This window comes from Lissotriton helveticus, chromosome 2_2 (assembly GCF_964261635.1).
Source record: "Lissotriton helveticus chromosome 2_2, aLisHel1.1, whole genome shotgun sequence".
NCBI lineage: Eukaryota > Metazoa > Chordata > Amphibia > Caudata > Salamandridae > Lissotriton > Lissotriton helveticus.
Genome location: NC_136060.1, coordinates 255,845,506 through 255,989,684, shown reverse-complemented (window position 1 = coordinate 255,989,684; position 144,179 = coordinate 255,845,506).

Below are 144,179 nucleotides of genomic sequence, written 5' to 3'. Positions count from 1 at the left end.
GGCGTAATATAATTGACCTCTCTAAACATTGTTGCAAAAACACTGAGTAACATTTTCAGATTTTTATATTTTGTAATTTAAGATCTGTGTAGTGCGATTCTGCTTTTTGAAACTTTGAAATTCTGCTTTATCTTTATCTAATTTATGGTAATAGCAAATAAATTGCTGTTACCACGAATTATGTATTTAACACCTTCGCTGTGTCGGCTATTCCGCCGCAGCGCTAACTGTCGCGGGGGGGCGCGCGGCTCACCTGCGCGGGTGACAGAACCGTTCTGTCACGGCTCGCGGGTGAGCTGTGCTTGTGACGGAACGGTTCCGTCACGGCGTCGCCCGCTTAATGAAACGTGCCTCGCAGGCGCGAAATCAGCACCGCGCAGGCGCGGCGAGCGGGCCGTGACGGAACCGTTCTGTCATGAGCACTGCCCACCCGAGGGGCGTGACGGAACGGTTCCGTCAATAGCGTCGAAGGAGTTAATGTACTAAATGCATAATGCTTGGTGAATATTTGGGGAGGTGTTTTTATTGAGAGAAGTGTGGAAACTCTGGGTGGTTAGAATTTTATCGATCCCTATAAATTCCGGCATTTTCTTTTATAGAAATATGAGGAAAAGTTGTGATTCAGTCAACGTTTTGTATTTTCAAGGCATTCAGGGTAAGAAATTATTGGGATCCATGCGAGCCACATCACCCCAGACTCCCCTAGGTGCCTTGTTTTAAGAAATGTTTAGGCCTGGCAGGTATCCACTAAGGTATAACTTGTTTGTTCAACACTAGGCACAAGGCTCCAAGAGTGCGCTTTTGGATTCACAGACTGCAGCTCAATAAAGAATGGCACATAAGAAGTTCACTGGGCGCTAATACCAAGGCCTCTTTATGCACCTTAAGTAATGCCCACAATATCTCAATGTTTTCTGATTTTCAGCATCATAAAAACAAGTCTTTGGTTGATACACTAACCTTAGGATAGTACTTAACCATGTTTTCTCATTTTATTTTGTAGGTGTGGCATTGCAGGGACTGTGTTTGATGCATCGCTGGATTTGCAGGGGAGAAGATGTCTGCAGTGTAGGAGATTTACAGTAGAGCCGTGCAGATTTGCAGGGATGATGTTTGCTGCGTGGCTTGTTTTGCAGAGGAGAAGATGTCCAGAGCGTCAGAGATTTGCAGGTGAGCCGAAATGCAGAAGAAGCTTGGCCAGGTTGTGGAGACGTTCAGGTGAGAAGGATCACTGAGGGACATAAGTCCTCTTCAACCAATGGGTAAGCCAAGCACTGCCTCATGGTTTGGGTGAAGTATAAATACCATTCCCAAATCCGAGATAGCAAGGCCATCTGAATGTGAGCTTCCCCAAGAGACTATGAGTCAGTCCAAATATCACCATAGTCATGTGCCCATGAGTCAGCCCAAATATCACCATAGTCATGATGAGTCAGCCTGAAGGCCCTGAGGGATGTTACTGTTTCTGCTTTGGTGTTTCATGACTCGGTGGCCTGGGGCTCCAGGGGATATTACCATGCCAAGAACTTTGTAAAGCCCACGGGGCAATGAGTCCTATTAACAGCCATGGAGACTTTAAGACGTGTGCTCGATCCCGCAAGCCCCCACACACAAGGTACAGAAGGAGGAAGAATAGAAGGAGGACAGGGTCATGCCACTATTCAAGTGTAAGTGGGGCTGGGGCCAATTTATCCCACCCATCCTGCCAGTGATGGCCCATCCAGTCACACCTAAGCTCCCCATTATGTAAGGCTGTGTGGAAGGAATACACAAAGCTCAACTGTCAGCTACACTTAGTCAGGTGACCCAGAGAAAGTCTACAGGCACTAAATAACTAATGCAAGCAAATGCCAAATTTCTAAATGGGGCATTTTCATAATTGCAATTTAAAATCCAACTTCACCATTAGTTAGAATTTAAAATTGTGATACCAGAGACACCAAACATGAACAGGTTACCTATTTCTATTCATAAATTACACTTTTAAAATGTAATAAGGTAAGTCAAATAATATCCTATAGGTGAGGTAGGCCTTGCAGTAGTGAAAAACGAATTTAAGAGGGTTTCACTACCAAGACATTTCAAACTTAAAAGTACATGTCCTACTTTTTAAATACATTGCACCCTGCCTTCTAGGCTGTCGAGGGCCTACCCTAGAGGTGACTGATATGTATTAAACAGAAGGTTTGGGCCTGGCAAAAGGTTTATTTTGCCATGTGGAATTGTCAGTTTAAAACTGCATACACACAGACTGCAATGGCTGGCCTGAGACCTTTTTGTAAATGCTTCTTAAGTGGATGGCACAATCAGTGCTGCAGGCCCACAAGTACCATTTAAGTTACAGGCCCTCGGCACAGATAGTGCCACTGTACTAGGGAAAAACAAATAAATTATATATACCAATGTTACCATGTTTAGAGGAAAGAGCACACGCACCTTAGCACTGGTTAGCAGTGGTAAAATGCACAGTGTCCGAAGGCCTACAAAAACGAATCCAGAAAACAAATAGGAGGAGGAAGACAAAAAGTCTAGGGATGACCCTGCAGAAAGTCCAACACACTGCACTGACTGAATGCATTAAATATGGCAGCTAATAGTCATGGGAAAACTGACTGCAGCAGCCAAACGCCTACAGTTAGAGCCTATGCTATGCTAAATGTTGCCGGAATTTAGATAGCTCATATGTCCCCGTAATATAAGACCAGGTAGTGGTTTTAACGGGTGGATGGAGGGGTGCAGACAGTTTGAAGTTGAAAGACTGGCATGCTGATGTATTTTTCTTAGTCATAAAGTCCAATACAATAGTTGGACTTAAAATGTACTACACCTATCTATCTATAAATAATTCAAATGCCTATGTAATGGTTGTTGGTGCCATACCTGTCAAGCAGTTCACCCTCTTCTACATTAATTCTAGGATGACCCAAACCCACACTTTTAATGATCTGGGTATCCTGTTTGATGACAGACACACATAGGGTTCTCTACTCGCCTTCAAAAGACTATAACTAGAATGCTCTGGGAGTTAGTTCTGGATTTTAGTGCCAGGCTGAGGAGGAAACCATTTACAGCTCTCCTCCATCATTATCGGGCCAAATGTGTATCTGTTAATTTCTATGGTAGTGCCATCTGGGAGTTCTGGGACTGCTCAGCCCTTCAGCTTTAGGAGAACAGGTTTGCCAGGTGCCTGTTGAATGTCCCTCAAAGTATCCCAACTTACCTCATACATGAGGAGTTGGGCCTTAAGTATATCCTAGACACCATTTGATTATGGCCTTTGCTATGGTGGATCTAACAATAGTCCAAGAGTGAGCCAACCCTGATGGATTGATCATTGTGCATTGTTTGTCTTGCCTTGAATAACTTTAGAGCGATCTCTTGAATTACATCAAGTTCCGATTTGCCTCACTGAGCTGTCCGAATCTGTTTTTATGTCTGGACTGGGTATCTGAGACTGATTATATGTGGGTCAAATAGAATTATTTTAAGGCACACTACTGCTGCAAGGGAAGGCATCAAATTGGAGAAATCTGCCATTTTCACCCATAAAAACTATTGAGCCTTATTTGACTTGGGTGACCAACCTGTAGCATTGTTAGCTTTTAATACGTTCAGACTAAATATCTTCCTGCAACTTGTTGGTTCCCCTAAGGGATGGTCCGCTACCTTGTTCACTTGGACCCTGTAAGTGTGACAATATTCCTGCACAGTCTATCACCATCTGAGACATCTGGGACCAGCATCCAGGGCGTTTCATCGGGTGACCCCGGAGATGTTGACCCAGGCCTCTCTGGACCATCCTCTCCCTTTTACGGGGGATTTGGATAAAGACCTAGAATCTTTGCAGATGTGGCTAACGGACAGGCTGAATGATCTAGCACCTGTGATTCCCCCCCGATTAACATCTAAACGGGTTTCTGCCCCTTGGTTCACCGAAGTGCTTGTACATTCTCGTAGGCAATGTAAAGTGGCCGAAAGGGCTTGACGGTCCCAGTACGATGCTGAGGCGAGGCTTGCCTATAGGTTATCGGTGAAAGCCTATCATCGGGAAATTCTCCAGGAGAAAAGAGGTTATTTTGCCAGGAGAATTGAGGCCGCAGCCAACTCCTGTAAGGAGATTTTTTCGATCGTTAGAGAATTTACGACCCCGCGATCTAATGCAGCTCAGGCCCCTCCTTCTGAATCTTGGGTTGATACCCTTGCCAACTTTTTTACCACTAAGATAAAGTTGATTCAGGACTCCTTTCCTACAAGGCTGGTTGATGCTCTTCCCAGCCTTGCGGATGGTTTAGTCTTCCCAACCCCTTCAGGCCCAACTTTGGCAGCTTTTCCGCCACTTTCGGCATCTTCATCATTGGCACTTATGGCAATTCTTAAATCTGGGTCGCCTCTTGATCCATGCCCGGCCAAATTCTTGGCGAAAATGGCGGCTATTGTTAATCCTCTAGCTAACCCGCTCTTGAATTTGTCCCTGAGCCGAGGGGTGGTCCCGCAGGCATGGAAGCAGGCAATGGTCATCCCCCTACTCAAGAAGCCGAGCCTTGCCCCAGAGGCTCCTGCCAACTACAGGCCCATCTCGCTCCTCCCTGCATTGGCTAAGATCTTGGAGAAACATGTCCATATCGTGCTCTCCAATTTTTTGGAGTCTCACGATCTGTTACATCCCTCCCAATCTGGCTTCCGCCCCAATTTAAGCACCGAGACGGCGCTGTTGGAGGTATCTGAAGCCATTAAAGAGTCGCTGGATACTGGAGGCAAAGCTATGCTGGTCATGCTAGATTTGTCGGCGGCTTTTGACACCGTCCCCCATGAGGGTCTACTTGCCAGACTTTATGAGATCGGTCTGAGGGGGACGGTGCTCAGCTGGTTTAGATCTTTTTTGGCTGACCGCCGACAAACGGTCTGGGCCTCTTCCTGCTCCGCCGAGATGCCGCCATTGGGAGTCGGAGTCCCTCAGGGCTCCGTGCTGAGCCCGACTCTTTTTAACATCTTTATGACCCCATTGGCGACATTGGTGGAGTCTTTTGGGGCCCAGATCGTATCCTATGCCGACGATACCCAGCTCCTCTTTACTTGCCGGAAGGGAGAAGACTTTGAGGGCGAGAGTATCCGTGAGTGCCTTGGGGCTGTTTTTAAATGGTTCCAGCTAAACAGCCTCAAGTGCAACTCAGATAAATCTGAGATACTCTTCTTTGGTTGCCCATCTGACCCAGATTGGCATGGATGGTGGCCTGCCGACATGTTCCCTCCAGCGCACTCGTCCCAGCTAGCAAAGAACCTGGGAGTTAAGATTGACAACGGGCTGACGCTTAGATCCCAGGTTCTGGCTCTCATGGGAACCTGTTTTGGCATCCTTAGGATGCTCCGGACGTTTTTCCCTCTGCTCTCCGAAGAACACAGGAGGACTACGGTTCAGGCCTTAATCGGCTCAAGATTAGATTAGTCCAACATTCTATATCTTGGCCTACCGGAGTATCTCCTGCAACGCTTGCAGGTGGTTCAGAACACGGCCGCACGGGCCATCTTTGGCCTCCACAGGCGGGCCAGAGCCTCTAGCCTACTGCAGTCACTCCATCGGCTGCCTATCCGGAAGCGGATAGTGTTTAAGGCTTTGACACTGGCCCATAAGGCTTTACACAAATTCGGAGCTCAATATCTCCAAAGGAGGCTCGCCTTTTACCACCCGGCCCGATCTTTGAGATCGGAGTCTCTGTTCCTGGCTGTGGTTCCCCGAGTAAAAAAGGCTCGCATTGGAGGCCGCTCTTTTAGGCTGCGAGCTCCGCAACTCTGGAACTCTCTTCCCTTGACTCTACGTAGCACATCTAATCTACTGGCTTTTAGGAAGGGCCTTAAATCATGGCTTTTCATCCGCTAGGACGTTCTCTCTATAGTGCTGGATTCCCTGAGCCCTCTGTAATGACTCTATCTTCGCTTTGTGTTGTCTGTCTTTTCTGGTCACCAATAAAAAAAAAGCGCCGGGACACTCCTTCGGAGTAGCCGTGCGCTATAGAAGACCAATTTAACATAACATAACATAACAACATTTTGTCTTTTTTTGCCTGTCTTACATTGTTCCAAGAAAAAGATTTTTATTTCCTTTTTTAAAGGTTTTAAAATGTAAACAAGTAAGGCCCGCACTGTTGTATTTGTTAATGCTCAAGGATGTTTACACTTGTGTTAATGTTGTTTTTTTTTTCAGAAGGACAGTTAAGCTTCGGGAGGCCTGGCACTAACCTGGCTTATGTACTCCATGCCAACCTATAAGGCAATCCTAAAATTAATGTTTAGGTGATTACGCCTGTGGCTCCTGTATTTTTTCTCCTTGTATACTTTATTATATATTATATTGTAATATTGTTTGGAATGTGATTTTTGATTGTTTGCATCTTTCATGGTTATTCTTTTTTAACCCCTTGCATGCTCATGACGGCGTGTGCTGATGACGGCAAGGGGCCCTCCGAATCCCGCTCACTGTTAAAATCACCCGCACAGCGCATGCAAGGGGTTAACTGAATAAAGAATATTATTATTATATTACACCTATCATCCAGAAAAAATCCATATAAATGGAGCAATTGTAATAATCCATCTTCACATCAATGTTCTTACCTCTTCCACAGGCTTTGGTACTGTTCCCTTACACTCACACTTAACACCAATAAATATCCTAACATTACAAATGTATGTTAAATAATGGCATTACACAGATAATAATCAACCAATTGAATATTTAATTGCCAAAATATGCAAATTGTTAAAACAATAACAGAGTATGATTTTAATAGAAAAATATTCTAATTGTTGGATCCAAGACTCATATGTCCTAAAATCAATGCAATACGCATGGGATACTATTATCCTATTATGTCATTTATAAATAGGGCTCCGGGTTTTATGGTATTTATTTTTTTGCCATTTCCGTCTGTATTTATCCATATTTATTTTTTGGGCATTTTTTCTGTATTTATCCACATTTATTTTTGTCACAAGTAAAAGACGACGCTACAGCTAGTATTTTTCCATATTTATTTAAATTGACAATGCACACATGCGCGCACTTAAACTAGCGATTTGTTGTGGCTTTAGCAGCGCTTTAAATGGTCCGGGACTGAGTAGTTTGAAAGGGAGAGTACCTGTGCTTCTCAGTTCTGCTATAAAAACACTTTAGGATAGAGTACAAGCACTTATCAGGAACAAACATGTGCCAGTGCTTCTGTATTTCCATCTAAAGTCAGCTAGAAATCTGCCTTCAAATGTCTATGGTTTTCACACAAAGTATGTAAGGTTACCTATATTGGTGGTGGTGTGTTTGTGTGCAGATAGACAGACAGATAGATCCCAAGCTACACGCTACGTCCTTTTGATATATATTATTAAATTAAATATTTTTATTTCATTTCAAAAAGGACGTTTGGAAGAAGAACTTTAAGGGTCAACTGATGGAAACTACAAAACACATTGAACCTTAGTCCAAGAAGACAAGCCAGCTTCTTTCTGTTCAGGAAACAAATGAAAACCCATTCAGTAATGTAAGCATAAGGAACATAATTTCAGTCCACAGGAATTAACAAGAAGCTATAACAACCCACCTGGGGTTCTAGTGTTCTCCAACATACACCATTGCATCATAAATGTTATTCGTTATGCTACCACTGGATCAAGGCACCGCAAATAACATTAGGCCAACTAGGGAAGCCAATTGGAGGCTAAACAGAGAAAATAATAATAATAATGAATACTAACAAAGTAAAGTCAGCATAATTCGAAAGTAAAACAAAAAATTCTGCTCCTGTTTGTTTGTGGAACATTTTAAAGCAAGTAGCTACTCTCATAATGCCATGAAGCAATACCACGCTGTCCCGGTTTTCTCAAGAGATTTGCAACTGCATTGCCAACTTTATCAATGACTAAGTGACTACTTGAGTATTAAAGATTACAGCGACTGCAAAACTGTATATTTATCAACCCTCATCATACAGACATTGAGACCATTTTAGCGATCTTACGATAACTTCTATGATGTAATGCCCAGCTCGATCTACCTATACATGTTTTCTCCAAGCATTATGAAGCTAATACCTTCGTTGGTGGAGGGACTGTTCTATTAGCCCTAAAGGTTATGTTTATACTTCTGCTAAAAACAATCTCAACCATACAAATGCAGGAAACTATTAGCAGGACTCCCTAGTATAAGAAAGATATTAAAAAAGCTGGTCAGTAGACAACTACAACAAGGTATGGATACTCATCATGTTTTTGACCCCTATCAGTCATGGTGTAGACCAAGGCACAGAACAGACTCAGCAAAGTTTGATAGTACGGATTCCATTCGCTGGTCAACTGTTGAGGGACATCCTGTGGTGCTTTTTAGGTTTCACCTGCACAGCACTTGCACTGTGCTTGTGAAATCTGTAGCATTTAATATAAATCTTAAACATCAGGCCCCCTTGCTTTCCATTGGTTCCTGTGCTTGTGACTTACCTTTCCTCCGTTTCTATTGGCTGTAGCATACTGTTTCCTGTTTCTTCGTGTGCTTCTCTTCTCAGTTTTCCATCGCCCAAGTACTGTTTCCATCCGCTTTTAAAAAACTATTTTTGGAAGGTTTTGCATGTAGAGCACTTGCACTGTGCTTGTTTTTATTTTTTATTTTTAAAGTGCTGGCATTTCTGTTGAAACGTTTTTGCCATCCTGATTTCTGTTTCACTTGCGCTGTAAATTTTATTCTTTACACGAGGCTTGAATGCATCTGTCTCCAAGTCTCTCTTTCAGCCCTGCCCCTGGTTTTTGTCTTCAGGCCATCATTAATGCTTTAAGTTCAAAATATGCTTGCATGTACACACAATGTAAATGTAAATGTAGTTGAGCTTATATAGCGCACAGCTACCCGCAGGGGGTTTCCCGGCGCTTGCTTAGGGAACCCTTCCTGGTATTCCCCTGTGAGATAGCAGGGTATCCACAAGGTGAAAGTCAGGCATCCCGCCGCGAGGGGCCGTTGTGGAGATTAAGCAAGCTATCCAGAGTCGCAGAGTGTGAACCCGTGAGTCGAGGAGGCACCGGGGCGAGAATTATCGAGTCCGTGGAATTTTTAGCCCAAGACCCCGCCGAGGCGGGGAATTGAACCCTGGTCCAGGACCGATCTCAGCTTCCGGGTCTGCTGCCTCTAACCCCTGAGCCACACTTCTCCACAATGCCACAACTGAGAGCAGAGGTGCAACTAGAGCATAATTCCGGGGGCCGGGGGCTAATATAAATGTTGGGGGGAGGGCTAATTCTTCCAGCTATAAGCAGAGTGGAGATGCAGGGGCTCTAAGAAGGGGTGAAAACATGATAAAGCCTTGTTAACAATCAAATGGTATTTTAAAGACCTGTGAAGTACTCAGGGTGCGGCTGCAATAAGACGGTCGCCTATCCTGGAAGCTGTCTCAGCCCAGGCTGACACACACAACGGGAGTGGAGCTGTAGCCCTTTGAACCCAAAGGGTGTTCAATGCCTGACTGAGAGTAACAAAGGGTTTGGCAGAGAAATGTTGTTTGGTCTGGTGATCAGCATTTTTGCAACAAGTTGGGGAATTGTTTTACACAATATGTATAGTTCTGTCTGAATGTATATATGATGAAGCAGGCTTTGTTGTTTTATTTTGCATGTACTGATCATCTTCGGCAAACATAACTGAGAAAGTTGAGTGTCTGTGCTGCCCTCCCTGTCCTGGATGAGCCTGAATGCCCCTAGTTACCTGGTGGCCTCGCTCTACGTGAAGGACCTGCACCAAGACGTGACAGAGGCCATGCTTTACGAGAAGTTCAGCCCGGCAGGTCCATCGGGACATGATCACTTGCTGCTCTCTGGGCTATGCTTATGTTAACTGTCAGTAGGGTGACCAACCGTCCGTAAATTTCACGGACCGTTCGTCATTTTGGTATCATGTCTGTTGTCCTTTGTCATCCTTTTGCAGACGTTTTTTCTCCGTAATTCTGGGCATTTCAGAAAGCTGTGCTGTTCCCCTGCGAGGAGCCCCAGGAGTTAAAGCTTCTCACAATTGGGGCCAGCTCGCACTTCTCTTTTTAACTCCACAGGATGCAGCAGCCCCTCCCCGACCTCGCACAGGCTGTAGACAGGCCCATTGTCCTTCTGAATGAGGCTGATTATCACATTTAGAATGACAGTGGGTCGTCTGCCTTAAACATAACATGTACAGACAAGTGAGTGCCTTGGAGACAGTATATTGTAGCAGAGGGGCTTTCCCCTATCAGAGTACTGTGAGGAATTTGAGGCCTTGTGTAATTTGCCAATGTTGTTCCATGAGAGCCCTTCAAGTACATTAATCCCCGGGGTTGTGGCACCTTGCCTGGTGCCAGTGCAAGGGGCTGTTTTTTCGGAAAGCAGCACTACTTTTCCTTATTACTTTGGAGACACAGAAAGGCCTGTCTCCTTATGAGATGGTTTCTACAGATTTTTAATGATGTAGCAATGATACACCAACTCAACAATGCTCCATAAGTAGTCACCACCAAAAAAAGGTTGGAGTTCATAACAAGCAACAGTGAAAAAAAATTTGTTATGATTTTATTGGAAGAGAGTACTCACTACTTTTCAACAAAGCTTTAAATCCACTTAATGTTAAATGTGGTAATGTTATAATTTTGGAGTAATAGTGATGGATTTAAATCCAGCACGTAAACAAGTATCGGAATTGATAAGTCAATTTGGGGGATATCCGTGGTAGAGGAGGGACTTTGTTTAATATTATGACTGACGAAGATTTTGTATGCAGGTTTAGATTTGTCTGTTGTCATTCCAACAAGCTCGCCTTGGTGCATTGTCTCAGGGCCGCTCTGCAAGTTCCTGTACCCTGCTCTGTTATTTGCCCAGCTCTACATCTAAACACAGTCATCCTTCCCTGGCCACCACATATGATGTTACTATGCCTAACTTGGCAGGCGTTTCACTGTCCCAGAGCTACCTACGCCATGCAGCATTCCTAGCCACACTTTGCCTCCTTTCCTGTTATCGTCAATGTTCTATGCCCTCAACTCTATTGATGTGTGATCATGTGTTGTCTAATAAGGTACATGAGTGTTGTAAAGTATGGTATGGTGTGATGTGCTGTGAAGTGGTGTTTTGTTTGGATATGCATATGATATAATGAAATGTAGAGTAATGCAGGGTGCCCTTTGGTTCCATTCCCTTTTAACCTATTGATGACATCGTTTTTATTAGATACTGGGACACCCAGGACCATTTTATGCTTAAAATATGCAAATCTACAAAAATATCAGCAGCCCTCCAGGTGCACGTTACCACATGGTTCGGGATTCTGGGGTGCTGATGACATGGAAGAACCCCCCGCCCATGCTAAGCATGAAGGGCTCTGAAACACATCTTATTGTTGGGCCCAAACCAAATTCTATCATTATTTGGCAAAATGGGATCTCACCCTAAGGCATTTGGTATTTCTACTACATACCCAAAAACTGACTCAGTACTTGGGCTCCATTTGAAATGATGAAGTAAGCTGTGATGTCCATATTTGGTGAGTGGTTCAGGGCACGTTCTTTCATCCCTGTCTCCTAAAACAGGAGTATTCACAGGCGAACATAATTTTGTTTTGAGCACTATGCAAAAGATCTGTTTGGAGGCTGTCAGAGCATCGGTGAATAGGCATGTGCAAAACACTACAACTCTCATCTCTGACGATGAAACATGATAATGTCTCCTACTTGCACTGGCCTCCTGTGACGATGAGAGGTATCTTTAAGATGTTAGTTCGACATTTAACTGTCTACATGCATGATCACCAATAAACCACAGGCCAGCTTTCCAGTTTGGGCTACCTGAGATCAGGTACTCGCTTCTTCAGTTCTTGAAGTTCAAAAAGTGCAGAGGAGCTGTCAAAAATGCAGCTTTTTAGCTTAAAGATTATGAAACATTCTTTCTCATGAAAGCAGATGGATCCCTAATCTTTTATCCTTTCATCGAGGAGTTAAGACACTTAGATCTCAGTAATAGTCAACTTCCCCTCTAACTTGACTCACTCCACCAGCTCTGTCTCTTTGTCAGCCTTCTTCTGATACCGAGAGAGAATTTAATTTACAGTGATGTCTTATAAGTACATACAGTGGGATATGTTGTGGTGTGATATTGAATGGTGAGGTGTGTTGTCTTATCTAGCATGTGTTTGATCGGATGATGTGTTGGTGCACTGTATGCAAGAAGGCGGCATGGCCCAATGTGATGCTAAGGCAATGTGCTGTGGCGTTGTTGCTGTGAGATGGTAACAGTCTAGCAACTAACAGTCTTTGGGGGTTCGACGTTGACAGCAAATCCAGTTTAGTTGTTCTGTAGATTTTAGTACTTGTTCTGTGTGCTCAGTGCTGTTTGATTTTATTTTTAATCCAACAATGACGAGCAGTTTATGTTGATTATCTATTTACTTACTTATATACTATTGGGAGACCTCCTCTGATGTCTGTAAAACGCACCTATTGTCCTGAATTTTTGTCCTCAATTTTGACCCTTTGTCCTGAATTTTTACACTCACAGTCCTGAAATTGCACCCATGCCAGTTGGTCAGCATAACTGTCAGTAGCTGGCCAACGTTAAGTGCCACCGAAACTGGCTTAGTATTTTATCACAAATGTCTTGTACCTGGTGCGATGCTCTGTTTGAAAACCCAAGCATGCTACACACCTGTTTCCTGCAAGTGGGAGGGGCTGGTGTTTTTTGCAGAAGTGCAATGCTTTTTTGTATGTAGTGCTGGTTCAATGCGCTGATCCACTCGTTGCCTCTACTGTTTGCGACTTGTACTCAGAAGTCACTTGTTGCAGAAGGAATTGGATTAAAGGGCAGTTGAACAGTTGCTACACGGGGTACCCACAATCTTTGACAGTTTTGCCGATGTTTTTAGAATGTTTCGTCAAGTCACTGATATATTCTGCCATGTCAGCGTAGAACGGGTAGTGTGCATGATTATTCCGTCATTGAATGGCATCTGTCAAACCGAGTTAGGGTATGCTCCTTGTTTTTGCAATGAGCAACAGGGAGCAGGGAAATACGCTCAATTCCAATGTTAAAATTCAACAAGTATCAAAACGGATCGTTTTGCTGAGCCTCTGACTTTGCACGTTCCAGAGGCTGGATCTGGCTTGTGTTTTCATTTTAAGAAATGTTTAGGACGTTTAGAATCCCTTCCAGCGTCTTCATTGTGCACAGATGCTTATATGCAAGCACGAATACAATGAACATTTGTTTGCCAGTGTTGTGTTTTCCGAAGTGCTCTAATGACAGTTATTTCACTGGTTAGAGCTAAGGGGACAATGAGTCAAAGGAGCAATTGTTTGCCGTCATGAATGGCCGCTTGATTTCGAGAGTTGCAGTTACATGTGACCTACGTCCGGTTCTTATGTCCTGTGGGGTTGCATTTATGGCACAGTAAATATATGCATATTGTTGAATGATTTTTAGCAAACTACGTTTTGTTTCTGAATTCAAATTCACGTTGTGCCCGAGCCGCATATTGTTCATAGGCTGCACTTACTGTATATATTTTCTCCTTTTACTTATACCGCTTTTTTGTTCATGGTAACCTCCAAGAACACACAAACATGTTTTTAGATTTAGAAACAAAATGAAATACGCTTATGCCTTCTCTTTGTTTTTAAGCTGCAGGAATTGCCAATTTGCAAAGTGTTCTCTGTCTGATGAAGGCAGGGTTTTGGGGGTGTGCTTGCAGTGTTTTGGTGTTCATTTAGGTACAATTTTGCATCGCATATTACATGGGCAACACTTAGGCTTCATTTTAGGTCAGCAAGTGGAATACTCAAATGACAGTTTCAGGCTCCTATATTCAAAACTTTTGGCGCAATTGGAACGTCAATTCTAGGAATTACTCTTGGTTTACTTCTTCTCCGGAAGCATCCAGAGAGGCCATAGAGGACCGTATCTCTGTGAAAACAAGGTTCAGGCGAGCCCAGTCCAATTCTCGAAGGACATGTCTCTCCTTCTGAATTTCAGGGAGTGGTTTAGAACCACTAGTCCGTCCATAATAAACAGGATCTGAGTGAGTTTGCTCAAGATACTCTATGCTCTTAGTCTTACAGATTGTGGAAGTAGAAAATACTTTGTTCAAGAGACACTGTAAGGTTTGTCCTCAGTACCAAAACTTAAAAAAATATTATTAATCAAATAGGCGAAACCTAATGCATTTACTAATGCTTGTTGTTCTAGAGACTGCAGGAGGCTGGAAGAACGGCAGGTTAGTGGTGGTCCCAGCCATTTTTTAACCAGGCCATTGTTAAAACCTGAGTCGGGTCGGGGACAATCGATATTTGCCCGGCGGTATTGCCTCTGTGACCCTCTAGTTATTTAATCAATGAAGAGGCAGGCGCTGGAGACTGGAAAGCAGGAAACAAGGTTTTTATTCTCTCCGGAGGAGAACACAACAAAACCGGCAGAAGGTATCGTTCTGAGGTGCTCTGGATACATTTCTGAGGCCTGGCCTCTTATACACTGTTTTATGACTTTATTGTAGATTACACATTCATGTTAAAGCTTTGATGTATGGAAAAGACATTCCCGGAACTCCCCTTTGGGCCCGTTCCCACACACATTTACAGTTGAAGTCCCCACCCTAGTCACAACAGGTGATGAGTATCACGCAGCTGGATATTCCGCCGATTCACGGAATGTGGGGGGTTTGATCGGATCTCATGGAGTGGGGGCTTTGATCAACCCGGGGATCCTTTGATGGGGGAAACTTTCTATTGTACGGGGAGGGGCAAGGAATGGTATCGGCAGAGCTGGGTGTCGGCCTGGGAACGGGGAAGACAAAACGGGCACACGGGGAAGAAGGGGGTTTGCATCTAAGGGCCGGAGATCATGAAAGGGAAGCAGGGGGGTGTCGCGCTGGGAACAGGATGAGGGCCTGGGGCAGTGCAGCGCCGAAGAGGGGTTTATGACTCAAGGCAGGTGCAAGCAGGGGGTGGTCAGCGTGCAGGCTTAGTGAAGGCGAAGGGCTATGTCAGGGGCCAGCGGCATGCAAAAGGGTTCGTTCTGATCGGGGCATCTTAAAAAATGGCGGGCGCGCACGACAAAAGTGTGGCATCAGGGGAAGAGGCAAGATGGCGCAGATAATGTTCACCAAAACGTACTAATTTTCAACAGTCCTCCCTTTAACATATTCAAGACATCTTGCTGGCTCATTTTCTACTCGGTTCTATTGTGGTGGGCATGAGAAAGAAAACGGTAGGAACCCTAGATGAAAAGAGTTGTAAACAATACATTTTAACATTTCTAGTTTTTAGGAGGTGAGCCTATTTGATAAACTTTGATCAATTTGTTTAGCAGGAAAGTCATAGGAATGCAATACAAAAACGATTCTGTAGCGAGAGCAGCAAGTATATTTCATACTGGCAGGTTATTACATATATATCAGGTTCGGATTGGAGCATGATCAATACAATGGCGGCTGGAAGAGAAATGAGGTCTAGTAGAAACGGCGATTGGGGATGTCAAATGTTCGAAGTTTAACGAGTTCTCATCATTCTTTGTTGCCTTTCGTTGGCGCTGTTGAGCACCGGCGGTGGAGCTACAAGTCCAGCTCTGTTCTAAGTTCTGCGTTGCAGGGCACGACCCTTTCCTCGCGTTTCTGGTCGGAAAGGTCCTTTTCGCCCTGTGTCCTTTGAGGTGATTGTCAGAAAGTTCAGATGGAAGAAGAGCGTACAAAACAGTCCATAGGGTAGGTCAGAGGAAAAGGGGGATGGAGCAAGGCCAAATTAGGAACAAACTAGGGGAACGAGAGACTTCAAATAGGCGGGCGTGTGACCGAATTCAGAGAGCGGGGACTTGTCGACAAACACTGGACATCGAGCAGGGGCATCAGGTCGACCCTTTCTTCTCATGTTGTCGAAAACAGTGCCTCGTCCTGCAGCTCTTTTCTGTTGTGGTCTCGCCTTGGCTAATGTCGCAGGTGTTCCTTAGTCTGCAGTCAGGCCTCGTGCTCCCACATCCGGTCCTTCTCTCCTCCAACAGCAGTACCCTTAAACAAGTTTGAAAAGACAGTCTTTAGAGAATTTGCAGATGAAGATAATCAAAAAGTCTATTTCTCTCCCAGCTCCAGGCAAAGAATGAAAATGCCCGTTATATTAGTGTTCACAACTGGCATATGAATGACCGGTGACGGGCCTGTTGGATTTACTATGACTTTCCTTTACAATTATTTATTACAGTCACGACAGTTCATCTGATGGTGACCCACCTTCGTGAGACGAACCTGGCAAAGATATGCCGTTCTCTAGAGTTTTACATTTACAAAGGGTACTGTGAGTCGTCAACATGGTACTACACAGGTATTTTGCTGAGAGACGATCATGGCTAAACATTTCCTTTCTATCGATGCATCCTGCTTTTCAACTACTACGGGGTTTATTTCGATGATTTCTTTACCTTGGACTAGTCTGTTAACCTTGTAAAACATCATTCTGGATCCTACGTAACCTTTTACAGCCCGATTACTTAATTAGGAAGGACAGGGGTTTTATGGGAAACAACCAGGGACATAGGAAACTTGTGGTAAGGGCATAAATCGACCCATCTCTCACAACCGGAAATGAGGGGTAGTTTCATAATTCCAGTTTTTGGGCGGCTGATACAGGGGAGGTAACAGGGGTGATCATTTTTCCGGTTTGGGTATTGCGACAATTCGGGGAGGGGAGGGTCGCGTATTCTGAGGTCCTTGTTTTATACCATAGGAGCCGTTGACATGTAGTTCCCTTATTTCGGGTCAGATTAGGGAACCTCTGTCGTCTTACCTGTCCTTTCCCTTACGGCCCAACCTCGGTTCATTGACTTCTAGCGGAAAAGGAGAGGTAATGACGCGGCCTCAGGGTGATTGTATTAAAGACAAGTTTTTGTGAAAATACTGACGGCATTTGAAGCCAATTAGGTGGTGTGCTAGGGGTGGCAGTCTGCCAATTTCGGGGCTAATCACTCGGAAGAGTGGGAGTGCAAAAATAGAGGGAGAGAGAGAGAGAGAGAGAGAGAGAGAGAGAGAGAGAGAGCAACGGCAGGCTAAATAGTACACGTGCAACAGAGAGGGTGGCAGTGTATTCAAGAAAGGCTATTTAGTGCATTACACAGTAAAGGGCATTCACGGGTCTGCGTTAGAATCTTGTAATCATGCAGTTTGAGCATTAGACAGGGTAGAGGGGACGTGCCTTGAGAAAAAGGAAAGAAGAAAGGAGGTACCATTTTGTCGCACTTTCTCGCATTCTCGGTCCTTCGACCAGTTGGGTCAACGCCTCAGTCACACACACACATTCCCTCATAGTTTCGCATCATACGTGACATGGGTTCATTCGTCCGGTCTGGTTTAAGGGTGATCACTTTTTATCAGGTTGTGCTAATTTTTCGGGTTTGTTCGATACGTGAGTAGTTTGCAGGCGTGCTTAGACACCACCTTGCGGCGCTGGTCCGCTTCGTGTATTAGACATGGCAAGGCTTCAGATCTTCGCCACACCTCGGCTGTAATCTCTGATGTAACCTGCAGAGGGAGGAAAAAAGGGGGTGGGGGAGACAGCATTCGCGCATATTCAAATACATGGATTCATAAGTTCTTTACTTACCTCTTACTCGTCTTTCCTCCTCGGGGCAGGGTCCCCGGGGATATGGTTTCTGGAGTCGAGGGGGGTAGTGTGTCCATATAGGTCGTGTGCGGGGAAACGTAAAAAGGAAACCAGAGGTGCTTAGTGCGAGGTATCTAGTCAAAGGATGTATCTCACTATCGGGATCCTTAAACCTCTTTCAACGCTGTGGCGTTCTAAGGTTCTTCGGTTCTTGGGTCAGCTCCGTTCCCTGATACTTTGGAACGTTGTACTTTATAACATTTACATTATTTCATTTCACCCTCCTTTTACATTCCCTCATTTACACCGTTCGTTTTACCCATCCTTGGAAGTCAAGGTCTTCCTCTGCGCGAGAGTTCATGGGTCAGTCGCGTACTTTGAAGGCGGAGTGTCGTGTTGTCGATCCGATCCGTCCTCCAGGGCTGGGCAACCATCTTCTTTTAACCTTAAAGAGAGAGCAGAGTAGGGTGCACAGAAAAGAACTTTCCCACCGATCCCACATTTTTAAAATAAAGCATGCAATACCCGTCCATAGTTTCAAAAACTTTATTTTGCAAAATCATTTCAGCATGTGGATTATGAGGGTGCGGTCGTATTTGGCCGGTCGTGGCAATGGCTAAAGTGCGTACAGTGGGGGGTGTCGTTCGCAGCAATAAAAACATCGGAAAGTTTTACTCATTCATTTGTAAGAAACTAAAACGTCTATTAATTGGCTGGGGGTTCGGGGGCATTTATTTTCATAATTTAGAAGCATAATCATAATAGTTGTAATCAGATTTCCTATATGCATACCGTACGTGTGCGTCGTAAATGAGGTTTACATCAGTTATAAAAATATAATACATTGTACATTTGTAATCAACATTTGTAACGGGGATCCTTTCATACTGTTCGTCGAGTGAGTTCTCCTTGTCTTTTCTAGCCAAGTGTACAAAGGATCATATAAAATCTCAGAACATCAAGTTTATATTAGTGCGAAGGAACACCACGAGGTGTTCGTAAGTTCCGATTGATACCAGCGCCATTTTGGGCGGGGCCGGCTCAGTCCGGAAGCAGCATCAGGGGGAAATGTTTCCCATTACTGGCAGTTTGGACCAGAGTCCTTTTCGGCAGTTCTAGAATTCATGCTAACAGAAGGAGTGGCAATGTCATGTTTGTTTCGTTGGCGATCAAGGCAGCCGTCCCTTACCGGAAGCCTGCAAAGGCCGAAGGTTCCGCCGGGGACCTTTGTAGGATCTTCAAGGCTGCGGAGATGCTGTCGGAGATGGGGGCTCGTGCTCCAGGGGGCAAATGTTCGAGTTATATTGCTGGTCAAAGTTACTCTAGTGGCCGGGGCCCGCCTTCCAGCGGACCCAGACGCCATTTTGAGGCCCTACAGGGGCCACTCTCGTCGAGTTTGCAAGAGTGGGAGAGATCCTTCGGAGTGAAAGGAAGAGGTCCCTGTTGTGTGAAAGCGGGACGTTCAGCTGGGGTGCAGCTGTGATGCCCCCACCCCGGGGGGGGGGGGGGGCGAGGGAGACTCGTCCGCATCGTCTCCTTCTCCCGGTGCACTCCATGCCGCTCCTTTTCATCGCCCCGCATGAAGGTCTCTCCACATCCGGTGTTCCCCAAGTCCTGTGCTCAGTGCTGTGGGAGTATGGCCACTTGTGGCGCGCATTCGGCGCGGCACGAGTATCAGTGCAGTCATTGCAGGTTCGGTGTTCCGAAAATATGGCCACCATTGCACGTTCGGTGCTGCGCAAGTACTGGGGTGCCACCATGGTGTGTTCGGTGCTGTGGAAGTATTGGCACCATCGCCTGACTGGGGGTGTTCGGCGTCGGGCCGGGGGCTGGGAGACCTCCTATCGGTGGAGGTGGGAGAGGCTCGTCCGCGTCGCCTCTCCCTCCCAGCCCAACTTGGACAAATTGTTGTGGAGGTACGTGCAGGACATCCCGCCGTCCAGAGCTGCTGCGGCTGTTACGGAAGGGAAAAGAAAGAGGTGCCTCGTTCTTCTCTGGACATGTGGCGGGACTACTTAAGTCTATCCAGGCCCGTTGCGGCTGGCTGAGGAGACATGTGGCGGGACTACCTACAACTGCCCGGGCTGCTGGCTCCTGCCTCTCCTCCGGCTCCCCCATACGTTAAGATTTCCTGACCAAGAGTTGGCGGCCGGGCCCGCCTTATATGGGTTGCCGTTGGTTGGGCGTAGCCGTAACCCTGCCCTACTTTGGAAGGTTCCAGAATGGGGGGGGCGAATGTTCTGTTTGACTTTCATTTTCTACAGTTTACCGTTATTATTCCTTGTTTGTTGTGCTAAATTAAAAGTTCAAGTTCATTAATGGTCTACGGATTTTGTTTTACCATTTCTTTCTTTCCAGGTTGCTTTTATGCTAAGTTTCTGCTAACAGAGGTTGAGTAACACGGAAACACGTGTAGAGGGATGACGCAGATTTGTACATTACATACACACAAACTCAGACGGGGGACAGTACAAGTACGACATACAAAGACCCAAGACGAATATAAAACAGTTATTGGTCATAATTATCCCTTTCCGTCTGCGAATTTGAAACGAGGCTGGGTTCCCGTCTTGACGTTGCCCGACCTAGGAGAACTTGAGCATGCCGCTGAAATTGTCCTGGCGAAATCTGTGCCATCGGGCATAATCGAACGTGGTGGTTCTGTCTGGTCTGTCTATGTAAGTCGGGTTCTTCTTTGTCTCGCGCTTTTTCTCGTACTGCCGGTCTGTCGTTCCTGTCGGCCCTTTGCCTTTACTCACGCTCAGTAGAGTCGGGCATTGGGCTTTCCAGTGTCCGACATACCTACAAAAAGCGCATTGGTCTGGCCCTAAGTCTGGTCGTCTTTTGCATAGTGTCGGGGGGTAAGTTGTGGGTAGCGGTGTCCTGGGGTTGTCCTGTCGGTATATTTCTCTACTTGGTTTGTCCTCGTCTTTTCTCTGTCGTTGCATAGCCTCTCTGCGCCACATACCGAGACTGTCGAGCATAATTGGCGTTGTCTTATTATTTCGAAGGGCTATTTCTAACGTTTCTATTTTATCAAGGTCAAAGGATCCTGCCAGTGGCCACTGTTTGTCTTGACTCTCTTCGGTATACCTGTGCCACAATTTATTATAGGCTATGGTGACTAATCCATAGTTTATGAACATGTCCTTATTAGGGGTGCCTTCTAGTGGAGCTATATGGTCCACCTCTAATACACGGTCCGGGCTAAACAGGCTATTAATCAGTGGGGAGAAGACAGACATGACGGCTCGTAACGAGGGACTAAAAAGTCAGCACTGCCTATCTTATCACTAGGTGCAAAGACTGGACAGAATATTTCTATTCAACGTTGTTTGCAGGCAGTGAATACCTCATGGATCAAAAAATAACAAAAAAAGACCAATAAATAACAATGGGGAGAATGAGTAGGTCCGCAAAGATCTGCGTTACCTACCCTTTTTCACTATCTGCAAAAAGGGTGGTCTCTTCCCTGTTTGCAGACAGGGAATCTCCAGGAAACAATAGTTTTGCGAACAACAGTTCAGTTTCAAGTAATTATTGAGTGGGGGAGAAAAAATAAGCACGGCTGCTGCCCTACCTATCCTCCACTGCTTGCAAAGAGAGAGCCCGTTGTTTCTCCGTTTGTAGACAGTGAATCTCCAAATAAATAAAGAGCAATACTAGTATTTTTAAACAATCAAACAATCAAGCAATCATTTCGCAACTTGTCGTGATTACACGACCTTACCCGGACCATGTGGACAGTTTCTTGTCTTCCGAATCCAGCGCCCGATCGTCCTCTTTTTCTCGTATTTCTCACGGCACTCCTGATGGTCCCCAGTCAGGACCGTAGATCACTCGAGAGAGGTCTGTTCGGAACTAGTGAAGTTCGGATGATCGGCTGCCAGACGAGGGTCTATTGGGCAAGAGCTCTCCCGATCGTTGCAGTCGTTCACTCTGTCGTCGGGACCTCTCCCACTGGATCCACGAGTCGCTGATGGGCCCCACGCTTGGGACGCCAATTGTTAAAACCTGAGTCGGGTCGGGGACAATCGATATTTGCCCGGCGGTATTGCCTCTGTGACCCTCTAGTTATTTAATCAATGAAGAGGCAGGCGCTGGAGACTGGAAAGCAGGAAACAAGGTTTTTATTCTCTCCGGAGGAGAACACAACAAAACCGGCAGAAGGTATCGTTCTGAGGTGCTCTGGATACATTTCTGAGGCCTGGCCTCTTATACACTGTTTTATGACTTTATTGTAGATTACACATTCATGTTAAAGCTTTGATGTATGGAAAAGACATTCCCGGAACTCCCCTTTGGGCCCGTTCCCACACACATTTACAGTTGAAGTCCCCACCCTAGTCACAACAGGTGATGAGTATCACGCAGCTGGATATTCCGCCGATTCACGGAATGTGGGGGGTTTGATCGGATCTCATGGAGTGGGGGCTTTGATCAACCCGGGGATCCTTTGATGGGGGAAACTTTCTATTGTACGGGGAGGGGCAAGGAATGGTATCGGCAGAGCTGGGTGTCGGCCTGGGAACGGGGAAGACAAAACGGGCACACGGGGAAGAAGGGGGTTTGCATCTAAGGGCCGGAGATCATGAAAGGGAAGCAGGGGGGTGTCGCGCTGGGAACAGGATGAGGGCCTGGGGCAGAGCAGCGCCGAAGAGGGGTTTATGACTCAAGGCAGGTGCAAGCAGGGGGTGGTCAGCGTGCAGGCTTAGTGAAGGCGAAGGGCTATGTCAGGGGCCAGCGGCATGCAAAAGGGTTCGTTCTGATCGGGGCATCTTAAAAAATGGCGGGCGCGCACGACAAAAGTGTGGCATCAGGGGAAGAGGCAAGATGGCGCAGATAATGTTCACCAAAACGTACTAATTTTCAACACCATACCAGTTCTGATGAAATAATATCCTTCTACTCACCCCTTCAACACTATCCTGTGCGGGTCTCCCCAAGTCTCCCCACATTTACCTTGAATTGTTTAACATTTACATCCGCTCTCCACTCTCTTGACTCATAATTGGAGACTGATATAGGGGTTGTGTTCACCCACCTTAGGTTATCTCCAGATGAAATATGCTGACTTCTGCAACCCCACACCAAGAAACTTTTGTTGTTATGTATGCACTATAGAAGTGTTACCTAGTTTAAAAATGATGTTTTGCACACAAACGTTGTACTAACGTGACATATTGTCAGTATACAAAGAACGCCAAATACAAAACTGGGTGTTACTTTATATAATAGTGAATGTAATTTAAGGAATTTGCATACATAAAAGCTTGAAAGGTATTGTGGCTGTGGAATGCGTTTAACATGTACATTAATTACTAGCTCCAGGCATACAATAAACAACTAGTTTAGGACACATATCATATGTGTCACAGTACCAAGCCACCATTTACAATTGACTAGTACTTTCTGTTCATGCCTGGGTAGGAATTTCACAAAAGGGGAATCACTCAGGTGGGTGAAATTGGATTTAAAAGACCTTGACAAGGACATCTCCGGTGGCCGCTTCCTATAGATTCCAGCCACGAGCACCAAGGGCACCGGTTCAACGAGGATGGCACATCTGGCGGCAGCAATCACAACTATTGATTGCCGTCTTATCTCTTTATTGCAGAACCTGTCTAATATGTCCCTAAACAATTATGAATAAAGGACAAGGCTTGTGATGCACAACGAACGCGGGACAATGTCAAGGCAAACCTCCCTGTGTGGGCTGTCAGCGAGATGATGACTCAGCCGTTTTAGTAAATCACATTTCTTTAACTCTGTAATGGAAGCAAAGCAACTAAAGCCTGCCCGTCAACAGGACTGCACAGCTTGGCTCGGAAGCTGCTTTGCTAGGAAGCAGCACGCGCTGGGCTCGCACGTCTGTCAGCCTTTGCTTACTGTGTTTCGCGTCTATAAAACTCTCTGCAGCAAGGGTTCAGGGTTCTCTCAACCCAAACAAACAAAAATTAACAAACAGTAAAAAGAGCTTTAACGATCGTGAACATGGAGAAACCGGCCCAGTTGGAGGTGGGCAATACAGTAGTGTCGAGTTCACTGGCTAGGCGCGCGCTGATGCTTGGCGGGGCATCTGTGGGTGGTGCTGTGGGGTTCATCGGGGCGTCAGTGGGTGGTGCTGTGGGGCTCTTGTGATCATGCATACTGGAACAGCTGGAACACTAAGAGAACAGTTCTGCGGGAGGGATTTAACAAGCTCCACCACAGGGCCAAACTTGCGGTACATCACTTAGCACAATGAGACAAATTATAATGGAATTGATGCCCGGTAATGATTTCCTGTCAATGCATGAAGGTGATTCAACATTTGCATAGTTGGCAAGACGAGCAGAAGCCAGATGAAGGGCCATTCATTTCATGATTATATCATCCATGTCTATGTGAGGCAGCAGCGCACGGGAGCTTATGGAGCTAACAATTTTAATATGAAAGATAGCTAAGGGTATATATAATTCATATTTTCTTTATAAAAAATATGTTTTTGTTTGAGAGGATTTCGTTCATTTATACAATCGATAATTTTTAAAGGCTTCGTAAACTCCAAATATAAACAAGCACTTGCAATGCAATAGCGCTCACATTTTTTGAGAGTTTGAGCTATTGGGGTTGTAAATGGCAACCTCTTTTACTTATGTGTTTTGGTTTGGAGTGTACTGGATGTATGAAAGAGATGTAGCTGCAGCACAGTCTAGAGGACTAAGAATGAGGAATTACCACTGGGAAAAGAGACACAACTGCAGCACTGCCTAGAGGATTTAGAAGGGAGGAGTTCCCAACAGGAGCAAATAAGCAGGTAACAGCACAGTTTAGAGGAGTAAGAATGAGGAATTACCATTGGGAACAGAGACACAACTGCAGGACTGCCTAGAGGACGTAGAATGAGGAGTTACCGAAGGGACTAGAGTAGCAGGTAGCAGTACTGTCTAGAGGACTTTGAAGAAGTACCAACGATACAAGAGTAGCAGCTATCAGCGCTGTCTGGGGGACGTAGAATGGGGGAGTTACTGAAGGGACAAGAGAAGCAGCTAGCAGTAATGTCTAGAGGACTAAGAATGAGGAATTAACACTGGGAAAAGAGACACAGCTGCAGCACTGTCTAGAGGACGTAGAATGGGGGAGATACTGACAGGACAAGAGAAGTAGCTAGCTGCACTGTCTAGAGGACTAAGAATGAGGAATTAACACTGGGAATAGAGACACACTGCAGCACTGCTGAGAGGACTTAGAATGGAGAAGTTACCAATGGGACCAAAGAAGCACATAGCAGCACTGTTTAGAGGTCTAAGAATGAGCAATTACCATTGGGAACAGAGACACAGCTGCAGCACTGCCTAGAGGACGTAGAATGGGGGAGTTAAGACGGGACAAGAGAAGCAGCTAGAAGCACGGTCTAGAGTACTTAAATAATGAGGCATTAACACTGGGAGCAGAGACGCAGCTAGAACACTGTCTGAGAGACTTAGAATGAAGAATTACCAACGGTACCAGAGTAGCAGCTAGCAGCACTGTCTGGAAGACTTAGACTGAGGAAATACCAACGGAACAACAGTGGCATCTAGCAGCACTGTCTAGAGAACTTAGAATGAGGAATTACCACTGGGACCAGAGAAGCAGCTAGTAGCACTGTCTGGAAGACTTACAATGTGGAATTATCAACGGGACCAGAGTAGCAGCACTGCCTAGAGGACTATGAATGAGGAATTGCCACTGTGACCGGAGACACAGCTAAAGCACTGCCTTGATGACTTAGAATGAGGAATTACCAACTGAACCAGAGTAGCTGCTAGCAGCACTGTCTAGAGAAATTAGAATGAGGAATTACCACTGGGATAAGAGAAGCAGCTAGCAGCACTGCCTGGAAGACTAAGAATTAGGAATTACCACTGTGACCAAATACACATCTTCAGCACTGCCTATATGACTTAGAATGAGGAAATACTGACCGGACCAGAGAAGCAACAAGCATCGCTGCATGGAGGACTTAGAAGGAGGAACTACAGACAGGGCCAGAGAAACAGCTAGCAGCACTGCAAAGAGGATTACGAATAAGGAAATACCACTGGGACCAGGGAAGTAGTTGCAGCACTGTCTAGACAACTAAGAATGAGGATTAACTTCTAGGACCAGAGAAGCAGCTAGCAGCACGTTCTAGAGGACTAAGAATGAGGAATTACCACTAGGAACAGGGACACAGCTGCAGCACTGTCCAGAGGACTAAGAATTGGGAATTACTACTGGGAACAAAAACACAGCTGCAGCACTGCGTAGAAGACATTGAATGGAGGGGTTACGGATGGGACGAGAGAAGCGGCTAACAGCACTGTCTTTAGGACTTAGAATTAGGAATTACTGACGGGACGGAGTAGCAGCTAGCACTGTCTAGAGGACTTAAAATGAGGAATTAACACTGGCATTAGAGAAGCGGCTAACAGCACTGCCTAGTGAACTTAGAATGAGGAATTACAGATAGGGCCAGAGAAGCAGCTAGCAGCACTGTCTAGAGAACATAGAATGTGGAATTACCATAGGGACCAGAGAAGCAGCTAACAGCACTGTCTTGTGGACTTAGAATGAGAAATAACAGACGGGATCAGAGTAGCAGCAAGCAGCACTGTCTGGAAGACTTAGAATGAGCAATTATCGACAGGACAAGAGTGCAGTTAGCAGCACTGTCTGGAAGACTTAGAATGAAGAGTTACAGACAAGACCAGAGTAGAAGATATGAAGCACTGTCTAGCGGACGTAGAATGAGGAATTACTGACAGGACCAGAGAAGCAGTTAGCAGCACTGCCTAGAGGACTAAGAATGAGGAATTACCACTCTGACCAGAGACACTGCTGCAACACTGCCTAGATGATTTAGAATTAGGAATTACCGACAGGACCATATTAGCAGCTTGCAGCATTGCCTGGAAGACTAAGAATAAGAAATTACAGACAATACCAGAGTAGCAGCTAGCAGCACTGTCTGGAAGACTTAGAATGAGAAATTACCGACAGAAACAAAAGAAGGAGATAGAAGCACTGCCTAGAGGACTTAGAATGAGGAATTACGAACGGGACCAGAGAAGCAGCCAGCAGCACTGCGTAGAGGATTAAGAATGAGGAAATACCACTGGGACCATTGAATGCTATGTGTTTCTGCTTGATTCATAATCACAAAACAGGTAGTGGAGGATCTAAGGGAATTTTTAAGACCTGCCCAGGCTATCATCCCCTAATAAAGATACTGTTAAACACAAAGAACCTGGGGGTCTAGTGAGAAAGTCACCAAAGTACTCTCAGCTCCTAAGACTCTGAGCCCTAAAGGTGCTCGGTAAAAAACCTAAAGAGTCCTATGCTAAATATACTACCCAACGCATTTTACTCCCAGCAAAAGTAGGTGAGACCCAAGGTCCAGAGATGGATTCCCATCAATGTCTTGTAAGTGATCTTATAATCTTATCATTTGGTCATCCAAAAGGTTGGGATGGGGTGTCTCTAGATAATTGAGATACCTTACAAACCACCTTATAGGACAGGGAACAAACCCGCAGTCGCTCGGTAGACCATGCGTGGGATCACTCAATGGGAGTAAGTGCAGTGAAACAAATGTGAAAAAGTGTAAGATTAAAATTAGAATAGAAAGCGTACAATGAAAAACTTTAATAGCTGTCGGCCTCTTTCTCATTAAAAACAGGAACAGTGAAAAAATGCAGTTTAAACAAATAGCTGCATTTGGGCCGACATGTTTCTGCCAAAAAGGGGAAAACACCTCCTAAGGCTTCAGGCCTCTGTTCTAAAGAGATATTATTGTCACTGCTTGTGCGTTCTACAAACGAAACCAACCATAAATACAGTGATTAAATTAAACCATAAAGGATATATGTTTCTCTATTCCTCCATGTCAGATGGTGTAATTCTCACCTACAAGACAAAATATAGCAGGAAGGTATAAACACATTGGGTAGTAATTATTTTGTAAATAAAAATGTACCATTTCGTCAAGGACAACAAGGGTTCCTTACTCACCCTTCGTGACAGGGGATATTACCTCACCTCGCCTGGACCAAGCTCAGGATAAGGGAGGCCACGTTCTATGAAGGTAAGTAAAAAGAGGGGTTTCTCACTATGAGTAAAAAAGTGCAAAGTTGCCCTTATTCACAACACCAGAGTCCTCATAACCTCTTAACTTCAGAGCCACTCCTTGTATTCAACTCACTATTAGGCTCACCCACTTATCAACTAACTAAAACACCCCAGTATTCATATCAATCAAGTAAGAGTACCAGTCATTAGGTTACTTAATTACTCATATATCTGTTCTGACATCTCTAAACACATGTCACAGCCATTCCTTACCTCTCCGTCGTTGCCTCAGACTGTGCCTGAGATTAGGGGAGGCAACGCGTGGGAGGATTAGGGAAATATTTATGACCCATGTGCTCTCATTCCTCAGCCTATCAGACTGGCTGATGTAGGTATGTTTGTATATTGACAAATCCCATCGCTCTGTGATTATAGTCCAGAGCGTTTCATTAATTTTTCAAAATAACCACAGAATAAGGGTTGCTCACTTATTTGTATGCTGATAAAACCCTTCTTGATGTTTCGATTTGGCTACGGCGTTCGTAGCGTTCGTTCTAAAGCAGAGTTCGCGAGAGGACTACACAATGCCGTGGTCTCGCTGGGAATTGTAGTTCCCTATCGTAAGAGAGACCGGGGTTCGATCCCTCAGTACGATACGTATTTCGAGCCGTCTACGTTATTGAGGAAAAACTCTTGAACTTCTACTCTCCTCTGGTTATGTTGCACATATTGGCAATGTTGAAGTTTATAATCAGGACCGCTACCGGACTCGTAGCGTTTGTCTGCCCACTCTAGTGTAAGAAATCGCAAGAGAACTACAGAAATCCGTAGTCTTACTGGGAATTGTAGTTCCCTGTGGTGTGAGAGACAGGGGTTCGATCCCTCAGTGCGATCCGACTTTCAAGCCCTTCAATATTCTTGATGATAAAACCTTGGACTTTTACTCTCCTCTAGTTATAATAATCGAATTGGCAACATTGGTGTTAATGTTCAGGACCGCTACCGAACTCGTAGCGTTGGTCGGCCATTCTTGTACAAAGATCGCGAGAGAACTACAGAATTACGTAGTCTCGCTGGGAGCTGAGAGTACTCTGATGACTTTCTCACTAGACCCCCAGGTTCTTTGTGTTTAACTGTCTGCTTGATTCACCAGCAGTCAGTAGAAGGAGGAGGAGTATGCAGGAGGAGTTACGCAGAACAGCATTTGTGTTTACGGCAGGAGCTGCCGGTAAATGCAGGTGAACGCCCGTGGTTGCCTTCGGTGCTGGAGACTGCGGTCACACCGGTGACCCCCTCTGCCCCCAGAGAAGCATTGGGGGGTTTCAACAGGTGGCTGCAGCAGGAGGGCAGCTGCGGTACCGAAGGCTAGAGCCTGCCGCTCCGCCCGAAAACTTGCGAAAGCAGCCAGCATTAGGCCGGTGCAACCTGTGGGTCGGGAGGAGAAAGACCGAGCCAGGCTGGGTTAAGCTGGGCCGGATAGGACAAGCAGGCATTTTAATGGACCGTACTGGATTCAAGGGACTTCAAGGGTCTTCAAGGAACTTAAGGACTACCCATCTGCCCAGACAGCTCAGGCCATTTCTACCAGCCGTTCCTTCAGCAGCTGATGTCCAAGCAGCAAATCCGCCCAGATCCACAGAAAGGTGCACAGCAATTTTCAAAGGCAACGAGTTAAAGTACCAGCTAAAGTACTAGGTAGGCTTAAATATGCCACAGCAACATAGCTAGCCTGTAAGCGCCCAACAGCTCACCGCAAAGCATTGAGGCAGGGCAGCTAGGACACTGCCCATAATTGTTCATAGCCACTGTAACATCAGTAAAATTCCTGTGACGGCCACACACACCCACCCACCCTCCCGCCCTCCCAACCTTCCACACAGTGGCAATTTGCTTTCTCGTCTCTAGGGAGAAAGTTGGGGGTAATCGGGTGTGGCATAGCAGGTGGCCAAAACTGGAGGGACGCCTAAGAAAACTAGGTGCAAAATCAGCCCTTAGTGCAGACCCCACCTGAACCTCACCCAAACTCCAAACCTCCACCTCGGGACCTGACATAATTGCCTTTGTGCCCGTTTCCCCTACGATTCAAGACCAGGACAAGGACACCACCAGTAAAACTGGTAAAAAAACAAAAAGTACACGCTTGCTAGCGGCCAGGCCAAAGCAGAGATCCAAATTCCAAATCCAACTCTGAGGGCCCGCCACCACATGCAGATGCATCAGGGGGAACAATGACCCGGCTAATTAATCCAAAGACATACGATTTGCGCAGCTGGGCACGGTCCCGGGACTTGACCTTTACAGAGCGCATCCCAGGCCCCATCAGCAAGGATGCTGAGTGCCTAAAAGACAACTCCATCGGCACCTTCTCACCCGAAAAAATGCAAGGCACACCCATGACGAGCACAGACAGTGTAAATAGCAATACTAGGACAGGACCTGCATCTGAGAGAGGGTACTTGTGTTGCTGCACTCTACCAGATTATTGAAAATCCCTAATTACTCATTTGCAGGGGCACGATTTAGGCGTCACTCTGCGCTGTGTTCGCTTTTAATTCTTGTTGCTTTTCAGGCAGGGGGCACGATTAAGGTGCGCGTACTGCGACCCATTGATTTTAAAACTGTTTCCTGGGCATTGCTAGCTCCTGAGGTGTACGCTGCTGTGAGAGGGCAGGGGGGCACTTCACCAGGCGCCTGCACTGCGTGTATATTTTAAATTCCTTATGTGTCCTTAATCTTGTGCTATTGTCACGGTATTATTTGGTGTGTTCCCACTCCCCGTTCCTCCCCGAGCCGAGCTTGTGGTGTGGAGGGAGGTCTTGCTTTCTCTTTCGCACTCACTTCCGGAGGAAGCGGGGGGAGCGGTCTAGTCTTCCTGCCGCCTCCTCCCTACATAACGCAGGAGAGAGCCCGGCACTGGACCTACTGAGAGAGGGTACGTGTGTTGCTGCACTCTACCAGATTATTGAAAATCCCTAATTACTCCTTTGCAGGGGCACGATTTAGGTGTCACTCTGCGCTGTGTTCGCTTTTTTTTTCTTGTTGCTTTTCAGGCAGGGGCACGATTAAGGTGCGCGCACTGCGACCCATTGATTTTAAAACTGTTTCCTGAGCATTGCCAGCTCCTGGGGTGTACGCTGCTGTGAGAGGGCAGGGGGGCACTTCACCAGGCGCCTGCACTGCATGTATATTTTAAATTCCTTATGTGTCCTTAATCTTGTGCTATTGTCATGGTATTATTTGGTGTATTCCCACTCCCCGTTCCTCCCCGAGCCGAGCTCGTGGTGTGGAGGGAGGTCTTGATTTCTCTTTCGCACTCACTTCCGGCGGAAGCGGGGCGAGCGGTCTAGTCTTCCTGCCGCCTCCTCCCTACATAACGCAGGAGAGAGCCCGGCACTGGACCTACTGAGAGAGGGTACGTGTGTTGCTGCACTCTACCAGATTATTGAAAATCCCTAATTACTCATTTGCAGGGGCACGATTTAGGTGTCACTCTGCGCTGTGTTCGCGTTTAATTCTTGTTGCTTTTCAGGCAGGGGGCACGATTAAGGTGCGCGCACTGCGACCCATTGATTTTAAAACTGTTTCCTGAGCATTGCTAGCTCCTGGGGTGTACGCTGCTGTGAGAGGGCAGGGGGGCACTTCACCAGGCGCCTGCACTGCATGTATATTTTAAATTCCTTATGTGTCCTTAATCTTGTCTTATTGTCACGGTATTATTTGTTGTATTCCCACTCCCCGTTCCTCCCCGAGCCGAGCTCGTGGTGTGGAGGGAGGTCTTGCTTTCTCTTTCGCAATCACTTCCGGCGGAAGCGGGGGGAGCTGTCTAGTCTTCCTGCCGCCTCCTCCCTACATAACCGTTGTGCTGGCAGACGCGCAGCGGACGCGGGCAGCGGGCGTGACGGTGGCGCACCGGAGTCGTGCCAGATCCTGCCCGTCTGCGCCCGTCCGCGACCAGACGGGACATGGGGCCACTCTCCTTGCCTCTCCAAAAGCCACTTTATTTTACTCCAGTGAGACCCTGATGAGTCTCAGACCATTACAGTGTTTGCGCCACCCCCCTCTGTCTTGCCACCTTGCCCCCCTAAGCTGCCCGGAGTGCAATTTATCCCTATCATCTCTCCCCTCTGTGCTTGATATAACCTCTTCTAATTTTCTGCAAACTTCATTATGGCGCAAACCCCCTAATTCTCCTGCTGACCTTACTTTCATCAGCCTAAATTGTAGGTCCTTACCGAAACACAGGAGTGACATCTTCAACCTTCTCATTTCCGCTCAACCAGCTGCTATGTTTCTTACGGAGACCTGGCTGAACGACTGCTCTGGCCCAGACATAGCCTCTGCTCCCCCCGATGACTACACTTCCGTAGGTAAAAATAGAGTGGGAAAGGAGGGAGGCGGTATAGCAATCATTTAAAAAAGAATTTATTCTTGCAAGTGGGAAGACTTAGCTATTCCTAATTGTGAAGCCGGCCTGTTTAAACTTCTGCTCTCCCCTAACTATACTCTTTCTGGCACTCTCATTTACCGTCCACCCGGCACGGCCAGTACTTGGGCCTCTTCATTTCCTGAATATATTGCCCCACTACTCTTGCACTCAACTAACTTCCTGGTCCTTGGAGACCTTAACCTACATTTTAACGACGTATCCTGCCTCACCAGTACACACCTTATACAAGATTTAGCAGCACTTAACATTTCTCTTCATAACTCTGGTCCCACTCACATGGCAGGAAACTTACTGGATCCCATTTTTTCTAACTTAGACACCATAACATGTAAGTCCCCCAGGCCCATTCCTTGGTCCGATCATTACATAATTAGTTTCTCTATAAAAATTGACTGTGCACCTTAAAATCCCTGGAAACTCCACACTACCTAGGGCTGGTAGAAACTGGAAGAATCTAGATTCCAAAAAACTGAATTCCTGTCTTGAGAATACCAGACCTTCTATTAATATGGCCACTATTGAGGATGAGGCTGTTATACATAACTGGCTTACCTCTGCGGTCAATACATGTCCCCCCCTGCGCAAATATAAACAAAACTTACATCATCCCCCCGCTCCATGGTTCACTGAGCAATTAAAAAATGAGAACTCTATGTGCAAAAAGTTGGAACGGAAATGGCGCGCCTATTACGATCCTGGGGCCAAACAAACCTACAAAGTTGCTCTTACCAAATACCATTCCCTTTGTAACATAGCCAAGGCGGAACATGTTAATCTAACCATTCTAAATGCCTGCCCAAAGCTCCCTGCTTGGATGAAACGCAATGCAACTCCTTGGCAGAATTTTTCACTGCCAAGATTGAGACCATCTATACTAACTTTGGAGTTCCTACTCACATTGCGTCCTCTCCTGAGCCGGTCATGTCTGCATCTTTGTATGAATCAGAAACAAAGGCGCAAATGTGTCCGCCCTCCCCGCTTAGGCTGACTACATGGGACCCTCTTACTATCACTTCTCTGCAGAACATCCTGGGTTGCATTAAATCTGGTTCCCCCTTGGATCCCATGCCCCCACAAATCCTTCTAACTCTTGATTTCCATGCATTCACTTTAATTTTGAACTCCTTAATGCCTCACTCAGAGAAACTCAGGTCCCGAGTACGTGGAAGCACGCGATGATTGTGCCCCTACTAAAGAAAGCTAATGCTGATCCCAATAATCCAGCTAATTTTCGCCCCATCTCACTCCTTCCGGTCTGTTCCAAAATTCTAGAAAAGCACATTAACAAACAGCTCACCACTTACATTGAAGCAGGCAACTTTCTCCATCAGTCTCAGTCTGATTTTAGGTCTGGCTTCTCTACCGAGTCTACTCTCCTTGGGGTCTCTGAGACCATCCGGTGCCAGGTTGACAGAGGGGAAACTGTGGCACTCATCCTACTGGATTTGAGTGCCGCTTTCGACACTGTTTCCCATTCCATCCTTCTTACCGCCATTAAGTCCATCGGCATCAGTGGCTCAGCTCTCGGTTGGGTGGCCAGCTATCTATCTGACCGCACGTTCCAAGTTTTCTCCCCCTCCTCAGCTTCCAAAATCCATCACTCCACTCATGGCGTCCGTCAGGGCTCTATCTTGAGTCCACTATTCTTCAACTTGTATGTAAGACCCCTAGCTACCATTGCGGAGCAAGCCGGACTTACCATTTATTCTTACGCCGATAATACTCAGATCATCTATTCACTTTCCACAGGTCAAAACTCCACTACATCTTCCCTTCTTTCTGGTCTCAATAACATAGCTAATTGGATGCACGACAACAAATTAAAATTAAATGGGAATAAGACCGAGCTTCTCTTGTTTGGCCACAATACCACACTCTGGGGTCCCCACCATTGGCCACAGCAAATGGGTCCCCTACCTGTTCCCTCCAAGACAGCTCGTAACCTAGGCATCATATTTGATGATCAGCTGTCGAGGAGGCAACATGTGATCAAGGTCTCTGCCACCTGTATCACCATCATCAAGTGGCTGAGAAAGATCATATGGATGCTTCCCCATGACACCCAGAAAACCGTAGTGCAAGCGTTAATTACATCTCGGCTGGACTATGGGAATGTTCTTTTTCTGGGTGCATGCAAGGAGGTGACTCGTAAACTTCAGATGATTCAAAACATGGCTGTTCGATTACTCTGTAATCTCCTCAGAACCTTTTCCACTTCTGCTTCTCTGCGTAGCCTACATTGTCTCCGTATTGAAAACCGCTCTAAATTTAAGGCCCTCTGTATTATGCACCGTATCAAGTCAGGTAATGCCCCTTCTTATTTAAGCACTCTGGTTCAACACTATTGTCCCCCCGCACTCTTCGTTCATCTACCCAACATAGATATCAGGTGCCTCGTATTAGGAGAGCCAGAATGGGCGGCCGCTCATTCGCTTACTTGGCTCCTTCCCTGTGGAATGCCCTACCTCTTTCCTTACGCTCTGAATCCTGCTATCTAAGGTTTCGCAGAGACCTTAAGACCTGGTTATTTAACCTCTAGACCCTCTATGCCTTCTAAAGACCGTCTTTTTGCAACTACCTCGTCCTCCCTCTTTTGTTTAGTGCCGGGAAACCTCCGGGTAGCTGCGCGCTGTATAAAATTAAATATAATAATAATAATAATAATCTGCATTAACAGGAACAGAAATCTTCCATACAACAGCTATAAACACTGCGCTAAGCCACCCCAGGGATGCCAGTCCCCTCCGAGAAAAGAAATGGTTCCGCTCTTCTTACAAAGTGGGAACGCACCAAAGCACTGCATTGGAGCCCCCAACACAGAGAAAAGAATGCAACAAGGAAGTCTTTAACTGCCACTGCCATGGCCTTAGAAGGTCTGGATGGCATTATCAGCCCGCTCAACAGCTCAAAATCGATCCCCCACACTACACGCATAAAAAATAAAGCAACAAAGGGTGAGTCTCATCAAATTTCGCACACGCGAAATGAGGGCTCATGTATCATTTTAGACTCCTTCTCATAGCCAGAAGCAAGTTACTCTCTGCATACATCACCTTCAATATTACCATTTGAGCTTTCATGTGCCCAAGACAATTTTCTAAAATCTGTCAACACCTCCCTGTCAGCAGCTGTAAATGCTCTAACATGGCAATCAGAGAAATTGGAACTACAGATGGAAACCATACAATTAATGGCCCTTACAATGGCTGACATGGCCAAGAAAGTCAGTAGCAATCTGACCCCTTCATTTGAATGCTGATGCCCTAAGATAGTGGACAAACTTGTTTCCTTCCCCAGGGTACTCACCTCATTGGTTGAGGAGCTACAATTTAAAATCAAAACCTGCTCAACCTCACGGACCTCGGGGGACAAAATAAATGAGCTTATAGAGGCAAATAGAGAACTGCCACCCACTTTCAGCTAATTGCAGCAGCAGGCTACAATCAACGCAACCCGGCAATCTCATTCAGAATCATTTATAGGGAACAGTAACCAAACAGCGGCCTCAATACCTCACAACCTAGGGGCTACAGCCCCACAGGGGGCACCTCATACATCACAGCCCATGACACGTACCGAGAAGAAACACCTCAAAAAGCAACAAAAACATTAAAAGCGACAACTAACAACCACTTCTTGGCACAAATCAAGTTACGCAGCAGGAAGAAAACAGCCACCAAAGCGGAATATTGATGTCAGAAATAGCCCACCACTCTTCCCCATATTTCTTAAAAACGCACATCTGCCGGCCACCTCAGAGTCGGGACAAGAAACAACAAAAAAAATACTTCGGGCAGACATACGTGCAGGCTACCATGGGGGCCTGCTATGTACAGGAATTGAGCACCCAGCAAGGGGAAAAAGCACTTCAGGCTTCGACCTTAAAGCCGCAGACAGTCAACATTCAAAATCCCAGTCTATGGTGCAAAAAATGCAGACGAACACCAACAGAGTCCTCTGGCCAGTGATTCAGGCACTTCTACTCTAACTCAGCACCTCAAGGGACATCACTCCGCGGCCTCCCAGTTCCCCCAAGGACTGGGCATTCATATAAGTCTTCCAAGAACATCACGAAAATGTCTGGGGATAGAAACACTCAAACAAGTAAGTCTAAGCAACATACCAAGTCCAACAGAACAGCCCATCCGGTCTGACACAGCCCCCAGGGATAATGAACCCTTAAGCCCAGCTCAAGTGGTAGAATCGAGCACTTCAGGACTCCAACAAGCATTCAAGCTCAAGACCCGACGTTCTCAGCCTCGCAAAGGCGGTCTTACATAGACAGTAGCCTCATGCCAAATAACTGTTCTAGGGGATGGACCACTGCCCAAGACCAGCATGACTCCATTGTATTCTTTAAAAGGCAATATGGCTACCCTCAAAAGAACAAAAATCCTTAAACTCTTACACCACATTCACTCGCTGTCTCATGTTACCTCCAGAGATATTGCCAGGGTACAATTTGTAACCATGACAATGCCGCTTAGGAAGAACAAACCATCATAACCTGGTGCGGTACAAGTCTAACAGCAAGCGTGAGAAAAACATCAGTTTTCAAAATGAAGGATCGACATTCAGATCATTGACAATGAAAAGTACCCATTCATCTTAAACACACACCCTCCCCCAACAATATCTTGACATTCGATCCTGAAAGGGACTAGTAGAGGAGCAACTTCCCTGGGAAATGTAAATATGAATATCAAGTGTAGGGTGGATGGCCACCATGGCTGTAGGGCTGTCACAGTGACCAACGTTGACAGTCCACTCTTTCGCCCACCATCTTCTTACAAATTCAGCCTACTGGGGTTAGGTTGCCTCCAACATGGTCAACAAGACACGGCCTTGACCCTAGCATGGACTTCCTCAGCCACAAGAGCACTGCAAAAAGCACTCGAACATTAAATATCCTCACCTGGAACTTGGCAGGAATGGACAAGACCCTACAAAGCCTAACGGCGATCCCGCTCCTTGAAGGGGTGGACCTTATTAGCGTGCAAGAGACTTAGGCAATTACATATAATCCCCTCACAGGCTATGTGGAATTTTATAAAGCGACAACCAAAACCAGTCTATTTGGAAGACATTCTGGGGGCATTTGATGATACATAAACCATTCCTTGAAGCTGAGCTTTATGGAAATAAAAAAACACCTCTGTCATGCTTTTAGCTGGCATTTTGAAAGGACTTAAGTGTGCTGAAGGGTCCATTATCCATCCTACTGATCAATGTATATTATAACCCCCACGGTCAAGGAGCCACCAACAAGCTCCACGGGCTGATCCAGCCGATCAAAAACTTGATAACACAACATGCATCCCTGGAAATCATTATCCTTGGGGACCTTAACATGCACCACCTCAGGGGACGGAATGCCGACAGTAGTACAACTAGGAGCACTGGGAGATTTAACACCCTCCTACAGATGCATATTCTAGAATCAGAGAACTTCCTATCTCCACAATCCATGCCGGGTGGTCCACCCACCAACCAGACAACCATGGACTATATCCTATTGAGTCAGCAATTAGGGAAGATTATGTTAAGCTACAAAGTGTTCCCTCGGAGCGAAGGTGACCACGCAGCCCTTGTGCTGAGACTAAAGACCTTAGCGAACAACCAATAAATTCTTAGCCATCTCGGGCACTCAATCCGTGAGGAACAGGACAGATTCAGGAGGAGAATCAAATGGGTGAACATCACCATCAACAAATTTGAATCTTGTAAATCCTTGTGGATTAGCTGGGTGACAATGTCTACTGTGCCGGATATCATAGGGGAATGGGAACTTCTTTTTTTTTTTTCTTTTTTTTTTTTATCCCTCATTTGCCGTCTCGCCACCCATTTCTTCTAACTGAGTCCACCACTGGGCATTTATCTCATATGCTGGTTAGAGTGTTAAGGGGAAGCTACACCTATTTTGAGTCTGGTCGTGTGTCAAACTAGCTTTCTTGACCAGCTGACTCACCAGGCGTATCCACGTCTTACTCTATTATCGACCTGGAGCACCATACATTTTATACCAGCGAGATAGGCGCGGGCTTAATCATCGGAAAATCTTACAAAATAATGAAGAATCAACCAAACGCTTCAAGAAAAGGTACCCAAAACCCTCGATTTCTCTTCGAATGATCTAGAGTGTCAAGCTTAGCCACAACCCTCATAGCTAGAATCCAATCCATTAATTTAGGGGGGGATGTAGAGACCCACAACTTGCAAATCTCTCTGCGAGCTAGCAATATGGCATAAAAAATAAGTCTTACATTATCATTCAAACATTTGTTTTCTAAATGATATCTCCCCGTTAATTTAAATTCGGGGCTTACCTCCATTCGCAGGTTCAAGATTCTAGATAGACAATTACTTACGTCCAGCCAGAATTGTCTTATATTTGGGCAATAGACAAACATATGTAGATCATCGGCATTTAGAGTGTTGCACTTCGGACATCCCACTACTCCGCCCGTTTTAAATTTGGATAATCTTCGAGGGGACCAATATGCCCTATGGATAGTAAAGAGAAGATTCCTCCTTAAATTTGCAGGTTTAACAATACTATAGCGCATGGACATCGTTACTTGCCATTGACTCTCCGTCGCGATCTTCGGCAAGCTTTCCAACCACAGGGCCTCCGGGAGCACGAATGGTCCATCTTCCATTTCTAGTATCGTCCAGTACCACGTGGCCATTTCCTTCTTAAAAGCCCCTAACCCTAACTTGATCTCGAAATCATTCTGAGTCCCAATCACAGTTTCTAGATCACTTGCCCAGCTCTGTATCTGTATATATTTATACCTGGAAAAAGCTTGACCCCATTGTTGTTGACAAAGACTCCAAGAAATCAAATTATCATCCTGAAACAAGTCTTTCCATCTTTGTACCCCATCCTCTTTTTTCAACTGAAAAGCCAGAGCATCCTTTGTCCAAAGTGGAGCTCCAGGAGAATCCCATATTGGGGCCATAAAACTAAAATAAGGCAATTTCAATGTTTTCCTTATTTTATACCATACCTCCGCCAAGTCTCGCAAAACCTTTAATCTCACTTTTTAAAAAAATTTAGGGTCTGCAAACTTATATAGAAAACCAAAATCGTCGAACCCGTTACATTTTAACAACGCACCAAATATATCTCCAATCGTGGATTTAATTAGGGTACCGAACAACATCCTACAGTTCTTTAAACAAAAGGCCCACGCATATATTTGTAAGTCTGGTGCAGCCAAGCCGCCTTTGTTAGTTCTCCTCCTCAGCTTTTTCCATGATATTCGTGCACCTTTTGATGCCCATATAAAAGAAGCTACCTCACTCTGCACCTTAGCCAACCATTCTTTTCTAAATCCCAGCGGTATAGTCTCAAACAAATAGGTAATTTTCGGTATGATCACCATCTTCACAAGATTGGTCCGTCCATACAGTGACAGAGGGAGATTCATCCATCCTTTTAAAGTAGCCGTAATTTCTTTCTTGATCTTAAAAAAATTGACTTTAGCAAGATCTTCAATCTTATGAGTTATCCTGATCCCCAAATATCTCATTTCAGATTTGCTAGTTACCCCTTCTGTACTTAAATTCCAGGCCATTATCTCAGTTTTATCCTGATTTATTTGATAACCTGAAACTTTTCCAAACTCTTTCGTTATTTTCAACAAGTTATCCAACGAGTGATGTAAATTAGAAGAATAAATAATAATGTCATCCGCGTAAAGGCCCAGTTTTTTTTACCAATCTCCAGCTACAAAGGGGGGTATCTCTTCTGAAGCCCTTATCTTACAAGCCAATGGCTCTATATATAAGTTAAAGAGTAAGGGCGACAAAGGGCACCCTTGTCTGGTGCCTCGCATTACTTTTATGGGAAGAGTAAGGTTTCCATTAACTAAAACATGTGATGTCGGGGAGCAATACAGAGAAAAGAGAGATTGAGTGAAATTCTTCCCTAGATTAAGATGTGGAAAATCTTTCAGATATGTGAAGTTTACTCGGTCAAATGCCTTGGCGGCGTCTAGTGCAAACACCGCCAAGGGAGACTTTTGACTGGAAGCCATATCAATTATTCCAACCAAGGTAAAAGTGAGTTCCTTCAAGTATCTCCCCTTAATAAAACCTTTTTGATCCTCATGAATCAGTTTCTGAATAACCTTAGCAAGTCTGTCGGCTAAGATTTTTGCGAAGAACTTATAATCGCAATTCAAAAGCGATATTGGTCTATAAGCATCTAAACTGCTGGGAGATTTCCCTGGTTTGAGTATCAAGGAGATAGTTGCCTCATTCCATGAACTAGGTATAGTTACCTCCCCTTTAAAAACTTGATTATATAATTGACAGAGTGTAGGAGAAATTACGTCAACTAAATTTCTGTATACTTCAGCCGGAATACCATCCGGGCCAGGTGCTTTCCCCCTTTTACTCTCCTTAATCACTTTAGCCACTTCATCTAAAGTAATTTCTTTAGTTAGTGTTCCCATTAAATCATCAGAAAGAGGTTTCAAAAAGTTTAGCCACTCTTCTATTTCAGACTTTCTTGGATGAAGGTCTTCTACATAAACATTTACAAAATAGCTGTGGAAGGCATCGGCTATTCCTTTGCTGTCTGTTATCACTTCTACTGAGTCAACCTTTTTAATTTCTTTTATTTGATTGCGCATAAGATCTTTCTTTGCTTTCCACGCCAACAATTTACCACAACCCTCACCGTATGAAAAGTGAGCCAACTGACTAGCTTCCCAGCGTTCTTTGACTCTTTGTGAAAGTACTAATGTAAGCTCTATTTTTAAATTCTGGAGCTTATTTTTAACTTCCTCCTCAGTACAATTACTCGCTGAGCGACTTCCACTACCCTCCCAGAATCGTATTTCTTTTTCCAAGTCTAAAATTTTACTGTAATAAGACCTTCTCTTTTTAGCACCCTGAGCTCCCAATCTCCCTCTCAGAAATGCCTTACATGTGTCCCAGACTATATCTCCTTTGGCTGATCCTTCATTTACATCTAAGAAGTCTTGTAATTCTATTCTTAAAGTTTGTAAATAATCCTCATGCAGTAAGATAGTGCGGTCCAATATCCAGATAGAACTCGACCCTTCTATTCCTAATTCTAAATCTAAACTAACCGCTGAGTGGTCTGAGATATGAGCTCCCAGGTGTATCCCTTTCGTGACCCGATCCTTCAGCCTAGTGTCCAATAAAAAAAAATCTATTCTTGAGCTGTGGTTATATTTTTTGTTGCAAAAAGTAAACCCTAACTGCTGGCCTGCTCTCAGTCTCCAAATGTCGCATAAGCCTTGCTGCGCCATAATTAACCTTAACATATCTGACATTTTACCATTCACCACAGCCCGGCTATTTCCTGTCCTGTCTAACTTGACATCTAACACTGTGTTGAAATCACCGGCCAAAATTAACTTTTCTGGGAAATCCAATAATTCTCTTGTTAAATTATTTAAGACCGATGGGTCATCGACATTTGGTCCATAGTACCCAGCTACTACCAGAGCTTCCCCTGCCACTCTTATCTTAGCAATCACCCATCTTCCTCTTTTGTCTGCTAACTTCTCCTCCAGAACAATATCCATCCCTTTCCTAAACAAAATTGCCACACCTTTAGTTACTAACTCTTGAGGTGTAAAAACAGCATTAGCAATCCATTTCTGTGTAGAGAAGATCTCATTACTTTCTTTTTCAGTCAGATGGGTTTCCTGCAAAATAATCACCTGAGCATGGGAGTCCTCCAGATATTTCAATATCAATTGCCTTCTAGTTTTTCCTCGTAGGCCATTAACATTCCAAGTAAGGAACTTTAGCTCCTTAATTTTAACCCCAGTCATATGAGCTATCCCATAGGTCTCTTGCTTTTCGGTGGCAAAGATGCTCCTGAGGTTTTTTTTCCTCTTTTCTTACTTCCCCTCCCTCCCAACCCCCACTCACCACCCCACAACCCCTACCCCTACCCCTACCCCCTAACAGCCCTACCCCTACCTCATCTCCTCCCTCTTCTTTCTCCCTGGAAAACCCAACCAAAATTCCCAAGGCCTAACCGTAGGCCAGTGGATGCTACAGTGGCGGTGCCCCTATTTTATCTAAAAAAAAACTAGTGAATATTTTTGTGAGTGTTTAGGCAGCAATCTAAGCTATCTGATATTATACTTCTTGACACTGATCCAAGAAGGCGTCCACCTCTTCAACTGCACGGAACGTATGCATTTTATTACGCCACATTACTTTTAAGAAAGCAGGGAATTTCAGTTGGACAGTTGCCCCCATTTCTCTTAGGGGCGCCATACGCTTCCCTAATTCCCATTGCCTACTTGCTGTAGTTGGCGATAAATCTGACCTGATATCTACTGAAATTCCATCAACGATTATACTTTTTTTCTTGAGGGCTGCCGTTAGAATCTTCTCTTTTAAATTATACGTAAGGAAATTGATTAATATTTTCCTTGGATTGGAACGATTTGGATTCAACCGGAAGGGGTCCCGGTGAACTCTCTGAATGTCACGTGCCAACATTTCTTCTGATTCCTCTAATTGTAACTCAACCCTTAGTAATTGCACTACAAAAATTTTTAAGTCTGACCCCTCCTTCCCTTCTGGTAATTTTAGGATCTTCAGGTTGTTGCGCCTTTGCATATTCTCCAACCTTTCGACTCTCTCCTCCGTCTCTCGTTCTTTAAATTTCAAAGCCTCAATTTCCTTATGATTATCCACAATTCTCCCCTGCATCAGCTTCATCTCTGATTCAATCACTTCTGTGCGAGTGCTTAGTTTATCCAACTTGTCTTCTAAGAGACTACATGAAGCACTTATACGCTCCTGATTTTTCTTTGAGGCTTCAAAACCCATGTGGATGTCTCTTTCCAGCTTTCTTAATAATATCAATACCGATGTATCTGGTATATCTAAGCCATCCTGCTGAGAATCAGCCTGCCTCGTGTCCAGCACATCCTGAGAAATTAGAAGTCCGTCCAATTTCTCCACCTCCGTCTCCCCTTCTATTAATTTTTTAGCTATTCCTCCTACTGCTCCTGCTAGAATTACACCCTCCGCTTTTGGTATTATATTAAGCTGTTGAGGGTTCTCTATGTCTGGCAACTCTGTGGTTGGTAACAGTGCTTCTTCTTTCTCAGACTCCATTTCAGCTACCAGAGCCTGAAAAGGGTTTGGAGATAAATGTGCGGACCAGTCTAGATCCTCAGTCCCCCCGCCCTCAATAACGATAGAAGTGGGGTTCTGGGCTGTTAATGAGCTGTGAGCTGTTAGTACAGGTTTCAGAGATAATACCTTGGGAACTGGCTTAAAATAAGAGTTTAGCGATGGGGTTGTAACTAACTTATGTTCCGGCCCCTTTTTTTTCCCTTTTCTCGTGATTTTCTTTTGGAAACACTCTCCTAGCTTACTACTTTTAATCACTTTAATTGGGCCCTTTTTAGGACTTCTTTGCAAAGGTTTAGATTTGCCCAAAACAAGGTCGTTATTTTCTGGCTTTGAGCTTCTTAGTAGGTATCTGGGGCGCCCAAATGCCACTTCCGAACCTCCCCTCAGCTTCTCCAAGTCAGTATCCGCTAAACACAATTTCTGTGAATCCAGCCCACTCTCTGCGCCTTTTACCTTCAGAAACCCTGGGGCAGCCTTCACTAGGGACTCCTCTCCTCTCCCCCGACCTCCACTGGGTTGGATTCCAACTCATGCAATCATCCGGCGTCCTCTGCCGAATTCCTGAGCCGCCCTTCCCCAGCTCCCGCTGCACAGCCCCGCTGAAAGACGTGACTCCGCCTCCTCACTGACTGCACCAGATCGCTCAGAGATCTCCGCCATCCGCTTTCAAGAAGCAAGGGGAAATGAGCACCGAAGTTACCGCTAGACGCCAAGACAGCCTGGGACTCCCAAAAAAACGGTAAGCGCCTCCTCGAAGACAAACCACTAGCTTAGTTGCCGATAAACACCCCCGCCCGGCACCGCCGCTATTGCTAGCATCCGCGACCTGCTACCTAGCCGGCCACCATGTTTTCCCGGAATGGGAACTTCTTGCTCCAGAACTAGTCATTCTGCTTCATGAAAGCTCCCCTGATGCCAAAACAAGCTTGGGGGCCCACATTCAAAGCTCAGCTCTACAGATCAATCAAAGTGTGCAGCAACTAAAAAGAAGCGAAAGAACATACAGTAAAAAAAGGAACTGAAGCCTCTAAGAAGCAGTTGCAACTAGCAACAAAGGCCCATAGGAGTCTTGTCTGGAAACTAAAATGTGAAACTACTGAGGGGAAATGGATAGCAATTTTTGACCTGCTTGCAACAAACAAGGCCCAACAATTCTGGGGATATTTAAACAATCTAATTCACAGATTCTCTAATGGAGGGAACCCGATACCCGCAGGGATCTGGGAAGCACAAGTGTAGTCTGTATATACCAGCGAACAGAAACTCACACATGTAAAGGGTCACTACATGCAGAGCGATCCAGAAACTGCCAGTGTTGATCGCCCCAGGCATACTGTGGAACTGACAAATCCAAGCGTGGCAGCTGTCCGCACTGTTCTAAAAAGGATCCGGAAAAATGGTGCACCCGGCCCCAATGGATTGCCTGGCTCCTTTTTCAGGGAGGATATCAACTTTTGATCTACACATCTTGCTATGTTGTATGCAGAATGCAACAGGTCCCAGACTCTTGGAGGGGCTCACTGCTGCAACCTAGTTTCAAAAAAGGGGCAAACAGAGACCCCAGGAACTATCAGATGATTGCTTTGCTGGATATCGAGGGGAAGGCATACATAAGCACCTTTCTGCAGGAACTAGCAAACTGGGTGGACTCAGAAGGTCTACTGCCTTTTTAACAGACCGGGTTCAAACCAGGGGTCACCACTATTGACAACATCACAGTCCTGTCATAACTAGCCCAACAAGCAGTTGCTCACCGTTCCCCCCCAGCATTCGCATGCTTTATTGATTACTAAGCATCTTTTGATGGGATTGATAGAAATTTCCTATGGCGGAAATTGGCCAGCTGGAACACCTGCCCGAGCCTACTGCGTGCTATCACATCATGGTACTCAAGAACCTGGCTAAGGATAAAACTCTCCATGGAGTCAGTTACAAAAGGAATTGCCATGGACCAGGGGTTAACGCAGGGCTGTGTCTTGGCCCCAATACTATTCAATAAGTATACTGCCGACCTGGGCGCGAGACTACAGGGAGCCTCCCTCGCCACCCCAAATATTGGGGCCAAAAAATCCATCTAATGCAGTATGCCAATGACCTAGTCCTTTTGGACCATACAAGAACCGGCCTCCAAAAAGCCCTTTCCGCCCTTAGCTGAATACCAAAGCACACCACTGGGTTTAGGCTCCCAACAGTAAGGCCAAGCCTCAAATAACAAACCAACTTACCGTATGCCAATACTGCTAACTTATTTCAACTCTTGTTTTAGAGTGGTTATACTGAAAATCCAACCCATAGACTTCTTTTTCTGTCTGAAATAAATCTTCTCTTTTTTCTCACACTCAAACTTCAGTCTCACTTATCATTCATTCACCATACCACATACACGCACCCTATATATTTACTATTTTAGAAACTTTGTCTTAAATTCCTATCTCTAAGATAAGCCATAGTACGAGGTTCGACTAACTCCAAATATTTGAACAGTTCAAACTTCGTTTCAAATTCTTAGGGCTAATGACAAAAAAATGGTCTACGCGTTTCAAACTCCTATCTGTTTGGGAGTTCTCTTCAGGACCACGCAGCTGAAACAAAAACAAGAGAGTTTAAAGAAAAAACTCTTATCACCCAACCGTCTCTTCTCTTAACTTCATGACTTATTCTCTGTTGATTCTCACCTTCTCTTTCTTCCGCTGGATATAATGTGCGCTGTCTAGGTCTGAGGGTTGGATCTAAAATGTATGTTAAGGGACTTGTGGTTAGTGCATGGCATTATTCTGCTTCTATGCTCTCAACAACCGTCTATAACAGAATTGAACTTACATTTATTCACTGATAGTGGCGTGTCTCTTCGGGACTATAGTACTTCTATAGGAAGGGGGAACCTATCAAAACAACGTATATGAATTTATTATCATACGTTCTACAAGTGGAAGTTGTATTACTTTTAATTCGGGACTTATGTTGTGTGATCCTTGTTCTAACTTCCTGGTTTGTTTTTCCACTATACAGCATCTTGCATGGGCATCTAATTCTGTATATTACATGCCTTGATTTACAATTTGTAAATGTCTCATGCTTCCAAAATATTGCATTATGTTCAAACAGGGTTCCTTGTAAAAAATCTGAACCAAGATCTATCTAACAAACCGTTGTTTGCTTTTAGAAAAGATCATAGTGTTGCCAATCAAATAGTTCGAGCAGCAATACCCCAGAAAAATCAAATTACAGTAAGATCATTCTTAGGTGTACCTGCAATTCAAGGACACCACAAATGTGGTACTTGTATTTGTTGTGCCGCTACTGAAGAAGGAACCCTGTTTGAACATAATGCAATATTTTGGAAGCATGAGACATTTACAAATTGTAAATCAAGGCATGTAATATACGGAATTAGATGCCCATGCAAGATGCTGTATATTGGAAAAACAAACCAGGAAGTTAGAGCAAGGATCACACAACATAAGTCCAGAATTAAAAGGAATATCCAAACTGCGCCGCTGGTGAATCACTGGAAATTGAACAATCATACTGAAAACGATCTAATTTGGACCATCATCTCGAAAGTAGAACAGGACCTCAGAGAAGGGGATATAGAAGAGAAATTGTCAAGGAGAGAGGCAATGCTGTTTGTCAAATTCAATACTGCAGTAAATGGACTCAACAAATTATCAGAAATTTACAAACTAGGCTGAAGTCCAATGACCTTTATTCAGATACACCGTCTTTCCATTTGCAATCATAATGACCTCAATTGCGCGGATCTTTGTATGGGGGTTTAAAACAATGTGGAACATATTCACTTTCACACAACCTTTCTGGATATCAAATGTTTGGGACAAGGAATTTTAAGTTCAATACACCTTTGGCTTCTAGAATGGATGAAGAAAATACATCAGGGGGATTCACAATAAATTAACAACTTATGTACAAACTTTATGTTGCCTACGTACTTCTGAGAGAAACCTAGGTTATCTTCTCAAGTTCAAAAATTAAAAATTAGAAATAAAGAGTAAATATACATGCACATTATGTTTTACATTGGGCAGATCAAATCGCTTTTTCAAATCGAGAATAGCTAATCAGCACTGCAAATGCCAATAATTCAGCGTAGTAAAGACACACTACAATTGCCAGAAATCCTGATGGCTGAACCTGGATCTCTTAAGTACGTAAAATAGCAACTACGGAGTGACGGCAAGACGCTGAAGACGCAGAACACTGACGCATTTCGGAAGTTGCAATGAGCCAGAAGAGACGCGAGGTAAAATCTATGGCACCGCGTCTTGGAACTATGGAATATAAATGATTAGTGCGGACTAACTAATTCTCGCCAATTTTCAGATGTTGTTATAAGATACAAGCGTGATTGAATAAACAACGGGACTAATCCCCGACTACTACCGGCAAGGATTCATCCACAGTGACCGTGGCAACATCCACGTTTTTCAGTCATTTTTTCCTCGGACGGGAGAGTCAAATGGTAACAGTTTAATGGTTCAAGAATGTATCGGTCTATGATCTAGATGGCACTGTGTATATTGTAAGCAAGAAAATAGATAATCAGCACTTTATATTTTAATATTTCAGCATAATAAGGACATACTACAATTCCCAGAAACCTTAGCTGCTGAAACTAGGAATTCTCGAGTGCAGCACATGGCGACTATGTAGCAACACCGAGAAACTGAAGACGCGGACTACTGATACATTCCGTAAGGTATAAAGAGCCTGAAGAGTTGTGAGTTTAATCTTTGTTTTATGGAAGATAAAAGATTAGTTTGGGTTATCTAAAATCAAACTTTTTTCAATTTTCAATTTTTAGATGTTATTCTGAGCAACAAAGTGATTGGAAAAAACAAACGGGATTAATCCCCGACCAACACCGGCAAAATGTATTCATAGTGACGGTGGATAACTTAACTTTGTTCAGTTCTTTTCAAAGCCGGACGCGTGAGTCAAACAGGGTAACATCTCAAAGGTTTAATCATCCATCGGTCCATATGATTCAGACGGCATTGCGCCCGGGGGCAACAGATAAATGAAGTCCTTCTTTTTGCAAATTGCAGACGTTTCGCCACCAAGTAACAACTTCAATTGAGGAGAAGGAGTAAGGAGCTTCATACTTCTATGACAGTAAGTCACAGTTACAATGCCACTATATGTTTAAACGCAACTTCCACTTATAGAACGTATGATAATAAATCCATATATGTTGTTTTGATAGGTTCCCCCCTTCCTAAAGAAGTATTATAGTCCCGAAGAGACACGCCACTATCAGTGAATAAATGTAAGTTCAACCCTGTTATAGACGGTTGTTGAGAGCATAGAAGCAGAATAATGCCATGCACTAACCACAAGTCCCTTAACATACATTTTAGATCCAACCCTCAGACCTAGACAGCATACATGATATCTGGCGGAAAAAAGAGAAGGTGAGACTCAACAGAGAATAAGTCATGAAGTTAAGACGGTTGAGCGATAAGAGTTTTTTCTTTAAACTCTCTTGTTTTTGTTTCAGCTGCGTGGTCCTGAAGAGAACTCCCAAACAGATGGGAGTTTGAAATGCATACACCATTTTTTGTCATTAGCCATAAGAATTTGAAATGAAGTTTGAACTGTTCAAATATTTGAAGTTAGTCGAACCTCGTACAATGGCATATCTTAGAGATAGGAATCTAAGACAAAGTTTCAAAAAATAGTAAATATATAGGGTGCGTGTATGTGGTATGGTGAATGAATGAAAAGTGAGACTGATGTTTGAGTGTGAGAAAAATGGTAGAATGGTAAAAATGAGTAGAGGTGTTTGCAAAGCTTAATTGTTATTTGGTATGTATAAATGTTGAAAAAAGATGATAAAATGTTGAAATTCTGATACATGAAAATCAAATAAAAAGAGAAGATTTATTTCAGACAGAAAAAGAAGTCTATGGGTTATACTGTTGGATTTTCAGTATAACCACTCTAAAACAAGAGTTGAAATAAGTTAGCAGTATTGGCATACGGTAAGTTGGTTTCTTAGCTGAATACAACACCAAAAATATGCAAACAACTAATGCAAGCAAATCCAAAATCGTGATCTTTGGAAGCTATCCAAAGAAAAAGCTCATCAAGTGGTGCTTGGGCACTTTGAGCCTGGACTGCGTGCAAAGTAACAACATCCTAGGCCCCTGGCTAAGCGAGACTGGCCGCCCTTTGATCCATCTACATAAATTGTGGCTGAAAGGAAAGATGGTCATGCACTCCCTCTGTAAGCTGCATGCCACACTAGACAGCCCAACAACTATGGCTATCCGAAGGGTAATGCAGGCCAAACTGCTACCATTACTTAACTATGCTCAGCAGGCATTTACGGAAATTCTTGTGGAAGACCTGGAGAAAATTCAATGCACCACGTACAAGAAAATATATCGTCTGCCCGCATCCACAAGAAACACCTTGATCCGTCATGAGTTTTACCTCACCCAACACAAATTAGAAGAACTGGCTACCTTAGCAAAATACCACCATCTGGCAACCAGGGCCCCAGCTAACTATATGAAAACTGTCTAGAACATCTGCCAAAAACACTTTCAGATCATTCCCCGGTTCGGCTGGAACTGGCAATCCCCACATATACCCCTAGACAATTCACGTGGCGTCTCCAGCCATCTGTGCTAAAAGATCAGGTGTTCCGCAGCGACCTGAAGCAGGCGATGATAGACTTCTTTCGCCTACATGAGGGCTCAATGGACAGCACTAGGTCTGTATGGGAAGCATTTAAGATAACCATAAGAGGCCACTGCATAGGCAAACATGTAGGGATCCTTAGGGATATTCAACAGCAATTGGTCATGGTTGAAAGGGAAATTAAATCATTGGAAGAAGAATACACTAACACTTTGAACATATCCATCCTCGCGGATATACCGAGAAAGGTGGACACAGATCATGAGTTTGCGGACTCCGAAGTTAAATACCTTTCTAGGCGATATACGGCCAGAACGTATGGCGAGGGGGGCAGACCGGGAAGAGCGCTGTCCACTAAGATGAAGCCCGCCCATACCACAGCACATATCACGCATATATCGAATACACAGGGCGATTTGGTATATGACACCCCCTCCATCTTGGACAGCTTCCTGTCCTACTACTCCACGCTATATACATCGCGGACGACAGCATCCTCCTCGTCCATTCACGAGTATTTGGATGATGTTGGACTGGCATGGCTCTCTGATACACACAGAGAATACCTCGGCCATCATATACCAGAGGACGAATTTCGGGAAGCCATTAACTCCTTGCCAAACAATAAAGCTCCGGGACTGGACGGCCTGCCGGGCGAATTTTACAAGGAATTTTGGGATATATTGATACCTCACATGGCCCAGATGTATGAGGAAGCGTATGAGGAGGGTCTTCTCCCATCGACGCTTTGTGAGGCGCTACTAATAGCTTTTCCTAAACCGGGCAAACACACCCAGAAATGTGAGTCATATCGCCCCCTCTCCCTTATCAATATAGACGCTAAAATCCTAGCCAAGATCATAGCGAACAGGATTCAGCCATTATTGGGTTCTCTAGTCCTGCCAGATCAAGCGGGATTTATACCCACAAGATCCACGACGCAGAATATACGTACTATATTTGCTCTCTATTATAGCCTGGATCCGGAACTGTCTGCTGCCGCGGCTCTTCTGGATGCAGCAAAGGCCTTTGATTCTGTGGAGTGGGAATTTATGTTTACAGTTTTGACCAGAATCGGATTTCCGCCCCCGTTCTTAAAATGGATAGCTTTACTATATAACGAGCCGAGTGCTAGGGTGCGCATCAACGGCAACATGTCGCAACCCATGGCGATCAGTCGGGGTACGCGACAAGGGTGCCCTTTATCCCCTATCCTTTTTGCGCTCATTCTAGAGCCACTAGCATGCAAGATTAGGCAGAGGCACCCGGACGCAGCTCTACAATTTAATCTTCGCCCCATAGGGATCTCACTCTATGCGGACGACATGGTGCTCTATACCAGATACCCGGAAGTACACTTGAACCCCTTGATTAGAGAATATATTAAATACGAGACTTACTCAGGGCTAAGCATAAACTGGGATAAGTCAGTGGTGATTCCTTTGACCGCTGTGACTCCGCAGCCTAGGTTAGATTATCCCTTGCAGTGGACAACCGATCCTGTGAAAATACGGGTGTCTGGATCCACCGAGACCCTGAAATAGTGCTCAGAGAGAATTATGGAGTGGCTATGACCAAACTGGACGAACAAATTGTGAAATGGATTAAAGCTCGCAGGCAGACAGAATTGCACTTCAGAAAATGAAAGTACTGCCCCGCATCTTGTATTTATTCTGGAACATTCCGATATGGCTCACACAGGCCTTTTTTGTCAAACTTCGCACAGCGCTGCAGTGCCTAACATGGGCCGGGAAGCAGCCCAGAGTCGGCTGGAAAACACTCACGAAGCCATATCATCAAGGCGGTTTTGCGGCTCCTGATTTACAGTTGTATTTTTATTGTGCACAGGCCCAACATGCACACTACTGGACACAACCCCACTCCCACATACCACATATAGCGGTGGAAACTGACAGCGTTCATCCGAAACACTTACTACAATACATATCGGATCCCATTAGCTACTACCCCACTGACACCATCCACCCGGTGAAGTGCACCTCCAGAGCCTGGCACACCCTGGCGATGAGAGCGCGGAAGCTGCCACCTTATGCCCAGGCCCTCCCACTGGCACACCATCACAAAATATCGGTGACGCAGGAAACAAACATGAGATTGACCATGGGAGAGATGGGATTCACAACTATGGGTGCGTTGTTCGCAAGCGACACTTTTATTTTGCTCCGTGATCCGGCCTTATGCACACACCAAACCCTACTAAAAACGTTCGCGTACTTCAGGCTGCGGGCAGCGATTAAGGATCTATATGAATCTTTCCCTGCTGCACCTGAACAACTGCGGTCCCTACAGATACTATTGACTGCCCCCACACGGAAAAACTTAGTTACACGCTTATACATGACTTCCCAGAATGAACAGACTTTAGGACGAGACAGATCCCATCGGCGGTGGGAAGAGCTTGTTGGAGTATCCATACCGGACGACGACTGGAACTATAGCTGTACGCAACTGTCCCTACTCACATCAAACTGCAACTTGAAGATCATCCATTTTAAGTTTCTACACCAAACATATTACACACAAGGTAAGTTACACCGGTATGGTCTCAGAGCGGATGACAATTGTCGACGCTGTGCTATGCCCGGGGCAGACTTCTTATACACGGCATGGGCCTGCCCCGACCTGCACAAATACTGGCAGGAGGTGACAACTGCGCTCACGCACATGTTGACTGAACAGATTCCGAACCATCCACTGGTATGTCTACTGGGTATGTATAAATTAAGGATTGTTAAAAGACGAAGTTGCTGGCGGTGGCACTGCTGCTAGCAAAACGTCGAGTAGCTATTAAATGGGGAAGCAAACGTCCACCCAGATTCAAAGATTGTCTGACTGATTTAATATACTGTAAGGAAATGCTGGGCGCATATGCAGAGGAGTTACCTCAGGCTTCCAGACCTAAAGATTTCTGGCAACCACTGGTAGACTATTTACAGCAAAACACCCCTGACCCGTAGTTGATTAGTGTATCGCAGATCGTTGCTATACGAGGGAAATTGCCGTCCCGGAGGGCCCCATCACCGCATAACATTAGTTACGACTACACTTCATACTTTATGACGCGAAGGCGAGTTCTTACATATAACCCTCATGGACTGTATCACATCTATGTCAGGATGATACCAAACGTTGAAATTTGATTTGCATCTCTGAATTTATTACATGTACTATGTCTGATAACTGTTTGTGGGCATGACTATTATGTTTTGAAAGAAAACCTCTATACTGTAGTGTACGTACCCTGTATTGCTGCTTGGTGACTAAAAATAAAATTTGAAAAAAACCCAAAAAACTCTTATGAAAACTGTCATAAAAACTTTTTTTCAAAACCAAACAATTCCTGGTCTGTTAAACTCTTAGCATCAAAGGAGCTACTGTAGCTAGTGATTGAGAATTGGGACCCGAGTATAATTGACTATCCCACCATCAAATTACCTCTAAAAAAGCAGCAGCCTCTTTGCTCCCACAATCTGGACATAGAAGCACTTGCTGCCAGGGACTTTCATGAAACTCTGTGCCTTCCACCAATTCTACAAACAACCTAGCGCCATCTCATGCAGGCAGTGGGGAGCCAGGCATTATATCAGATCTTAGATACAAGACTACACCCTCTTCCCATAAAAGAACTATCCCCAACCTGGAAAGTGCTTACAGATATTACTGCATGCCGAATATGCAATTACAGAGGGGAGTCCCTGGCACATATACTCCTATGTTGCCTGGCTCTGCGGCAAGCCCACCAAATCTACCTCAGGCCCATACTCCTTTCTCTGGGCACACGTACAACAAAGGATGCCATCTGCCAGCTTTACACCTTGGATACAGTGAAGAACATGGGCAAATTTGGCAAATTCATCTACCAAGCACTTTCACTCTTGAAAGAACAAAATGCCACGCAAAGGGAACGATTAACAGTTTGATGTGCTCCACCACAACAAAACTCCACTCCGCAAGGATTACTTTCCTCAGGGATTCAAAAAATGAACTATGGTGATATTTTATATTTATTTGTCAACCATAGAGTAAGCACCGGCTGGCAACACACTCTCTCGCTGCTGATTTTAAAGTCTGATAACGTTTTAATTCATGACATATGCTTTTAAGTTTATATTGTAATGATTAAGTAATCACATAATAAACTTATTCATTCATTTACTGGGACCATAGAAGTAGCTGCAGCAGTGTCTAGAGGATTGAAAATGAGGAATTACTTCTAGGACCACAGAAGCAGCTAGAAGCACTGTCTAGAGGACTAAGGATGAGGATTTATCACTGGAAACAGTGACGCAGATGCATCACTGTGTAGAGGACTTTGAATGAGGAATCAGAGTACCAGCTAGCAGAACTGTCTAGAAGTCTGAAAATGAGGAATTACCGACGGGACCAGAGAGGCAGCCAACAGCACTGCCAAGAGGACTAAGAATGAGAAATGACCACTGGGACAACAGAGTAGCAGCTGCAGCACTGTGTAGAGGACTTCAAATGATGATTTACCACTGGGACGAGAGAAGCAGCTGCAGCACTGTCTAGAGGACAAAGATTGAGGAATTACCACTAAACCAAAGAAGCAGCTAGCAGCACTGGGTAGAGGACTTCGAATGAGGAATTACCACTGGGAACAGAGACGCAGCTGCAGCACTGGGAACAGGATTAGGTATGGGGAATTACCAATGTGACCAGAGACATCGCTCTAGCTCTGCCTAGAGGACTTAGAATGAGGAAATACATATGGGATCAAAGTAGCAGCTAGCATCTGCCTGGAAGACTTAGATTAAGGAATTACCTACGGTTTCAGAGAAGAAGCCGGAGCACTGTCTAGGGGACTTAAAATGAGGAATTACAATGGGGACCAGAGTAGCAGCTAGCAGAACTGGCTAGAGGACTTGGAATGAGGAAAAAATGACAGACCAGGGTAGCAGCTAGCAGCACTATTTAGAGGACTTAGAAGAAGGAATTACTGACGGGACTAAAGAAACAGCCAGCAGCAGTGCCTAGAGGACTTAGAATGAGGAATTACAGACAGGATCAGAATAGAAGCTAGCAGCTCTGTCTAGAAGACTTAGACTGAGGACTTACCGACGGGACCAGAGAAGCAGATGCAGGACTAAAAATGATGAATTATAATGGGGACCATAGAAGCAGCTAACAGAACTGGCTAGAGGACTTGGAAGGAGGAATTACTGACAGACCAGAGTAGCAGCTAGCAGCACTGTCTGGAAGACTTAGAATGAGAAAATATCGATGGGACCAGAAAAGCAGCTCGCGGCACTGTCTAGAGGACTAAGAATGAGGAATTACCACTGGAAACAAAGACGCAGCTGTAGCACTGTGTAGAGGACTCAGAATGGAGGATTTTCTGACATGCTCAAAAAAGCAACTAGCAGCACTGTCTATAGGACTCAGAATGATGAATTACCACTGGGACCAGAGAAGTAACTAGCAGCACTGTCTACAGGACTTTGAATGAGGAATTACCAACGGAATCAGAATACCAGCTAGCAGAACTGTCTGAAAGGCTTAGAATGATAAATTACCAACGGGACCAGAGTAGCAGCTAGAAGCACTCTCTAGAGTACTTGGAATGCGTTATTGTCACAGAGATGCAGCTAGCTGCACTGCCTAGAGGACTTAGAATGTGGAATAACTAATGGAACCAGAGAGGCAGCTAGTAGCAACGCCAAGAACACTACACATAAGGAATTAGCACTGTGACCAGAGACACAGCTGCAGCACTGCCTAGAGGATTTAGATTGAGGAACTATCGAAGCGACCAGCGTAGCAGCTAGTAGCAATGTCCAGAGAACTGAAAATGAGAAATTACCGACAAGACCAGAGAGGCAGCTAACAGCACTGCCTAGAGGACTAAGGATGAGAAATTACCACTGGGACCAGAGTAGGAGCTGCAGCACTGTCTAGACGACTTAACATGATGATTTACCACTAAGACCAGAGCAGCATCTGCAGCACTGTCTAGAGGATTAAGATGAGGAATTACCACTGGAACCAAAGAAGCAGCTAGCAGCACTTGGTAGAAGACTTAGAATGAAGAATTACCACTCAGACCGAGGCACAGCTGCAACACTGCCTAGAAGACTGGGGTTGAGGAATCACCACTGGAACCAGAATAAGCAGCAAGAATCACTGCCTAGAGGACTCAAAATGAGGAAATACACACAGGGCCAGAGTAGCAGATGGCAGCACTGTGTAGAGGATTAAGAATGTGGAATTACCACTGGGACCGGAGAAGTAGCTGTAGCACTGTCTAGATGGCTAAAAATTAGGAATTACTTCCAGGACCAGAGAAGGAGCTGGCAGCATTGTCGAGAGGACTCAGAATTAGGAATTACTTCTAGGACCAGAGACACAGCTGCAGCACTGTCTAGAGGACTAAGAATTGGGAATTACTACTGGGAACCAAAACATAGCTGCAGCACTGCCTCGAGGACATCAAATGGAGGCGTTACCGACGGGATCAAAGAAGCAGCTAGCAGCACTGTCAGGAGGACTTAGTATGAGGAATTACCGACGTGACCAGAGTAGCAGCAAGCAGCACTGTCTGGAAAACTCAGAATAAGGAATTACCGACGGGACCAGAGTAGCAGCTAGCAGCACTTTCTGAAGTACTTAGAATGAGAAGTTATCACTGGGACCAAAAATAGTAGCTATGAACTCTGCCTAGAGAACTTAGAATGAGGTATTCCCAAAGGGAGCAGAGTAACAGCTATCAGCCCTGTCTAGAGGACTTAGAATGAGGAATTACCAACTGGACCAGAGAAGCAGCTAGCATTACAAGACAGGGCCAGAGCCAGCTTCAGCACTATCTAGAGGAGTAAGAATTGGGAATTATCACTGGGACCAAAGAAGCAGCTAAAAACACTACCTAGAGGACTTAGAATGAGGATTTACGGATGGTACCAGAGTAGCAGCTAGCAGCACTGTCTGGAAGACTTAGAATGATGAATTACCAGCGGGACCATAGAAGCAGCTATCAGCAATGCATAGAGGGCTTTGAATGAGGAATTACCAGCGGGACCAGAGTAGCAGCTAGCAGCACAATCTGGAGGACTTAGAATGAGGAATTGCCGATGGGACCAGAGTATAAGTTATGCAGCACTGTCTAGAGGACTTAGACTGAGGAATTGCCACTGAGACAAGAGAAGCAGCTAGCAGCACTGTCTATAGGACTTAGAATGAGGATTAACTGACAGGACCAGCACAGTCTAGAGCAATGAATAAGAAATTACCACTGGGATCAGAGAAGCAGCTCCAGTGCTGTCTATAGGACTTAGAATGAGGATTTACCACTGGCACCAAAGAATCAGCTGGAGCACTGTCTAGAGGACTTGGAATAAGGAGTTATTGATAGGAGCAGTTTAGCAGCTAGCAGAACTGTCCAGAAGACTTAGAATGAGAAATGACCAACGATACCAGAGTAGCAGCCTGCAGCAGAATCTGGAAGACTTAGAATGTGAAGTCTGAAAATGAGGAATTGCCAACGGGACCAAAGAAGCAGCTAGCAGCACTGCCTAGAGGACTAAGAATGTGGAATTACCACTGGGACTAGAGAAGCAGCTGCAGCACTGTCTAGAAGCTTTAGAATGAGAAAATACCACTGGGACCAGAGAAGCATCTATCAGCACTCTCTAGAGGACTCAGAATGAGGAATTTCCACTGAACCAGAGACACAGCTGCAGCACTTTCTAGAGGACTTAGAACGGGGAATTACAGATGGTATCAGAGTAGCAGCTGGCAGCACTGTCTAGAGAACTTACAATGAGGAATTACTGATGGGGCCAGAGAAGCAGCTAGCAACACTGTCTAGAGGACTTACCAACGGGACCAGAGAAGCCGCTAGCAGCAGTGTCTAGAGGACTAAGAATGAGGAATTACCACTGGCACCAGACTAGCAGCTGGAGTACTGTCTAGAGAACTAAGGATGAGGAATTACCACTGGGAACAGAGACACAGCTGCAGAACTGCATAGAGGACTAGGAATGGGGAATTACCACTGTGATCAGAGACACCATTGCAGCACTGTCTAGAGGACTTAGAATGAGGAATTACCACTGGGACCAGAGAAGCAGCTAGAAGCTCTAACTAAAGGACATAGAATGAGGAATCCTGACAGGACCAGAGAAGTAGCTTGCCGAACTGCCTCAGGTACTAAGTACCCTTGAACCAAGGGGAGGAACTCTGTCAACCTGGGTCTACCATAAGCCCACATATAAAAAAGCCCTATTATCTTTTAACAGCTTCCACCCGAGTTCCCTAAGGGAAAATCTACCTGTGGGACAATGTTTCCGATTGCGGAGGAATTGTACACATAAACAGATTTACAGGATAAATTGACTCTTCTCTCATAGAAACCCCGAGAGAGACAATATCCAGACAGGTTGATACCTAAGGCAAAGAAAAGAGCCACACATTTGAACAGGGAGATTCTCCTGGAGAAAGCTGAGAAACCAAGTATGGCAAATAATGTCTGTGTTACAACTTTCAACACAGTATCAAACAACATTAAATGCCATATAGTGAAGAATTGACGTATTCTAAATTCAAATGGCCTACATTTAGAAAAATCTCTGTTCTCCTTCAAACGGAGTGCAAATCTGAAAAACTTACTGGTGCACACAAGACCACACAGAAAAGCACAAAACCAAACACAGGGCCTGTGGGGCAGTACTCCAGCGACAGGCCACAACTAGATGTGGCTCTTGTGATGTATGTGGTCTGATTAGAACAGAAAGAGCATAGACGTTGGGCTAACATATCCGTGGGTGCAGAAGGTACACGAATGTCCATGCAAAATGCAATACGTGGGTTTGACAACCTGTAAAGTAAAAATACGTATCATGGAACATAGAAATAATATACGCTGCCAGAAAGCCAACACCAAGTTCACCACACACTATTTGGAGAAACATCATTCAGTGGATGATATATTCTGAACGGTGTTGGATAAACCCAATATGAGCAGCGGTATCGTAGCGCATTGAAGCAGAATCCACAGCGCGACCTTCCCCCGCATTTCTGGCGCTGCCTGCACTGCTCGTTTATTTTTCCATTTCGTGTGATATTTGCACTTTGCATTCTTGACACTTTTGTATTGTGCTGTTAGGGCTGCGCACTGTTGATAGGAAAGTATTTCTATCTTTACTCGATTGTGCCCCTATTTACCCCCCAGGCTCACCCAGTTTCGTCTTCCCCTACCTGCAACCATTTTGTTGTTGTTTGTGCTTACTAGGCCGTAGCTCCACCCCGCGCCCGCCTCCCAGCTGACCCTGCCTCACCCCTCCCCACCCAACACCTAAATATGACAGATGCCTTACCGCGCAGCGTTCACGCGCAGCGATCGCGCCCCAGTCGCGCCGAAGGTGCGCCAAAGGTAAGCCCGTCTACGCCCGTCCGCGCCTGGACCGCGCCCAGAGCCAGACCCCTTGGTCCCCGCTTCTCCCATCCTCCCCGCATGACATACGACGCCTCCTCCCTCTTTGCACTCAACCCTGGCCGACTCACTAACTGCGCCCAAGCAGCACCAGGACACACCCATGGACCCTTCACCTGCCACTCCTGCAAATTCACCTGCGTCAAGTCCCAAACCAAATCCACAAACACCAAACAGAGAGCCAACACCAACCACCTCAAATGCATCCTTCTCAATACCCGCTCGGTTCACAAACACGCCATCGACCTTTGGAATCTACTCGACACCATTTCTCCGGACATCGCCTTCCTAACAGAAACCTGGATGAATGCCTCTTCAGCTCCAGACATCAGCATAGCCATCCCGGACGGCTACAAGATCATCCGTAAAGACCGCCCCATCCAAACAGGAGGAGGCATCGCCATCATCCACAAGAACACCATCCGCGTCTCAACCAGCTCAGATGACAACCTCGCTATCGCCGAACACCTTCACTTCCAGATCCACACCGACCCCAAGACAACACTTAGGGGCACCCTCCTCTACAGGCCACCAGGACCCCGTACAAAATTCAGCGAAGACATCACTGACTTTATCACCCCACACGCCCTCCCTTCGGAAGAATACATTCTACTGGGAGACCTCAATTTCCATCTGGAAAAGAGCAACGACAGTAACACCACCACCCTTCTGGACAATCTCGCCAATCTCGGACTCAAACAACTTGTTAACACCCCCACACACTATGCAGGACACACACTCGACCCTATCTTCACTTCCAGCAAGCCTATCTCCTTCACTCATACCACACCCCTCCACTGTAGGACCACAGCTGCATCCACTTTATTTACAATAAGACCTCGATCCACAACCACCCTCAACCAACTCTGCGAAGAAATTGGAACAAAATCACCATCGACCAGATCTCATCATCGCTTCTTCAAAAACCCCCTGCCTATTCTACGAACCCTAACCAAGCCGCCATCAACCTCACACAATGGCTATCCCAAACCGCCGACAAATTAGCACCCTTGAAAAAACATCAAATCAAGTAAGGAAGCATGAACGCCCCCTGGTTCAACGATGACCTTAAGAAATCCAAGAAGCTCTGTCGTTCCCTTGAGAAAACTTGGAAAACAGACCCAAACACTATCACCCAAGCCGCCTTAAAAAACGCCACCCGCAAACACCACCAACTAATCCGGACAGCCAAGAAATCAGCACTCAAAGACCGACTAGACAACAACGCCCACAACAGCAAGGAACTTTTCAACATCATCAAAGAATTCACCAACCCCACCGCCAGCTCTAACGACATCACCCCCTCTCAAGTCCTCTGCGACTCCCTTGCCTCATTCTTTCATAACAAAATCACCGACATCCATAACAGCTTTGACAACCAACCTGTAAACCAGTCCACCCCTCTCACCTTCGAACCGCTACCTCCTCCGAATATCCTTTTCGAATGGAACACAATCACCACAGAAGAGACCATTCGCTTGATGAACTCCATCCACTCAGGATCCCCTACAGACCCATGTCCCCATCACATCTTCAACAAAGCAGACTCCATTATCGCACCCCATCTCCGAGATGTCATCAACCACTCCCTTAACTCCACCACATTCCCAGAAAGCTGGAAACACGCCGAACTCAGCGCCCTTCTGAAGAAACCCACAGCTGACCCCACCGAACTCAAAAACTACCGCCCCATCTCGCTCCTCCCATTTCCTGCCAAAGTCATTGAGAAAGCCATTAACAATCAGCTCGCCACCTTCCTCGAAACCAACAAATCACTCGACTCCTCACAGTCTGGCTTCCGAGCCAAACACAGCACCGAGACCACCCTCATCGCAGCAACAGACGACATTCGAACACTACTGGACAACGGAGACACAGTCGCCCTTATCCTCCTTGACCTCTCCGCAGCCTTCGACACAGTCTGCCATAGAACCCTGATACAACGCCTCAGAAACATCGGAATTCAAGGAAAAGCATTGGACTGGATCATTTCGTTCCTCGCTGGAAGAACTCAGAGAGTCCACCTCCCCCCTTTTAAGTCAGAGGCCTCCGAAGTCATCTGCGGCGTCCCGCAAGGATCATCACTCAGCCCCACCCTCTTCAACGTCTACATGAGCCCCCTCGCAACCATCGCACGTCAACACAACCTCAACATCATCTCCTACGCTGATGACACTCAGCTGATCCTCTCACTCACCAAAGACCCAACCACCGCCAAAACCAACCTACACGAAGGGATGAAAGAAGTAGCCGAGTGGATGAAGCACAGCCGTCTGAAACTGAACTCGGACAAAACGGAAGTCCTCATCTTAGGCTCATCCCCTTCCGCCTGGGACGACTCTTGGTGGCCAACGGCCCTAGGAAAAGCCCCCATACCGACGGACCACGCACGGAACCTGGGCATCATCCTGGACTCCTCACTCTCGATGACCAGACAAGTCAACGCCGTCTCATCCTCATGCTTCAACATCCTACGCATGCTCAAAAAAACATTTCACTGGATCCCCACCGAAACAAGAAAAACGGTCACCCACGCACTGGTTACAAGCCGTCTGGACTACGGAAACACCCTTTACGCCGGTTCCACCGCGAAACTACAGAAAAAACTCCAACGCATCCAAAATGCTTCAGCCAGACTCATACTAGACATCCCCCGCACAGACCACATTTCCGCTCACCTGAAAGACCTTCACTGGCTCCCCGTCAACAAGAGAATAACGTTCCGTCTCCTCACCCACGCACACAAAGCCCTATACGAATTTGGACCTGATTGTCTCAACACGCGCCTTTCCTTTTACACCCCCACCCGCCAGCTGCGTTCGTCCAACCAAGCCCTCGCCGCTGTTCCGCGCATCCACAAAGCCACCATGGGAGGAAGATCCTTCTCCTACTTAGCGGCCAAGACCTGGAATTCCCTTCCCATCCACCTCCGCCTTACTCAAAACCACCTAGCCTTCAGAAAACAACTTAAAACATGGATATTCGATAAGTAAACCTCCCCCCCCCCTTCCTCAAGCGCCTTGAGACCCTATGGGTATGTAGTGCGCTATATAAATTCTGACTTGACTTGACTTAAATATTCATAACACCACAGTAGATATTAAGAAACAACTAATCCTGAGGGAATGGAAGTGGGTATATAGGCTATGTTGCCATGAGACGGGTTTGAATGACAACATCCTGTGGAATTCACTCATAAGGTAACTTTGCAGCTAAACTGCCTTATGCCCATATTTGCAGTACCTGACAAATGGTATACACTACAGCCCCCATAATGCACATGCTCATATGGATAGGACCAACAGGAATCCAATTCCGTATCAGAGATAAGTCTTGGTGCAGGGTCTCACTCCCCCAGACTGGGGAAGGTTTGCATGTCCCCCTTCCTAGTTTTGGTATATTTTGCTTACATGAATACTTATTAGGGCATTACCAGGAAATAAGAATTGTTTAGATGAAATATTCTACATCCTGGGATATGAGGATGATCTCGAATACAGCTTCAGAGACATAGTGAGGTATGTCATTTGAAATTTCTGTAAATATTAGGTATTTACATATCCTAGAAACACCCCGTGTATTGGTCATGCTGGATCCATTATGATGCAGGGACTATTCCTGTGGTATGGACATTAGGTCATTCCAATACTAAGCACATAGTAGGATTCATTGCCCAAAAAAACAGGTGTTTTTCTCCAGATATAGTTTTATGAAAAACCACACGCACACGGGATTTGAATGTGCTGTAAAATCATGTGTTCGCACAAAGTGGGTAAATTCGACTAAATGTAGAAATACGCGCACTATTCCGACATGGCGCGCCAAGAGAGCCCGACAAAGAAGACTGGGAAGCGTATTCAACTCTTCGGATGAGTGTGGTCATGTGGAGGACCTCCCCACGTGACGGGAACAGCTCCGTTAACTAGAGGAGACACAACGGGAGAGCCCTAGCTACACAATGCAAGGAGAGCTTTGCCGAGGAAGCGGTCTCAAATTGAAGAAGTAATGAGTCTGGGCGGCGGGGCCTCTGACCTCCATATACCCTTACGGCTCTAAGGATTTGCATACCGTCACCGGCTAGATCTGAGTTTTTAGAGAGTGAGGGACCGTATTATGAGAACAGGGGCTCCTGGAGGTGGGGGCTGCCCTTTTGAAGATCGGTCCCATGAGAACTTGGGACGCGGTTTAAAAACTACACTTATGAGCTCAGCATTAGAATTGAATTTTGATAAATGTAGTAACATAAGCAGACGCTATAGAATTAATGCTTCACTGTCTCCTAATCTGTATAGTGTGTAACTACAGGGAGCCGCTCCTACTCTCATGCCATATTGAGTGTTATCACCATTGAAATTCGGTAAGTGGCTGACACTATTAAGGACACAATATTGGGCCAGACTGATATTAAAGGATTGCAGAATATCCTTGATGGACTTTGGATCGATTGAATCTGGAGCCACGAAGAGGGACATATAATGACATGTGCCCTAACGACCCGCCAAGGAGGCCTTAGACATGAGGAATATTGTGATGCCAGTGTGAGACACTAGTAGATACCGGAGGATATATTGTATGCATCCACAGATTTGATCTAAGGGAGGGTATACTGTTTGATTTTGGGAATTTTTATATCCACAGATATCACCGAAGTTTGACCTACATTGCCCCCTAAAAAGGACCAAGGGATAATACCCTAAATTAACCTACTGGTTGAGGTAGGTCAGCAGGAGGGATCGCTAAAAAATAGAGGATTGGGAGGTCCTGAAGAAAGCCATCCAGACCTTTGAACTGAGGGCTTTTGTAATTCCGCTGAAACATGCTGACAAACATGCAGTAAGGAGCCTTGAATGGGCACTAATAATCTTATTTCGCCACCATCCAATTCTCTTTTAATCCTGGTCGGTTAATCCAGGAATAAAGGGTAACCGAGGATATAACCTAGCTAGTTTTAATATCACTAACTGCACACATTTCTTTGTTGATCCCGCTATTATTTATATGTGTTTGTATTGTTCTTCCCCTTCTCTTTGCTCCACCCCAGTTGTTGGTCTGCACTGGGTGTTAGTTAGCAAGCCCAATGATGAAGCATGTCACCATTGGGACCAGAGAAGCAGCAGCAGTACTGTGTAGAGGACTTAGATGAGGAATTACCAATGGGACCAGAGAAGTAGTTGCAACACTGTCTAGAGTACTAAAAATTAGGAAATACTACTGGGACCAGAGAAGCAGCTAGGAGCACTGTCTAGAGGACTAAGAATGGGGGATTACCACTGGGAACAGAGACACAGCTTCAGCACTGCCTAGCAAATTTAGAATGGAGGATTTACCGACGGGACCAGAGAAGCAGCTAGCGGGGATGCCTAAAGGACTTAGAATAGGGAATTAGCACTGGGACCAGAGAAGCAGCTAGCAGCACTGTCTAGAGGACTTAAAATGAGGAATTACTGATGGGACCAGAGTAGCAGCTAGCACCATTGTCCGGAAGACTTTGAATGAGGAATTACCACTGAGGCCATAGAAGCAGCTAGCAGCACTGCCTAGGGTACTAAGAATGAGGAATACGCACTGGGACCAGATAAGCAGCTGCAGCATTGTCAAGAGGACTTAGCATGAGGAATTACCACTGGGACCAGAGAAGCAGCTAGCAGCATTGTCTGGAGTACTAAGAATGAGGAATCACTACTAGAAACAGATACGCAGCAGCAGCACTGCCTAGAGGACTACGAATTGGAATTACTGCTGTGAGCAGAGACACAGCTGAAGCTCTGCCTAGAGGACTTAGAATGGAGGAGTTACCGACGGTACCAGAGAAGCAGCTAGCAGCATTGTCTAGAGGACTTATAATGAGAAATTACAGAGTAGCACTACTGTCTGGAAGACTTAGAAGAGTTGTCAATGGGAGCAGAGTAATAGCGAGCAGCGCTGTCTAGAGGACTTAGAATGGGAAATAATTACTGCGACCAGAGCAGCAGCTAGAAGCACTGCCTAGAGGTCTTATAATGAGGAATAACCGACAGGTACAGAGAAGCAATGAGCTGCACTGCCTAGAGGACCTAGAATGAGGAATTACCAATAAGAAAGGAGTAGCAGCTAGCAGCACTGTCTAGAGGCCTTTGAATGAGGAATTACCCCAGGGAACAGAGAAGCAGAATGCGGAATTATCGACAAGACCGGAGTAGCATCAAGCAGCACTGTCTAGAGGACTTCGAATGAGGAATTACCACAGGGACCAGAGAAGCAGCTAGCAGCTCTGTCTAGAGGACTTAGATTGAGCAATTAATGATGGGACCAGAGAAGCAGCTAGCAGCACTGTCAAGAATGAGGAATTACCAACGGGACTAGAGAAACAGCTTGCAGTACTGCCTAGAGGACTTATAATGAGGAATTGCCACTGAATCTAGATAAGCAGATGCAGCAGTGTCTAAAGGATTTAGAATGAGTAATTGTCACTGGGACCAGAGAAGCAGCTGTAGCACTGTCTAGAAGCTTTAGAATGAGAAAATACCACTGGGACCAGAGAAGCATCTAGCAGCACTCTCTAGAGCAGAGGTCTTCAAACTTTTGTAGGCTGAGCCCCCCCATCTAACCCTTTTTACACATCGAGCCCCCCCACCACCTTCTGACAAAAATGTTCTGGAAGCTGGTACTCTGCATCATTGATGGCCATTCCCTCCTGCAGAGCCCAGGTCATATAGGGCAAATAATATTAAATAACGTAAGAGTGTTTAGTAAACTAAAGTTTTTGTAGTGCGTGTGCATAATATAAGTTCAAACAAAAAAGTCGTCAAGAAAAAATTAGCACAAAAAATTACATTGGTGCTTTCTGTTTCACATAAACCACAACATTTAGGATAGATTAGTAAAAACACTCCCAAAACACTGGTGATGAGTGTGCCTGTTTTTCTCCACGGAGATGGACAATGTGTGGATGTATTCTTGCTTTTGCCATCCTCAGGTTGTGCTCCACTTCCAGTCTTGAGCCGTTCCTGTAAACGGGAGTGCTCACAACATTTTGTAATATATTTTCTTCAGTTTTATATGGAGCGAACATGACCCAAAGGTATTGGAGTGCTTTACAGGAGCATCTTTTACATTACACAGGCACGCATTCATTTTTTGTAAGCACAGGGAGATTAAGTGATTTGCCCAGAATCACAGGATGTTGAGCAAACACCATGAATTGGTTCCCCAGCTCCACGGTCATCGGCTCTGGCTGTTGCACCACATCCTTGCCCCTTAACAAGATGTCAGAAAAAGTGGTTCCACAAAACATGCTTTCAGACACAATTGAAAAATCTGTGATCTTGTGGAGTATGGCCAGGTGTTGCCATGCCAGTAGGAGGCCAACCACAGTTTTCCAAGAAGGCCTAGGAGACATTTACATACACATGTGATATAAGTGATTTGAGAGGATATATACAGCTGTATTCGCTAGTAGCATCAAGAGTCAATTTGTTAGCATAGTGGCTTATAAAAAAGATTGCCTTACAAAGCTTCAGAAATAGTTACCCAAGAAAGCATTTAAATTTGGTCTACGAAGGAAGTGAGGACAGATGGTAGGCATAATTCACAATATTTGTTATATTAGGCTTGTGGACTCAGCTCGTGGACTCAGCTCTAGGGATTGGAACATGTTAAACAAGCACTAGCAACTTTAATCAAGGTCAAATTCATTTTTGTAAGTCACTGGTAAATTAAGTGATTTTGTCCAGGATCACATGATGTTGACCCAATGCCAGGACTCGGACCCAGGTCCCCAGAACGAAAGTCAGCACCTATGGCAACTGTAAAGTAACTGTGATGTAAATACCAAGAATAATAATGAATGTGGCAGTACTTATATTAGCAAGACTGGATTTACTGTTTCTAAGAAAGTAATATATTTAAGAAGTACAACAATCAGAAACATAGAAGAAAGTCTACAGTGGCACATACAAACAGCAACTTTTAAGAAGGGCCAGAGTGGCGCACAGCCCCAGCAACGTAAAAGAAGTTGAATAAAGGGGGATAGCACAAGTGATATGGATGGACAGCAGTGGCACGTTCAACCGGCAACATTGAGGAAAGACCACAATGACACATACTGTCAGGGACATAGAAGAAGCACTATAATGCCACTTATAGACTTTGTTAGGGGCATGCTGACAATGACAAAAAGTCACACAATTCAGTTTGAGGAATGAAAGTGGCAGCCTAAGAGACGTAATGACACAGCTGATCAAGTGTGTGTGTGTGTGTGTGAACGCTGGATAATGTCTCTGATATTTTTTGTGTGTGTTTTTTCCACCCCAAAAAACATTGGGCCTCATTTATGAGGCCCTTTGCGCCATCGGAACGTCACTTTTTGTGACGTTCCGTGGCGCAGAAGCCTGAATGATATTTATCAGGCAGCACTAAGCCACTTTTTTGGCTTAATGCTGCCTGATAAATATCAGTCCATTTAACGCAGTGTTCTGCGTTAAAGGGGCATGCAATGGGTGTTGCTGGGGGCGTTCCGAGCAACATCCATGGCCTTTTGACACTTCTCCAGATTTACGAGAAATCGTAAATCTGAGGCAGTGCCAAAAGCTTACGCCTCCCCAGGGCAGGCGCAAGGGAGGTGCAACGGGGAGAAATAGCTTTATTTCTTCTCGTTTTACCTTTTTCTAAGTGTGCTGCAATCTGCAGCGCACATAGAAAGGAAAAGCCTCTTGTGATTATTTTTGTACAGAGAGGTTTCCCTTCCTGTACAAAAATAATCACCCCTGCAACGCAGGCACCATTGCACCATGGTACAAAGGTGGCTGCGTTGGCCCAGGCAGCCCATTGTGCGCCAGCGCAGGGGAAAAGGACAGGAATGCACCGTATCTTATAGATACAGCGCATTACTGCCCTTTTCTTTTGCCGTAGGGAAGCGCAGCAGGAAGGCCTGCTGCGCTTCCCTAAGACAAAACCTCATAAATGAGGCCCATTTTCTTTTTTAAAAAACACGAGATCAATAATGTTTTTTTTTTTTTTTTTTTGTGTCCTCATATATGCCACCAGATAATGTCAACTCTAGATAGGCGCTCTCCTGGCCACAGGCATAAACCAGCTGTGAGATCAATAATGTTGAGCATTTACATATTTAACATTTGCTCATAATGCAAACCATGTTGCTCTTAGAGAGGATTGCCTTATTTCCAAGATGGCACCTAGGTAAACCAAAGAGTCCTTACCATGTGCTGAAAACAATGCATCTAATGCACTACTATGAGTGTGCTGTCTAGTAGGCTAAACGATACACAGCAAGGAGGAAAGACTAACAGTTCTTTAATAGTTTGCAAGAATCCAGCCCCACTGCTCTGAATCCTGCCTTTGATGCCTTCCTGGTACAGTTTCCTGCTAGGAATGTTTCCTCCCTAGAAAAGGTGTATTTCCACACTCTAATACTTTAAGTCTCAGGCCCCTCTTGGAAGTTCGTTCCTCATTGTAAAATGTTGTATTTTATTCTGTATATTCCTCTCTCCTGCGTGCTACATCGGAATTAGTGTCTATGCAACTTTCATTATTAGTCTCCTGTGTTTCTTTGCAATGTTTTATTGTGTTCCACGGTTATTTTGTAATGTCACGGGCTCTATTGTACAGCACACCTTCGGGTAATGTCCGCACTTTATACAAATGCACATAATAATAAATACATTTGGGAGTCCTGTCGAAATCCAGCCAGGCAGACACAGCATGGGCGTGCTGGACATAAGACTCCAGACATTGCCCAGCCGAGCCCCCAGCTGCTCGCAGCAGCTTGAACTGAGACACACGGCGACGGGAGGGTTACGCACTTTGACCCTTACGTGGTGTTTCGCGCTGAAAGCAACAATGGTAGAGAAGTGGTGGGGTGGAGCGCGCGCCCCCCCCAGGGGGGCCCGCCCCACAGTTTGAAGACCTATGCTCTAGAGGACTAGCAATGAGGAACTACCACTGGGACCAGAGAAGTAGCTAGCAGCACTGCCTAGAGGACTAAGAATTAGGAATTACCACTGAAACTAGAGAAGCAGATGCAGCACTGTCTAAATTACTTAGAATTAGGTTTTTCCACTAGGACTAGAGAAGCAGTTGTAGCACTCTCTAGAGGACTAAGGCAGAGAAATTACCACTGGGACCAGAGAAACAGCTAGCAGCACTACCTAGAGGACTTAGAATGAGGAATTCCGACTGGGCCTGAGAAGCAGCTAGTTGCACTGCAGAAAAAGTTACTATTACGAAAGAAGCAGCTGTTGTAGCCAGCCCTAGAAACATCCTGCTATGAGAGGCGATGTGATCTAGATCCAGCAAGAAGACTTGGAAGAACTGGAAAACCTACAACCCTGGTCAAATAGCAACAAGGGCCAACATTATCCAGGCCCAGGACCAGACGCAGCTGCAAGCTATCGGGAGTGGTGGGGTGGGGAACTACTGCTGGAACATACACTACAGACAAAATACATAAAAAACTAAAAAAACAATAAAAGCTTCTTACCTGACCATGCTCCTCACTCCGGACCCAATCTTCCTCTTTCTTGCAGCACAGGACCAGCTGACTTGCTTAACCAATCATGGTGCTGCTCTGCAGTGCCAGAATTGGACGGAGCATCCAGGTGGGACGCTCCTTCAGGCCCTTCAGCCCTGTGCTTGTTTTCCACCCAGCTGCCTAAGAGAGCTAGGTCGAAAGCTTCAAAGTGTGCATGTCACTGTGAAGGCGCAAGAGAGCCGTCCAAAGTGATATGCGCACTTTGGAGCATCCAGCCTGATACTGCTCCTGTCACATGCCCCATATGTTTCTGGGCTCCGGGCAGGCTGGCTGCTACAGCGTGCACCATGCAAAACAATAAAATGGCAATGGCTTTTTAGTGCCATTTTTATTTTCTGCGCAGCTCTCAGCGGGTGAGGGGGCGATGCTCCCCCGCCCATGTGAAGAAACTGCCGCTGCCCAGGACCCAAACCAAGAAGAAACTTGTGGGAGGCAGAAGAGGCGGGGACCAGCAGTTGGCTGCTAACATCATCCGAGTCCTGTGGGTAGAGGCGATAGAGGCTTCCCATGTCCCAGCAGCTGCGATGAACTGGGCACCCTGGACAAGATTAAGGATAGGGAAGCTTTCTTTGCGAACAGAAAGTAACATCAGCTGCAAGGTGCGAAATAAAACTCCCCTCCACCTTCAAGGCATTACCACAGCTTTCTGGTAATTAACGGCTTGTCTGGGGCACGGGCGCGCTTCACTGCAAGGCTGCAGAGAGTGCATGCCGCCGAGCAGGAAATTAACAAAACAAGGAGTGCACGACACTAACCTATATGGCCCATCATGAAAAAATGCATTTAACAGGTGCAGTCTCCAGAGTGTGACCAAACCAATAAAAGGAGGGACAACTGTAAGCTATAAACCAATGAAAACAAAAGATATTTGAAAAGCACACGAAGAAGCCAATTAAAAGCGATGGGTGTGCTGAATACCCATACACTCGACCCTGCATGCCTTGCAGAGCAGCGCATGTGCACTGCTAGGCTCGACCTAAAAACAGTCAATGAAATCCTCACCGAGACATGCAAAGAGGACTTAAGAGTCAAATCCTGTGGAACAACACTGTATATATGAAGGCATATTCTACATATGAATTTGTAAATCATGATACTATGAATGTGCTGATATAACACACATTGTCACTTTGTAAAGACTTTGGTGTCAGACTTTTTCAATCAGTGATGTGGTATTTGCACAATAGATGAATGAATATAAATTGGAATATGGTTAAACAAGCGACATATTAAGGCTTGTGGTATGAAGAATTCTAAAGTCTTTTCAAAGATTTATAATTTCCAGTAAAATAGACCTTTGTGCCAGAGCAAATTCATTGTCTGTATTTCTAATGGCCAATGGAGGAAAAGAAAATCTAAATACATCTATACTTGTTTGTTGCCTCATCTTCACTGGTGCTTAATTTACTGTACCCCTTATGTTTTATCCAATTTATATTATGCACAGGCATATTGGCGTGGATTTGTACAATACTTGGAAGTGGAAACTACAGTAGTGGCCTACATAGTACTGCCTGAAGGTCCCCCCTATGGCTGCAGCGAAGGGCGGGACTAGGAGGGGTATGAGAGCGTTTAGTATTTGATTTTCTTTGGGTCAGTAGAGATACAATAGTGATTGGCTTTAGAGAATTGAGCTATTACAGTTATAACGATCTTAATACAGGAGTAAGCTTTGCGCTGACAAGATATCTCGTAGGTCATGCCTATCTAACCTGTTATAGAGATATTATGAGCTCAGGCCCCAGAGTTGACTGTGATCTTAAGGGGTACTCAGACTTCATACAACAAAGATATCCAATGTCAAACGGGTCGCTCAGGCTCTGGACAGGTTAAAGATCTTATAAGCTTAGACAGAAAACTTGGACATCAGGTCAAAAGATCAGTCAGACTGAAGCCTTCATTAGAAAAGTCACCCTATAGATGATAGTTATCTTGTAGGATCAGGCAGCTAATCGTCATGTTAGAGGGATCTGATAGGCTCGAGAATCAGAGCTGCTCCCTTTGGGCTGTAGAGATCATACAGAGACATGCATCATATATCAGGCAGAAACCTATCTCACATATTATATACATTTGAGTAGTGTACAGTAAACCTATCCTTTAGATACAGAAATTCAGAAGATCTACACATTGGTTCTCACGTGCTTTGATGGACCAATAGGGAGTAACAGAACTACTCAACCACTGTTGCTATGTCATAAATGAATTTTAGGCTGCTCTGGCTAGGTTCTGTGACAGCCTTTAAGAGCAGAGCCGGGAAACAGGGAGCACAGTTTTGAGATGGATGGAAAGGCACAGGGTGTGGTGGGGGTGGGGTGCAGAAGGCCAGGTATTCTTTTCACATTTGGGACAGGGAGGAAAGGCCAAATTATATATGGCTAGCCCATGACTTCTCTTTCCCTATATAGTACTTAAAAGCAGCTATAACTCACGCTGCAGAGAAACTACAGACATCTAACAACAATGTTTTCCCTCTGGTTACAGAGACCTTATAAGAGTGGAGTTGCCTGCAGGTTACATAGTTCCAATAATACTTGTGCATCTGGCAGCAAAGCTATCTACCAATTTACATGGATCTTACAGGCGCAAAAATATGACAACAGAGCTATCCTTTAGTTTTATGACAGCAAAGTCATACACAGATCCCATTGATCCATATCATTAACAGCAGAAGTGTTCATCAACATAAAGAGATCTTCCAGCAAAGTTATCCTTCAGGTTATACTGATCTTGCTGCTTCTTGATTTCGACAATCTATCACTCAGTGTACAGGCAATATACCCGAAGACAACACTAGCTGCTTTATGTCATCTTCAGCTCACAAGCAACAAATTTGAGCGCAATTTACAGAAGCAGTCAACAGAATACGTAGTAGTCACTTAGTACTAATATACATACTCATAAATGCAATTCCCAGGGCTACAGGCATAGATCAACAGCTACACCAGTCCAACTGCTCATGAGCATACTTCTTTGCAAGAGCGAGTAGAACTATGCACAGGTAAACCAATGTTTTAGCTGTACATACAGGAGTCGCAGAGGAGTGGCTGGAAAATATGGAAAGCGGGAGGAGGAAAGCGAAAATCAAAGAGGGGCATAAGGAAAACATGCAAATACAAAAACATACCAAAAAGAAAGGTAAGTCAATTGCAATTCAATAACGTTACACCCAGATCTACTGACGTAATGGTACAGTCCGAACAGGCTCAAATCTACTCCAGCCAAGCCTTGAAGTAAGTCATCTACCACACAAGTCAGTCACAGGCTCTACAGGAGAATCACAGAGAAATCAATTGAGGAAGGTGATATCACAACCACCACAAAGCCCAACACCCACAAAATATAAATAGTTCTAATTCAATTCATATTAATTTACATTTTGCAGAGATCCATATAAAGAATGGTGTAAACATTTTAACATGGCTGATACGGAATAACAAAAATACAAATATGAATAAATCATAAAACTATGGGACATTTAACATCACACACAAACAAACACACAACATACAACACAACCAACACAAATAAAAATAACACATCCCTCTACAAATGCTATATGAAAAACCTCAGTCAAAAGCAATTAATTGGATCCCTAACTTTTTCCATCTGTACGTTTACAAAACCACCAAGCATTAGTTGTGTTTAGAGAAACGAAGTGAACACTGAAATAAATACCTTTGAGGGAGCGCCATGTTATTTTGAAATTTGTAGGGGTGCACCATAATCCAGAGTAGTCAGCACCCACATATTTAGAGGGTCTACTAATGTAGTTTAGACTTATAATGTTAGGCTGGGAATCAGCACGATATGTAGTGATGACGTTATTAATTAGAGACTAATGTAGTGTTCTAATTGAAATGCTGTGTTGCCTAATGTAGAAGTATAATCATATGTGGAATATCGTATTACTAATGAAAGGCTTTTGAAATATATACGTGCTTATTAAGGAGTGACTTAATATAGGCTTCTAATATGAAAGGTAGTGCTTACATTGAAAGCAGGATTAATGCTCTATAGTGGTGAAATGTAATGTCATGTTGTATTAGAAATGTCTTTAAACATGCAAAGGACTGGGACATGTTAAAGCCAGTAGAGGCCTAACTGTATTTTCTTTTGTTAGCTCTAGTCGAGAAGGAAAGATTTTCTCTCTTCAGGGAAGAAGCTGTCCTCAGCAAAATGTTGAATTGTAACTTTGAATGTTTGCAGAAATGTTCCCATGTATTTCAGTTTGCAGGTACAAGGCCACAAGGCTCGTTAGGTAGAAGGGTCAATTGTTTAGGAGTTAGGATAGTAGGCGCGAATGGAGAAACGGTGCCAAAGAATGTGGGAGTGCAACATTTAGCGAGGAAGGTGCCTGGGACCCAAGGACACACCAACGGACGCTGGATGGAAAGGTGCCATACTGGAAAAATCCAAAGATCTTCACCACACCAGAGGGGTGTACCTCTGGGCGTGTCAACTGTTTTTGGGATTTTGTATTAGGGACATCTCCTGAGGGTGGAGAGCAGATCTTAGTCAGGGAAAGGACAGAGCAGGATGTAGAAAGCTGTAGAGAGAGAATCTTGGGGAACTTAGGGCAGAGTGGGATGTAAGAAGGAGCATCTTAGAACGAGCTCGACAGTTAGACTATTTGCCTGAAGAAGGTGAATGTACTTCTTTGGAAGTCTTCACCGCTGACACTTTACTCTTGTCTGATGGAAATGTTATGTAGGGATATCACCTTAGAGTAGTGTAGGGATAGACTAATCAATTTTCTTTTCCTTTTTGTAAATGCAGTCTAAACTTCAAGCTGGGACAGTTCTTAGTTGCCTAATGTTACTCGAATTGACTTTGCTTTTTACTCTGAGTCGTCTGAGAATCTTATGTTTGTATTAGTGCCAGTTTATTTTCTGAACCTCTTGCTGAGATGTTTGTATGTCCAACTATTTTTGGCTTTGTAATACATCTTTGAACCTTCAGTTCGTAGTCTGTGGTCCTTTGAGTTTAATTTTGGATTTGATGGTGAAGTTGTTCAAAGCTGTTGTAAATCTTCCCTTTATTCTTCTAGAACAGGGAAAAAGGTCCAGTCAACCTGGTTTGTTATTCTAGAGATGAGTAAGAAAATCTAGATGAAAATCCCAGCTTCCCCACCTTCATGCTTTAGCAGTACACTTCCAAAAGGAAAAAACCCAGTGGGGCCGGAGATCTGTCAGTGATGCAGTGGTGTGCTACCCATGACTCCAGGCATGCTGTTTCCTTCGCCCTCCCTTAATTTGTAGTTCTACACAGTGTAGTTGGCGAACTCCCCCTACACCTTGTAACTGGAATTCAACCCAAAATCCCGCCATAATTCTACAAGTGGTAAATTTATTATTGAATTTTAAGCAATACCTGTCTCAAGCTCCTCGTTACCGAGAGGGGTGCAGACACAGGTTTCATCCTAGGCACATACATTTTTTGTGAACTGCATCCAAGCATAGTACTTGTCATTTTCGGAAGCTTGCTTTTTCACTGGCATAGCTCCACGCTCTCATACTTATCATTGTGTCTTGCGACCTATGCCTTTAGGGAAGAGGATCCTGTTGTAGTGATGTAAAATGACCAATCTGAATTTCTTATATCTTACTCCTAAAATCATTCTGCCTTAGAGTTTGATACTTGTCAACTGGCGCCTTCCTGCTGGGCTGGGAGCAGCGCTTTTATTTATTTAGATTTTTCTTCAGTGCAGACATGAACCAGTAGGATGTTAGTGCACTTTACATGGAGTGTATGCTCGTGATAATTTACAAATGTACAGTGATCCCAAATTACAAGACAGGCAGAAGATATTTCGACAAGTAAAACTGACTGAGGGCGTTGGACAAGAGTTGCATGTAATCCCGCTTGGTTCCAATCAATGGCCCTGATAGACAGCAAAAGAGTAATTCAGGTGGAGGCCAGCAGCTGCAAGATTACAGGATTGTTCAGTCAGCAGATGACATTTCATTACAGATCTAAAGATAATGAATGCAGGGGTGCACACTACATTAAAATGGAGGCGTGGCTATGCAGTAACTCAAAAGACACACTCATACATGTGACACACACCACTACCGTTGAAGATTACAAAGCCCACACATGGACTAGTATGGTATTTGTGCATCATCCTCCAGCAGACGAGGAATCAACAGAAGTAGGTAGATTTGCAGTTATAATCATAACAGGACATCTTAGAGAAATCATCTGAAGATCTGATTGGACTCAATGAAAATAGCCAGAAGGAAGACGGAAATCTGAATAAATTAGATCACCCTGAATAAAATGATGCAGGAAGGCAGCAAAACTCACCAATCATTATTGACATCATTCATTTACAGATGTAACAAAACTATGAACCTACCCTTCCATCAGTGGTATTTACACATGAAGCAGTTAAGAATAAATAAATAAATATATGCAATTAGCTGGCCGCAAAAATTACAAGAGGCACTATTATGTGCTCGTGTAAAGTACCACAGGTCTGGCACTACACTGACAACACTCTATGGGGCAAAGTAGAAACAGATATTGTGCAACACAGCACATGTATGAAAAACACTTGTTGGGCGACAACCTACCTTAAACCGTAAAAAATAACATATAAGCAAAATAAATTAAAACTTCAGGTAGAACATATTGCCAGTAGTAGCCACACAACCAGATTCACCAAAGTAAATGCCATTGCAGTTCCAAACCATTATAAGAAGCCGGGGCAGAATGCTGATTTATAATTATTGCTCCAGGTACAGTGGTTGCCAGTGAGAGTAAGCATCTCGGCCATGATGCCATGTGGTGCCTTTCGATTCCGTCTATAAACCACTCACAACACCAGTCAGCTTTCAACCTCCCACCCACTTGATACTTATCGCGCTGAGTTAGTGCTCTAACTGATCTCTCATTCAATCAATCAATCAGAACATTTATAGAGCGTGCTACTCACCTGTGAGGGTCTCAAGGCGCTGGAGGGGGGGTGTCGCTACTGCTTGAAAAGCCAGGTCTTGAGGTGTTTCCTGAAGGTGAGGTGGTCCTCGGTCCGTCGTAGGTGTGTGGGGAGGGAGTTCCATGTTTTGGCTGCCAGGGAGGAGAACGATCTTCCTCCGGTGGTGGTTCTGCGGATCCGTGGGACGGTGGCGAGGGCGAGGGCGAGGCTGGCAGAGCGTAGCTGGCGAGTGGGGGTGTATTTATTTATTTATTAATAAAATTTATAGAGCGCGAACAATGGCCCTTAGGCGTCTCGGCGCTGACTTGTCTGCTGCATTTAACCAATGAGGGAAGGACTGGATCTACTGATTAAAAAGCCAGGTCTTAAGCTGTTTACGAAAGGACCAGAGTGAGTGGCTTAGTTTGATTGAGGGAGGTAGGGTGTTCCAGAGCTTAGGGGCTGCGACAAAGAATCTTCTGTCTCCCCATGAGACTGATTTGCTGCGTGGTACCACGAGATCATTTGAGCTGGAGGAGCGTAGAGCTCTGGAGGGGCAATAAGGAGTCAGGTTTTGGGTGAAGAAAGCAGGTCCCATGTTATGCATGGCCTTGAACACGATGCAGAGAACCTTGAATTTTATCCTGTTCCTTATCGGTAGCCAGTGTAATTCTCTGATGGTTGCGGAGGCAGAACAGTATTTGGGGATTCTACCGAGGAGCCTTGCTGCTGAGTTTTGGATTATTTGCATTTTATTCAGAACTCCTTCTTGTGCATTTAAGAAGAGAGCATTGCAGTAATCCAATGTTGACAGCACCAGGGTGGTAACCAATGTCTTACCAGATGAGTCGGGAAGGAAAGGGAGGATTTTTTTGATTAGCTTCAGTTTATAAAAAGCGGCAGAGGTGATCTGGTTAGCATGGGGGAGAAAAGTGAGACGGTCGTCGAAAATGATTCCGAGATTCCTCACCTTGCCAACCGGGACAGGGGGAGGGCCTAATGATACGTGTAGAACGAGAGGCGGTTGTTGAGGTATGTATGTATGTATTTGCATACTTATATAGCGCTACACTGTCACCCAGAGGGCATCCTGGCGCTTTGACTCAGCATAGCCGAAACCACCGATGCAGAAATCACACTGCTCTTGGAAACAGGTGGGTTTTCAAACCTCTCTTAAAGGTTAGAAATTCACCCTGACTCCTCAGCAATATCGGGAGAGAATTCCAAAGTCTAGCAGCCGCAAAACTAAACGACCGACCTCCCATCCTTATCCTCTGGACTCTGGGAACCGTCACCAGACACGCAGAGGAAGAGCGTAGGCTCCGAGAGGTAGAGTACCATGAAAATAAATTCTGCAGCAAAACTGGAACCTGTCCATGCAAGGCTCTAAAACCAGACAGGATGCTTTAAAAAGGATCCGTTGATGAACAGGCAGCCAGTGTAGATCCAATAGTGCCGTGGTGGAAGAGGCAGTGCGCGGGCGAGAAAGTGCCAGCTTGGCTGCCATATTTTGTACCCGCTGCAACTTGCCCACCAGCGTTCTAGGCGCCTCCAAAAGCAGTGCGTTGCAATAATCCAGTCTGCTTAGGATGATACCCCGCACTACCTCTGGCCTAGCCTGCGCTGGGAGCGATGGTAGGACCTTACGTAGCATCCGAAGCAGCATCATACAGGTGGCTACGGTTTTATTAACGAAAATGTCCAGTTGCAGGTTGGGGCCAAACATGACCCCCAAATTACGAGCAGACTCTGCTGCAGTCACTGCCCCAGAAAAAGAGGAAGGCCAGAAATCATCTGGCAGTGAGCGCGGGACGCGATCATTGGAGCAGTGCAGCACCTCTGTTTTTGACCCATTAAACTGGAGGGAGTTGGAACGAAGCCAATCCGCTGTAGCTGTCATACAGCGGTGAAATGTCTCTAAGGAGACGGCGTCTTTGCCCTCCAGAGAAAAGACCAATTGGGTATCATCGGCGTAGTTAAACACCGAAATACCGAAGGAGCTTATCAATTGGATCAGAGGGCGGAGGTACAGATTGAATAATATAGGACTGATGGCTGAGCCCTGGGGCACCCCCTGCCCAACTTTCCGCACATCCGACCTAAAAGGCGGCAATGCCACCACCTGCTGCCTGTTGTTGAGATACGAGACTAACCAGTCCCTTGCCAACCCCGTGACCCCGATCTCCTCCAGCCTCCCGATAAGGGTGGAGTGGCTGACCATGTCGAAAGCGGCCGACATGTCGAGCAGCACTAGAAAGGCTGCCCGACTCGTGTCGACCCGCGAACGAAGATTGTCCAGCAGGACCACCAGCGCAGACTCCGTCCCATGCGCTGGCCGAAAACCAAACTGGGCCACATCCAACCAAGTGTTATCCTCTAAGAATCTGGATAGAGATCGGGAAACCAGCTTCTCCATGATCTTAACCGGGAAAGGGAGCAAGGAAATGGGTATTCTGGGCCATTGTCGTGGAGTGCTTTGTGTGCGTGGGTGAGGAGCCTGAATGTAATCCTCTTGCTGACAGGGAGCCAGTGCAGGCTTCTAAGGTGGGCCGATATGTGGCTGTGGCGGGGGATGTCGAGGATGAGTCGTGCGGAGGTGTTCTGTATGCGCCGGAGTCGTTTCTGAAGTTTGGCTGTGGTTCCTGCGTATAGGGCGTTTCCGTAGTCCAGTCGGCTGGTGACGAGGGCCTGGGTGACGGTTTTTCGGGTTTTGGTGGGGATCCACAGAAAGATTTTGCGTAGCATGCGCAGGGTGTTGAAGCAAGATGACGAGACGGCGTTGACTTGCTTGGTCATAGTGAGGGAGGAGTCCAGGATGAATCCCAGGTTGCGTGCGTGGTCCGTGGGTTTTGGTGCGGAGCCCAGCGCTGTGGGTCACCAGGTGTCGTCCCAGGCGGAAGGGGATTGTCCGAGGATGAGGACCTCCGTCTTGTCTGAGTTCAGCTTCAGGCGACTGAGTTTCATCCATTCTGCGATGTCTTTCATTCCTTCCTGGAGGTTGGTTTTGGCGGTGGCTGGGTCTTTGGTGAGGGAGAGTATCAGTTGGGTGTCGTCGGCATAGGAGATGATGTTCCTGTTGTGTTTGCGTGCGATGGCGGCGAGGGGGCTCATGTAGATATTGAAGAGGGTTGGGCTGAGCGAGGAGCCTTGGGGTACGCCTCAGATGATCTTGGTGGCCGCTGAGCGGAAAGGGGGTAGGCAGACTCTCTGGGTTTTGTTGGAGAAAAACAAGGTGATCCAGTCCAGGGCCTTTCCTTGGATCCCTGTGTTGAAGAGGCGGGTTATCAGGGTGCGGTGGCATATGGTGTTGAAGGCAGCCGAGAGGTCTAGGAGGATGAGAGCGGTAGTTTCTCCATTGTCCATTAGGGTCCTGATGTCGTCTGTGGCTGCGATGAGGGTGGTCTCCATGCTGTGGTTGGCTCAAAATCCGGACTGGGACGGGTCGAGCGAGTTGTTTGCCTCGAGGAAAGTAGTCAGCTGTTTATTGACGGTCTTCTCGATGACTTTAGCCGGGTAGGGAAGAAGAGAGATGGGGCGGAAGTTCTTGAGGTCTTTGTGGTCTGCTGTGGGTTTCTTCAGAAGGGCATTGATTTCTGCGTGCTTCCAGCTCTCAAGGAAGGTGTCTGACATGAAGGAGTTGTTTATGATGTTCCGGAGGTGGGGTGCGATGATGATGTCGGCTTTGTTGAAGATGTGATGGGGGCAAGGGTCAGAGGGGGAGCCAGAGTGGATGGTGTTCATGACGTGTGTGGTGTCTTCAGTGCTAATGGGGGTCCAGGTGCTGAGGATGGTGGTGGGGGTCGGTGGTACGGTGGCTGGAGGCAGAGCCTGGGGTCCAAAGCTGTCGTGTATGTCTGTGATTTTGCGGTGGAAGAACGTGGCGAGGGAGTTGCAGAGATCTTGTGATGTCGTTGTTGCTGGCGCTGGGGTTGGAGAGCTCTTTGACGATGCTGAAGAGTTCCTTGCTGTTGTGGGTGTTAGCCGCTCTTTGAATGATGCCCTTTTGGTTGTTGCGGATCCGCTGGTGGTGTTCGCTAGTGGCGTTCTTGAGGGCAGTCATGTTTTCGGTAGTCTGATCGTGGTGCCAGGTTTTTTCGAGGGTTTGGCAGGATTTCTTTGAGATTTTGAGGGCGTCGGTGAACCATGAGGATTTCCTGTTGCGAGACTCGCCTGAGGGGTTCTTCAGTGGAGCGAGGTCATCAGCGCAAATGGTGATCCACTGTGCGAGGTTGCGTTGTTGGTGTCCGTGGTGTCGGCTGGCGGGTTCTGGCTCAGTGATGAGAGGAGCTGGTCGGTGGTGATTTTTCTCCAGTATCTGCTGGGAATTGTAGCATGTGGAGGTGGGATGTAGTCTATTTGAAGGTGAAGTGGATGCATCTGTGGTCGGTCCAGTGTAGCTCGGTGGAGTAGCTGAAGGAGACGTGGTTGCTGGCGGAGAAGTTGGGGTCGAGCGTGTGGCCAGCTAGGTGGTTGGGGGTGTTCACCAGTTGCGTGAGTCCGAGGTTGGTGAGGTTGTCGAGCAGGGTGGTGGTGTTGTTGTCGTTGTTTTTCTCCAGGTGGTAGTTCAGGTCCCCTAGGAGGATGTATTCTGGTGAGGCTAGGGCGTGCGGGCTGATGAAGTCGGCGATGGTTTCGCTGAATTGTGTGCGTGGGCCTGAGGGTCTGTAGATGAGTGTTCCTCTAAGGGTGGTCTTGGGGTCAGTGTGAATCTGGAAGTGTAGGTGTTCGCCGGCAGAGAGTGTGTCTTCGTCGTTGGTCGTGATGTTGATGGTGTTTCTGTAGATGATGGCGATTCCTCCTCCGGTTTGGTTGATGCGGTCCTTTTGGGTGATTTTGTAGCCGTCCGGGATGGCTATGGCGATGTCGGGGTCCGAGGAGGCGTTCATCCAGGTTTCCTTGAGGAAGGCGACGTCTGGTGCCGTTGTGTCGAGGAGGTCCCAGAGTTCGACGGCGTTCTTGTGGACGGAGCGGGTGTTGAGGAGGATGCACTTGAGGTGGTTGTTGTCGGTGTTAGGTCCGGTGGGAGGTCTGCAGGTTCGGAGGCAGGTGAATTTGCAGGCTTGGCAGGTGAAGGGTCCGTGGGTTTGCTTTGGGGTGGCGTGGTGACAGACGGGTGGTCGTCCGGTGTTGAGTGCGTTAAGGGCGGCGGAGTCGTATCTCAGTCAGGTAGCTTGGCTTCGGCAGGGGCCAGGGGTTCTGGCACTGGGCGCGGGCCAGGCGCGGACGGGCGCAGACGAGCTTGCCTTTGGCGTGCCTTCGGCTAGCCAGCGGCGTGGCTGCTACGCGCGGTCGCCTTGCGGCCTCCATAAGAGGCAAAGTGGGAGGTAGGAGCAGCTGGGAGGCGGGAGCGGGGTGGCCAATGGGCAAGTGGCAGGGGGTACAGAAGAAAAAAGGGGGCGGGCCGCGGGGGAGCAGCGGCGGGGAGCGGGGGGCACAGAGGGCAGGGGCGCCTGAAAATACAATACAGAAACGAAACGAAAATACAATTAAAACAGATAAAAATGAAAATACAGTGCCAGCAGAGAAAAAGGTTGGCAGTGCAGAGGGGGACAACAGCGCTGTTACCAGGGGCGAACCGGCGGAGCAGTGGGGCAGAGACTCGGGCAGTCAGGAGGAGCAGTGCGGCGTGGGGGGCGGCCTGGGGTCAGGTCACACTCACCTGCGCCGCACGGCCTCCATAAGAGGCCAAGTGGGAGGGAGGAGCAGCTGGGAGGCGGGAGCGGGGAGGCCAATGGGCAAGTGGCAGGGGGTACAGAAGAAAAAAGGGGGCGGGCCTTGGGGGAGCAGCGGCGGGGAGCGGGGGCACAGAGGGCAGGGGCGCCTGAAAATACAATACAGAAACGAAAATACAATTAAAACAGACAAAAATGCAAATACAGTGCCAGCAGAGAAAAAGGTTGGCAGTGCAGAGGGGGACAACAGCGCTGTTACCAGGGGCGAACCAGCGGAGCAGTGGGGCAGAGACTCGGGCAGTCAGGAGGAGCCGTGCGGCGTGGGTGGCGGCCTGGGGTCAGGTCATTGATAGGATGATAAAAGGACGACTCCATTATTGAAACATCTTGTACAATATTTCCTAACTAAAGAGGTCAATATATGACATACCATAAAAAAACAGCACAAATATTTGATACACTTAAAAACAAACTGCTTGATGGACGATTTCAAATCCCTGATGAAGAAGAAAAATAATCGTTTAATATTGATGGCACAACACACATCCCTACTGCAGTCAATAATAAACCAGCACCAGTGGAAAGTAGTACTTTCAGCTTCAGTTACATTTGTCGTATGAGACAGGGCATAAGGACACCACCGCAATTAAACAAACTGCGTCAATGACACAAGTACGCATTTCAATAATCCAAAAGCCTTGGCTAAATAATTTAGAGACTAAATAAACTCACTATATATTAAAGTGCCTAACCAACCCCCTTAATCATAATCCTTCCTCACAATCGTATAAACCCTTTAACTTCCCAAACTCCGCCTGTCCCATGCTCCTTTTTAGCTCGAAGCCCTGGTGTGCTAAAGACATCTTTAGGACATTCGGAAAGCTTGCCTGGCAATGCATTCTACCCATTGCTTATCATTGGATTTGTTGTTTATGATTCACATTTGCTTGCTATCTATTTGCTGGCTTTATTTGTATTTGGATTTTGAGATTGGGATTGTCCCTCCCATAGAGCATTTCTTGTTTACTATATCCTTCCACCAGTGTCCGATTTCTGTAAACAGGCCGTTAAGTATTGTTCTTATCTTGTCACATTTGCTGTACATTCAACGACAGAGGTCAAGGGTCAGACTATGTCTGCCGCAGGAGCTTGGTGCTTACCTTTCTTTCTCTGACTTCAAAGTGAGAGTATTTAAGTGACAGTCATGCTGACTACTGGGGGTGTCGTGCTGAAGTAAGGCTGTAGGATGTTATTTTTTCCAGCACATAACAAAATGTGAATGTCTGTTTGATTAACAGTGCAGATATTTAAGAATATATCCACATTTGGAAAGTACAAATGCAGCACATTTTTTATAATTCTGAAGTGTGGTGGAAACAAATGGTTTAATACAATCAAAACAAATCCATTCACTTTGTGTCATTTCCACACAGTATTGTTTGGGCACTGTATACTTTCATCAGTAAAACAGCAAATGTCTGTGCAAATATAATGGTCATTTCAATTGTTGATGTATTGTCTGTAATGGCAGTTTACTATAACACCAAGCATACTCCACTTTATGCCACCTACTCTACTCTGCACCACTCCATGCCAATACACTCTACACCACTATACACCACTCCAATGTATGCCTCTTTATTCTACTAAGCACCACTTTACTCTATGACAATGCACTCTACTTTACTCTGCACCACTGTACTCTACACCACTCGAGTCTAGGCCAATCCACTCCAAACCACTTTGCAACACTGTACTCTATGCCAATGCATTCTATTCTGTACCACTTCACTCTACGCCAGTGCACTGTACGCCAATCCACTCTACGTCACCCTAATCCACTCACACCCCTGCACTCTGTACCACTGTACTCTACACTACTCTACTCTGCTCCACTCTACTCTGTGCCACTGAACTCTGTCGCATTATATTATATTATAAAGAACAAGGGGAACCCAAAGTAGCAATAGGTCTGGGACCTTGGGAATATACAGTATTTCAAGAGACAATGGTCCCAAACATCTATTTAGATAATCAAGACAAAAATAAATATAGACCAAAATTGAAATCTATATTAACTGTCCAGCCGGACAGGTTTAATAGTTGTTATAGTCAGATGTGGCAAAGTTATTGAACAATTTCCAAGTGGGACACAACCTGTGTCCAACTACCACATATATACAGACAAAATAACATACAAATGAGAGGCAAGGAAGGGCAGTCTGTAAATTGTTCAGAATTAAAACAGACAATTAATATTGAGGTACACTTTGTGTGATTTCACAATAGAACATTCAAATCATCAAGTGTAAGCTGTCGACGACGTTTCGATCCCTATTTAATATGGGATCATCATCAGGACATATTGATTCATGCCTTTACTCAGTATAGAAACGGAATCATCTGTTAATGCATGGCAAAGTAGCCTGTGCATGGGGTAACCGCTAGTTTGATCCGTATAATGAATGGGGATCATCAAAGATAAAAATAATAATAAGGAGCCACCACCAGCATATTCGGGTACTGGTCGCAGATGGATAAGTCCCAAATAACCATCAGAAAGGCTCCGAAATGGGGAGTCTAGCGCGGCGGGCGAGTCATTGCTATCCATCTGCGACCAGTACCCGAATACGCTGGTGGTGGCTCCTTATTATTATTTTTATCTTTGATGATCCCCATTCATTATACGGATCAAATTAGCGGTTACCCCATGCACAGGCTACTTTGCCATGCATTAACAGATGATTCCGTTTCTATATTGAGTAAAGGCATGAATCAATATGTCCTGATGATGATCCCATATTAAACAGGGATCGAAACGTCGTCGACAGCTTACACTTGATGATTTCAATGTTCTATTGTGAAATCACACAAAGTGTACCTCAATATTAATTGTCTGTTTTAATTCTGAACAATTTACAGACTGCCCTTCCTTGCCTCTCATTTGTATGTTATTTTGTCTGTATATATGGGGTAGTTGGACACAGGTTGTGTCGCACTTGGAAATTGTTCAATAACTTTGCCACATCTGACTATAACAACTATTAAATCTGTCCGGCTGGACAGTTAATATAGATTTCAATCTTGGTCTATATTTATTTTTGTCTTGATTATCTAAATAGATGTTTGGGACCATTGTCTCTTGAAATACTCTGTCACTGCACTCTATGCCACTGCTCTCTACCCTTCACCACTCCACTCTCCCCCTCTTCACTTTCCTCTGAACAATCTACACAATGCCCTGCACTCTATGCCACTTTACTCTACACTACTGCACTCTACGCAGCACTGCTACACTCTACTCTACTCTTCAACACTCTACACTATGCCACTGCACTTTACGCCACTCTACTCTTACGACTGCACTCTATGCGACTGCACTCTATACAACTTCACTCAAAACCACTGAAGTCTTAGACACTGCAATCTATGTCAATCTACTCTGCACCACTGCGCTCTACACCACTCGATTCGACTCTGCACCACTATAGTCTATGCCACTGCTCTGTACGCCACTCTACTCTACGCCACTCTACTCTGTGCCACTGCACTCTACTATACACAACTGCACTCTACACCACTAAGCTCTGCACTCTATACCACTGTAATCTACGCCATTGCACTGTTCTGCTCCACTCTACTCTATGCCACTGCACTCTACAACACTGAATTCTACACCTTTCTACTGTACGCTACTGCACTCTATGCCACTCTACTCTATGTCACTGCACTCTACCATGCACCACTCCACTCTACGCATCTTTACTCTCCTCTGAAACAATCTACTCTACGCCACTGCACTCTATGCCATGCTACTCTATGCTACGACAGTTCACTCTACCCTGCGCCACTCCATTCTACCCTGCACCACTCCAGTCTATGTCACTCTACTCTACACCACTCTACTCTGTGCCACTATACTCTATGCCACAATATTCTACACAGCAACACTGTATTCTACACCACTGCACTCTACGCCACTCTATTCTACTTTGCACCACTTTAATCTATGCCACTTCTCTCTACACCACTCTACACCACTCAACTCTATGACCCACTACTCTACAACATTGCACTCTCCACCACTGGACTCAATGCCACTCTATTCTATGCTGCATTGTACTCTACGCTACTGCTCTCTATGCAACTCTACGCACCACCACTCTATGCCACTTTACTCTGCCTCACTGCACTTTCGCTGTACCGCTCAACTCTATGCCACTCTACTGCACTCTACACCAATGCAGTCTATGCCACTCTACTCTGCATCACTCCACTCTACACTATTGCACTCTACGTAAATCCACTCCTTGCCACTCTAATCTACTCAGTTCCACTGCACACTATGCCACTGCACTCTATGCCACTGCACTCTACTCTAAAACACTGCAATCTACGCCAATGCACTTTACAACACTTTACTAAAAAACAATGCATTCTATGCCAAACTATTCAGCATCTCTGTACTCTATGCCACTTTGCTCTAGGCTACTCTATGACACTACACTCTACGATATTACACTCCATGCTACTCCACTATATGACATTCCACTCTATGACACTCTACTCTATTAAACACTACTCCACTCTGTGTCCCTATACAACACTTTACTCCACTCCACAACACTCTACGCAACTCCCTTTATGCCACTCCATGCCTCTTCACTCCACTCAATTGTATGACACACTACTCCTGTAAAACATCTTGTTCACTGTATCCTTCCACCAGTGTTCGATTTCAGTAAACAGGCCTTTAAATCTTGTTCTTATCTTGTCACATTTGGTATGCATTCAAAGACAGAGGTAAAATATTAGGCTCTGTCGTCCGTGGGAGCTTCGTGTTTATCTGTCTTTCTCTGACTTCAAAATGAGAGGGTTTATGGGACATTCACGCTGGCTACTGGAGGGGTGCTGGAGGAAGGATGTAGGATGTTATTTCATCCTAGAACACAACAAAATTGAAATGTCTATAAATGAACTAGCAGATATTTAAGAATACATCAGATGAAGCATATGTTTGGTAATTCTGAGGTGTGGTGGATACAAATATTTTAATACTATCAAAACAAATCAATACACTTGGTGATGAGATTTCCACACATTGACGTGCATTGTATACTTGTATCAGTAAAACTGTATGTCTGTACAAATGTAATGGTCATTTCAATTGAAGGTGTGTCATCTGTAATGGCAGTGCGCTATCTCACCAAGCATGCTCCATGCCTCTCCACTATACACCACTCCACTCTACGCCACTCCACTGCACTCTACGCCTCTCTACTGTACTCAGCACCACTCTACTCTATGTCAATGCACTCTATACCACTCTACTCTGCACCACTGTGCACTGTGCCACTGCACTCTGTCACTCGACTCTAACAACTGCAATCTACACCAATGCACTCCTACACCACTTTACTCAAAACCAATGCAGTCTACACCACTGCCAGTGGTTCAATTACCCTGGTCCCACTTGGCCACTTTTATAGACCTCCTCCTTTTTTATGGCACCAGTCATGCAATCTTTCATGTGCCAAGTGGCACGGTGTATAAGATATGTGTACTTCTATTTAACGGGGGCTTGACAAACCTTGTTCACTAATTTGAATCTCCTGTGTTTAGTTAGTACATCCTCCATTAATGTTTCAGCCGGTGCACAGGCGACACAGTATATAGTACGCACTTTCCCCTTATCTAATAGGTTTGACTCAGTTTCTGACTTGGGCTGACATGCGGGTAACAAGGACCTTTCAACACCTGCTGTAACCCTTACTAAAGTTCAGGCTGATATATCACTAGTAATGTCAGCTGTCTCACCTGTCCCACAGTCTGCAACAGTCACCTCTTTTACTCTGTCCATACAATACAGATCTCTTTCTATACTGAGTTTGAACATGGTGGGCTAAAGGGGAAGATTAATAACAGGGATTGGCGGGCGTTTGGGTCAAAGTTTGACATTATTGCATTACAAGAAACATGGCTTACCTCCATACAGCACATTGAGGGTTATACCTGTTATTCCCGCAATGCCATCTCTTCAACTCGGGCCGGGCGATGGGCGGGCTGGCTATATGGGTGAGTTTAAGTCTTAAGGTGGAGGTATTGCAGGTAAATTCTGGGTCACCCGCATTTTTAGTGATAATAAGTCGTATTCCAAAGACAAACATAATTTTTTATTTGATACATTTTTATAACAATGATTTTGTTAACACCACTTGCACACACTTTATTAGTTTGTTCAATTTTCTATCAGATATACAAACTAAGATTGAAAATAGACACGCTCAATCATACTTTTTTATGCGGTGATTTTAATGCAAAGCTTAGTGGAGGATCATGCTCCCAAGATACTTGCATAGATGGATATGTAACCACTCAGGATGCAAAGGGATGCAGAGGTCCATAAGTACCTTAATGCCTTTGGATAGGTTGATCTAATTGAGACTTTAGGAGATGCAAACCACACAGTCCCTACTTTTAAAGGGCAGGCAAGGGCTTCAATAATTGAGTATATGTTTGTAAGTTCCAACTTAATGCCCTGGTTTTATAAAGGGGAGATCCTACGACAGAGTGGGGAGATCACAAAACCCTATGCTCCTCTATGCTCTTACCGATTAAGGGACTCGTTTGTAATGGTAATTTAATATCTATTACACAACACTCTGCAGATGGCTTAAGACTAGTCTGGCGCCTAAAAAAACCCTTAGAAGCCCTATCAATCCATCCCAAAACCTATTTAGGAGTATTTTTTAACTGTTCAGCTAAGACCGGGCAAGAGATGGTGATTATGCATTATCATAGGATAACGTAGATCATTAAAGTCTGTGCTCAAGCCAATCACCCAAGTAATAGGGACCCCAGATGGTTTGAAGAGACCTGATCAAAGGCAAATCGAAAGTTGAGGAAGGCCTTAAACGTGCGGCCTAGGGACAGGAGCGAGATCTCCTTGGCACGGAGAGAGTATAAATTTGCACTTTCAAACAGGAAGAGGGATCTTCACAAACGGGACTGGAAGCTGCTAGAAAATGCAGCTCTCAAGAAGGTCAGAAGGACAATTTGGTAGTTAGTTAAATCAATTAAATCTAGAAACTCCCCTATTAAACCTCCCCTGCAAAGTAACATTTCAGGCTCAGATTGGGTTACTCATTTCCTTTCCATTTACTCTATTGTGGAAGATACTAGTACACTATACGATCTACGTAATAGATTACAGAGCTCCCCACCTCTGTTAATAACGCTACATGAAGTAGAATTGGCCATCCATCATAGTAAGGGAGGGAAAGGACCAGGCCCAGACCGGATACCTATGGATCTGGTGAAATCCAGGCCTAAGTTTTGGGGCCCCCTTATTACTAATACATTTAATTCCTGTTAAAATAAAAATATTCCCCCTTCCTGGGCCACAGCATTTGTGGTGCAGATATTTAAAAACGGTGATTGCTAGTCCCCAAAGTGTTACGGCCCCATATCACTTATTGATAGTACAATCGAAATTATCAGTAGAGTCATCTACGACCATTTAGTAAACTGAGCGGCGGACAAGGGTATTCTTTCCCTTTTCCAATTTGGCTTTTACTCGAAATTAGGCACAAATGAACAGTGTTTGTACCAGGCACTAACAATTTCTAAGTACACCAATGCCAGGAGATCCCCCATCTACCATGCCTTTATGGATCTGTCCACTGCCTTTGATTCAGTGGACAGAACCAAGCTATGGACAAAGTTGCTGGATCAAGGAGTGGATCCCTCTCAGATTGATTTTTTATTCTCATTACACTTAGGTATATTGGCTAGAGTGTGCTTAAACTCCTGTGGCAAGCTTTCTGCTGCTTTCACCCGTGAGGAGTGGCGTGTGGCAGGTAAGCATATTGGTCCCCATATTATTCATTTTATATATTAATGGCCTAATAGCCCATTTAACTTTCTGCCCCTCAAATATTCCTAGAAGAGCAGGCTCTCCAATCCCTGTGCTACTCTACGCTGACGATGCAGTGCTGTTTGCCCTTACTCCGAATACACTGAGGCACCAGTAGAGCTCTTGGCCTCTTTCATGTCAAACCTGAATCTGAAAACTAATTACTTGGATATTATACTTGTAAATGTATGTAAATGTATTGCGACTTATATAGCGCACGTAGCACCCGAAGGCATCAAGGCGCTTGCCTTGGGGAACCGTCCTGGCTTTTTCCCTGTGAGATAACCCCTACTGGGTATCCCCAGGGTGAAAGCCAGGCATCCCGCAGCGGGGTGGGCCGCCGTAGTGGAGATTAAGCAACTATTGCCCAGAGTTGCAGCATGGGACCCCATGATTAGAATAGGCACCGAGGCGAGAATTATCGAGTCCGTGGACATTTTGGTCTCAGGACACTGCCGCGTCGGTAATTGAACCCTGGTCCCGGGCCAGACATCTGCATCAGAGTCTGCCGCTCTAATCAGTGAGCCACACTCCTCCACTTGACTGCCTTGAGCACGAAAAGGTCCTCTTTATCCCATGGCGAAGTTACTTTCGGAACACCTTAGGAACCCCGGGTCTATCTGCCTGGTTCTCTGAACCTAACAGCATTCCTAAAACTGAAAAGGCAGAGGTGAAAGCATCATACATGGAGCATATTGAAGACCTAAGAACGAAAACCGAAGAAATCCTTATTACCAGACTTACCTCCCGTGTATCTTTCTTTAGACCTCACAAGATGGGAGAGATCTCTTCTTTTCCGTTTCAGGGCAAAATCCATTTATTGGATACTGTTTAGGGCTCGGAAGCTGATGCACATGCGCATAGCTGGCGAAGCTCTATAGTGGCTTATCCAGAGTTTAACCACTGGCGATTCCTTGCAGTGCATGTGCGCTTTTTAGGTCATTGCGCAAGCGCAAGCCCTAAAAAGCGCGTGCACAATGCCACCAGCCGCCTGCCTGCCTGCCTCGCATTACCATATCAAAGGCAGCCCAGCCTCCCTCCCACAAGCTTCAGGCATTCACCCCAGCGCGACTTCTCCTCCCCCCTAATTACATCCCTGCTGTTTACTTCTTTCACGGCCTTCAGCTCCGGATTAATTATGCCGACCATGTCAGTGACTACACCAGAATCTATTCTGCTTTTCATATACTAAATATATCGGTATATAGAATGATGTTAAATCTACAGATTAAAAAAATGCATAAATATTTCTCTGTGCTAAAGCATTCTGTTACGTTGAAATTGTTCTCCTTCTGCAAAATCCTCACTCTATCTTTCTGTTCGCCTCCCTGTCGTCTGTCCTCTGTCTCTGCATCTCCCGCTCTCTCTCTGCTGCCCTCTGTCCTTGCAATCCTCCATCCCTCTCGCTGCCCCTGCTGCTGTTTCTCTTTCTCTGCATCTCGCCTGCTCTCTGGCTATCTCCAGTGACGTGACTCGGTCTCTCTCTCTGCCACACTTAGGCTGCTCTCGGACTGTCTTCAGTGACCTCTCTCTGTCGCTGCTCGCCCCTCTCTCAGCCGCCCTCTGTTTGTCCAGGCTGCTCTCTGACTGTCTCCAGTGGCCTCTGTCTGTCTCTGGTCACCCCTCCTCACCATCACACACCCTCACATCCACTCACCCTCACCCACCCTCACACCCTCACACCCTCACCCACCTTCACCCACCCTCACACCTTCACCCTCACACCCCTCACCCTTGCACCCTCACTCACCCTCCCCCCTCATCCTCACACACCCTCACTCACCCTCACCCCCCTCACCCTCCCTCACAACCCTCACTCACCCTCACACCCCCTCACCCTCACCCCCCTCACCCTCTCACACCCTTACCCTCACCCTGACACACCCTGTCACCCTCACCCTCACCCCCCTTACCCTCACCCTCCCTTACCCTCATCCCCTCACCCTCACACACCCTTACCCTCATCCCCTCACCCACCCTCAGTCACCCTCACCCTCACACCCCCTAACCCTCACCCCCCTCACCCTCACACACCCTCACCCTCACACCCACTCACACACCCTCACCCTCACACTCCCTCACTCACCCTCACCCTCACACACCCACTCACCCTCACCCTCACACCCCTCACCCTCACACCCCTCACCCTCACACCCCTCACCCTCACACCCCTCACACCCCTCACCCCCCTCACCCTCACACCCCCTCATCCTCACCCACCCTCACCCTCACACCTCCTCACTATCACATACCCTCACATCCTCTCACCCTCACACACCCTCACTCACCCTCACACCCTCACCCACCCTCACACCCCCTCACCCTCACACCCCCTCACTCTCACACCCTCACTCACCCTCACCCTCACACACCCTCACTCACCCTCACACCCTCACCCCCTCACAACCCTCTCACCCTCACCCACCCTCACACCCCCACCCCCCTCACCCTCACACATAGCAAAACACAATACTGAGTGGTATTGTGTTTTGCTCTGCTATGCTTTGTTATGCTGTAGTGTAGTTCCTATTATCCCAATAGGCTCTGCGCATTGGAATAATACCTTCAATAGTATAGGCCTAGACCAGACGTTAACTAGGTCTACTACTGTCGATATTAGACTTAAAGTTTTGGGTTTGCCAGCTAGCTCAGAGTTCACTAGAAACTTTCTCGAATAGGCAAGGAGGAGTTGAACCTCCCTGGATAGACAAGAAGGGATTTAGTTTCTGACAACCATAGAACATGACAACTTTGCTCTCCCCTAATCAAGAGTGTATCTCGAGAGTCGTGTGAACAAAAGGCAATTTATTTTACTCAGTCAGTACGTGCATTCTTAGTCTCATCAGTTTGTAGAGAAAAGGAAGAGACGGGCGTGTTCAATAAAAGATGTTATTTATTGATCAGTCTCTTTTCTCATACAAGAGAAATGGATCGATATTATTGCAATACTTATGGTTAAGTAAAGTGCATACATTAAAAGCAGAAGTATAAAATAATACTGTAAAAACATTGATATGGTTTCTAAGCCATATGAAGGTTTAAAATGAATAAAATATATTACATACACATATACATTTGGTTAATCGTACTCAACTGGTGTTTCTAGCTACGCCTACCCTGTGTATCTGACCTAAGCCTAATACGTGGGCGGGAATAGAAAGTTACAGTTTACGTTAAGTTTGTTTTGCCAAGTGACTGACTAAAGAATTCTCTGTGAGGGGTTATTCAGTTCTGTACCTGGAATCTAGGATGGATGAGGGATGGTATCTCTCGTCTCTGGTCTCGATATTCCAGGCTGCCTGCGAGGGCTACCCGGAAGCGCCGGAGCTGGATTTCTCGGCAGGAGAAATAGGCAGCTGCTCGTTTTCAGCGCGTCAGGAAGGCGGGGCTGCGCCAGCGGGGTCTGCTCTGCTCTGGGCTTCGGCAAGTCTGGCTGCTCCGTTCTCGTCACCACCGCGTGTGTTTGCATAGGGCAATATCGGTAATATTTATACCTTTAAGGTGCCGAGATTGACGTAAGGATGGACATAGATACGTCAATAAGGATGTCATACGACCAGGTCGTTAGCACATTCTTTTGCTGAAGTTCTCGGTGAAATCAAAACAATGGCCGCAGGGTTTTTCCCAGGTTGTCATAGGTTTGATTTGTTATGAGAACTCCGTATGCCTTATCAGGGGCTGGAGGAATATCGCTTGTCTAATTAGATGGCAAGCGTTATGACCTAATCAGATAACACGTTCCTGTGCAGTAGTGTGGCTTTATCAGATAACGGTTCCTGCATCATGGGGGTTTTCTGCCTCATGGGATGGCTGCTAGTTAACTTGTTAGTTTGCTAACCAGAATAGGGTCAGGAATAGGGGGATCGATACAGAATCTATAGGAATACATCACACCCACTCCACGCTAACTATGGACATATTTACTAATCTATGCATAGTAAAACATACTATAGAGTAATGTGTATACCTTACCACCCCAAAATACATAAATGCATTTTGAAATTATCAAATACACGGAAAAAATGCAGTCATATGTATAGTATGCACTCAAGCTGTAGGAAAATGCTAAAGTAATCACGCATTTGTATACATTATTGCTATTTTGTATATGAAAATTTACACATGAAATGGCTCTTAATACAGAAAAAAAGTTCGAGACCATTTCATCACAGAATAAAATATTTATGAGCATACCAGCGGGCAGCTAATGTCTATAAACTATCTAAAATTAGAAATGTTAGTTCTCTAAGAATAGTTCTTACTTTAAGCAGAAGATAGTGTCCCGAAAAATATGCAAAAATATTTTGGGGCTGCTGAAAAATATGCTGTCCGTGAACTGGAGGGGAAATTGTTCATGCGACTGTATTATTAAAGTTGAAGGCCAAATTCAGGGAACGCCGTGTACGAGCTTGCTCAAAAGTCTCTATTTCTGCTCCGGTGAAAACATCATATCATTTAGACTCTCGAAAAAGTTGTCAACAGCTTCCTGGGAGAGTTCCACTAACTCGGAAATAGGTGTAACCATGCATTCGTGCGCATGATTGTCTCCATGATTTGGATTGCTGACAGAAGGTCGTACCTGATCGATGCTGCTTTCATCTTGAACCTCACTACCCCTTAATCGTAGTGGTGAAGCTTCCACGAATGCCGTCATCAGGATTGGTAGCCGTTGAGGGCAGCACAAAGCATGAGCCTTTGTTGGACTCAACAATGTTTCTGCATCCATTGGCGCATCCGATTGTAGCGTCAGACAGGTGTCTAACACGCATTCTTCTCCGCATAGCAGGCACCTTAATACAGGTAAAACACATCGTTGCCACATTGGTCGAAAGGATAGAAACCAAGTCATGTTCAGGTCTCTAAGCCGGGATAGTCCCAGGATTTTTGATATCCGGTCCCGGTATCCAATGGCTAGGATTGTTTCTTCCCTTGTCGCAGGTGTTTTGTCTGTGACATGGTTTGCCATAACGAAATATAAGGACTAGGAATAGGATTCCTGCAATTAGTCCCAAAATGAGGGGAAGTCCGCCAAAAATCGAATGGACGAAATCTGGAAAAATACCCAGTATGGCTTTGAATGGTGTTAATGCCATCGAAAATACTGTCTTAAATACCTTTGAGACTCCACTGGTATCAGAAATATTTAAGATTTCATTCAGGATTTCTGCAAAATGTATGGGGGAATTAGTTGATAACAATGAATGTATCTCTGCAGTCGTCCTTGCGACTTGGAGATCATACGTTTCTTTTGATGACGTGAGCCTTGTCGGCGTCTGAAGAAGCACTGTTTTCATTCTGCTTAAAGTATCTACTCGAATAGAAGTAATTTTCAAGTTGGGCCATGCCCTTGCCTCCCTGTCTGGAAAGGAGCTGGGGAACAATGAGTGTCCACAGCACTTGACCTTCGCAGTCGTAGTTACGAGATAAGGAGTCCCGGGCATAAGACTACAGCATCTGCGGTCTACAATTAGAATGTAACTCCCATTATAGAGTCTTTGAAAGAATGGTTCAATCTCTGTTGCAGGTGCGCCTTGCTGGTGACATGAAAGGTTATTTGAGTTCCCTTCACAGGCTCCATGCAAACTAATTCCGTTACACAGAAGTGTACCGCTTAGTGACATTGCACAATTATTGCCACTAAGAAACACTTTCTGTCCTTTATTACTGACAGATGCATGTGAATAGGGCAAGTTCCATGTTGTTTTAATGTACCCCTTTCCCAGCTTTTCGTACATGCCAGCCTGTATATATTTTTGGCAGTATTGAAACCTGAAGGTTGATATTGGAATATTAATTATCCCATGTATTATCCATTCACTGACAGGTCGTTCAGACATTGTCACTGGTAATCTCTCAAGTTTCTCAATGCTCAGGATTGTATAATCAGCACCCTTCTGGGCCATACTGATTTGTCTATCAGTAAGGTTAAAGATATTGAAAAGTGACGTTGTGTTGATTAAACGCCAAGGCACATAGCCTGAACGCAGATTTTGTAACGTCCAGCCAAGCTGTACAATAGAACGCAATTGGGACTGACCGTGTTGTAATAACAGTAAGTCTTGCGATAATATGTCGATTGCTGAAGACACAATGCTGTCCAAAGAAAAAATTCTGGAGGACAGAGTCATTAATCCATTGTCCACTACAGAAAGTGATTTTTCCAAATTAATACGGTCAATTTCCCGTATCCTTTCTGCTGTCTCAATTTGAGTAACCTTCCAGGCCTCGTTGTATGCTGCATATACAGAGGCTGCTATGAAACGTTTCTGACGCTGTTTGCGCGGTCCCAAAATGAAATCACGCAAGTCAGCACCATCAGTAAGTAAAGTTAGGTGTTGCTTAATTTCTGCCAGTGTGGAAGTCTGTAGCCATTGAAGGCATAATTTGCCCACACTGTAGGTGGTTATTATCCCTGGGTGATGTCTTTGGGAATATCTAGGGTCTGGCCTGGTCATTTTGAACCCCTGTGTTTTGTTCAGGAATCTGTCTTGACAGTTATTAGTATCTGTGGGCCAGATCAACCACTTTTTCCAATCTGGATGTGTTCTGTTTTGGTTTAATACATAATTTACGTCTATCTCTTCTTCTGTAGAGCTATTGCTGTTCATTGTTGGTTTTGGAATAGACGGTTTATTTAAGTCTTTGATTTTGGCTAAGCCAAGACAGGTAGTTTGTTGAACAGTGTCATTAAAAAATATAATTTGTTCTGGGATCATGCAGGCTCTAAACAAAGATTCTATACCCTGTACTTGCCATTCTTTTGTGCCCCAAACACTTTTCAATTCAACATATTTGTCCCAATAATCAAAACCAAAAGTATTCATTTGTTCAAAGAATGAGTCTGAATAGATCAATTTTGTGTTTGTTATCATGGTCTTCGTTCCTGTCTTATTTGACAATTTGAAATAAAATGTTTCAGCATTACTTATGTTAAAACCTGAAAAATATGAATATTTGTCGTAAACGGTTCGTGAGCTTCCTTTTGGAGGGGTTGCACAATGTTCCCATTGATTATAATTTAAAACATTTCTAGGTTGTGCAGATCTATGTAGAAAATGGTTACCATAGTGGTTATAACAGTACATACTATCATAATTTGTAGAACCCTGCAAATAATCATGTTTGGTAAATTTAGCAGACATCACTAAGTCAGACATCATATTGTTTATACTTTCGAAGTCCCAATCATCAGCAAATGAGCTTGGTTTACAAAGTCACTCAATGAGATCTTAATTTGGTGTGGATATTTCAGGATTTCAACCGGACCATAGATTTCGTAGTCAGTGTTGTCCCATGCTACCCCACCCGGTATAGGATTGGCTGTGAAGTTGACTGAAGAAAGTTCTCTTTTCTCGACGTGTGAAGATGTATGTGGTTTGAGGATCAAGTTGATTTTCTGACTTGCTGTGTCCATTTTAGCATATTTTCCCTCAATGAAGCGTCCCAAAGTAAGTATCATGATGAGCCAAAGTATGAGGATAAATGCACCAAAACCCACCCAAAATTCGATCCATGGAGAAATTAGATATGTTTCTTTCAGTTGTTTCAAAAGTACTTTAACTTTATCTTTAAAGGTTTTTGTTGATGGCTGTGTTTTTGATTCAGTGAAGCCTTCAGAGGAATCATCGAAGTTTATGAAGTAGCCGGATGCAGTTCTGTCAATTGTTCCAATAGCTTCAGGATTACTGTTTCTTGCATATTCGTTTGTTACTTCATTATAGGTTGGTGTGTCTCTGCTAAATGTTTTTATTTGGGTTTTCAGAGGTCTAAGTTCCATTGCATTGTTGCATAGTCCTTGTTGTTCTTCTGTAGGCGTTTCGAATGTGATTAGCCTCTTTGTTAGTACCTCTGTACTGGTAGCAAACCTTGGTGTTCTGCTACTTATGGGGAGTCCACTCGGCCTACTATTTGTTATCGGCCACATGATTGTGGTTTTACCAGGTCGATGGATACAACTCGGTTCTCCTTTTTACCAGCAAGCGGCGGTAGTACAACTGATCTTGTCCCGTTGACAGACAAGACAGGAACTGCTTTTCTGTAAGAAGGCCCAAATTCCTTCTTTACCGCGATCTTTTCTCTGACTAGATCCCCGATTTTTGGAATCCAGACAGGTCTTGCTGGGACAGGTGGTGGTTCTTCAGTGGTTGTTGGCTGCTGTTTCAACTTTATGTTGCTCAGGTCTTTTCTTTTTTCGTTTAAGTCCTGTAAAATAGCCAAACGATCTTTGATATCAAAGCTTTTTTCCTTTACCACTGAAGTCTGACTGTCAAGGTCAGAGATTAACATCCTAGTTCCAAATAATAATTCGTACGGACTGAATCCCTTCAGAGAATTTCTTGGCAGGTTATTTAGACTACGTTGGACACTTATTAGATGTTTGACCCACCCAGCTCCCGAACCTAATACCTTTCCGTTATAGATTGCTTTATGCCTTGGTTTTTTCTTTACACCATCCAGTATCCCTCAGGAAGGAAGTGAGAAGATTCCCGCTGTGCTATGCTCATTTGGCCATGTTTCCCCTCAGGCTGGAGGGCCAGATTGAAAACAATGGTCAAACGTAGCATGCTCTTAGCGTATATGCCATTTAGACTCGCAAATCTTTTATAACAGTCCAGACGTCAGCCGAGTGCTGGTGATCTACATTATAAGTGGAAACTAGCCTGTATATGTTAATCGGACGCTTTGCTTTTTACTGTTGATCTTTTCTGGAGTGAAACGACACGGTATTACACCGTTTCTCTCACCACTGCGATTTCTGTTACAGTTTTGGCAGTTCTTTACAAAAATGGTATGATGCAGGCTCATGCCTGGCCACCAGTACCTTGATTGTAATTCTTCCAGAGAATCTTTTAGTTTGAGGTGTCTGAGACCCTCGCCCATATGTGCGTCTGCTATTTACAAGTTTCTCCTGTCCATGTTTGGAATCACTCTATCCCCCACTCCAGGGATTCGAGCAAAAGGGACGGAGTTTGCATCGATTATGTATGTATAATTGAGTGGATAGTTGATCGGTAGCGCTGAGCAGTCACCTTTTGATGACGTTTTCACCGCCAGCACTGTTTCACCGTCAATATACTTCACTGTACGCTTTTTCTGAACTACGGAAGCCGATTTAGTTGCTACCGCTGTGGCTGTTTCAGCCAATGAATTCCCTACAACGTGAACGCCATCACGCTGATGACTCAGTGAATGTGTCACGTGAGTCTTTGGTAGTTCTTTTTGTAAAAGAGCTATTTGTTCCCAGAGCAGTTTCTGCTTTATTGTTGCATCTGTGTCATCTTTGTAACCGTTTTGAATCCATGTCTGCAAATCGTTGTTATATGATTTGACGCAGTAATATGAATCGGACACTATAAGTGTCGGGAATTCGCGATCCGCATTATCTAGCGCCATTTTCAATGCTATTATTTCAGTCTGTTGTTCTGAATTAGTTTCTACTGAGTGTGTTTTTGTTAATAGAGGTCTTAGTTTACCTCCGCGCCACACTTCTTTTGTGATCTCACATGTTGGGTTGTATGCTTGTTCTCCCCAAACGGAAGGTTGAGCATGTCCGTCTGTATAGATTACACAAGCGTATTGTCGTAAGGGCAGAATGTCGATTGGCAGAGGGAATGTTCTTTCATATTCTAGATTTTTTAGTTCCTCTAGTTCTGGATCAAAGTAGTAGTATACTTTGTCCGTTGTGATTGAATTCACCCATTGTATCCATTCCGGATTCAATGTTGTTGTTGGTAAATTACATGGTGTTGTTAATGCCTCAAAGGCTGATTCTGCTGTTCTGACCGTGGTGTGTCTACCGTCTGCTTGATCTTTTTCTCTAGCTATTGCGGTTTGAACTGCATGAACAATTTTTTCTTTAATGCTGAATTTCTTTTCAGCTTCTGTGTACAAGTGTGATTTCAATGCAATTGGTACCTTTTCTCCCTCATTAGAGGTCAGGTATGTGAATCCGCATCTTCCTGGGATGACTCGAATCACAAGATTGCGTGTGTTATCACGTGTTTCTAATTTTGTTTTAATTAGCATGTCTGTTTGTAAGGATCTCAGAATTTCTGTGTGTATTTGAGTCCAATTGGTTCTTTTAAAATCCGGTTTTATTAGATCAAAAAGGGGTTTGACCCTTTCTGTGTAATTTGCAATGTATGTTCTTCCGAAATTTAGGAAGCCTAGAATTGACTGTAGGTTTTTTAGTGTTCTAGGTGCTTGGAGTACGGCACATTTCTCTAGGAAATTGTCAGCCAGGCTTTTGCCTTCACTTGATAATTCGTATCCTAAGAACAGGACTGTTAGATGGGCAATTCTGGATTTTTTAAAGTTGAATTTGTAACCCTCTGCTGCGAACCCAAGTATTATGGTGTTCACTCTCTTCAAGTGAGTCTCCAAGTCATCATCTGTTAAGTATATGTCGTCGACATACGATAATGCTTCATCGTCATATGTTTGTAGTAATTCTGTTACTCTCGCTGAGAATACCCCTGGGCTATTCTTGTACCCCTGGGCTAACCGACAGAATTGTTTCTGAGTGCCATTTATTGAGAATGCAGACAAATATCTGCTCTCTGGTGCTATGTTTTGACAAAAGAATCCATTAGAGATGTCTAATGTTGTTTTGTATTTTTTGAGCACTATGTTATTCATTAGTGCAGCACTATGAGAGTTTTGTACTGCAAAAGTTTTGCAACATGAGTTAAGGTGTCGGTAATCCAAAACTAGACGATATGAATTGTCTGGTTTGGAGACCGGAAACAAAGGGTTGTTCATTTGTGAGGTGCAAGTTTCAATCACCCCCTGGTATTCTAGCTGATCTAGGATTTCTTTTACCTGTTTTTTAGCTTCTTGCTTAATTGGGTACTGCCTCTGTGCAGTAGGTTGTGATTTTAACTGGATTTTGTGAGGAGGAGAGTCCTCATCCCATCCTACGTGATTTTTATATAAAGCAGGAGCTAGGGCTACTGCCCACTTTCTGGCAAGTGTGTATTTTTTATGAATTGGGATATGATTTGAGAAGGCAGGCATAATTATTTCTTCGCCATGAGGGCACTCCCTGACAAACTCTGGTGGCCAGTCTTTTTCAGCTAGAAGGATGTCATAACCCTTGGAGAGATTATCCCAAAATAGTCCCCTTATTTTTCTAGTCTTATCCCCCTCTATACGTAAAGTTATTTCATATATTTTGTGAGGTTTGCTAACTCTGGTGTCTGCAGTTTCCACTTGAAGATATTCATTCGTGTCCACTGTCTCCAGATGATTCATAAGGACTTTGCGAGCTATGCTCACTTCTGCTGCGCTGTCTAGCATTGTCTGAGCCCATTCTCCGTTTTTCAGTTGTGTCCTCAGTATTCTCGGCATTGTTAACTACCTTGATACTGGCTACCTTCTTTTTTGGAAATTGTAATTTCTTTTTTAGCTGAGCAGGTTCCTTGTCTTTGGACTTGGCGTGCTCTTCTCTTTGTTCTGATCGTCCTCTTCTTTCCGATTTCTGCGAGGAAGTCTGAAAAGCTTGAGAGGGACGTGTATCAATGTCTTGATATCTATCAGGTTTCTTTATATTATCCCTATTTCTAAGGTTATATCTTTTCCCAGAGGGGTCACTCTGGGGTGACCTGTGTCTTTGGTTCGGAGATTTTTCTCTTCGCCTAGGAGACCTTCCTCTGGACTGGAATTTCTTTTCTTTAGGATTGGATTGTTTGTTTCCATCCCAGCTCTTTTTTTGTGATGTTGAGTTATTATTAAAAAATATTTTTTCAGGACTTTCAATCAGTTGTGGTTTTACTGGTATTCCACCTAAACTATCTCTACCTAGTTCCTCATAGGATTTTTCTATGATTCTGGCAATTTCAGCTGGTTGGTCTGCTATATCTGTCTCTTTTAACCTCTGGCGGATCGCCACGGTCGCTGCTTCTCCTTTTATGTTGGCTAATAATATAGCCGAGACCTGCTTGAAGTCTTTTAGTAATTTCATACCAAGAGTTAAAGCGGGTTCTGGACCATATTCATCTTGAATTTGTTTTAGCACATCTGGTATTACCGAAATGGATGGAACACCGTGCGTTTTTGTGTAGATGGAAGCAAAGACTGTACCCCAAGTGTCACAGTCCTCAATGTGTGGTGCGATTCCCATTGGAAGACAGATAGTCAGAATCCTGTGTTTTTCTAACGGGGTGGTGTCTGGAAACACAGCCTCGATTTGGGTGATTTTTTGTGCTAACCAGAATGGTATTTGTTCCCGTTTAGCTGGTACTTTACCTAGGCATGATTGAATGTTCTGTGGTGTAATTTTATTTGTGTTCCCCTGGTGAGGGGTCAGCTGTGGAATTTTAATTGCTGGCTGAATTGTTGAAGTCCGCATCACATATTGGACTAATTGTCTATGTATTTTTATTAATTGTTTTAGCTGTGTTAACAGCTCTGCTGCAGACATCCCATTGATGTCTGGATGTGGTGTGTATCCGGCTAGGACCGGCCACATTGCTCCTGGTCTACCTAAAGGACCGAGCCTGGTGATGTGATTATTATGTTTTAGGGCGCCATTAAATTAGAGCAAATGCTCTTGAAATTTAAGTGGTACTTCCACCTCCTCGAAAGGAGTGTACTCTCCAGGAGGTTCCTCTACTTTGTAATAGTGGAAGTACTTTGTTACAGCATTTGCTGCTGGAAAATGTATCCGTGAATAGTATACCTCTGTCTGCCGATATTCGTGTGCCTCAATTACGAATATGACTGTACCACCTCTAGGTGTCAGTCCATTTTCTATAAGTTTTAAAGTTATAGATTTCCTTTTAATGACCGGGATGAGTATTATATCCGGGTCTGCGTCTTGCAGTGCAGTATCAGCTGCTGCTATTTCAGTTGCTAATCTAACTGCCTCTCTTTCTCCTTCACTGTCTGACATTGTACCGACAGAAGGTTATTTTGTTTGTTTGTAGATCAGGTTTCTTATGGAAACAAAGATTAGATGCACAATATTTTGGAACGGTTTATCCTTCAACGTTGACTAAACCAAGTACCATACATAGGAGTTTCCTCCTGCGAGGTTTGGCGGATATTACCTTTCACCCACTCCAGACGTCTTTGGAGTATTATGGGAAAAAAGGGGTCTGAGTGAGAAAGCACGACTGAGTTACTCTAAATGTCTTACGTTAGTTTTATCGCCCTTCCAAACGCGTTGGGCGCCATGTAGTGTAGTTCCTATTATCCCAATAGGCTCTGCGCATTGGAATAATACCTTCAATAGTATAGGCCTAGACCAGACGTTAACTAGGTCTACTACTGTCGATATTAGACTTAAAGTTTTGGGTTTGCCAGCTAGCTCAGAGTTCACTAGAAACTTTCTCGAATAGGCAAGGAGGAGTTGAACCTCCCTGGATAGACAAGAAGGGATTTAGTTTCTGACAACCATAGAACATGACAACTTTGCTCTCCCCTAATCAAGAGTGTATCTCGAGAGTCGTGTGAACAAAAGGCAATTTATTTTACTCAGTCAGTACGTGCATTCTTAGTCTCATCAGTTTGTAGAGAAAAGGAAGAGACGGGCGTGTTCAATAAAAGATGTTATTTATTGATCAGTCTCTTTTCTCATACAAGAGAAATGGATCGATATTATTGCAATACTTATGGTTAAGTAAAGTGCATACATTAAAAGCAGAAGTATAAAATAATACTGTAAAAACATTGATATGGTTTCTAAGCCATATGAAGGTTTAAAATGAATAAAATATATTACATACACATATACATTTGGTTAATCGTACTCAACTGGTGTTTCTAGCTACGCCTACCCCGTGTATCTGACCTAAGCCTAATACGTGGGCGGGAATAGAAAGTTACAGTTTACGTTAAGTTTGTTTTGCCAAGTGACTGACTAAAGAATTCTCTGTGAGGGGTTATTCAGTTCTGTACCTGGAATCTAGGATGGATGAGGGATGGTATCTCTCGTCTCTGGTCTCGATATTCCAGGCTGCCTGCGAGGGCTACCCGGAAGCGCCGGAGCTGGATTTCTCGGCAGGAGAAATAGGCAGCTGCTCGTTCTCAGCGCGTCAGGAAGGCGGGGCTGCGCCAGCGGGGTCTCCTCTGCTCTGGGCTTCGGCAAGTCTGGCTGCTCCGTTCTCGTCACCACCGCGTGTGTTTGCATAGGGCAATATCGGTAATATTTATACCTTTAAGGTGCCGAGATTGACGTAAGGATGGACATAGATACGTCAATAAGGATGTCATACGACCAGGTCGTTAGCACATTCTTTTGCTGAAGTTCTCGGTGAAATCAAAACAATGGCCGCAGGGTTTTTCCCAGGTTGTCATAGGTTTGATTTGTTATGAGAACTCCGTATGCCTTATCAGGGGCTGGAGGAATATCGCTTGTCTAATTAGATGGCAAGCGTTATGACCTAATCAGATAACACGTTCCTGTGCCGTAGTGTGGCTTTATCAGATAACGGTTCCTGCATCATGGGGGTTTTCTGCCTCATGGGATGGCTGCTAGTTAACTTGTTAGTTTGCTAACCAGAATAGGGTCAGGAATAGGGGGATCGATACAGAATCTATAGGAATACATCACAATGCTATGCTATGTTTTGTTATGCTATGCAATGTCTTGTGTTTTATTATGCTTTGTTTTGCTATGCTATGTTTTGTTATGCTATGTTTTGTTATGCTATGCTATGTTATGCTATGTTTTGTTATGCTATGCTAAGCTTTGTTTTGTTATGCTATGCTATGTTGTGTTGTGTTTTGTTAAGCTATGCTATGTTTTGTTGTGTTTTGCTATGTTTTGTTATGTTATGTAATGTTATGCTATGCTATGGTATGGTTTGTGTTGCTATCCTATGCTTTGTTTTTAATGCTATGCTATGTTTAGTTTTGCTATCCTATGCTTTGTTTTGTTATGCTATGCTATGTTTTGTTATGCTATGTTTTGTTATGCTATGTTTTGTTGTGTTTTGCTATGCTATGTTTTGTTATGCTGTGCAATGTTTTGTTGTGTTTTATTATGCTATGCTTTGTTTTGCTATGCTATGTTTTGTTATGCTATGTTTTGTTATGCTATGTTTTGCTATGCTATGTTATGCTATGTTTTGTTATGCTATGCACCCACCACACAGCTCCACCCACACAGCTCCACTGATGCACCCACCACCCAGCTCCACCGATGCACCCACCACACAGCTCCACCTACACAGCTCCACCGATGCAACCACCACCCAGCTCCACCGATGCACCCACCACACAGCTCCACCGACACAGCTCCACAAATGCACCCACCACACAGCTCCACTGATGCACCCACCACACAGCTCCACCGATGCACCCACCACACAGCTCCACCAATGCTCCAACTAAGTTCCACCAATGCACCCACCACACAGCTCCACCAATGCACCCACTAAACTCCACCGATGCACCCACCACACAGCTTCACCGATGCACCCACCACAGAGCTCCACCGAGGCACCCACCACACAGCTCCACCGATGCACCCACCACACAGCTCCACCAATGCACCCACCACACAGCTCCACCGATCCACCCACCACACAGCTCCACTGATGCACCCACCACACAGCTCCACCGAGGCACCCACCACACAGCTCCACCGATGCACCCACCACCCAGCTCCACCGATGCACCCACCACACAGCTCCACCGATGCAGCCACCACACAGCTCCACCGACACAGCTCCAACAATGCACCCACCACCCAGCTCCACTGATGCACCCACCACACAGTTCCACCGACACAGCTCCACCGATGCACCCACCACACAGCTCCACCGATGCACCCACCACACAGCTCCACCGAGGCACCCACCATACAGCTCCACCAAGGCACCCACCACACAGCTCCACCGATGCACCCACCACACAGCTCCACCGAGGCACCCACCACACAGCTCCACTGATGCACCCACCACACAGCACCACAGATGCACCCATTACACAGCTCCACAGATGCACCCACCACACAGCTCCACCGAAGCATCCACCACACAGCTCCACCGATGCACCCACCACACAGCTCCACCGATGCACCCACCACACAGCTCCACCGATGCACCCACCACACAGCTCCACTGACACAGCTCCACCGATGCACCCACCACCCAGATCCACTGATGCACCCACCACACAGCTCCACCGACACAGCTTCACCGATGCACCCACCACACAGCTCCACCGAGGCACCCACGATACAGCTCCACCAAGGCACCCACCACACAGCTCCACCGATGCACCCACCACACAGCTCCACCGAGGCACCCACCACACAGCTGCACAGATGCACCCACCACACAGCTCTACCGATGCACCCATTACACAGCTCCACGGATGCACCCACCACACAGCTCCACCGAAGAACCCACCACACAGCTCCACCGATGCACCCACCACACAGCTCCGCCGATGCACCCACCACACAGCTCCGCCGATGCACCCACCACACAGCTCAGCCGAGGCACCCACCACACAGCTCCACCGATGCACCCACCACACAGCTCCACCGATGCTCCAACTAAGCTCCACCAATGCACCCACCACACAGCTCCACCAATGCACCCACTAAGCTCTACCGATGCTTACACCACTCAGCGCAACCACAGCATCACTCAGCGCAACCACAGCATCACTTAGCACCAACACAGCATCACTCAGCGCAACCACAGCATCACTCAGCGCAACCACAGCATCACTGGTTCAAATATGTTCTTTCAATGTTTCAAGCTGTTTTCAAGCTTTCACGCTTTATTACAAATCACAAAAAGATGTTAATATTTCACTTCTGTTCTTGGATTTTCATCACAATAAAAAACACTGAACATAATCTTCACAAAAGTTATTTACAAAAGTTTAAGCTATTGCCATTACAAATTAAATAAATTATTTAAGTATTAATTATTTTAAAAAATTAAAAGCCATTGTTATTTGTAATATCAATACATCTAAGTCACGTAAATACAAAACACGTTGCACTACAAATGCTATAGGTGTCACATTTGTGAAAGTTATAACTATTGGCATTGTAAATGACAAAGCTATTAATTTAACTATTTTAAAAAATAACACATAAATAAAAAAAAATCATTTATAAGACCAATAGCTCAAACTTTCCTAATGCGAGCCCTATTGCATTTCCAATGCTTGTTTTAAAACTCCCCCTGATTCCGCTGATAACACAGGCTTGATCTGCCCCTGTGGTAATCAATATGCACAATCACTTTTGCACTTTATGTTTTTCTGCAAATCGTATAGTCTAGCACATAAGCACTTTAGCCAGCCTTTGTAATGATACCTAGGTTTTCGACAGTGTAGAGTAGCCCTGCTCCACAGACAGTGTTTAAGCTAATACGAAATTTCATACTTTGTGTGTGCTTTTCTGAAAGCAGACTTTCGTGCCAGAAAACTATGGCTGGCTAACTTTCTAGCACTGAACCCCCCTTTTGTTAGATGGCGTTAAGTAGAGGTGTTTTCTCTTCTATTTCTTAGTATTAGCTAGGAGCAGATGGGGGGACCGCATTTGAGGTTTTTGTCCTCCTTTCTTGCTTGATAATTGTGTATTTGTGTCTGTGTTTGTGTCTTTTTTAACCTGGTTATACGATGAACTTGGAGACCTAAAGTGCACTGATGTAGTCACAATTTTAATCATTTTTAAGTTAATATAAATTTGGATTTATACTATTGTTATACTGTGGATTTGTATCTGATATCATGTGCTTTTATGGTCTATTTTTATTTGGCCGAATAAAGAATTTAAACTGATGCAGAAATCCCACAATAATGTAGGCACCGTACAAACCTGCTATATTGCTACATCTTGAAGGGTGTTGTTTAACATGAGGCGCATTGGCCCACAAGGTCAGCTTGTAACCGAGAGTCGCGCTGACTGGATGCAAATCCAGGTTTTAACAGCAGGTTTAGCTTGGTTCTCCAAGTAAATGTCTGCATCGGGACTGTCATATAACAAGCTCAAACTATTGACACAACCGGCCATGCATTAGAATAAGCGCAAGAGACAGTGCGTAGCCCTATGACGTTCTAAAGGGGAGAGAATCGTCCACTGATGTGAAGGAACCCCCTTACTTTGAAGCAAAAGAGAATCAGTTTAGCTGCAACCTTCCTTCCATTGTCTCTAGTCACTGCAAGACCAGAGAGGCAGTTTAAAGAGACCCCTCCTTCACAGCTACTAGTCACTGAAAGACGAGAGAGGCAGTTTAATGAGACCCTCTCCTTCACAGCTACTAGTCACTGCAAGACGAGAGAGGCAGTTTAATGGGACCCCTCCTTCACAGCTACTAGTCACTGCAAGACCAGAGAGGCAGTTAAAAGAGACCCTCCCCTACACAGCTACTAGTCACTGCAAGACCAGAGAGGCAGATTAAAGAGACCCTCCCCATCACAGCTACTAGTCACTGCAAGACCAGAGAGGCAGGTTAATGAGACCCCTCCTTCCACAGCCTCTAGTCACGGCAAGACGAGAGAGGCAGTTTAATGAGACCCTCCCCTTCACAGCTACTAGTCACTGCAAGACGAGAGATGAAGAAATGTAGTCTTCATTCTCAGGGAATACTTACTAATAGAAAAAAGAACTTGGCACAGAAGCTGAAAATATGAAAATACATCTTTATTAAATTTAATAAGTGAGGCCACGTCACACAGAAGCTGTAGCAACTGAATTAGGTAGTCTGAGGAATACAGAAAACAGAGGCCTTTTATATGGTTAGGGTTACAAACTTCAGCATACAAGTAAGGGGCAGTCCTAGCTTTTGCAAGCATGCAAAAAATGCCTAACATGGACATGCAAGTTGAACAAACCCAACATTCTTCTTTAGACAAGCCGGACAAACCCATAATAAAAAGGACCACAACCCAAATCATAAACAGACCATAAAAGAGGGAACAAAAAACAGATAAGAAGCAGGATTAGGGGTGTGTGTGTGCATACCAAACTCTACAATGTCCTGTGCTTTGATCCTCAATCTTGATCAGCTAAAGGGCAGGAACTGGTTTAACAAGGTCAGCTTCAGGCAACAGGGCCAGTTCACTCAGGTCAAACAGGAGTCAGCATGAACTCGAGCTAAGGTGTACATGTCCTTAAAAGACTAGTTCAGCCACAATCATTGGCCTATGTGAGGGCAACCACAAAATGGCTGCCATACACAAAATGGAACCCACGGGTTCAGAATTCACAGAACCTCAGAGAGGCAGTTTAATGAGACTCTCTCCTTCACAGCTACTAGTCACTGCAAGACGAGAGAGGCAGTTTAATGGGACCCCTCCTTCACAGCTACTATTCGCTGCAAGACGAGAGAGGCAGTTTAATGAGACCCTCCCCTTCACAGCTACTAGTCACTGCAAGACGAGAGAGGCAGTTTAATGGGACCCCTCCTTCACAGCTACTAGTCACTGCAAGACGAGAGAGGCAGTTTAAAGAGACCACTCCTTCACAGCTACTAGTCACTGCAAGACCAGAGAGGCAGCTTAATGAGACCCCTCCTTCCACAGCCTCTCGTCACTGCAAGACCAGAGAGGCAGGTTAATGAGACACTTCCCTTCAAAACTTAAATTGTCACTGCAGAGCACCATGGGTAGTCTTGTAAAAGATCGACTTACAAAAAACAAAATACTAGTTCATGATAAACAGACACTGTCCGTAGTCCTGACTGAGTAGTGTAAGGAAAGGCCACTCCTGTGAAGCAGCTCTTAAACTTGATGAAAATAACGTAACATATAGTGAACCAATGCAAGGTGGGAGCTAAAAATCATTTGAGAGGCCTGCTGGTCACACTTCCGAATCCCAAAGAGGTCAACCGAGCACTTCATCCTTTCGATGTTAATGAAGGTCATTATTAACATGGTCGATGATAACGAATATATGATGTTACAACGCAAGCATTTACAATGCATGCTTTTTCAGCGCAGTCTTTACATCGCAACTACCATTACATCGAATGATTTTACAACGCATGCCATTACAACACAGTTTTTAAAACTACCATTACAATGCATTATACTACAATACATACCATTACACTGCATACCATTACAACGCATAATACTTTTAGGGCAACAGAAGGGTAAGTGTTGGATAGTGTAGGGGTAAAAATTACTATTCCCATTCCAGTGAGTGCAACAGTAGGGTAAGTGTTGGATAGTGTAGTGGTAAAAAGTACTATTCCCACTCCAGTGAGTGAAACAGTAGGGAAAGTGCTGGATAGTGTAGGAGCAAGAATAACTATTCCCATGTACCCCAAAACCCATTCCACCCTAAAACAAACAAAATCCCCATTACTTACCTTATAATGCGTTGTAATGTTATGCTTTGTAAGGGCATGCGTTGTAATGGCATACGATGTAAAGGCAGTTGCGTTGTAACAGTTGTGTTGTAAAGGTAGGTTGTTGTAATGGATGTTTCCCATGATAACACCTATTACTAGTTGATTCTTGGGCAGCTCTGAATTAACGTAGGTGTGCAAAGTCCAGGGATTTAGTTCGGTGCTAGAAAGTGCTAATGCCACTTATTTGGGTCTTGTCTCTCTTGGAGCTACGGGGCTGGGCAGACAATGCAAAACCTAGGAGGTGCTCATAGTTATTAGAAGCACAATAAAATAACACTTAATAAAGGCCACTGTCCAGCTCGTGCATTGTTGAAAACACGGCTGCCTTCATGCATATTACTGATTAACTGAAAAGTAAAAATGATGTCCAACTTATCAACCCATAATGTCCTCGCACTTTCAAGAGAGATCTGGCTTGTGGAGCAACCAGTCCCATAGCCTATGTTAACATTGGATACGCTGATTGAAAGAAACATTCCTCGTGGCGTTAATGAAAAGAAGACACACTGAAATGTGTCACGTATTCCTGAACCAACCCCTCAAGAGGAGTGTGCCTTTAACACACCTTCCATTCTAATTTCCTATATTCAGCAACTAAGCGCTAAAAATGCTGATGTAAAATGTTAATGTTACTCTTTTCGTTTCCACCTGCTCAAAGATAGATGATCATAGAATGGGGGAAACTTTTTCTGAAAACTCTTTCAGCTTCTTTGTTCTGAAATGCAATGCCAGCATTTAGATTTGCAACATAATCTGTTTTCGCCTCTTCGCCCTGGAGAATTAATCCATCTCATCGTTGCAAGAAAGAAGGCTCCAGAAATTGGAAACAGGGGAAAAAGGAATAACTTTAAGCACAATAGATTTACACATATAAGAGATGTTACCCAAGACCTAATTTGTTAAAAAAAAGTGCAAGGACCCAAAGATTTTATTTAGAGCCTATCTCCTATGCCGCCAAATGCTGGGGTTGCCAAATACCAGGGCAGCCTGGTCCCCATTCAACCACTGGCATTTAGTGAAGCTGCCATTGGCTGGGTGGACTGCCCTTTAAGCCATGGCATTTAATTGAAGTTTACATTGGGATTTAAGTAGTTCCCTCTGTAACCTCTTTACCCTTCTGCCGCCCCCCTCGCAGTCTATGTGCCCTTCGCAACTTGTGTGCATGTGCTTCCCAGTGCAGTTGATGTCCACTGTCTGAGTTGACTCATAGTTTGGCTTAGACAAAGATGGGTGAATTTCACAGGGTGAACTGGGACAAATCCCTCATACATCTAATAACAGGTCCCATGTCCACACTATCCAGAAGTGTTAACCTAATTCTGTCGGTAGGGCATTTTAAATACCTAGGTATTCACGTCACCATGGATCTCATCCTGTTCTACAGTTCGAATTTAGACCCCCCTCCTGGAACGCTTTGCCGCTGACGTAGAACACTGGAAAATGTTGCCTCTCTCATTACTGGGGCAGGAGGCAATGTTTAAAATGAAGACATTACCCCAAATGCTTTACATCCTGCAAAAACCCCTCATGAGGTGCGAGATAAATTCTTCAAGACCATTGAATCCCTTCTCCGCTCGCACCACGGATTGCCCTTTGATGCGTGGAGTATATTTTTTTAATTTTTTTTTAAACTTGTTTTTATTGGCATTTCGTTATCATAGCAGTACAGACCATGTAAGTAATCACATATGCTAGAGAACGTAGGATAAAAAAAATTCAAGGAGAAAGGAAAAGGCGCAAGCATGTGAATCAACATCATGGGGAGCATTGGAGTGGATCTGCAGAGGCTGTACTGTGGCGTTGCCAAGTAACTGGGGGGACAGAACTCGGGGAAGGAGCATCTGGGCGTTTGCACGGGCATATCGAGAAGAGATGGGGGTAGGGCGTTAAAGGGGTCAAAGGCTCGTGCTTACAGTGGGCCGGGTTGCTAGAGGGCGGGAGTGTTGTGTCAGATTGAGCATCGGGCCAGATGCCCCGGGAGCAGGGTAGAAGTGTGGGACTGCGGGTCGCCAGCATCCGGCACTAGTCGTTGTTTAGGGGCTGTAGGTTCGCGGGGTGGGGGGGTCTGCCGGGGTGGGTGTAGTTGTAGGGGTGGGTGTGCTCGGGTCATCGGGGCGCGTCAGCTGTCGGAAACGATGCAATAGCATGGCCCATTCCATTTGATGCGTGGAGTATATGACGGAGGCATCAACCTCCCAGACATAAAGAAGTATTACTGGGCAGTGCACCTAGTGATAGTGAATGATTGGGTGTTTGCTCCCTGGAACTACCCGACCTATAGACTAGAGCGGCTCTCCATGAGGCCTGGGGAATATCAAGCCATACTCCACAGCTCACCTAAGGGAAAAAACGTATATTTCCCCAAACATACACAAAAGCTCATATATGGCAAACCGTCACGTCCTTCTTGGGATGGAGGGGAAAGCTTACTAATGGCCCTATTATGGCATAGAACGCACTATCCCAGGTGCGTAACCTTAAGGGCTTCAAAACATGGAACCTAATAGGGATTTCTGCGTTGGGAGATGTATAGAGAGAGGGCAATATGCTTACTTGGGAGGAGTTACAGACCCGGTATGAACTGACCACCACTGAAGTATTTAGATACCTCCAACTACGACATGCCCTTGGGACACATATCTCCTGGGAGTGCCCCCTCCCAGAATCCTCCCCCTAGAGAACAGAATCCTAACTGAACCATTACCTAAAAAGACAGTCTCCCTGATTTATCAAAAACTACGGAACAACTATCCCAACATCCTCACCGGGCTTAGCTCCAAATGAGAGGTAGAAATTAGAGACTGTGACGACGGAGAATGGGAGGAGGTGTTGGGGACCTTCCAAGAGGTTGCTATACACACAGGGTTCAGAATGATTTTTCTGCACATACTACATCGAACTTACTACTCATGCACAACTCTCAGACACATGGGGTGCACCCCAACGGACCTATGCCTAAGGGCTTGTGTGAGCGAGGGAACCTTCTTCCACATTATATGGGCGTGCCCAGTGATCAAAAGTTTTTTGGTCGACCTACAGAGAATAATGGGGGAAGTGACTATGAAACCTCCACCTCCAAAAACAGCAAAGAAATACATTCCACATATCTGGGGAGAGAAGCCACCGCCAAAATATGCCAGAAAATGGCTTTTACTGGGCCTTATAGTAGCCAAGCAGAATATTGCACGATCGTGAGGAGCGGTTGCAGCTCCGCTGGTGGGAGACTGGGAGTGGGGCTTAGACTGGTGTATGATTAATGAGAAGCAAATTTATCAGGGAAGGGACTGCCTGCGCAAGTGTGAGAAAATATGGGCGGGATGGCGTTCCTATAGAGGCGTAGGTACAGGACCTACCCCAGGGCTAGAAGATTGTGAACATGACTCACTTCATGCCTCGTCACAAGGAGGCAGAAAAATATACTAACTCCTCCCACATAATTTTATCTCCCCATATGTGATTTCTGAAAGATCTATCCACTCACCTGCTGAAACATGTGTCTCTACCTTGAGATCTGTGCATGCTGCGTGTTGTTTGTATACCTACATGCATTCTTTTTGTTTGAAACTCAATAAAATGGTTTCTTTTTTTTTTTAAAGATTGGTGAATTTCTTCCAAAGCATTGCCAAAGTTTAACCATCCAAAATATCCATCAAGCCTGCAATGAGGTTTGGACCATAAACTGAATCATAAACTCAGAATTTTCTATGGGTAGAAAGTCAACCAGAGAAGGTCTAGCACTTAGCAGATGTAGGTGCCTAGCTTTTAGGACTTGCTTTAATCACAAGAAAAGTGTAACTTTTTACAGAAACACTTTGCAACATTACCCATTTCTTTGTGACACCTCCTTCATGGTCCTGCAGGTGACTTCTCAATTAAGTGGAAGTTGTAGATCTGCTTCTCTCATTAAAGGAACATGGGTCAATTGAGTATATAAAACTGTGTGTGTTATTTAAGAGACTGGCAAACATGCTTGGCAATGACTTCTCCATTTTGCGCCAGCAGAATGGGATAGGAAAACTGTGTTAAATGTATTTTTGTGTTATTGAGGGTACTTACATAATGCAACACTTTTCCTAGAGAGGAGTGGAGAATTTTACTGAACAATGGGACACTGGTACTAAGGGGTACAAGTCTATAAGTGCATTGACACATTGAGGAATCGATAAGCAGGCTACAGTGCTGCATGGAATTGTGTTGAAATAGATTATAAAGAGTTCCCAAATCCTATAAACTTGTCATCCACTCACTGAAACCACAAACTTACAAAATACACTTTCCTTAAAATTAAACCATGGGGCACAGCAGTAGGGGCTGGCAGTGATGAGTCAAAGCAGATGGGAACAGGCTCTCTAATTTAACGTGTTCACAACATTGGACACCCGAGTCTGGAATGTGCATGTTACAAACTATGCACTCATTATTGCAGTCTCAGGCATACATGTTTGTAGGATGTAATGTCCATGAGTGGTGCATGATGATGCAACATAAAGAAACATACGTAAAATTAAAACAAATGTTTTAGATCGCCAAGCAAAACCAATACATGAAGATCCTGGCTGAAGCTGAGAATACGAGGAAAGAACTATCACAGCCATTCCACTACTGCGCAAATCCATTTCCACCAGCTCAATATCCATTATTTTGAGACGTTATCCAACATGAGTATTTTCTTTTTCAACAAAATGGGCAAGATCTACAACAGCATAGACCTATACAACATGCAGAACCCACATACTTCTGCACCCCTATTCCTCCAGCAGATATCCACTTCTGGCACTTGTCAACATCCTAAACATATCTGAACTCTATTCTCCATATCCAAGGCATTCTCTTGTAAGCCATCACCATATCTTTGTCTGCAGCTCTCTACCATACCTAAACTTTATCAAGACCTCCCTCCAAAGAGGCATTATCCCATTTGTCTTGTGCCGAGTCAGTACTAACAATATTAATTGCCCGCAATACAGTACTTTTGGTGCCGCAGTTTGAGTAAGTGATCAAAAACAAGGAGATGGATGGAATGCTTGAATTCATCTCAGATCTGGCAATCGCTCTGGGCCACCGCCCAATTCAGTGTTTTTCACTCACTATGCCATCTCAGTTTGGACCCAGCCATATGCAAATCAGTCTTAATCTTGACCCTGTCCCAATGGGAACAGTCTAGTCGTTACTGCCAGTCCAGGTCCTCCCTGAACCGAAATACAAGCAACCCAGGACAGGTTTCGCCCTTTCTAGGAATGTATGACGTTACTTAGCATGCTATTACTTAGCATGCCTTTTCTACGAAGTTTGTACTTCGCAAATGCCTTTACTTAGCAGTATTTTATTACGCATACCATTACTTCGCAAAAACAATTAAAAGCATTAAATTGGCATTAACATTACTTCACAGGATTTTACTACGCATAAAGATTCTTTTTTTTAAATCAATCAATCAATCAATCAGGTCATTTATAGAGCGCACTACTCACCCGTAGGGTCTCAAGGCGCTGGGTGGGGGGGGGGGGGGGTGCCGTTACTGCTCGAACAGCCAGGTCTTGAGCTTCTTCCTGAAGGAGAGGTGGTCTTGGGTCAGGCGCAGGTCGGTCGGGAGTGAGTTCCAGGTCTTGGCGGCCAGGTAGGAGAAGGACCTTCCTCCTGTTGTCGCTCTTCGGATGCGGGGGACGGCGGCGAGGGCGAGGCAAAAAATTCCCTACACACCAACACTACCCTCCACGCCCCCTACACTTCCCAAAACCCTAAATCGCTACCCTACACTACACATACACTACATCACTACCCTAAAACACTTCCCCTACAGTACACATACACTACAACACTTCCCTAAACCCTAAAACACTTCCCCTACACTACACATACACTACAACACTACCCTAAACCCTAAAACACTACCCCCTACACTACACATACACTACAACTCTATCCTAAACCCTAAAACACTACCCCATACACTACACATACACTACAACACATCCCTAAACCTTAAAACACTACCCTACACTACACATACACTACAACACTACCCTAAACCCTAAAACACTGCCCCCTACACTACACATACACTACAACACTACCCTAAACCCTAAAACACTACCCTACACATACACTACAACACTAGCCTAAACCCTAAAACACTACCCTACACTACACATACACTACAACTCTACCCCAAACCATAAAACACTACCACCTACACTACACATACACTACAACACTACCCTAAACCCTAAAACACTACCCTACACTACACATACACTACAACACTACCCTAAACCCTAAAACACTACCCCTACACTACATATACACTACAACACTACCATAAAACACTACCCCCTGCACTACACATACACTACAACTCTACCCTAAACCCTAAAACACTACCCCCTACACTACACATACACTACAACACAACCCTAAACCCTAAATTACTACCCTACACTACACATACACTACAACACTACCCTAAACCCTAAAACACTGCCCCCTACACTACACATACACTACAACACTACCCTAAAACACTACCCTACACTACACATACACTACAACACTACCCTAAACCCTAAAACACTACCCTACACTACACATACACTACAACTCTACCCTAAAACACTACCCCCTACACTACACATACACTAAAACACTACCCTACACTACACATACACTACAACACAATCCTAAACCCTAAAACACTACCCCTACACTACACATACACTACAACACTACCCTAAACCCTAAAACACTACCCTACACTACTACCCTAAACCCTAAAACACTACCCCTACACTACACATACACTACAACACTACCCTAAACCCTAAAACACTACGCACTACACATACACTACAACACTACCCTAAACACTAAAACACAATACCCTACACTACACATACACTACTACACTACCCTAACTACACTGCCCCACTTAGCTCTCTCTGCCCGTGGTCCCTCTCTTCAATTCAATCATGGATCTACTCTTCTCCTGCAAAGTAAATGCATATGCGAAGTAAAGGCATGCTAAGTAAAAGCATGCGAAGTAAAAGACAATGCTAAGTAATCAATCAATCAATCAATCAAGAACATTTCTAAAGCGCGCTACTCACCCGCTAGGGTCTCAAGGCGCTGGGGGGGGGGGGGAGGCTGCTACTGCTCGAAAAACAGGTCTTAAGTTGCTTCCTGAAGGAGAGATGGTCCTGGGTGAGTCGTAGGTGGGTGGGGAGGGTGTTCCAGGTCTTGGCTGCCAGGCAGGTGAAGGATCTTCCTCCGGTGGTGGTTCTGTGGATCCGTGGGATGGTGGCGAGGGCGAAGCTGGCGGAGCGGAGCTGGCGGGTTCCCGTGTAGAACGTGAGGCGTTGTTGAGGTATTCGGGGCCCAAGTCGTGGAGAGCCTTGTGTGCGTGGGTGAGGAGTCTGAACTTGATCCTCTTGCTGACGGGGAGCCAGTGCAGGTCCCTCAGGTGGGCGGAGATGTGGCCGTGTCGGGGGATGTCCAAGACGAGTCGTGCTGAGCAGTTCTGGATGCGCTGGAGTTTTTTCTGTAGTTTGGCGGTGGTCCCAGCGTGGAGGGCGTTCCCGTAGTCCAGACGGCTGGTGACGAGGGCCTGGGTGACCGTTTTCCTGGTTCTAGTGGGGATCCAGCGGAAGATCTTACGGAGCATGCGGAGTGTGTTGAAGCAGGAGGAGGTAACGGCGTTAACTTGCCTGGCCATCGTGAGGGAGGAGTCAAGGATGAAGCCCAGGTTGCGTGCGTGGTCCGTGGGCTTGGGTGGGGGGCCCAGAGCAGGGGGCCACCAGGAGTCGTCCCAGGCGGAGATGGATGGGCCGAAGATGAGGACTTTCGTCTTGTCTGAGTTCAGTTTCAGGCGGCTGAGCTTCATCCAGTCTGCGATGTATTTCATTCCGTCCTGGAAGCTGGCTCTGGCGGAGGTGGGGTCGTTGGTGAGGGAGAGGATCAGTTGGGTATCGTCGGCGTAGGAGATGATGTTGAGGTTGTGCTTGCGTGCGATGGCTGCGAGGGAGCTCATGTAGACGTTGAAGAGGGTGGGGCTGAGCGAGGAGCCTTGAGGTACGCCGCAGATGATCTTGGTGGCTTTTGCGAGGAAGGGCGGGAGACGGACTCTTTAGGTTCTGTCGGAGAGGAAGGAGGTGATCCATTCCAGGGCCTTTCCTTGGATCCCGGCGTGGCGGAGGCGGGTTGTCAGGGTGCGGTGACAGACCGTGTCGAACGCGGCTGAAAGGTCGAGCAGGATGAGGGCGGCGGATTCTCTGTTGTCCAGCAGGGTCCGGATGTCGTCGGTGGCCGCGATGAGGGCGGTCTCGGTACTGTGGTTCGCTCGGAATCCGGACTGCGATGGGTTGAAGGAGCGGTTCGTCTCCAGGAAGGCTGTCAGCTGTTTGTTGACGGTTTTCTCGATGACTTTTGCAGGGAAGGGGAGGAGCGCGATGGGGCGGAAGTTCTTGAGGTCTGAGGGGTCTGCAGTGGGTTTCTTCAGGAGGGCGCTGATTTCTGTGTGCTTCCAGCTCTCCGGGAAGGTGGCGGATATGAAGGAGTTGTTGATGATGTCCCGAAGTTTGGGTGCAATGATGGAGTCGGCCTTGTTGAAGATGTGGTGTGGGCAGGGATCGGCTGGGGAGCCCGAGTGGATGGTGTTCATCGTGTGGGTGGTATCTTCCGTGCTGACCTGAGTCCAGGCACACAGGGTGGTGGTGGGGGGTGTAGGTTCGGTGGTGGGGTACGAGTTCTGAGCGCCGAAGCTGTTGTGTATGTCGACGATCTTACGGTGAAAAAAGGTGGCCAGAGAGTTGCAGAGGTCTTGAGAAGGCGTGATGTCGTTGTTGCTGGCGTTGGGGTTGGAGAGCTCTTTCACGACGTTGAAGAGTTCCTTGCTGTTGTGGGTGTTGCTGTCCAGTCGTTCTCTGAAGGATGACCTTTTGGTGGTGCGGATCAGCTGGTGGTGTTTGCGGGTCGCGTTCTTGAGGGCTGTCATGTTTTCCGTTGACTGGTTGTGGCGCCAGGCTTTCTCGAGGTCACGGCAGGATTTCTTGGAGCCTTTGATATCGTTGGTGAACCACGCAGCTTTCTTGCTGTTGAGGTTGCTGGGAGGGTTTTTCAGTGGAGCAAGGGTGTTGGCGCAGTCGGTGATCCACTGTGTGAGGTTGCGGGCTTCTTCGTTGGGGTCCGTGGTGTTGGTGGGAGGGTTTAGGCTCAAGGAGGTGGTGAGTCGGTCGGTGGTGATCTTGCTCCAGCATCCTCGGGGGGTTTGTTGAGGGCGGTGGTGGGTCGTTGTTTTCCTGAAGTTGAAGTGTACGCAGCTGTGGTCGGTCCAGTGGAGCTCGGTGGTGTGGCTGAAGGAGATGTGGTTGCTGGAGGAGAAGACGGGGTCGAGCATGTGGCCGGCGTAATGGGTGGGGGTGTTGACCAGTTGCGTGAATCCGAGGTTGGCGAGGTTGTCTAGTAGGGCGGTGGTGTTGTTGTCCTGGTCGTTCTCCAGGTGGAAGTTGAGGTCTCCTAGGAGGATGTATTCGGGGGAGGCGAGGGCGAGCGGGCTGATGAAGTCTGCGATGGCCTCGCTGAAGTGTGAGCATGGTCCCGGGGTGTCTGTAGATGAGGGTTCCTCTGAGGTTTGTCTTGGGGTCGGTGTGAATCTGGAAGTGCAGGTGCTCTGCGGTGGCGAGGGTGTCGTCGGTGTTGGTCGTGATGCGGATAGTGTTTCTGTGGGCGATAGCGATGCCTCTTCCGGTCCGGTTGATGTGGTCCCTCCGGATGATCTTGTAGCCGTCCGGGATGGCAATGGCGATGTCGGGGGTTGAGGAGGCGTGCATCCAGGTTTCCGTGAAGAAGGCGACGTCTGGTGCCCTTTTGTCCAGGAGGTCCCATAGTTCGACTGCGTGCCTGTGGATGGAGCGGGTGTTGAGCAGGATGCACTTGAGGTGGTTGTTGTTGTCGGCTGTTTTGGCTGGCGCTGTGCAGGACCGAGTGCAGGTGAAGTAGCAGGCGTGGCAGGTGAAGGCTCCGTGGGTGCGTTTCGGGGTGGCTTGGTAGCAGGCTGGATGTCGGCCGGTGTTGAGTGCGTGGAGGGTGGCGGCATCGTAGCTCAGGCGGGTTGGCTGGCTCTGGCAGGGTCCAGGGGTTCTGGCGCTGGGCGCGGTCCAGGCGTGGATGGGCTTGCCTTTGGCGTGCCTTCGGCGCACCCGCTGCACGTGGCCACTGCGGGTACACGCGGTCCCCGCCATTTATGGCGAAGTGGGAGGGAGGAGCAGCTGAGAGGCGGGAGTGGGGTGGCGAATGGGGAGCGGGAGACAGGAGAAGGGGGCGGGGCCGCAGGAGAGCAGCAGCAGGGAGCAGAGGGGGGGTTGGACAGAGCGGGAAAGCGGAGCGGGGGAGAGCGAGGGCAAGCCTGGGCAAGCCTGGAGAGCGAGGGCAAGCCTGGGCAAGCCTGGAGAGCGAGGGCAAGCCTGGAGAGCAGGGGCCCTAAGGAGAGGCGGCAGCAAGAGGGCCAAGCAGGCAGCGGCAGCAGAATCTGGGCACACGGGGGCCGTGCGGTAGTGGAGTGACCGGGTCAAGTAAAAGATGCTAAGTAAAAGAAGTGCAAAGTAAAAGATGCGAAGTAATGGTTGTTTACCGTCACATTAGGGCATCAAAAATAAGGTGATGGATGTAAGGCTTAAATTAATCTCAACCACTGGCAATCGCTATGGGGCAAATTGCAATCCATCGTTTTTCGCCCACCATGCCACCTCACTGTGGATCCAGACACTTTTTAGCTTACTTTAGTGTTTCACCCCAAGTGGGATGGGTATGCCAATACGTGGGCCCTGTGCACAGTGTGTCACTGTAATCAAACTATACCTGGCTGATAAGACTAACTAGAGTGAAACCGGTCATTGGTTGCTTGAATTCTGATTGAAGGAGGACCTGGCCTGGTAGTTGGGGCTGGACTGTTCCCATTGGAGAAGGGTTAAGACTGATTTGCATATGGCTGGGTCCAAACTGAGGTGGGATGATGTGCAAAATAATGATGAACTGGGATGCGGCCTCAAGTAATATCCAGTGGCTGAGATTAACACAAGCATTCCATCCACCACTTTTTTGTATACTGCAGTTTAAGTGGCACACTCATTGAGAACAGACACAATCACTTTTAACAATGTTTATTGATAAGCAAGCATAAAGATCATTCTATTAAATATGCATATAAAAAGATCAAAATGAAAAAGAAAAAGCAGTGGCTCTAGAATAGCGAACTGTACAAGAGTCATGGATTTGGTAAACTTGAACAAAGGGTTCACATGAGACAAAACCAAGGGGCCTGTTGCTTGGAAGTTAGCATAGCGCTTGGGTGGAAAGGTTTTCCTGGTTATAAGTAGAGGAGGTTGTCTGCGGGGAGTGGGCAGTGACTGTGGAGTTCCACAAAGAAGGGGTAGGGGGATGAGAAACAATTCTTCATGCACGGTGCATGCTTACCCTGCTGGGCTGAGTTTTTCATCTTTACAGTCAGGTAGTTTAGTGTGTAATGCAGTCTACATGAAGTATAAGAATTTCTATTTCATGTGGGCATGGAAAGCCGTCTCTGAAAGTTTGCATAATATAATCCAGTTGTGTTGCCCGTTAATCAGGTTTTGTAAGGCTACACACTCTGCAGTGTCTAAAGATGGATGTGGCACTAAACTAGCCGTCTCAGTGCTATCGTCTGTGTCATGCTGTATAGAGTTCAGCATCTGTATGAGGTCCGAATTAACACAAAACGTGCTGTGTATCTTGCCCAATTATTGTTGGCATGACTTGTCCTGCAGCTCCTTCCTATAACTCTGTTCCTTATCCTTTAAGCCACTCTTCTCGACCTCTGAAGGATAGCTCGAGATGTGGGCACCAGTTGCTATCCAGGTAGCACTGGGGGTTTGTGGGGCCAGGGTATGCACCAGCAGTGCTGAAAACAGCATCGGTACCAGTGGAAAGTCAACAAGCAGGGCTCTCAGTGCCAGAATTTTTTCCCCACAGCAGCAGACACGTTTCAAGAGAGGAAAGTGGACATACAGCACCAGAGGAGGAACCGCCACCAGTAACCCAGATGGGGCGCAAACAGGGTCCATGGGGCCTGGAGGCACGCAAGAGGGGACCAAAGCACACGGGATCATCCCCATCATCGCATGGATGAAGACGCCTGGGTCTGCTACGGGCAATGAAATGGATCTTTTGGAAAGGGTGTGGTCTATTACTTAACCCCCATTCACACAATCACATCATTAAGGATGCCATGGAGGAATTTCAATTGGAAGATAGCATCCTCACCAGTGCGATTTCCCCCTGAGGTTGGTAGAAGTGGAGAAAGGCCCACACAGTAACCAGAAAAAGGGATTGCTCTGGTGCCAAGTGCCATAGGGTGGGAAGATCCAGTGTAACAATAAGCCAAGTTGTAATGAAACAGGATCAATCAGCTAGATACCCTATTAAAAATTGAATATTGGGAGCAAAGTCATGAACTTTGAAGTGATGACCCAGTAATGTTTAGTGCACTGACACCGTAGCTGGACATCGAAGGCACCAGGATTAGGCACAAGCACATGTATACGCCAGCTACTCTTTAAGGTCTGAGACTGAATGGCCATTGATCCCTAAATCAGAGGAGAAGATCAGAGATTAGTAGGTCCCAAGACACAATTTGTTGGGCAGCAATCAAAATCCTTTATTGCAGAGAACAAGACTTGGATCCATTTCTTTTGAGGCAAAGTCTGGATCAGGTCAAGTAGTATAACTGCTCGCTCAAGCTTATCATGTATCTCCTTAATTAGGAAACCATTTGTCATACCAGAGAAACAGGAAAATACCTATCATAAGGTCCGTTGAGTAATGCAGGCATGGACTTTGGTCCTTTCTGTGCCCAAATTGCACACCTGCATCAAAGCGCGGTAACTGTAATGGAGAAAGATCTCCTTCACTACCTTTTTAGGTCTCACCTGAGCCAGCGCATGCGCTGGTCTGGCGAGACATTTAGTAAGTGGGCTTTAAAAATCCGACCACACGCTTTTGCTTGTGGCCTAAAGCTTGCAGTTATGCGTGTGGTTACGTGCATAGGCGTCATCTGGCTTTCCGTAATGGCTCATTAAGCCGATCACTCGTGTCACCCTTACAGCGTGCGATCGCAATCACTTTCACTTTCGCGGCCGAGCGGCCAATGCTCGTTTTCTTATCCACTGGGATGTTGTTAATCCCTCCCTACTGTTGACCACTTTTTTATTACACTCATATTTAGTAATGGGAGTGTTTCAGCTCCTTTCCCAGCAGGACAAACACTGAATTACACCTTCAACATGAGTAAATTAGCTTAAGTGTCTAGGATTGTGAGTCTGTGTGCATTCTCTTACTGCTGAAGGTTCACATCTGCTACTCTGTCACCATTTCTATATTCCCTGCAGGGCTTGCAATACACCGAGTAAACCATTTAACAGAGAGCTAACCCAGTTTCCAACATAATGTGTCACACACATAGACACCACGAGCTGCTGCCTCACCACTGCAAGTCTTGCTCTACACCACCTCCTCATTGTAAAACATACTCAACACACATCCGTTCCCCGTCCCTCTGCCGGACTTATGTGCCAAATTATTTGCTCTGCACATTAACCTGTAGGGCATCACCTAAGCGCAGCCCCCTCCCCCGTGCACCCAGGACGTTCCCACACAAAAGAAGAGCATGCTATATCTCTCTCTCTCTCCACAGGCTGAGCAGTTCGCTCGACCTGCATGACAAGCCCCACGCTCAGCTATTACCTCCCTGAAAGTGCTGCCAGCACACACACGACATACCACTACATCCCCGGTGAGCTACCCATACACTGCCCTATGCACCATGATCCCTGCACACTGACTGAACCATCCCGTCCCTCCCCCTAACACATGCCTTCTTTGGCACAGCGTACCGCCTCAGGCAGCCTGTCCCCTCCTTTGCAGAGCGCCCCCTCCCAGTGAATGACTTCCACCTCTCTGCAGGGCATGAAACCCCCACCCAAGTGCATGTATCGAGGGCTCGGTCGCACCTGATCTCTTTGATGCTCTCCAGCTTGCACATGATCTCCTGCTCATCAGCCATGCTCTCCAGCCCGGGCCTCAAATAAATAAATAAAAATTTAAAAAAGTAGAGCGCATGCACTGCCACAGCCAGCGAGTGGCCTCATGGGAAATGTAGTGTACCGATGAGCTCTTCCGCTGGAGAAAGACGGCTTATGGACTACGAGTCCCCTTTGAGGGCGAGAAGAGGGTTACAGAGTTATCACAATTTATTATGTGCCAAGACTGATAGAGCGCGGTGCCCGTTACAGAAAACAAAATATTCTGTGAATCCCTATGCCGCGAACTCCTGTGTTTAATACTATTAAGTGTAGACTTACTTTGTGTGTAATAAATGTAACAAAACCCAGCCGCTTACATCTATATACTCAATATGCGAGGCCACCTAATTTTAGGCTGGAGGGTCGCGAGTTGTAAACTAAAATTGTGATTTACTTTTCTACCGCGTAAAGCGATTTCCAGTACATAGTTGTCATAATTTCAGATCCCTAATGTGTGACATTTCTGTTGTTTCGAGTGACTTATGATTGATATTCCACAACAAAATGTGTGACACTTCAAATACATTTTATGCTGTGTTAAAATAATGAGTTGCATATTCATTGTGCTTTAAGTTATAGGTTGGGACCTCGTAGAATTATAAATACAGAAGTCGTTAATCACCTCTCCTTACCTTAGCCATCCAGGAATCTATTCTATTACTGTCTGGTTACACTCATAGACACCTGCAGTGACTGAATTAATCATTACGGTTTCATAATGCAAACAAATGCATTTGCTGCCGATTACTTTAACTTGGATTGATCTTACATTTAAAATATACATTTATTTTATATGCTGTTATCTGAAGGTGAAGACAATCAAAACTAACAACAACAACAATAATTTCTTTATTGTATGATTGCCTAAAATCATTTACAAATACAATACCATACATCATAGATAAAAGCATCTGAGAGGAAAGGCAAGATGCAAGATAAATAAGCATTGGCATAGCCAATAGGTCTCGCCTTTGGGACCTTAAAAGTGTTTAGTTATCCAGCACAATATCCTTGGTGGAACAACATCAAGGGTTCCATGGCTATACACTTATAAGGTCCCAAAGGCGAGACCTATTGGCAATGCTTGTTTAGCTTGCCTCCGTACCATAGAATCTCAGACAACCTAAAAACGGAACTATGGTTTGACGTGGGGATTGGTTATAACAAGAACCTGGGATATGTGGTAGATGTACAGCTCTTCACCTTATGGTGAGTCCTAAACGACTTAGGACTGCTTGGCATGATCAGACTCAAAGGCCAGAGAACCTCAGAAGGGCTGCAGGTAAGATCAGTGAAATGAATCAGGCTGCTGATAGATGGGGTATCAGAAATGTATTACATTAAACCAAACGAGAAGGGGACCACCAGACAGCAAAAGGTCGTGGGACACAGTCTAAACGTTCTAGTCAGAATGCGCCAAAGAAAAAATTTCACAAGAGAAGACTTTTCCAGGAATGTTCATTGAAGGATGCTACACCTCTTCCTTCTTAAAAGAAAATTCGATGCTGACAAAATAACAAGAGAACAATGACAACATTGTATAACATACAATATAGAAATAAAGCATACCACAATAACGTTGGAAGTGACAACTCAGGCGGGTATCTGATAAAGCTATTGTCAGGAAAAAAATAAATCAGGAATACGTTAGTTGAAAACAAGTAAGTATGCCTGTAATTATATTTTAGTTTTTTAGCAAATACAGGCGCCCGGGTTCCCCCAAGTGCTGCTTATATAGCGGCACTCGAGAAAACCCAAACACGTCCAGTGTGGGCTTCCAGGAGGTCGGACCACTGGAGGGGAACACAGAAGACAAGACCTCAATCCAAGAGGACTGAACTGAAAACCTAAGGAGCATTTCACCAACTGCACCCCATTGTCAGTCACTAAAGACTTCAGGAAGTCCCTCTCTGACAAACATTTCCTAGTGGCGTCTCCTCTGCTATGGCAGGGGAGCGTTGCCCCACTGCTTTTAAGCAGTGCAAAGTAACGAAACAAAATGATAACTCAGTTATTATCATTTTAGGTTTCCTTTGCGGACTGGAGTGGCTGCTCTACTCCCGGAGCAGGACTAGGGGGCGGGGGGGTTTGCCGACTCCTAAGTACACATGACTGTTCGGTCGTCCCTCTCAGCCCGCCCAACACAGTCATGCATACTTTCCCTGTTCTCCATGCAGGCTAAATTACAGTCTGTGTGGAGAACATGCCCAGGCTCCCTGGCTGAGCATCGAATCAGGATGCTCAGACCAATCAGAATGCTGCATTGATAGGTCGAGGAGCCTGGGTGCTTACCAACCACAACGCTGCATTGCAGCATTGTGATTGGTATGGGGAGCCTGGCTGTGCTTCCTGTTCCTCGAGTCCGACGAGGAGAGCAGGAGCCGAGATGCGGGATCCAGCGGCAAGGTAAGTGTTTATTTCTTTGTTTTAGCTTTTATTTTTGCACTGCACACCCCCTCTAACCCTTCCTTGCACCCGCCCCTGCCTCAACACCTGCTAATCATACCAGCCACCACTGACAATTCCTCCAAGAACCCTATGACTTCCTTTGCGGTAACTTGAGTGATACATTTAACTTAAGCCAATGCAAAAAGTAATCCATTAGATTCAATCAATCAATCAGGGTATTGTAAGCGCACTACTCACCCGTGAGGGTCTCAAGGCGTTGGGGGGGGATAAGTCGCTCTGTTCAGCCAAAGAGCAAGGTCTTGAGGGTATTCCTGAAGGTGTTCAGGGAGGGGGTGCATCTGATGTCTGCCGGTAACTCGTTCCAGGTCTTGGCTGCGATGTGAGATAACGATCTTCCGCCTGATCTGGCTCTGCGGATCCGCGGGGTTTCAGTCAGTGCTTGGTTGGATGATCACAGGTTTCTGTTGGGTACGTGGAAGGTTATTCTGTTGTTGAAGTATTTCGGTCTGTTGTTGTGCAGGCATTTGTAGGCGTGGGTGAGGATTTTGAAGTTGACTCTCTTTTCCACTGGGAGCCACTTGAGTCACCGCAGTTGTTGACTGATGTGTTTGTGCCGGGGATGCCGAGGACAAGTCTAGCTGCGGTGTTCTGTATTGTTTGCAGTAGAACAACATACCTTGAGGACCAACCTAAAATACTAATTCGGTGAGAGATGTCTAAGCCTATCTTCTGCCAAGGAACAAGTGCCTTCTCAGGCACAAAAGGTGGATAACTCATAGTTCTTAGAGGTTCATCAATTCACTTGCTAGGAACACAGTTCCCTATTAATATTTCCATATTACGATCTAATCCTGGCCAAAAAAATCGGCATGGATATGTTGTTTGGTGCCACTCATGTCAACATGGTTCTCATAGGTTAATATTAGAATCTTTTCTTTCAAGCATGTGCTGGAATCTGACTGTCAGGGCTAAGGGCTATTTGCCTGAGAAACTGAGAGTGGCTCCTGTTAATAGCCACCGACTAGAAGACTGAACTTGGAGAGCAAGAGCTTACACAAGACAACTATCCACCTTACAAGGGGAGACATTTGGCAGTGGAGGATTCTGGCTCGCGTCTCCCCACTAAGATACCAGCACCTTATCGAGGGGAACAGATAATTGGTAGGAAGCCTTTCTTACACAATGAGGAGGGACTCTACACTGAAGGAGACAACAAATAATAAGCGACAATCAGGGTAAAAAACACATGGAGATGTTAACGCCTACACTCCCTTCTCAGCAGCCCAGTTCCCAGTAACCGGGTCGGGTGGCTCAGTGGACTAATGCGTACATTGCCAGGGCTTGTGTTTGACCTCATGGTCACAGGTTCAAATCCTGGCGGGTCCACTCAGCCTTTCATCCATCTGAGGACGATAAAATGAGTACCATTGAGTTGGGTAACAATGAACATCTGTTATTCAGCACCAAGAGACCTCTGGGTGAACGTGTGCTTTACAAATACACGTTATGTTATGTTTTTCCTTGGACAGAGATAAGGAGGACTCCATTTTAGGAGCTATCAAGGAGACCATAAATGCACCAGAGAATACAATCGACACCATCACTACAAGGTGACCACTGCAAAATGGCAGCAGAAGTTAGTAAAGCAGAGCACCAGATTTCTGACTTCAAGCTGGCCACTACGGAAAATGAGGAACAGCTGAAAGACTTGACTGAGAGGGTCCATTACCTACAGTATTGTGCTGCAGATGATGAGGGTCCTGCTCGAAGGTCGTGTGTGGCAGATGTGGTCCTGGACAGATCTCACCACCTCTTCTTGATTTTCCTATGGTCAGAGTGGCAAAGAAATTGGAGAGTTGAACTGCACGCTGGGAACTGGAACATCCTCAAAGCCTCCTGGAGGGGGTCCCACCCGGATCAAAGAGATTTCTCATATTATTCAGGGCTGAGAATGCTATGCAGATTCTGAATTGCTTTGGAGATCGAAGGGGCTTACGGATGAACTTGAGTAATCCCAGTGCAATCATTGTACATCCACTTCAAGAGAGGTAATATGTGCCAGACTTAATAAGCAGGCTTAAATGGGAGCCAGTATCCATTTGATAACTTGGGTATGAATTCACTGGGTGGAAGCAGATTTACTAGATGAGAACATCAGAGCGGCCATAGCAGGCAGGCAAGCATGGGTGTCCTTAAGGAAAATATTTCATTTATCTTAGGCTCGCAGAATCACCATTGCTAAATTAGTGGAGTTCCCGCAGCGCTTATTTTCCCTTACACATTGTTATTTCAAGAGGTGGTTCTGAGAAATAGATGAACTACTAATGGAACTAAACTGGGGTTCGGGGTGCCGGAGCAGGGCACTGACCGAGCGCCAATTCCCAATATAAGAAGGGGGGGGGGAGAGGGGGTTGGCAGCCCTCGACTTAGAGACTATTGTCTCCCTGCTCAATTGCAATGGTTGGCGAGATGGGTAGCTTTTAGGTCAGAGACTGGACATAGCACTGTGCCTATCTTACCTGAGCTGTCTTAAATCCTGTTGTGGCTGAGAAGGAAAGCTTTGGGAGAAAAGGAACCATTTCTGTTTTTAAGTACAGCTAGGGTAGACGTCTTCAAAAAAACTAAATTATTGCCCCATAAATGCCCAATATTCATTTACCTTGCCTACAGTCACTACCATATAAGGGACATTGGCTCAATTTAGATTCCTGGATTGACAAGGGTGTTGGGAGCACTGGTGGGGGGCATGGAGGGGAAGAAGATGCTATTAGATGTGCTTTAAGAATATGAAGACCTGTGTGGGTATACAACCTTTACAACGCAACTTTTACCACGACCTACCATTACCACGCATTTTTTACAACGCAGGATCCATTACAACGCATACCATTACTACGCATGTATTTACAACGCAGGTACTTTTACAACGCATACCATTACAACGTAAGTATTGGTAAGTATATTATTTTATTAAAAATATTATTTGGGTTTTTTGGTAAAGGGGTATTTTTAGGGTTCAGGGTCAGTTTTGGGTTTTTGGGTAAAGGGGTATTTTTAGGGTTCTTCAGGGTCAGTTTTGGGTTTTTGGGTAAAGGGGTATTTTTAGGGTTCAGGGTCAGTTTTCAGTTTTTGGGTAAAGGGGTATTTTTAGGGTTTAGGGTCAGTTTTCAGTTTTTGGGTAAAGGGGTATTTTTAGGGTTTAGGGTCAGTTTTCAGTTTTTGGGTAAAGGGGTATTTTTAGGGTTCAGGGTCAGTTTTCAGTTTTTGGGTAAAGGGGTATTTTTAGGGTTCAGGGTCAGTTTTCAGTTTTTGGGTAAAGGGGTATTTTTAGGGTTCAGGGTCAGTTTTCAGTTTTTGGGTAAAGGGGTATTTTTAGGGTTTAGGGTCAGTTTTCAGTTTTTGGGTAAAGGGGTATTTTTAGGGTTCAGGGTCAGTTTTCAGTTTTTGGGTAAAGGGGTATTTTTAGGGTTCAGGGTCAGTTTTCAGTTTTTGGGTAAAGGGGTATTTTTAGGGTTCAGGGTCAGTTTTGGGTTTTTGGGTAAAGGGGTATTTTTAGGGTTCAGGGTCAGTTTTGGGTTTTTGGGTAAAGGGGTATTTTTAGGGTTCAGGGTCAGTTTTGGGTTTTTGGGTAAAAGGGGTATTTTTTGGGTTCAGGGTCAGTTTGGGGTTTTGGGGTAAAAGGGTACAGGGTAAAAATTAAATATAATTAAATTTAAATTACATTAAATTAAATTGATTAAATTAAATTAAATTAATTAAATTAAATTACATTAAATTAAATTAAATTAAATTAATTAAATTAAATTAAATTAAATTAAATTACATTATATTAATTTTAATTAAAATAAATATTAAAAAAATATTATATACTTACCAATACTTACGTTGTAATTGTATGCGTTGTAAAGGTATATGCGTTGTAAATACATGCGTGGTAATGGTATGCGTTGTAATGGATCCTGCGTTGTAAAAAATGCGTGGTAATGGTAGGCGTGGTAAAAGTATGCGTTGTAACGTCATACATCCCCTGTGTGAGGGATTTAATCTTCCCATAGGCATTAGCTTACTAAATGGATTCTTGAAAGTAGCAAAAAAGACTACCTGGAGGAAAGGATCTAATGAGCCTCCCACCCACCAGGGTTTAAGGGTGCTTACAATACTACTGGCATATGTAAAGCAAGAACGTTTTAATACAGGGTCTCCTTTAGTTACTCTAAACCTTCCTTTGACACCATAAGAAATAAATAGGCTGAGGACCTAAACACACAAATTGGTGAGAAAGACTGGCCTAGAGCACTTGCTAATGCTCCTAAAATCAGCTGAAGTATGATCTTTAAATTGATACAATTTATGTTCTTAGAGCCTACATTACTCCGATCAACAAATATTTTATGGGGGCACAAGCAAAATGTCCTAGAAATAGGATCCTAGAAGGGGATGAAGGGCTGATCATTACTGCTTGATTTGGACCTGTCCTGGGCTAACGCAATACTGGGAGGATGTTGTAACATTCATTAATACTAAGAAAGGCTCATGGGGGAGGGGTAAAATAGGCCCTGGGAAGTGATTCTGGCTTCTATTAGTACCAAGGAGGAGGAACAGTGATGGAAAGCCTCGCCTCTGGCATACTCATCCCTAGTAGCCCTTCCTTCCCGATTAGCAATTTACGACAGCGAGGTGATTGCTCAGATCCTACTGGTCATGGACTGCTATGCCTTATAAGGAAGTATTTTAGAGGATGGGTGCTCTGAGCCGGTGAACACCTAAGGAATGGGTGTCCTCTCTCTATCCACTCCTTACCATGTCCCTGTGCATTTGTGGCTGTTTTCTCTGGGTAATCTCCATTGGGTTTATGGTTAAGTTTAGTTATGCTGAGAAGTTGATGATATTGGTTTTGAGCTGAAACTTCTGTGTTAAAGCCACTGGATCAACCAAAGCACTAATCAAGGATGTTGAGAGTTGTAGGACTGTATTAGAGAAGCATATGAATAGATATGATAATTACATCATTCATTTTTACGTGGATAGGCAAGTGTTTGTTGCTGAATGTGAATAAGAAATAACTCAAGAGGCGACAGTGGAGGCAAGATGGCGTCCGTGGCGTGGGCTGTGTGAGCAGCCCTTTCATCTCCTCCTCCCGCCCCCGGACCAGACACTGGACGAATTCTGCTGCAAAACGGAGTGACTCGGAAGGGACTCACCGGAGCTGAAGGAGTTGAAGTCAGTGCGGGTCTATTCTCGACTCGCCGTAATGATGAATGTTGATGGAGCCGGAGATAGAGGAAGCCGCTAGCAGAGCGGAGCTGAGTTGATTGACGCGACTAGAGGAGGCGAATCGACACGGCTGATTCTGAGGTTACGTCCAAAGCCCGGGAAATCCAAAGACCTGATTCAGGTGTTGAGCGAGTGAGCGATACGGGCTGAACCGCGTTTGACGCGGTCTGAGGCGGAAGACTGACTTGCTCGAGTCTGCGGTCGAGTTCAGAAACCCGGTAAGCAGAAACTCGATCCGGCTGGAGAGTGAGCTGTATGGGCTGAACGCTGCTGTTTTTTGTCAGATACACAAGCGGACACAAAGTGGAAAAAGCTTGCAACTATATATCAATCCACGAATGCCGAGTGACTTAATTACATTTTGGCGCAGGGCGCCACTTTGGAGGTCTCCCCTCCTGCTTCTGTTTGGCGGACTACAAAGCCGGGTAGTTCGCGGTAGAGGAGGGGGTGCCACAAAAAATAAGAAAATGCTGGCCAAAGGAACAGGGAAAGGGAATGAAGCCGCAGCAGTGAAAGTAACTACCCGCGGTGATAGAAATAAGGAGCCAGGCACACGAGACAAGTACGGAAAATTTAAATGGTGCCGCTGAAAGAACTGTGAAGGTGAGCACACGGAGTGATAAAACTAAGAACCCAGGTACGGGGGAAAATATTGATCGAACTACTAGCGGGGGTGTAAGAGAACTTGAGCATGGTTTAGAGCCAGTCACAGATTCAGCTAATATCAGCACTGTTAACACTATGGGAGCCCGAGAAAAAAAAACAGGGGAAAAGGGAAAGGGCTCTGTGGCTCCACGCTCTTTGAAGAAAGTGACTCAAAATTTGACACTCCCTGTCATGTTTGAGCGGCAAAGCGCTGGGAATCATGACTGTTCAGTGGAAACAATAGCAACAGAAGACAGGGGGGCATTAGACACAAACTTAATGATAACACCTGGCTCCCCACTGCAGCAGGAGGTGGTACCTGAAGAGAATATAGACATTTTTGACACAGCACAAAACTATGCACAATCTCAAGAGCCTCAGGAACAGGAAAAGGAAATTTCTGAAGATGATGGCCTTAGAGATAGAGTATTAAGAGATACTAATATTGTAATGACTCACCTCAATTTAATGGAAAATAAGCTGGGCTCACTGGGGACTTTGTCAGTGCCAGAATCTGGCGAAAACTACTATTCACTTTCCGAAAAATCGTCCGATGAAGATTAGGTGGATGACCCGAGTGATGTCAGCCGCGGCGATGAGTCAACGGGGGAAAGTAGTATATCACCTAACTGCAGTGCCTCTACTATAAAGAAGAGAACAAAGAGGATAAAAGAAAAGCAACAATACAAGTCAGATCATTCTCAAACGCCTGGTTCAGTAACAGCGGAAACACTAGAGGAGAGGCAAATGTCGAGTGAAACAAGAAGTGTAGAGCCAAGCACTTCTGAGATATCACCCTCGCGGGAAATCACTCTTGTCACGATATATGAAACTATGATGGGCCACAGAGCCGAGAGCAAAGTTGAAATCACACGTGTGCAGGCTACATGCAGCAAAGTGAAAAATGCAGTAAGGCGGGCGATAAAATTAGGAACAGAAACTGCAGACAGAGTTACAGAAGTAGAAGCGCGTATATCTGTACTAGCAGACTATGCCGCAGTCCAGAAAGAAGAGTTGGAGAGTATTAAGGCACACCGTGAGGATCTGTCTAATAAGTTGATTGAACTTGAAAATCATGCCCGCAGACATAATTTGCGCTTTCTTGGGATTCCGGAGGGACAGGAAGGTACAAACCCACGTAAGTTTATTGCAGAGCTGCTGAAAGAGGCCTTTCCGGAAATGACCATGTGGGAATGGACACGAGAAATACAAAGAGCACATAGGTTCCCCTTCAATGTGAGGAAACCTCGTCAAGGACAAGAGAATTTACCAAGGGCGATATTAGTGTGCTTTAATAACTTTTTAGCGCGTGAAGACATTTATGACCTGGCTAGACCAGACAAGAAAGCAACAGCAAAGGGGTGCAATTTCTTTGTCCGACCGGATTTCTGTCAGGCAACAGTCTCTAAGAGGTGGCATTTAAGGCAGTTAATCCCGGACTTTCAAAAGAAAGGGGCTGCTGTATACCTGCAGAATCCTGCGAAACTTAAGGTCATGTTTAAAGGTCAAACTAGGTTCTTTCAGTCAGAAATTCAGGCGAAAGAGTTTTTGGAAACCTTGTAGAATGTAGAGATAAATAATAATGGTGATGTAATTAATATATTTATGTAGCTGGCTCGGAGATTGGTTGCTGGTTATAAGGCCCTGCTCTATTTTTATTTTGTTTGTTTGTGATTTAATCTCCTTTTTATGCAGGATAAAGTTAGGATAAAGTTTAGGTCCTAGGGGCTCGTGGGGGGGGACACAGTACTCCATCATTGCAGGGACCTATGGTCCTTGGGCCTCATGTGATGGGTAAATTGGGAGGGGGAGGGAAGGGCAGGATAGGAAGGGTGGGTGGAAAAGGGGAGGTAATGGGGGGGCACGGGTTTCAGGTGATGGGGGAAATGGCAACGGCAGGGGACGTAATTTTGTTTCTACTCATATGCAAAATATATGCTGAGAGATTTTTTTTGATAGTAAGAGGTATAAGAGTGATAACAGAAATTAAATTTCGATGGCTAGGAAGATTAAGATCTGCACATTAAATGTATGTGGCTTAAATGATCCCCGAAAACGACAAATGTTAGCATAGGTTATACAGATATTGGGTATAGATATACTTTGCTTACAGGAAACCCACATTCCGTGGGCTAACAGAGAATATTTAAAGAATATGGGGATGGAGCTGGTAGTCTGCTCCAAACAATCCGGAGTTAAAAGAGGGGTAGCGATACTGAAAAAGAGGGGGTGGGTGGACTGTATAAAATCGGCTGCAGACAAATGGGGAAGATGGGTGATGGCGGAATTTAAGGTGGGACGGCAAGGGTTTACGCTCTGCAATGTATATGGTCCAAATTTGGACGATCCTGAATTATTTCATTTTATTAATTTAGAATTGGCACAATGGATCACCCCAGTGTTATTATGCGGAGATTGTAATGTCAATGTGGGGGAAGGGGTTGATATAAGATCTAATTCAGTATATATTGGCAAGAAAAATTTTGGATATACTGCTTTACGGGGATTACTTTTGGACCATGGTCTTTATGATGTTTGGCATGAGAAGAATCCGAATGACCCCGGGTTCACATATTTTTCTGCTCCCCACCTAAAAAAAATTCGGTTGGACTATTTTTTTATCTCACATGTTTTTCTAACACAAGCTGAAATTCAGATTCATCCCAAACTAATTTCTGATCATAACCCGGTAGTATTGGAATTGAATGTTGAAATGGAGGGTAAAATAGAAGCTCCACGATGGTCTTTTGAGCGTAAATTATTATTGGATGCACAGTATTGTCAATATATGTCTAAAGTAATAGAGGAGTTTTTCATACTCAATAAAGGTACGGCAACTTAGGAAACGGTCTGGGACACATTTACAGCTGTGGTCCACGGAGAGACTCTTAGTTATTCTGGGTCTAAGCGCAAGCAATTTTTAATTGAGCAACGGAAGGATTTTGATGAAATTACAAGAGCTGAGGAGAAGTTGGCAGAGGTGTTAAGGCAAGGAGGGGAATCTGACTTGAGTAAACTAGCCCAAAAAGATCTCTCGATTAAAAGAGCTAATGCTTATTCTAAAATAGCTGATTTAATCGCTAGTAATTACACTTAATATAAGGAAATAGCATATGAGTTTGGGGATAAAACTGGCAGGCTACTAGAAAAAAGAGCAAGGGAGAAGCAGGTATATAAAGATATTTTGAAAATCAGGGATCTAAAGGGTGCTATGTAGGAGACTAAAGGAGGAGTTTTGGTTGCTTTCCAAGAGTTTTATCAACGGCTTTATAGTGAGGAAGGGGACCCCGTTTAACCGAGTGAATATTTAAAGGAAACAAGCTCATTAACTTTATCGGAGGCTCAGCGTTTGAATCTCTTAACACCTCCCGAATGGGAAGAGATAGAGACTGCGATTTTAGGGTTAGCCCTGGGTAAGGCCACAGGGCCAGACAATATTCCGCTGGAATTTTATAGAACATTTAGAAATCAACTTAAAAAAGAATTGGTGGATGTGTGTCATCTAGCTTTTGAGGGGAGGGCTCCGCGGTCATGGGCGGAAGCAATAATCGTCGTCTTTAAAAAGAAAGGAAAAAAGTCAGAAGAGATGGGGTCTTATAGACCAATATTTTTACTGAATACCGATAGTAAAATTTACTCGAAGATTATTGCTAGCCGGCTAAATGATTTAATGACAGGGATTGTTTCTATAAGACAACATGGTTTCATACAGGGCAGAGGCACTACAGACCATATCAGGCGAATAATATCTTTGTTGGATTGGGCGCAGGGGACCGGCTCTCTGGTCGGGGTGGCCCTGTTGGACGCCGAAAAAGCATTCAACAGGGTCACCTGGGCCTTTTTATGGTCAGTGTTAGAGAAGATGGGGATTCCCGGGGAGTTTATCAAGGCAATAAGAACACTTTCCTCTCAACCGACTGCGGTTATTCGAATTTCAGGCTTATCGTCGGGGTTGGTGCGGATAGCAAGGGGGACGAGACAGGGTTGTCCCTGCTCCCCCTTGCTGTTCGCTTTATATATCGATCCTTTTATTAGAAATTTGGAAAGGAATCCTGCAATTAAACCAGTACAGCTAAATGGTTGGGCATTAAAGGTTTGCGCCTACGCTGATGATATTGCCGTCGTAACAGCGGAACTTAATACGGCATTACCCAACATCGTAAAATCAGCGGAGGAATTTGGCCGCTTCTCCGGTTATAAACTGAATATTGATAAAACTCAGCTTATACATTCAATGGCAGGATGTCCAGAGAATATGAAGATAGATAAAGAGGCCATATACCTTGGGATTAGAATTACCGCCACTATTGAGGATATTATTCCTATTAATTTAGAGCCAGTAATAGCGTCCTCTAATAAAACTTTAGAAAGGATTAATAATCTGAAGCTTTCTCTACTTGGCCGCAGTAATGTGATAAAATGCTAATTTTCCCTAAATTTTTATATATATTTCGTGCTATACCTTTGTTAATATCGTCTGGTTATTTTTCTCATTTAGAGAGAATGTGCTCTAGATTTCTATGGGGGTACCGCTGGGCCAGGAGAGCAATGAAAAGTTGTGAGTTACCTCGAGATAGAGGAGGCTGGGGTATCCCAAACTTTCAATTTTATTATTGGATGGCAATAATGCAACATATGGGTATACTTCTGTTGCCGGAAGATCAAATAGAAGATTTTTTGACCCCATCGATCTATGAAATGCTTTTGGGCACGGAGGCGAAACAGTGCTTAAATCGGATTATTGAGCCGAGCTACTATAAAAAGACTACATTTAAGATATTTGAAACAGCTTTTTTTATCTGGCGATCTATCAAAAGAAAATTTCGGCTTAGTACTAATTTAACGAAGTATACTCCTTTACAGAACTGCTCTTTTCTGCCAGCTTTATTCCAGGATGGGGTAATGTATAGGTGGAATAACTTAGGTGTTAAGAAATTGGGGGATTTATTCTTAGAGAAGGATTTTGTATCATTTGATTATTTAATGAATACTTATCATATACCTCGATCAGATTTTTTCAAATACCTTCAGGTACGCAGCTTTTTTTTACAGAAGCTATCACAATCCTCAAACTTTTTGGGGAATATTGAAATTTTAGAAGCAATTAAGCAGCGGCGAAGAATTGGGGCTCTTTATCAATTAATCTTGGAAAAGAGGGTGGATGATCTAGAGGCTGTAGCGATCAAATGGCAGAACAAGCTGAACATTCAATGTGTAAATAAAGAGAGAAGTTTAGAAATTGCTAGAAATGTTTTGTTGAAAGGATCACTCATCAGCCAGCATTTTATGTCTGTCTTCGAGCTTTATTACACACCTGGGAAGTTAGCTAAATGGAGTGGAGGGCGTGGGACAAATTGTAGCCGCTGCAATTTACATGGGGCCGATGCGGTACACATGTTTTTTGATTGTCCGAAACTGGCGAGGTTCATTGCTGATGTTGAGCATTTTCTTACAGCTGAACTGTCCATTTCAGTCAAATTAACAGCATCTATGGTTTTGTTTGGCTGTGAAGAAAACGGTGTCAACTTGACCTCGGATACAGACATTGGATTTGTGTTTATATGTATGTCTGCTTTTCGCTTCTGCATAACATCAGGCTGGCTCGATGAAGAAGCACCTAATTTTATTTTATGGCGAAATAAGCTTTTATTTATGTACTATCTTGAGATCGCACTATATAATTGAAGGGTATAAGCAAGAAGACATTCGGTCGTAACCTATGGTCTCCAATTGCTAACTGGATAGGAATTTGAGATGTATTGTGCTTTTACTCCTCGCTGTGTATCTCTTGTTTTCCGGTTTATAGCAATTGATGTACTGCTCTGTTAAGTCTGCGATATTGTTGAATTGAAGTGTATTATTGTTTTCATTTTTTTATCTGATGTAGTGTCTTTTCTCTGCTGCTGCCAAATAAAAATTAATATAAAACAAAAAAAAAAAAGAGGCGACAGTGGAATCGTAATTTTTAAGTACAGTACGTCACATGCGGAGGAATATAACTTTTTAAAAACAGAAATGGATTATCATAAAAAAGAAAGAATATTAAGATAAGATGCAGCGAAGCATGCACAGTTCTGCAAAAGACATTCAATCACCAAGCACCTTGGAAAAGGACTGGGGTTTTTGGACTTGGCTGTGGGGCCATACATGCACATGTAGACAATCAAATTCCAGGTCTTTGCTAGGCAATACTTGTTCTGGTGCCTAGCCTGTACACCTCAGGGGCCTGAAGGAAGAGGGCTGGACATACAATTAAAAGACAGATCTCATGGCAATGCTACTGAATGCTATTTAGGCGATAAGAGATCTGGACCTCTCACTAAAGTGCATGATTCCAACTTTCCTAAAAGAAAGATGGACAAGCAGCTTCCCAGACCTGTGCATAGTGTGATCCCGCTCACCTATACGTCTGCAACAAAATGAGGGGAGTGATTCATAGAATTCCTAGCAGGTGACATGTTAAGAGGCAAATAAACGACTAGAAGTGGAGAGACAGGGGCAGCACCAGTGACTCACATGAGGGGTAGTGGGAGTTGTGAAATGCACCCACCACAACTGCTCGGTGGCTAACAGCCTCACTGAAGCTTAGCTGCCTATTGCCCTTAACTGGAAATGATGGCAACTTCGGCGTAAAGAGTGAACTGTACAGGAATCTGGCACCTTCTCCATAGACTAGTCAACAAATAGTTTCTCGAAGTTCCTTCTGCCGTCCCATTTAAATGTTCTCCAAACGTCTACTATATGCTACCGTTCTATGTTATCTTCCTGTACTTTTATTTGTTCATGCTATTCATTCAACAGCGCTTTGAAGTAGCTGCATAATGATATAGAAGCTCTTTATAAAAATCCTAAATATAAATAAACACTTAAAGTAAAGGAGAAGAGTTCTTACTGGTGGTTAAATCACACCCCATGTACAAAGCACTAGAACTTTGGGGGGAGGAAGGCGTCATTCCTCCTAGCTATTACCTCCCTTACTAAGCTGAGAGTAAGCATTTTTATTTTTTATACCAATTTTTATTGACACCCATAAAATTAAATACAGTACAGCAGTATAGGCATTCAAGTACAAATGCAGAAGATGCTGTAGGCGAGTACATAGGTGGTGTAGTAATGTGGGGAATGGAGCAGGGGCAAACTCGTTCCTCAGCTGGGCTCGAGATGGCTGCACATCCATTGTGGAGCATAGGTTATTCAAGAGAAATATACGCAGTACAGCAGTATCCAGCAACCATAAAAAAAGGAAATCCCACCACCCACCCCCTGGAAACTCATTAATACATCAGTGTGGGGCATGAATGCTTAGGACAAAGTGGAACGTCAAGGTAAATGCAGCTGGAAGTTGAGAGGGAGGGGATGCGACCAAGCAATCTCACAAGGGAGGAAGCGCGGTTTGAGGACCAGTGATCCGCAAGGGGGAATTTCCGCAGTCCGCTGTACTACATTCTGCAGCGCTCTCCACCTGTAGCCACTTGTTCACCTCAGCGTGCTAGAGCAGAATCGACAGGGGTGGCTGACTTCCACCATATTGCTATACTCTCTTGGCCAGGAGGAGTGCCAGATTAAGAAACACATGTGGCTTCGCCTTTTTTGTAGCGGTGATTCAGGCCAAGTAGGCACTGTTGGACAGTAACTAGCTGTTCCCTACCTGTAGTCCGTGATATGTCAAATAGGATAGTGTTCCAAAAGGGTACAAGGGCCCACAGGTCATGAACATATGGATTATGTCTGCCAAGTCTGCCCTACACCTAGGGCACTTGTCTGGGATCATGGATTAAATGCAGTAACGTCAGGGGGGGTCACATAGGCTCTATGCAAGAGGCAGAATAGTATATATTTGGATCAGGGCTTACAGGTAATATTGCTGGGATATTCTAATCCCTTGAGCCATTCCGATTCGTAAAATAGTTGTCCCCGTGGTTAAGCTAGGGTAAGCAGCAGCGTGGAATGCTAGTAAATTTGGTGAAGTGGTAAAGCATTTATAGGTGACCCAAAGGATGCTAGAGAAGATAGTTGGTGGATTGGAGTGTAGAGGCACTGAGGCCCCAGTCTGGGCAGTTTCTCCACAAAGATGTACCCTCCTCAAAATAGTCTCCACATCTGATCTAACTGTACCCAAATACTATTCCATATACACAAACCCCATAAATGCGTGTTGACTGAGAATCCAGATGGCAGACAAGTATGTGATGTATTCCATCCTACCATGGTGCTGGTCTGTGTGTTCACCTCAATACTTTTGAATAGTAGGTCAGGTAGAACCTACGACTGATGGTACACCCATCAAAAAAAGAATCCTCACTTTGCGCTTACCTCAAATCATACTTTCATTTTTTGTAGTTGACGGAAGTTTGACTTGTGAAAAAGAAAAAGGTAAATGAGGTTTAGAGGCTAGAGCCGTTAGAGGCAGTTGATGGCAGGTCAGGAGACAAGCAGGAGACAATGTACCTACATTGTTTTCTTGCCAATGATTCAGTTCAGACCCCAGGAACCTCAAACTCAGCCAATAAGTATAGCCACAAATCACAATACTACTTTAGCACCAAGGAGTGCTCTTTTTCGTGCTAGTGTATGTCAATGCGGCAGTTCAAGTTCTCAACAGAGACAGCTGAGACTGTAATATTAACTGTTTAAAGCCCGAGAGAAATGCGTGAGACTCATTCAGCAATGAACTTCCTTACTGGAGCACGGTTTGCTTTCCCCACCATAAGTCACTAGTTGCTGATGGGCAGGCTGTCCAATAATGGCCTTAATCAGTATTTCAAGGTCACCTTAATGATCCTACAGAATTCTTGGGTATTTCCGAGCTCTAATTCACACTTTGTATGGACGTGAAACAACATCTTGTAAGAATCTTTACCAGAACTTGGATCATTCCCTAGCTCGAGGGTCACTATAAAGTCATAGGAGGCAGCACCAGAGCAGTTTGAGAGTTCTACAAGGTCAGAAAACAGACAACCTGCATGATGCTCCTTTCCCTCTTCAAATTACTTAAATACACATTTTCTGCAGCTCCCAATTACTCTGCGATCCACATCGCCAACCACCCTTCCCACAAATAAAGTACTGACCCTTACTACCAAAACCCCCTTGTAAATACCACTACGGGTAATGGCTCAATTACTACTAAGGGTAATTGCTCACTTCCACAAAGGAGCGTGAATAGTTCCTTACAAATGTTTTCCCAAATACATTTCTGGTCCCAGTGTCTGACGTCTTCAGGCATCAGAGGTGGTTGTATGATGTTACCACGCATGCCTTTTCCACGCATGCGTTACAACGGAATGCCTTTCACACGCATAACCTTTACCATGAATATTCCTTTACCACGCATACTTTTACAACGTTGTAAATTCATGCATGGTAAGGGCATACTCTAAGTAAAGGTTATTCCCCCATTATTAAACCCCTCCCCTGCCCTTAACCCTAAAATCGGACCCCTGCTTTTTTTTTTCAAAAATCTAATAATCACCTTACCTCTACGTTGTCTCTTCTCAATGTTCTTCCGTGTTGACGTCGCACGTCGTTAAGAGGAAACGGAAGTGTTTTTCCGTTCCCTCTAACGATACTGATTGCCTCCTGATTCCCTCCACATAGAAACTTTAACAGGTACGTTATTTATTGGGGGGGAAATCCTCCCAAGCCCCCTGTTTTTTTCATGCTTTTTTTTGCCCCCCCCCCCCCAAGTCCCCTTTTTTATGTTTAGCCTTTGACACACATGCCTTTACTACATATTTCATAGTAAAGGTATGCGTGGTAAAGGCTACTCGTTGTAACCATGCATGTGCTGTAATGCATGCGTGGTTAAGTTATGCATGGAAACGGCCGCGTTGTAGTGGCCGTTTCCCATCAAAGGCTGATGCTCGGAACGACAGATGGTCCGTTCAGACAACGTGGGCATAGTGTCTTCACTTAGCCTTTTAAATCCAGGTCTGCGTTCCTCGGGTGCCCTGCTCTCACCAGAAATGCAGCAGATATTTTGGATGCAGCTCAGCGGGCCTTCATATCAATGAAAGTAACAGTGAGGAAGGACTACAGGAGCATATGAGAACTGTTTCCAATTCAAATGAGCTGCAGATTCCAAGGAAGACAGTTTGAACTGAAAACTTTCTGATCAGAGCTGTGCTTATGGGACTAAGATGGGCATAGTTGTAGTGTCGCGATACTGCATTGTTTGCAGTCTAGTTTATCGCGCACTTAGACGTGCGCATACGCGGTGTCGTACGGACGCCGCGTACACTATAAATAAAAGAGGCGTGGCCCCCGGAGGTAGTCTGGGACCACGCGGAGCACGTAACTGTTGTCCCGAGTCCTTTATTGCGGCGGCGCCCCTTACACGCGCGCTGCGCTAACAAAAGGCCCGACAATGGCGACGAGGGTATGAGAGACCCCACGCTGTGCCCCCGACGCCGATCAGGTCTGCCTCGCGGGAGTACCAATGCCCTCCGGCGCCCAGAGCCACGCATGCGGTCTGCACAGCTGAGACTCCCCGCCCCAGCCACAGAAATCGGCGGGCGACGCCCCACAGCACTGGAAGCCCCAAGTGAGTGTGCACACCAAGGGCAGGAATTCGAACTGATGCTGGCAGGGAGTGCATGATGTACACTGGGCGTCCATGACTGTTCAAAGCACAGAGCCCCACTGAACAATACAAAGGGAGGATCCCTATCGCCCAACAGTAGCCCTGCATCCACCAGCCTCAATAACACTGGCCCTGCTCGGGGACTACTTGGCAAATCTCCCCTGGTGGGTGTAATCTCCTGGCGACCACAGCGTCCGTGCCCCGCCACCTGCTCAAGCAAGGGCCCCACATGCCACGATGGCGGCCATTCCTCCTATCGAGCCGTTTGTAGTCGACGGCGCGCCTGCTTCCCTGGCGCCACAATGGAAAGACTGGACGGAGCGGCTGCAATTCTACTTCGAGGGTGCTGGAACGGCGAGGGAACAACACAGGGCGCTTCTCCTTCAT